The sequence below is a fragment of the Schistocerca americana genome, chromosome 1 (genome assembly GCF_021461395.2).
Source record: "Schistocerca americana isolate TAMUIC-IGC-003095 chromosome 1, iqSchAmer2.1, whole genome shotgun sequence".
NCBI classification, from domain to species: domain Eukaryota; kingdom Metazoa; phylum Arthropoda; class Insecta; order Orthoptera; family Acrididae; genus Schistocerca; species Schistocerca americana.
The window spans coordinates 781,716,674-781,860,852 of NC_060119.1; the positions used below are offsets into that span (position 1 = coordinate 781,716,674).

The following is a 144,179-nucleotide window of genomic DNA, read 5'->3' on the forward strand; positions in this document are numbered from 1 at the left end:
GGTTTTACAATGAGTTCACTGCACCTATTTATTGTTTCATCAGGTATACCATCTGCTCCTGAGAACTGTTAGGTTTTTAAGGTTTTTATGATAATCGGGATTTCTTCTTCATTCATTGCGTATAGGTAGAATGAGGTAGCAGAGCTGTTGATGTTACATGGTGATGCTGTTGTATTTTGGTTATTTGGAGTAATCTTACTGATTAGGTACCCACTTATGTTTGTAGAATAGTTGTTGAAGGTATTTGCTACTTTCCTTGGCACTTTTATTTTCTCTCCATCTTGACAATTTTCTCTCCATCTTGACATACGATGATATTGGAATTTCTGGTATTTCACAACTTTCCACATGGCTTTGGTCTTGTTTCCAGCAGACTGAATGTATAGATTATTTGCCTTCATTTTTGGTTCCTTGACAGTTTTTTTAAGTATTGTCTTGTATTTACTGTAATAAGCATGAAATTCATCACCTACCTGCCGTGTCCTTAATAACATCAATTATTTTTTTTTCCAAGATTTATTTCTATTATTAGACCTAAGTATATGTTTCTTTAGTGGGAATGTAGTTTCATAGTAGCTGCTAAATATTTCCATAAATCTCTTGAACTTTTCACATGTACTTCCATGCTCATATACAGCATTTCTTGTTTCCTTAGCTAACAGTTGTCTGAAGGTGTCTATATTCTGTTCACTTAGGATTTGTTGTTCTTTGCCTAATTCTGCTTGCATTGTGGGTTTTAGGTATCAATATTGTACAGAAAGCAATATACTGTCCCTTATGGTCATTAAATTCTGTTTTTATGGTTCCAGCCTGGAAGTCATTTCTTTCTGGATTTATGAATATTTGGTCAATAGTGATACATGAAGTTTTGGTAATACAGTACGAGAGTTTATAATGCCGTGTAAATTATACATTGAAAGAATGGTCCTGAGATTTTGTTTTTCGTTTGAGTTTTTCTGGAAATTTATCATGAAGTCACCACACACTATTAGTTTTTTTCTTGTTAGCTTTCAGACTGCTGAGTGCACTGTGTAGTTTGTGTAGGAATATATGTAAGTCCCCATTTGGGCTTCTCTACAGGCGAATTATTATTGTTTTTAGTGATGCTATTTCTGTAGCTGAAATTTCAAAGTCTTTCTCTTTTTCCCAGTATCTTTAAGGATTTTAAACAGGCATGTTTGGTGTTACTTCTAATAAAAATGCATGTCCCACCATGAGCAGAGGATATCCTACATAATAATGAGGATAATGTTGAGCCTGGTAATTTTGTGACTGCTATTACACCGGTATCACTACTCAACCAATGTTCGCCTAACAATATAACAGAAGCTTCCTTGAGACCATCTGATGAGAGTATTTCGAATTCATTGATTTTATTTGAAAAAGACTGGACTTTCTGATGAAAGACATGATTTTTGTACTTCTGTCAAGTTAAGGCATATGTAATTGATCACTTATCTTCCTTTTCACCAACTCATTTTCACCAATGGTGTCTGCTTGGTCTTCTTAATGATCTTGCAGAAAATATTAATACTAACCTGAGTCTTTTCGCAGATGATGCAGTTATCTAGAACAAAGTAGCCTACAGTCTGAACGATGCTGCACAAATATTCAGTCAGACCTTGATGACATTTCAAAGTGGTACAAAGATTGGCAACTTGCTTTAAATGTTGAGAAACGTAAAACTGTGCACTTCACAAAACGAAAAAAAAAACATAGTATTCTATGAATATGATATCAGTGAGCCACAGCTGAAATCTGTAAACTCATACAAATACCGTACAAAGGGATAACGTAGGGAAAGGATGTAACTTTGCGACAACGCACAATTTTCAGCATTTGAATTACGCGCCAACACTGTCTGGAATTTGATCGGAATCACAACTGCTGCTATAAAGCTAGCATATGGTGCCAACGCTTAGAAGTTATCGCGCCATTGTCGTCTGAACTGGTCGTATTTGTTTCTGACGCCTCGTTTTCTAGGTTGGTTGTTTTCCGAAATCTTTCATACACAACTAGGAAACTGTGAATATTATATTACTAACAAATATTTATTCTGATAATTACACGCTCTGACACCTCTATTCATTCATAATGTTTTTTTTTTTTTTTTTTAATTTGCAATTACTGCTATAATCCTCAAGATAGTAAATACTAAGCAATGGGTAGGGTAACTTTGGCACTCTGCCAAAGTGTACCCCATGTATTATTTCAAGTCTTTTTTCACCTTTTTGAGTGTCATAACTGAACAACGATGCCCAGAAATCCATAGCATATGCATGGAAAACGACCAAGCAAGAATTACGCAGAGGGAAGCTTGAATGAAGCATTGCAAATGGAACCCACCTAGCCACATTTGAAACTATGACGAAACGAATCTTAGTGATGACTCTGGTGCTGGCAAAATTATCGCAAAAAGGACCCTATCCACACTCAGCTAAGGCAAAATTCACCAAACTGTGAGGCAAGCACATCGGAAATGGTGTGTGGAAATGCAACATTGGATATGATGCCATTTCACGTAAACTACGAGGTGGACAAAAAGTTGGACAACTCTTACGGCCGGTATTAGAGTATCATATTTCTTTGACAAAGATTTGATCAAATATTCGTCAAATTTGTTTGACAAAGATATTTTACGTTGCGCTATAAAGGGGTAATGACGCACGTTGTCGCATGATTCATGCGGCATAGACAACACCGTGCGTCATGTCGCAAGCTGCCGCAATGTGCCGCAGCTAACTCCCGAGCTGAGTGGGTTCGTGTGCGACATTTTCTGTGCGCAGCGGTAAATTCGAAAATATGGAGTGGTCGAACGAAAAGTATTTGGCATTCATAGAGGACTACAGAAAAGCTGAGGTTCTGTGGAACGTACGAGACAGTAATTATAAAAGTAATGCAATGAAAAGAGACATACGAAATCTCGCTTCAAAATATGAAATCGATGAGGACGCTGTAAGCAAGAACTTAAAAATCTGAGATGTGCGTTTCATCGCGAGCGCAAGCGTCTGACGAATAAAAATAGCGGCTCTGCGGGTGATATGGAAAGAAAATGGTTCGCGTATGAATCATTAAAATTCATCTTAGAAGTGACGGAACCACGTGCAGGAATGGATAGCTCAATTGTAGGTATCTCGATTTCAATAACTACTCATATTTCTTAACTGTGAGTACTGTAGTATACCAACTCATGGCAACAAAATAATCAATAAGTATACTTGTAACATAGGAAATTTTATTCTGTTGTTGGAAAGTCCCATTTTTTGAAAGTTGTTGTAATGAATAGGCTACATATAGTACCTTCTACCAAACGCTTTAGAATAAGTATGTAATCGATAGACGTAAACAGTAGTTTAAAAAAACATTTTACTACAGTAGACCACACAAACAAGTTTGTAGAAACAAAGTAACTAAACAGTTTGAGTTCATCTAGATAATTCTACTTATTTACATAAATGAATACACATTGTAGTTCGAACATAATTAATATACATTGGCGCAGGATGACAACACAAATGATACCTATCTTGCCATTCAACCTTTGCATGTGGTGTCATAAAATATTCTTTGAATTCCTCTCGTACTGCCTGTGCATCACAGAAAGGTCTTCAAGGTTTTTTTAATTAATTCTTTAAGCCTGTATAGTTGCGAGTAGCTTGTCTCCACTCTCCAAGAATAATTACACCATTTTTTACGTCTTCTGTACCCAAACTATTTGGAGGTGAATAATAGTTCTGAACGTTCCACTTTGCTTAAAAAATTATGGAGATGCGTGCAAGTTTTGTAACTATTTCAGCGTTCTCAACTTTAACAATGGCTTCCTAAACACTCGAAAAACAGAGGACATTATTCCGAAAGCGTTTTCGACAATTCGTCGTGCGCGAGACAGTCGGTAATTAAATATTCTAGCTCTCCTCTGACTTCGGCAAGTGACCAGCATACGATTTCATTATATTTGTGGTCAATGGGAATGGCTCGTCCGCTACTAAAACATATGGTGCCAAATTTTCTTTCCCTGGAAGAGTTTCTGGGGTAGGAATGTTTAATTTATTTTTCATTAATGCTTTATGAAACGAAGTGTTCTTAAAAACTCCTCCATCTGATATGCGTCCCTGACAACCAACATGTACATACTGAAAGCAGTAATTTGCGTCTGTAGTGACCATAAGGACGATGCTAAATGTTTTTTGTAGTATATATATTAACTCCTAGTATTGGCAGGACATATAATTTGCACATGTTTGCCATCTATGGCTCCTACACAGTGAGGGAAGTTCCACTTAACTTCGTAATTTCTGGCAACATTATTCCATTCTTCTGTGTCCTTTGGAATCTGAAAAGTAAAATATTATCAGTAATTACCCTATTTTTTCATGACGACGACACAGGGGACACAGGAACAAAAGAGGAAGATGCAAGTCAGCCTTTTGAAGACAGTGTGCCTCAAACACCAACTACGTCTCATGGGGAAACACACAAAAAGAGAAGCACTAAACCCAAAAAAGAGCAGCTCAGGAAATGGACAGAGATGCTCGAGTTGAGGTAGTTTACCAGGCGGCCGCTGTGGCCCAGTGGTTCTAGGCGCCTTAGTCGGGAACCGCGCTGGTGCTACGATCGCAGGTTCTAATGGATGTGTGTGATGTCCTTAGGTTAGTTGGGCTTAAGTAGTTATAATTCTAGGGGATTAATAACCTCAGATGTTAGGTCCCATAGTGCTTAGAGCCATTTGAACCATTTGAAGTTTACCAGATTTTAAAAACTGTTAACAACAGAGGTATATGGAGTGTGCATGGAGAGTTCATCGCCAATGAGATGAGAAAATTTCATTTCCCCCGACTACACAAACGTATGTGAAGCACATTATTGTAAATGTGGTATTCAAAGCAGTGTGTGTGTGGGGGGGGGGGGGGGGACTATGGGAAGCGAACTCCCAGCAAGACATGATTTATTAACGGTTGTCGTATCGGAAAACAGTGCAGAAATAAGCTGTCCAGAAGCTAACTGCGAAATTTTATACGTTGATAATGATACTTATGAGAGTGAAGAATTCATTGAAGTACTATGTACATCAGAAGAGCTCCATCATTTTTTGTAATTTAAAAAAAGAAGTGAAATAATACGAATTATTTAATTTTGATTATAACTTACCTAAAATGAAAATAAAAAGTTATTTAAATAAAGTGAGTATTGAACTTTGCGTCCTTACCTTTACGTAATTCTTCAACACTGATGAAATAGCTTCACAAACTTCTGGCACTGTGAGGGAAATAGCAGAATATGATACTTTGAATAAATGTATTAGTGACTTGTACGAATCCCCAGTGGATAAGAAACGCAGTGCGATGGCCAGTCGAATTCTAGGTGAAATACTGTCTTGGCAATTGGTATTTTTTTTTTTTTTTTTTTTTTTTTTTTAGAATAAGAGGTGTAGTCAATTGAAGTAAATAATTGAAGTCTTCACTGGACATTCTTGCAAAATTACTAAATAATTTACCATCATCTGCTGCTATATCTCCTAGTATACTCGTTCGTGGATCTTCTTCGAACATTCTTCTCTTCCACTATCGTTTCCTTTTCCGTTGATTTTGATTTCTGTTGTTAGCAGCATGTGCAATGACCAAGTAAGGAGCCGCCGCAATCACTTTATCACCCACTCTCCTGCAAGACCGACACAGTGTGGTACAAATTCTGTTACTTTGATATAAATTAACTTGCCGCATGGAACATAGGCCGCAAGATATTGCCTTTTGTAGCATACTACAAGACGACGCACGCTACATTTCTGTAGTATGCCACAATGTTGCAAGATGTTGCCCCAGTGTAAACGATCCTTCATGTAGCATGTGGTACTGTTGCATGCTACAATGTTGCAAGGTGTTGCCCCAGTGTAAACGAGGCTTTACACTGCCATCATATTTTTTGTCAAAGTTCAAGATGGCTGACAAGAACTTGTTATTATGCGCAGCAGTTGCATGTGCCACATGAAATGGAGCGATCACATTGGCTCAGTCATGGGTAATGTGGGTGGTGAACTTCGCTTTATTAGAATACTATGGAAATGAAGTCAGTCTACAGAGAAGATTGCTTACAGATCACTCATGCAAACCATCCTAGAAGTGTGTGCGTCGCTTACCAAATAGGACTAATAGGAGATATTGAATGCATACAGAGAAGGACAATGTGATTGATCGAAGGTTTGTTTGACCTGCAGGAGAGTCACAGAGATGATTAAAGAACTGACCTGGCAGACTCTTGACGTCAGATTGAAACTATCCCAAGAAAGTCTGCTACAAAAAATTTCAAGAACAGGCTTTAAATGATGACTCTAGAAACATACTGCAACCCCTACATACGTTTCCCATAGCGACTGTGAGGACAAGATATATTTACTACAGCGTGCACAGAGGCATTTAAACAATCATTCCCTCCACGCGTGAACGGAACAGGAAAAAGTCCAATTAACTGGTACAGTGGGATGTACTGACTGCTATGCGCTTCCAAGTGATTCGCGGAGGTATAGCTGTCGATAGATGTAAGCGCATTTACAGGACGTGACGTGACGGACAGTGTGAATACATCCTGGCATGATCGTACCACAGTCTAGCATATACAGTCGCGACGCTCACTGCTGTGAAAATTGTTACCATTGGACAGTTGGTGCGACGCTAGCGTCCCAAGCGATGAGAAAGCATGCGTAAAAGTAAAAGTGGATATTAATCATTTTTCTAGTTAGTTAGCGAAGTAGTTATTAAATTTTAGCGTTTCGAGCGTTATTAAATTCTCAAGAGACACAAATGATAATGAAATACATGTGAAACAGCCGAATCTCCTTGATTCAGTAACGTAAGCTACAACTTAATGAGGGAGAAATACTTTCGAATATGTGCATGATTGCATCTTACTCCACTGAAATCACGAAAATCTAAACACTTATTTCATGCATTAGGAAAATATATTTCTTTTGTTGTCCATATTATTACAGGCACTTTCCTTGACATGTAAGAACTTTTTAGGGAGCGTAATGTTTCGCGCAATGTTAAATCTTACTCGAGTTTTTAATACATACATTTTGTGTAAATGTAATTACTTTTGTTTCTAAAGTGAATGTGTTGAACATTCTTGCCATTTGTGTCTTCGATGCAATGACAATTATAAAATTGGTTTCTTCGGTGTTGGAAACAGTTTTATGGCTTTTGTTCTTTTATTATCACGTCTGTGTCTTTTTTTCCTTCATCTACAGTTGTGGTAGCTTTACTGGTACGTTAAAAACAATGTAGTTCTTTCATTCCATCTATGTTCCAAATTCACTGATTTGACTGGAATTGTTGCGAAGAAAACTTAACGTTTCTGAGTAGATGTATGACGCCTTTCAGAAAAACATCGTGTCTTCTGCTGTTTACCAGCAAATTTTGTTCTTATAGAACACGACCTTCCCCAGTAAATATCTGTAAGTTACAAGAATTTTTGCAAATTATTGCGCTGCAATGGTTTGTAAAAACCATTGTACACACCAAAATAAACATTTACATTTAAGTTGCGCTTTCACAAGATCACGCCGAACTTAATGATTTAATTTCCTGGACGCTTGGCGCGTTCCAATCGCAGCGCGTAGCAAAAACGAGACGGAGTGTCGCGACTGTTATGTTAGATTGAGACAGCACTGTGACGTGATGTTACGGAATGTATGAATTAGCGCCTGTCATTTCTTGTTTGTACTAGACTTCCGACTCACTGTAAACTTATTACTAATGTAAAATTCATACCAGAAAGAAATATTAAAAATATAACGTTCTCTGGTTGAAAATCAGTCAATTTGACACAACCGAAGTTTTCGTCTGCTACCTTGTGCCCACGTATACAAACACGGATTTCTTTCGATACGGAGCACTTTGGCAACTCTGCTGAAGACGCATCTTTGAATGATTCAATACTGTGACGTGCAGCTGAGCCATGTGGTTGGTGTAAATATAAACATTAACAGTAGTGGAAGAAAACTGTTTTCGAAGAAGGACGAAAATGCCAACAATCGGTATCAAACGCGACTGGCTCTTCGAAGCTCTTGGAGAGAAATACAGTAAGTAACAGCGGACGATAAAAATTTTCTGCTTGGAAATGTCAGTACCTTGGTCAATATTTTGCTAGCCACCGGTATGTCATTGACATGAAATCGGACGATTTGCGCCGCTCAGTATAACAGAACGGCTGTTTTTCGAAGACATTATATCTTGCTACTGCGACATCGAAGTAAGTGTGGGATTTTCAAGATGCATGAGTACTTCATACACAGAATCAGTTATTTATTATTGTTCAACATAATGATTCACTCGTACCCCACAGATTACGTGTCGCTGGTTCATATCACAAATTATTTCTGTGCAAAAATGGTTTGTGTATTCTATCGGTATTCGCCCACTAAAACCACATAAATTATAAATTGTCATAAGTCATTTGACTACCAGTGCTGAATGAAATCATACCTATCCATGCATTACGATCTACGGCCGTATGCATCTTTGTTGTTCTTTCAAATCAACAACCCTCCAGTTTATTTACTTTCCTAGTCAGGCACTCATTGTTTTGATCTGTGTTATATACAAAACCTCATTAACTTGTTTACTTATTTCGTTGTGTATTTGTTTAATTTTCCTTTCAGTGTGTTAACTGTTCATTATTTTAATCATTCTGTCGATGATTTTCAAGTCTACTTTCAAAGTTTCCATGTTATGTTGTTCCATTAGTTGTTGAAGTTTATTAATTTGTTTGTAGTAGTAAACTGTCATAATGATTATTGTTCAGGTACATATGTTCTATTAACACTAAGTCCTTACCCTTTGCACCAGTTTCACTTGATAAGCTACATGTGCCTTCTGGGATATGCCAAGTTGCAGAAATATAAATTTTCCTTTGGTCAGTTCCTCCTCTTTCAAGACTTCTTTGTTTTCTGCAGTGGTGTCTCTTCCCCGCATTCAGCAGTTATGTCATTTAATGAAGTGATGTTTGCGATTTCATCCATTCTACTATGTTGCACCAAAGTTGGCGTCCTTGTGTTTGTGTCTGCATTTGTATGTCACTATGATGTCATACTCCTGAAGCCTCAGTGCCCATCTCACCAGTCAACCCAACATATACTTCGAGACAGTCAGCCAGCATAGGGATGATGGCCTGTCAAAAAGCTAAATGGTTTGCCAAATAAATTTTAGACTCGTAGAGGATGTTTAGAGTTATGAAGGCAATTTTTTCGTAGTCTGCATTGACAACCTTGATCTGCCAATAGCCCGTGTGGGTGTCCATAGTTAAGAAACTTCGCTCCTTTCAATTAGTTCAGGCTATCGTCATTGCGCAGCAATGGATAATCTTTCTTCATGGTTTTGTTGATTTGTTGGTAGTTGATATAGAAATGCTATGTGCCATCCTGCTTCTTCATCAGGGCACAGGAGAGGACCACATACTCCCTCAAGATTCATTGATGTTATCTTCCATCATCTTCTCCTCTTCCTTCCAGATTATTCATCGTTCAGTGGGTGACACATATGAGCGGTGACTAGTTGATGGATGATCCCCAGTATAGGTAGGATGTTTTACTGTGGGTTACTTGGTCTGTCTTTTTTTCCATACTGGATCTGAAAGCATCCAAAAATTGACACAGAGTGGCTGTCTCTCACTGATGGTGTTCTTCGGCCAGGCCAGATCTTACTGACAATTTGACAGTAGCTTCCTCCCCTATGTTGTCTGTAGTGGTAGTAGAGCATGATTCTTCATAGATGATACTAAGCTGCCAGTCCTGGACTGATTTGGCGATCCCTATGCACATACCCTTAGGAATGAATTGTTGATGCTCATGACAATTAGTGATTCAAAGTTATTCTTGACCATCCACAGTAATTATGATAATCACTGGTTTGTAGTTTACCTTTGTGAGCATCAGTAGTTTATTTGCAGTTGACAAAAGCATCACAGTTCAGCTGAGCACTTCAATTGGTGACTGGAATTCCTCCTGTTGATGATTCGGGAGGACGAATGTTCAATCCCGCGTCCGGCCATGCTGATTTAGGTTTTCCGTGATTTCCCTAAATCGTTCCAGGCAAATGCCAGGATGGTTCCTTTCAAAGGGCACGGCCGACTTCCTTCCCTGTCCTTCCCTAATCTGATGAGACCGATGACCCTGCTGTCTGGTCTCCTTCCCCAAACAACCCAACCCAACCCCTCCTGCTGATGGTGGGATAACAATGTCTTCAGTGGTAAAACCTAATGCAGAACAATCTTCATTATGAGTCCTTGTTGGAATAGTTTTGTCAATCTGGAGCTTAGACCTTCCTGTCTATGGCTGCTTGTGAAGCTTGCAAGAAGCGTCCCATCTAAGATAACATTATATCTACTTTCTGTTAAAATGAGAGATTCGAAGGGCTGTGTTCCGTCATCGATAGTTATTCATGCAGTACGGTTCCTGTCAGCTGGACATATTTCTCATTTGTGGCTTTCAGTACAGTCACTTTCACATCATGTAATACAGTCTTGTTTAGCTGATGACGATAAGCATCTGACATTACAGAAAAGGAAGCTCCTGAGTTGAGTAGCACTCATACAGGTTGGCTATTGGTGACATTTCCTGACATCTTGGTGTCTGCCATCATGAAGGGTTTGCATCTGTGCTGCCACACCGCCGTAGATGGTTGCCTTGTTCAGTTTCCTGAAGTCAGTGGCTAGGTGAGCGGCTGGTACCTCTGCACGGCAACCTGTTGAAGAGCGATCTTATCCAGGGTACAGTAATAGGCTTTGTCACAGGTCGACTGTAATTGTCTGTAGATATCTGGCATTAATAAGACTGATCTCTGGTGGTATAATAGTTGTGGAAAATTCGTTTTCTTTATATGCGGTAGCATGCAGTGTTTCCTGGGGTCTATAGTGGAAACGTACCTGCTTGTTGTCCTCTGGCATCTAAATGTCTGTTCTTCTGTGGGCCATAGTACTTGGCAGAGGAGTTGGTTACAGTTGCATTGGTTGGATGTTTGTTTGTTGTTTGATAGTTGCAGCATAAACTCAAGTAGGCAGAATCCATTCTTCATGGAACATTCGACTAATTATGAAAATTGGTGTTAACGATCAATAAGCCTATTCTTTGATGCGTCGAGTTGACATTCATGGCTGTTGGCTCGTATGTACTCAATCTGACACTTCTGGTTGCCATACAGTGCTGTATGTCTTCTCTCACTATCTGGTGTATGGGAGAGGTGAGCTCATGGACCACCAACTGCCATAGTGACCACATTCAGCAGATGGTCATACCTCTTCCATCCAGCTCTTTTCTGGTGTCTTTCTTCTGTTTAGTGGCACCACTTGATGAATTCCTCTGTTATTGACGTCCTTTGCCAAAGAGCTTAAGTACATATCTTCTGTGCCCCCTTTTAATCGGCTGTGAGATTTTGTCAGTGTCTGTCATATTCGTATTCGTGATGTGGTATAGGACCAAAACATTCTGTGTGTACAACTGTTTCATTTTCCAAAGATGAGACCTGTTCTTTAATTTCTTGTTAACTAAGGAAACTTGCTGTTGATTGTCACGAAACATTTTCTTCAGTTCAGCCCAGAATTTGTCCCAGTTGTTGAGCTTCCCTTCATTGTTTGTGAACCACTGATGGTGTGAGCCATTAAAATTAAAGGACACGTTTTCTGAACACACTGTGTTGTCTCACCAGTTGTATTTGGCAATTCAGTCGAATCCTTTCAACCATCTTGTTGGTTCCTGACCAGCCTTTCCGGAGAACACTAATGGATGCCTGATGTGCAGCTGACTTACTGCTGGTTTGGAATTCACCTGTCTCCTGAATATATAGATCTGAGGACCATGTTCTGCTTGCATTCTGTTTCTTGTCCATGTAGGTGATGGTTTTTCCATTGCCTAGTTGGAGTCACGGTGATGTAGGTGTTCTGAAGTACCCGGTATCTACACCAAACTACATCATGTCAAAACTGCAATCAAGTCTAAATCTGAAGGCAAAGTCATCATTGAAGTAGAACACTTGAGAGCTCAAAGCATGTTGATTACCGACGCCATTGTACAGCCAGAACAGAACTGACCTCCTGGATGGAGAATGCTGCTGTTTATAAAAACATCGTCCAATATTCCAGAATATGTAAACAATACAACATAAGATATTTCAAGAACCTTCCAGAAGTGATAAATACTAAATAACAAATAATTGCAGTTGGTCTGGTATCAACTGGCAACCTGCAGGTGCCAGCCAGCAGTGCTAACTAATACGCCATGCTGCATGTGTCACATCTTGCAACAATATTTTCAGTGTAATATAAGTGCTACAGAGCTTCCAGTGGCAGCAGATATTCTTCCATAATCATGAAGCCAAGTCAGGAGACAGCTCTTATGAGAGAAATGCCATACTATCAGTAGGAGGAAGGAGATAATCAGTGAGAATACCTGTATTGCAGTCGAAAGTCATCAACAACAAGACAAAGGAAGAAGGGGAAGGGGAGAGATTTCTGAAACCGATGTCAACACTTCAGCAGTATTTGAATGGTTACAGCAGTGACATAGAAGAGTGTAAGATACTAGCACAGTTGAAGTCTGTCTTCATATATTTACAGCACACACTTCGAGCCTTCAGATTCCTCGTTTGTTAGCGTGTATGAGGTTTATAGGAATGACGACCTCAATAGTGAAAAGACAAATCATAGAGTATTGTTATCTTCATGTGAATCTCACCACACTTAGCACTTGACTACAAGCTATGGCTGTATCACTACATATTTTACATCTAATAACAGTATGCTGTGTTTACTTGCCCCATCATATTGATAGTGAAGTGCACACAGACTTCATTCAAGAACTTCTCCAACAATTTCTCATATTTGGATATGTTAGAACTCAATGTACTTTGAGGCTCTTCCACCACCTACAGCCGGAGTCAAGTTTTAGAAAACCTGCTTCTGTTGGAAGACTTGTCTTCTAACTGCTGGTAAAATGAGACATTTCAGCACTGCGTGGGGATCATTCTCCAACATAGGGACTTCACAACCTACCTTTGCAGATGCTGCTTATGAGAAGTGATACTGACTTAAAGTGTAGTGACCAGTTCCTTATTCTTATTCACCCAAAACAAGGGGCAGTATCTAACTCGGAGAGCAGTGACAGCAGCAAAAATAGGTATTCGGGGAAACTAACTGGATGCTGTACAGCCAGCTGCCTGTGATGAACATCATGGCAGTATTTAGAGTGGGTCTACTGTGTGACATAGATCTTCCACAAAGCTACTGATGCAACCATCCTGAAATCAGGATCTTATTTTAGGAGACAGCCAGGTCTGTGGTGAAACAGCAATTGCCAGTGAACACTGAGTAGCAGGAGAGTGTTGCTGTGAAGACTCAGAAACAGTACATCTGCAATATTTTGAGTAAAGAGAAAGGCTAAAGCTGCCATCATGATTGGCCTTTAGTAGACATGGTTCTGTTGGAGGTGGTATGCCTTAACTTTCCTCTCATCTGTGGACTGACTTACCTAACCAGTTATAGGGGGACCTACCGCTTGACATGGATTCCGAACTACAGAGCCGGTCAGCATTTTTCACTTGAACAGACATCGATAAAGGTAAAAGAAATGATAAGTGACAAAGTAAATATCTTGGGCGTGACTGACGATTGAACACAAGACCTTTGGTTGATTAGTTAGTTCATAACTTTGTTAGTTATTTAGTTAGTGAATTACATGTTCCATAGATCGTTTGAATGTTTCTTTTATTTAAATGATGTGGAATGAGTCGGTTTACAGGTATACTTGATGCATGATTATCGTTAAGATTAAGGAACATATTAATCTGCATTAATAACTGGATCCACAGCTACCAGTTTTACTATTGAGTCAGTTTTTAGTAGCTGAGGCTAAATCCAGTAAGACTGAAGAGGCCAAAACCATATTAATTACTGGAGCCATAGTCTGCCACTATTACTACTGAGTCAGTTTTTAGTAAATCAAAGAAGATTAAAGCGACCAAAACATCGATGTATGTGGTGTATGAACCGTCCCACTTCCTCAACAAAAGCATACTAACCATTAAGGAGGATTTCTGGGAGAGTATGATTGTCTACTCACTGCTGTACAACTTTCTATTTTGCACTACAGGAGTTATTGCCCAGACGGTGATAGAACCATCAGATCAGCTATATCAGCTGAAGTCCCAATGATACCTTATCTGGGACAGATATGCATTTCTGCACTCAACATTACTGGTGTAGGCCTGTTCAATAGCCCTTGATGAGTAGTAATCGGCTGAAATCCAGGTGGTGGCAGGAAGTTTCACCTTGTATTTGGCCACCAAAGTGAGGAGAGGTAGTGATGTAAGATTCTTGATCAGCAGGCTTTGTTCCGGTATCTTGCATTGAAGTCCATACATCTCTGCAGTGTACAATAAAGTGCTTGACACTCTTGATGGTGGTCCATCTTTGGGATGGATATGTTAATCTTGGAGGCCCACTTTTTTCCGGCCTAGAGGAGTAGACTGTGTGTTGGCACTGGGTTTCACCCTACCCCTTCTCTTATCAATAACAACACAAACTTGACTCTACACTATATACATACACCCATTACTGTCATGTACACTCATCTGATACACATTCATTACTGTCATTTGCATTCATCTGATACTTCTAAACACAACTTTCATACTTTCATGTATGGGGAAGAAAACACTTTCCAATTAGGTGACTGAACAACTTATCATCTCTGAGCCAACAATGTTGTGTGACTCTAACTTCTTTGTGACAAATAAGATTCAATACAGCATAAAATGATTAAGAAAGAGGGGGGAAAGGCATTTACACATATAATGAAAATATAATATTTTTTATTTATTTATTCGGGTGAACTTATGCATTGCAATAAATAAATTAAAAATTACAATAAACTTTTAAAAACCTAAAAAAAGGAACAGAATGTCTATTTTGTTCATTGCACTTTTTTTTTTATTGCAGATGTAGGTCACCATTGGCCAGTCATGCCATGTCCATTAAGCAAAAAGAATGTGATTCATAATTAATTCTAGTTTAATGAGACTGCTACTGAGAATTGCTTCATGTGGGCAATTTTACAGTAGGCACAGTTCAGATGGAGTTTTGTACCATGCCACATGGACTGCAAGTTTGATGACATCTCACCACTTTCCTGGTGTACATGTCACCATCTGTGCTTTTCTGTGTGACAGGTATGTGCTCTGTAAGATACTTCTACTACTGAACAGATTGAATCTTATTCAAATAATATAGTGGAATGCAGATGGGTGACGTCTTCAGCAATTGCTGATATTTTGACGTGTGCACATCCAGTCATTTTAAAGGCACAAATGCAGTCTCCTAAGTTATTTGAAAATTTTATACATCGGGAGATTCTCAAGTTTTTCACTGAGTGGTTCTTATCTGCAAGTCATGTGTCTTCAATGTTTTCGGGTCACATCAGTTGGCATCGGCAGAGTTTCAGACAGAATGTTCCAGTGGGTCTCAAAAGGAATCACAGTGTTGTCCAAGAAGATCTCAAAATGTCTCCTTGCTCTCTGCCCATGAGCTTATAAAAGCACGGTGCGTACCACTTTCTCCTCTCTCGGAGTGTCAAATCAGGATTGTTCATGCATTTGGGCAGAATTGTTTCGTTATTACTGTTGTTCTTTCTTCTCCAGTCTTTTTCCTCTCACTATCAACATATGCAGAAAGTATTCCCAACTTCACTAAACTGCTTCCACATTCTTTATGTTTTTTTTTTTTTTCTCCTGGTGAAGACTGGAAGTCAGATTCCTGTGGTAATTACTTGCTTGAAGCTAGTGATCCATCCCTTTGAAGTTTGAAAATCCTGCTGCCCAGCTTATTGCAAACGTCTGCCACCAACTGTTACACCTTGCGTCTATTTCTGAAGACTGTATTGAATTAACATGAAAATCAGCTTATAGAATTTTAAGTTGTTATATGACATTGTGGGATATGGCTAATCATGGCCAGAGTGTGGCAGACTGTTCCATTGCTTGAATCTCCTTGTTAATTGTTGGAGCATTGTACTTGTGATTGACAGTCATTGGTTGTGAGGAGAGGAATTTTAATTATGTACTGTGGCATTCACTGCACAGACCCATTCATTACAAGTACGATGCACCTCCACAGCCTGTGATCAAAAGAGCTCACCTTGCTGCTTTTAACAGAAATTAGACTGATGCTACCCATTATTTTGACTCAAGGAAAGGAAGCCATTTTAAGAATGTGCCCTGAAATAGAGTATTTGTACTTGAAACACATTCTTCTCTACAGTCTACCACCACCCTTATAAGGAATGTTCTATGGGAATATACAGTTGTTGTAGAAATTTACAGTATTCTAAATTTCAGCAGAGGTATTGCAGCGTGCAAAGAATTTACGCACACCCCAGTGGCAGAGGAGGAGGAGGACTGGGTAGGAAGAGTGGGTAGGTAGTAGTAGTACCATATGCACACATGCATTTAATGGCTCAAGTAAAGAAATAGTAGGAAAGACAGCAGCTTTTACTCTTAACTTTGACTGTTCAACATTGGCAGAATACCATAAAGGAGGGTTTACCTATCAAAGTTATAACCCTCTGTCTCAGATCCCACACTTTGTTGCAATTATCAGAAGTCCAGACCCACAGCAATTGAATATGGAGACAAAGGAATATGTGGACAATGTGAATCAATTGCACATTAGCCGGGAACACCCCGTGTGTTTTGTGTTAATTTCTCTGATAGTTGCTCAGTGTGGAGCAAGGACTGTCTTGCATTTGCTTGGAAGCAAAAAAATTAAGGATTGAAAATCATTGAACAAATACATCATGTTAAAGCATGGAAGGCATTTAAAGCAGTTCAGTCTGTAGTGTAACCTACGTCATTTACCTTGACACTCAAGTAAATCTTCACAAAGGCATATAGTGCCACATAGACAGAAATTGATATTGCTGTAAATACTACCTGTATGACCTACAACAGAAATTCCACACTTCCCAGCAAGGAATTTAGAAACCACCATAATTAAAACAAAAGTTAACATTAAGTATAAAAAGCGTCTGGTGTGGAATCACCACCTTATGCTAGCTCAACTATTGCTATGTTAACTTGTACCTCCTCTCTCTAATAAAAGAAAGTGTTGGCCAGGAAACGTAAACATAAAAAGGGTGAGAACAAGCTAGCAGGAATCTACAGTAGACAGATGCAACTACAAAATGGAACTTGATGTACATAACATGGAATCATAAAGTGTTGAAAGCACTTTCTTCCAACACTGTAGACTCACCATCTAGACAGCTTTCATTATGCAGTAAAATGTAAATGGATTCAGAATGTGGGTGGGAGCATTGAAACTCTTTGCTTGTGGAAGACCATTATACATGTGTCTCTGGGAGGCACAATTTAAAGATACTAATCTACCAATTATATGTGGAAAAAATCTTCACAAAATGAATGAGCTGGGTGGTGATAGTGCCAAAGATGGAATTGTTGTGTTTGCTGATGACACCTACCACATCTCACCAATCTTTCTCTCTTGCTTGCACAAACACATGTCCCTCCCGTGACACCCCTCCCCCCCCCCCCCCCCTCCCACAAACCTGTGTTAATACACTAACAACTACCCTCTTATATTATTTAGTTCCTACTTGCACTAGAGAACCAACTAGTCACTCACTACTGGAATGTGTACCGAAATAAAGAGATATTTTAGTGTGTCCCAAATTGGCTGGTCAATCCAGTATTTGTCTGTGACTAATAGACCTTTGTTATCATTTTGTTTTTATTTGAAATATTTATTTATTTGAATCAAAAGCAAATTCAGTATATCATAATTATGATTAAAAACAAAAGAGAGAAATAATTACTAAGCTACACTATTGTTACCCAAAATCTCGCAACATCAGTTTTACAGAACCACACAATCACTTGAGAATGGTGTAGAAGACTGAAACTAGTTGTGACCAAATAAAATTAATACAGCAAAAGTGCAAAATGTCGCAGTCTTTTAATAAATTCATTGCCTTGGTACCCACTATGAAAAAAAAGAAATGGAAAACAAAGAACCACACATCAGTTATACTTGGAGTCACAAGCAGGTCATCATCTTCTGTGCAAGACACAGGGAATAGCTGACAGACCAGTATGTTTTTCATGGTGTGTTCGTCTCCATAGTCACTTTTGGTGGTATCCACAGAGAAGTACCATTTCTGGAGGCTAGTCCTGGATCTTACAATTCCAGACTGAAGCCAGTTGAGTGGCCTCCACATGATCCAGCTCTGTTCATATCCAGGTGGGATGGTCTCTTAAGGAGGTGGTCAGGTTCACTTATTCTGGAATCAAGAAATGCACATTTTTTCCCCCTTGTTGTAGCTGCAATACTGAATTAGTCTTGATGTAACTTTTTATGGGTCTCAGATTTCAGGCTACTGGAATGTGTCTGTATAATGGATGGTTTTGTTGATAAACCTGGTTGTTCTTTCCACATTAGCAGCTACTTCATTACAAATATCTGGTGGCGCTATGCCTGCGAACTTGTAAAGTTTTACAAATGGCATAGGTTCCAAACATCCAATAGTAAGTGTACATATTTTGTTTATTGCCCTGCTGATTTGGTCAAAAGACTTTTTTTTTTCTTTACTTTCCAAGCACCAATATTATCAGTGTGCTCAAATACTTGCTGATGTATGAACATTGTTTTATCTGAATTGTCCTTAATCACCTGTGTCATTCACCCCTTGCTGTGGGCTCCACATTGTGGAATGGAAAATACTGAAATTACATCCAGACATTCCTTTGGAAAAAAGTGCAGCTGGTTAATGTTCATGGATTGCAGGAATGCAGTCACATTAATGTCATCAGAAATGAAAGTGGTTGACTGAAGAAACGTTGTACCACAAAAGGCTCAGCTACAAACAACAAACCCAAAATGTAGTTGTTTTATAATGTACCTGCTAATTTCCTTTTTTAATATTGTTCTATTGTAATAGCACCTTTTGAAACAGAAGTAAATTAAATTTTCTTCTTTCAGTTGTGAAGTGGCACATTTTTATTTTTTTTCTATCTACGGTGGTGGTGAAAATCCTTGGTGGAACTGCAGAGTCAGAAAAGTGAAACTGGCCTGAACCATATAGCAATGCACATAAATGTATGTGTATTCTGTAACAAAACAATGGAAATTCCAAGATAGAATAACAAAAATATTATGAAAAGGGCAGATTGCTTCTCAGAACATAAATGAGGTGTTGGTCACAGGCAGGCACTATGAAAAGATTGCTAAACATTTAAGCTTTTGGACAAAATGTCCTTCTTCAGAAATAGAACACACAAGCACAATTAATACATATGGCTGTTGTCTGTGGCCGCTGTGGCCCAACTTCGACTGCATTTGACCATCTGACAAGAGCAGCAGTCAGGGGTATGTGGGAGGTGGGATATCAGGGGAGGGGTGGAGAAGATGTGCTGCCTGTGACGGTGTGCAGGGACATGGTGGGGACAGGACAGGACTGGGAAGTGCAGCCAGGTGGCTGTGCTGGGGAGGGGAGTGGAAAAGGAAGAGGAGAGAAGTAAAGAATTGCAAAGAATGTAGGTGCATTGGCAGAATAGAAGGCATATAATAATTGAGCAGGAACAAAGAAGGGGGTAGATAATTGGAGGACGGGGGCTAATGAATGCTGAATCCAGGGATTATGGGAACGACGGGTAACATGTACGGAGGGTTCCCATCTGCACCATTCAGAAATGGTGGCATTGGTAAGGAGGATCCAGATGGCACAGGCTATGAAGCAGTCATGGAAAGAAGTGCATCTGTTGGGCAGCATGTTCAGCAACTGGGTGGTCCAGCTGTCTCCTGGTCAATGTTTGGCAGTGGTCTTAAAATGCAGACAGACCGCTAGTTGATAGACATGACTACACAGAATACAGTACAGTGGTTGCAGCTTAGTGTGTTGATCACATGGCAGCTTTCACAGGAAGCCCTGCCTTGAATGGGATAGGAGATACCTGTGACTGAACTGGAGTAGATAATAGTGGGAGTGCGTTTGGAACAGGTCTTGCTTCTAGGTATATTGCAAGGATATGAGTCATGACTCAAGGGGTTGGGAACAGGCATGGTGTAGGAGTGGATAAGTATATTGCCTAGGTTTGGTGGGTGGTGGAATACTGTTGTGGGAGGGATTGTGACAATAGTGGATAGGATATTCCTCATTTCAAGGAAAGACAAGATATAGTTGAAATCATGGCAGAGACTGTAATTCAGGCTCTAGTTGTATATGGTACTGAGATATGAAATAAATGCTCCTCTGTGGCCAGGCAGTGGGTATTTGGAAAGTGTTAAGGTTACTGGAGAGACAAGGCATGGGAGATGTGTTTCTAAACGAGGTTGGGAGGGTAATTTTGGTCTGTAGAGGCCTCAGTGAGACTATTTGCATATTTTGAGACAAACTGTTGGTCACTACAGATGCGATGATTACAAATGGCTAGGCTGTATTGAAGGCACTTGTTGGTATGGAATGGGTTCTAGTTGTCAAAGTGGAGGTATAGGTGGTGGTTCATATGTTTGATGTGGATGGAAGCACTGATGTAGCCATCCTTGAGGTTTGGGTCAACATTGAGGAAGGTAGGATGTTTGATTGAAGAGCATCAGGTTAAGTGAACTGGGGAGAAGGTTTTCAGGTTCTGCAGGAAGTGGATAGGGTGTTCTCACTGTCAGTCCAGATCACAAAAATGTCAATTGTGGATCTGAACCATGTGAGGCATTTGGGATTTTGGGCGATTAGGGAGCATTTCTGTGATAGCCCATGAATAGGTTGGTATAGGATGTTGCCATACAGGTGCTCATTGCTGTATCATGGATTTGTTTGTAGGTCACCAAAAAGGAGGTTCTATGTTTTTAGTTAGTTGGTCTTTAGGAAAGGTTGTGTAAAATAGCAGCAATGCCACTGCCGTTGGGGATGCTAGTGTAGAGGAAGGTAGCATTGACAGTGACGGGCAGAGTGGCATGTGGTAAAGGAACAGGAGCTGTAGAGAGTCAGTGAATGAAATGATTGGTATCTTGTATAAAGGAGAGTAGGTTACGATTCATAGGTTGAGGATGTTGGTCCACAAGAGCAGAGATTCTCTTTGTGGGGACACAGCAACTGGCCACAATGGGGTCTCTTGGGTTGTTGGCTGTATGGACATTGCGAAGCACGCAGGAGGTAGGAGTATGGAGGGGGGGGGGGGCGGGGAGAGAAAGGGGGGAGGGGGTTCTGGGATGACCTAAGCATTTCAAGAGGGTCTGGAGAGTCGACTGGATTTCTGGAATGGGGTAGTGTGGTAGGGTTTGTAGGTGGACATATCTCTGCCAGGTAATCCATGCAGTTCATAACCACAGTTGCACAATCTTTGTTGGGAGGTAGGATTATAATGTCGGTATCAGTTTTTAGGTCGTGAATTGTGTTTTTTTTTCTGCAGGTGTAAAGTTTGTTTCCACATTGAAGGATTTGGGGAATGATTATGAGGCAAGCTTTGAGGTTAGGAAATTCTGGAATGTTGAAAGGGGTAATTTGGGGGCAGTGTGAATGGATCATGGTTGGTTGGAGGAATGAACTATCAGTCAGGGTTCAGTATTGGTTTTATTATGCTGCTTGGTCAGGTCTGTGGTGAAAAAGTGTTTTCACTATAGAGACCTGGAGAAGGAGGGAAGGTCTTTAATAAGTCCAGCATGATTGGATTTGGGAGTGGGGTGAAAGATAAGTCCTGTGATACTTCTGTGGGACTGGGGCTTTTTGAGGACAGGTTTATGACTGTATTTTGGGTCTATTTAGGTTCTGGGTTTTGTATAGCGGTGGGAGTGAGTTTTGATGGTAAATTTAGTTGGTCTGTGTAGCAGGACTTGTTGGCTATGAGCGTGTGTGGGAGAGGTTTGGTGGAGGAACCCGTAATACAGCAATGGGCACCCACATGGCGCCATCCTATGCCAACCCTTTCATGGGCCATGTATTGCACGCAGAGTCCCAAACCCCTCACCTGGTTTGATTTATTGATGGCATCTTTGTGATTTGGACTGAGGGTGATGACGCCATATTCATTTTCCTCCAGAACTTCAACACCTGCCGAGTTCGCTTAACCTGGTTCTCATCAAACCAGCTAGACATCTTCCTTGATGTTGACCTAAACCTCAAGGGTGGCAGCATCAGTTCCTCTGTCGAAATCAAAACCATCCAACAACCAGTAGTATTCCCATTTTGGTAGCTGCCACCCATTCCATACCAAGAAGTCTCTTCCACACAGCCTAGCCACCTCTGGTTGTCACGTCTGTACTGATAAGTATTTTGTCTCCAAATAAGCCAAGGGTCGCGCTGAGGTCTTCGCAGACCAAAATTACCCTCCCAACATTGTTCAGAAATAGATCTGTTGTGCCTTGTCTCACCAATCACCTGCCACCTCCCACATATCAACTTTCCAGCCACAAAGGAGCACTCCTCTCGTGACTCAGTATGACCCAGGACTGGAGCAATTGAGTCGTATATTCTGTCTGGGTTTCAACTATCTCTTATTGTATACTGAAATGAAGAACATCCTACTCACTATTATACCTGCCCCTCCTGCAGTGTTATTCCACTGCTCACTAAACCTATGCAGTATCTTTGTTCATACATACTGTAGCCCTGCTCCTAACCCCCTTGCCTCATGGCTTACATATCCACAACAGATGTAGATGCAAGACCTGTTCCTTACATCCTCACCCTATCACTTACACCAACACAGTCACAGGCACACCTATCCCATCAAAGGCAGGGCTACCTGTGCAAGCAACCATGTGATCTACGGGCTAAGCTGCAACCACTGTCCTGCTTTCTAAGTGGGCTTGACAACTGACAAGTTTTCTGTCCACATGAATGACCACTATGGTAACCAAGAGCCACCTGAACCATCCAGTTACTGAATGTACTGCCCAACTCTGCTCCTTACAGCCTCCTGACTGCATCTTGCAGCCCTATCCTTTCCCTGTGTCCCTGCATACCCTTACAGGTAGCACAGCTACTTCTCTCACTCCTATCCTGCTACCCCTCCCCCTCACTGTCCCCTTACTCATCCCTTGGCATTTCCTTACCCGTACCACCCTCTCCTGATTGGTGCTCATGTCAGCTGCAGTCACAGTCAGCAGTCAGACCATGGTGGCTGGAGACAGTGGCCATGTATGGGTGAGTTGTACTTTAGTGTTGTATTTTTGAAGAAGGACATTCTGTCTGAAAGCTTAAATGTTCAGCAGTCTTTAGAGTGTGCCTGTCTGCAACTCAATGCCTCGTCTGTGGTGAGTAGCGATTGATCTTTTTCATTATATTCTTGTATTCTGTAACTTGTTAGTTCTAAGGAGGGCATCATCCAAACTCTTCAGCAAATTTTCAGTTTTGTTTATGTGCCCATTGGCCACCCAATGCCTCAACTACACAATGAGTTGTGACCTTTACCTTTCTTTATTTTCTTGTGATATCCTAAACATAAATTAATCTAACAAGCAACCAAACAATATGGAAACAAAAGTCAATTGTCTTCATATTTTCATTTGTACATGGGTATCTACATGTACACCACATTAAATGATAAACCTGTTTTCAATAAACCACATCTGAACAGTCTTGGAAGGCCCACCTACTGACCGACTACTGTGAAGAATGTTTGTTTGAATGCCTCTGTGCATGCAGTAATTATGCTAATCTTATCTTCACGGTTCCTAGGTAAGCGATATGTAGGGGTTATAGTATATTCCGTAGAGTAGTCATTTAAAGCCAGTTCTTGAAACTTTGTTGATAGACTTTCTTGGGACAGTTTACATCTGTCTTCAAGAGTCGTTCAGTGCAGTTCCTTCAGTATTTCTGTGACACTCTCCCACAGATTAAACAAACCTGTGACCATTCTTGCTGCCCTTCTCTGTGTATATTCAATATTCCCTGCTAGTCCTGTTAGGTATGGGTCCCACACACTTGAACAGCATTCCAAAACCAGTTGCGTGAGTGATTTGTAAGCAATTTCCCTGAGAATAATGTAACCACCCAGCACAAGCACATTTATTTCTAATGAAATTGTATTTGAATTATAACACAAAATCATATAAATTATATTCAAATTTTAGCATAAAATGGCATAACATAGAGTAGGCCATATTCTGTTGACAGTAAACATTGTCTAATATTAAATAATACTTGTGATACATAGTGATTAAGAGTTACATTTTATTTGAACAAATTAACAGATATTGCAGTTAAGTGATTTTTGAGTTCTTATTTTAAGCAGAAATAATTAAGTTTTACATTATGTCATACACACGTCAAAAGAAGTTTTGCATCACCCTGGTTCCCAGAACTCCTGAAGATAAGCGTTGACTGTGAATATTGTATCACAGACACAGTCCCTTTGACTGTTCAGAGATGTCACTAAACCCACCCAAAGATTTAAACAACCATGCATGAGCAGCACCTTATTAGATGGAGGTGGTCCGACAGCTGATCAGTTCCAGTCATTCCACCAGGAAGGAGGTACACAGCTTCAACCATGTCTAGATTGTCAATATCTGGGTATGATTGTGTCTGCACTGTTACTTTGTGACAGGAAGGGCTCTCAACAAGGGAACTGTCCAGGTGTCTCGGAGTGAACCAAAGCGATGTTGTTCGGACGTGGGAGGTACGGAGAGACAGGAGCTGTCTGACATGCCTTGCTCAGGCTGTCCAAGGGCTACTACTCCTGAAACAGCTGAGCAGGCTCTTGCGATGTATGCAATCATAGGCCTTCTTAAAATCAACGAATAAAATATGCAAATCTTTACCATATTCACCCAGTTTCTCAGTGAGCTGCTGGAGACTGAAGATGTGATCTACTGTTGACCGTCGTGGCCAGATACCTCCCTGGTACTCCCCAATCACCGATTCTGCCATTGGCTGAATTCTGTGTGTGGGGCAATTAGACAGGATCTTATAGCAGACGTTAATCAGGGCGATTCCTTGACAGTTATCACATTTCAGTTTATCGCCCTTCTTATGTATTGAACAAATCAGAGCTGTTTTCCATTCTCCTGGTAGTTCTTCTTTGGTCCACATTGCCTGTATCAGTTGGTGTAGTTTTTCTGCAAGCTTCTCTCCTCCTGCCAGGATCATTGAAGCCTGTATTCCATTTTCACCTGGACTCTTTTTCTGCTTAAGGTGTTTGATTCTGGTTTTTATCTCATCCAGGGTAGGTGGGGGATAGTCTGCATCAGCTGTAATTGGGTACTGGAAATAAAACTGCAGTTTGGGTTCATCACAATTTAGGCACTGTCAAAAGTACTCTTTCCATCTCTCAGCTATGTCCCTATCGTTCGTCAGGATCTTATCATGGGAATCTTTGACAAATTTCTGCTTGGCCTGGTGACCTTTGCAGAGGTACTGCACCTTCAGAAACATTTCCCTAGTCTTTTGTCCTCTGAAGTCTGTTTATGCTTCAATTTTGATAACCTTTATGTATTTCCTCTTTGCTCTTCTCAGAGTTGCTTGTGTAGTCTTTCGGACCTCCTCAAATTGTGCGTTGCCCTGTGCCAGATTTGTCTCCTTCACCCACTTGCTCCTGGCTTCCGTTCTTCTTTCCAGGGCATCTGCACATTCCTTTCCAAACCTGATCTTCTTGCCCACTGTGTTTCCCATGAGTGTTTCCTTTACTGTATCCCTAACAGAGCTCTGGATGTTTCCCCACATTAGTTCAAGGTCCTGATTCGCGTCCATATCACAGTGCTTCAAAGCGGTTACTAAGTTGCGACTGGTATCCAGTCTTTGTTGCTTCATCTTTAAGTTTCTCTACATGGTACCTATCCACTCTTTTTAACTTAGGTCCCGTTCTTCCTTTACACTGTATGTTTAACAGGCCTCTGACCAGGAATGATCACTCCCACCTTTGGCACCCCGTGCTGTCTTAACATCTAACACCTATCTCTTGGCTCTGAGATCAGTGGCAACATGGTCTGTTTGATTTATAGTTCTCCATCTGGTGACACCCAGGTTCCTTTATGTATGTTTTTCCGCTGGAAGTTTGTGCTGGAGATGAACAACCCTAATGATGTAGTGAAGCTGATAAACCTAACCCCATTGTCATTGCTTAGGTTGTGTAGACTGTGCCTTCCTGTTGTGTCTTGGAATATTTGTTCTTACCCAACCTTGGCATTCGTATCACCATGGAGGATCCTCAGGTGTCCATTTGGTATAGCGTCCATCAGTGCCTCTAGCTGTGCATAGAACTTGTTTTTCACTTCACTTTCGCTCTCCTCCGCGGGAGCATGACTGTTCACAAAAGTCGCCTTAATATACTTTACATCCAGTGTTAGAACAGATATTCTTGGGTTGACTGAAATGAACTCTGAAGCATTCTACATCTACATCTACATTGATACTCCGCAAGCCACCCAACGGTGTGTGGCGGAGGGCACTTTACGTGCCACTGTCATTACCTCCCTTTCCTGTTCCAGTCGCGTATGGTTCGCGGGAAGAACGACTGTCTGAAAGCCTCCGTGCGCGCTCTAATCTCTCTAATTTTACATTCGTGATCTCCTCGGGAAGTATAAGTAGGGGGAAGCAATATATTCGATACCTCATCCAGAAACGCACCCTCTCGAAACCTGGCGAGCAAGCTACACCGCGATGCAGAGCGCCTCTCTTGCAGAGTCTGCCACTTGAGTTTATTAAACATCTCCGTAACGCTATCACGGTTACCAAATAACCCAGTGACGAAACGCGCCGCTCTTCTTTGGATCTTCTCTATCTCCTCCGTCAACCCGACCTGGTACGGATCCCACACTGATGAGCAATACTCAAGTATAGGTCGAACGAGTGTTTTGTAAGCCACCTCCTTTGTTGATGGACTACATTTTCTAAGCACTCTCCCAATGAATCTCAACCTGGTACCCGCCTTACCAACAATTAGTTTTATATGATCATTCCACTTCAAATCGTTCCGTACGCATACTCCCAGATATTTTACAGAAGTAACTGCTACCAGTGTTTGTTCCGCTATCATATAATCATACAATAAAGGATCCTTCTTTCTATGTATTCGCAACACATTACATTTGTCTATGTTAAGGGTCAGTTGCCACTCCCTGCACCAAGTGCCTATCCGCTGCAGATCTTCCTGTATTTCGCTACAATTTTCTAATGCAGCAACTTCTCTGTATACTACAGCATCATCCGCGAAAAGCCGCATGGAACTTCCGACACTATCTACTAAGTCATTTATATATATTGTGAAAAGCAATGGTCCCATAACACTCCCCTGTGGGACGCCAGAGGTTACTTTAACGTCTGTAGACGTCTCTCCATTGATAACAACATGCTGTGTTCTGTTTGCTAAAAACTCTTCAATCCAGCCACACAGCTGGTCTGATATTCCGTAGGCTCTTACTTTGTTTATCAGGCGACAGTGCGGAACTGTATCGAACGCCTTCCGGAAGTCAAGAAAAATAGCATCTACCTGGGAGCCTGTATCTAATATTTTCTGGGTCTCATGAACAAATAAGGCGAGTTGGGTCTCACACGATCGCTGTTTCCGGAATCCATGTTGATTCCTACATAGTAGATTCTGGGTTTCCAGAAATGACATGATACGCGAGCAAAAAACATGTTCTAAAATTCTACAAGAGATCGACGTAAGAGATATAGGTCTATAGTTTTGCGCATCTGCTCGACGACCCTTCTTGAAGACTGGGACTATCTGTGCTCTTTTCCAATCATTTGGAACCCTCCGTTCCTCTAGAGACTTGCGGTACACGGCTGTTAGAAGGGGGGCAAGTTCTTTCGCGTACTCTGTGTAGAATCGAATTGGTATCCCGTCAGGTCCAGTGGACTTTCCTCTATTGAGTGATTCCAGTTGCTTTTCTATTCCTTGGACACTTATTTCGATGTCAGCCATTTTTTCGTTTGTGCGAGGATTTAGAGAAGGAACTGCAGTGCGGTCTTCCTCTGTGAAACAGCTTTGGAAAAAGGTGTTTAGTATTTCAGCTTTACGTGTGTCATCCTCTGTTTCAATGCCATCATCATCCCGTAGTGTCTGGATATGCTGTTTCGAGCCACTTACTGATTTAACGTAAGACCAGAACTTCCTAGGATTTTCTGTCAAGTCGGTACATAGAATTTTACTTTCGAATTAGTGGCCAAAGTCTTACTGATGCAGAAACCAGTGCCTAACAGATGACCTCGTTCACAGGCTCCTTACAGAATAGTACAGTTTTCAACATCAGTGCTGCCAGCATCCTCCCACCGGATTTCTTACAGTGCAACTAGGTCTAGTTCATACCTCTGAATTTCTTTGACAACACTGATTGCAGCTCCTGTCTTGTACAGACTCCTTACATTCCACATTCCAAATCGTATACCGTTTCTTTGCCAATGACGACGTCTATTTTTGTCAGTAATGTTCCGAGGCTTAATTGTAGTCTTGAAAGCATGTTTAATTTTATACAAAGAGAGGGCGCTGGCCTCCCGTCCAACCTGTGGTGTTACCCTCACAGCTTACAGGATTGCTGGCTTTTCTTAAGGGGTGGGCTCCCCTCAGGAGTTGGGTTAGAAGTAGGAATAAGAAAATTGCAAAGACACCCTCGGGCCTCAAAACCTAATACCGTTGGGGTCGAAAAAGCAAGAGTTGGCCAAGGGGGGACGACAGGGAAGGAGAAAGAAGGAGCCTGACACAAGTAAGTGGAAGCAATGTCAGACTCAGCTCGGGTCTCCGCGGACGCCACCCGCGTACTGCTAGCTGAAGTCCCCTGGGGGATGAGCAACAATAGTATCATCAGTAAATCACAGTTTGAATTTCAGAAGAGTTGCTCAACTGAGAATGTGATTTACACATTCACTCAACAAATTTTACTAACATTGAATAACAAAATAACATCAGTTGGTATCTAATGCAACCTATCTAAGGCATATGACTATGTGAATCACAATATTCCCTGTGATAAATTGAGGTTTTATGCAAATGATGCTTTCGTCAATCAGTGGACTGTGTAGTACCTAACATAAAGAATGCAGAATGTTGTACTTAATAATCCACCCAGTGCAGTCTTTTGTATAGGAGGAAATCATGTAAAGATTTCCCCAACATTCAATCTTAGGCCCCATGTTGTTCCTCATGTACAGAAATGATGTTTCATATAATGTACAACAAACAGAATTATTTCTTTTTGCTGGTGACAGTAGTATTGTAATCAGGCCCAGCATACATACAGCACCAGAAGAAATGATAAACAGTCATTGACTCTCTTTCTGCAAATCGTCATACTCTAAATTATAAAAAAAAACACACCATATATTCAGTTCTGTACATCTAGAGATTCTACACCAGTGATACGTGCAACACATAATGAGGAAATAATAAATAGTTTGGAAACGTCTTAGTTTTTAGGTGTGCATATTGATGAGAATTTAAACGGGAAAAAGTACATTTTAGAACTCCTTAAAGAACTTAGCTCAGCCACATTTGCACATAAAATCAATACCAGAAGAAAAAATGACATTCATTACTCCATATGAAGATTGTTATTAGCACGGGAAGGGGTGTACAGTGTTGCATCCAAAGCTTTTGATCACTTATCCAGTGATATAAAATGTCTGACAGACAGCAGAGTAAAATTTGAAAACAAACTGAAGAAGTTCCTCCCTTATAACTCCTCCTGTTCTGCAGAAGTAATTCTGTTATTGTATATAGTAAAAAATTATCACGCAAATGATCCATAGAACATGAAATTAACTATCTAACCAATTTTGGCCAACATCGGCCTTCCTCAGTTAATAAAATACAGGTCGTGTGCTTCATTCCCAACTCGGCAGAAATTGAGAGGCAGTCTGATTATTTCCAAAACACTTACCTCTGTTTCATCAACCTGATTCTGAAATCCTGGGTAATATTAGTTCTCCAGCATAAATTTTTATTCTGCGGTATGGTGCACATGGTTTTGAAACTTCCTGGCAGCTTAAAGCTGTGTGCCAGACTGAGACTCAAATATAGGATCTTCATCTTTTGCGGGCAAGTGCCCTACTGACTGAGCTATCCAAGAAAGACTTACGGTCTGTCCTAACAACTTTACTTCTGCCAGTACCTCATTCCTACCTTCCAAACTCCACAGAAGTTCTCTTTCATAACTTGTGGGACTAGCACATCTAGAAGAAAGAATATTGTGATGACATGGCTTAGCCACAGCCTGGGGGATTGTTTCCAGAATGAATTTTCACTGTGCAGAGGGGTGTGCACTGATTTTTGCAGAATTGCTATGCAGGAGAATTCTCTGAATTTTGGAAGGTAGGAGATGAGGAGTGAGGGCAGTTTGAGTTGTGTTTGGATACCTCAGTCACTAGAGCAGTTTTCTGTGAGAGGCAAACGTCTCACATCCGAGTCCTGGTCTAGCACACAGTTTTAATCTGTCAGGAAGTTTCAGTATTAGTTCGGATTGATATGTACTTGTGTAAATGTGCAATTGTGTCCTGTTCATTCCTCCCTTCTTGACCTTGGAACTGAGAGATAACCGATTACGTAATTTTTTCTGTTGTGTTTCAAAGTCATTGTCGATTAACAATTAACCAAGAGCACACAAATATTCATTGTTTAATAGCAATTAATTACTAAAAATAATATCTTATTTTTCTCAGAAACCTTAATATCTGCAAGATAAGTTTGTGAAAAGTTCTTTCATTAAGGTAGTACAAAAGTCCAGTTTTAAAGACATTTGTTGAGTTTATTTTTCTGCTAAAGTGATGGCTCTCCCAGCTTCCTATTATTGCAGTTCAACTTCATTATGCTGTTAGTGAAGCTAGGATTCCATCGTGCTATCCACAAAGATTCTGTATGTTTTCTTTTGGCTCATGTTGAAGCCTTGGTGTTGTGCCAACAAGAATCCTATCACCTTCTGAGATTGATTTGATTCTTTTCTCATAATTTTTTGGTACATCTAAATCTCTGTTCATTTCCCTGTTCTGGCACATTACATCACTTATTTCACAACCCTTGGCAGCCGTATCTGAAAACGAAAACATTGGCTGGGAGAATAGCTTAAAAAAAAAGTGGTTAACCTTTGACATGTAATTTCTTATGTACAAAACAGCAATTTTCACTCTAGAATCTACCATTGTGCAGCATTTGCAGAATAGCAATGCTAGAGTAACAATCCTGACTCCACAGAAGTGGTGAAGCTGCACTTACACACTAAGAATCAAAACTACTCAGGAATGTACTGGTTTTACAATACTAAGAATCAAAAGTACTTATAGCATTTACAGGATTTTACATACTTCTAAGCCAAGAAAAAGACGCAGCATAAAGATGGCTCCAGGAACAAGCTGCAACAGAAAGGGATCACTAAAGTGATGGAACAATATTGCAGTTATAGGTAAAGTTAATGTCCCCTCACTTTTCATCGACTTGAGGATTTAGCTTTTTTTTTATGTAGTGATGTCAGGTTGTGTTTTGCCTGCGTGTATCTTGTGCCCCAAGCAATGTATTCAAATTCAGATCAGCAACATTGAAGGGTTCAATGGAATAAAAGTCAGCAGTTTAAGAAACTAATTCTGAAGTCTATATCCCCCTAAATTGACAAAGCAGTTCTGAACCAATGTGTTACTAGCTGCTATTAAATCTTGTCCCAGTAATTCTGTGAAATTGCTGTCCTATCCCCCATGACAAGAAGTTATGTTTCAATAAATTGCTAACAGCTTTATGGATGGGACTCTTCCCTGTACTTCCTATATGCCATGGGCTGGTGTGTCTTATGTTTTGATAGGCTCTCCCAACCTAACAGCTGCCACTCTGCTAATGGCGTTGTCAGATGGTGGCACGCTGGAGCTCATTGCCGGATGCTGAGAGGAAGGGTGGCATCCCTCTGAAGTCTCTGCTGCTGTCAGGCCACTCACCTTTTAACAAGCAGTTATCACTGTCAGCAGTATACCAGCGCCTCCACAGCAGTTCTGTTGTCATTAGTAGTGGTTGATATGTTGTACCCTCCAATTCTTCCCCCTCCTAGGGATATGCTCACTTTGATTAGTTTTATGGCGTATTATTTCTGTAGTATGCTTAACTGTTGCTAGGTTGAGAAAATCATTTACATTTTGTATGTGCAATTTTAGATTAGTATCTACCTTTCTCCTCTTTGTCAGCATCAAATATGACATGTGAAGCAACTCAAATCTCTTGATACGGGCAAGTCTTCAGGGCCAGATTGTATACCGATTAGGTTCCTTTCAGATTACGCTGATACAATAGCTCCCTACTTAGCAAATCATATACAACCACTCGCTCACCGATAGATCTGTTCCTACAGATTGGAAAATTGCGCAGGTCCCACCAGTGTTTAAGAAGGGTAGTAGGAGTAATCCTTCGAACTACAGACCTATATCATTGACGTCGGTTTGCAGTAGGGTTTTGGAGCATATACTGTATTTAAACATTATGAATCACCTCGAAGGGAACGATCTATTGATACGTAATCAGCATGGCTTCAGAAAATATCGTTCTTGTGCAACGCAGCTAGCTCTTTATTCGCACGAAGTAATGGCCGCTATCAACAGGGGATCTGAAGTTGATTCCGTATTTCTAGATTTCTGGAAAGCTTTTGACACGGTTCCTCACAAGCGACTTCTAATCAAGCTGCGGGCCTATGGGGTATCGTCTCAGTTTGCGACTGGATTCGTGATTTCCTGTCAGTAAGGTCGCAGTTCGTAGTAATAGACAGCAAATCATCGAGTAAAACTGAAGTGATATCAGGTGTTCCCCAGGGAAGTGTCCTGGGACCTCTGCTGGTCCTGACCTATATAAATGACCTGGGTGACAATCTGAGCAGTTCTCTTAGGTTGTTCGCAGATGATGCTGTAATTTACCGTCTAGTAAGGTCATCTGAAGACCAGTATCAGTTGCAAAGCGATTTAGAAAAGATTGCTGTATGGTGTGGCAGGTGGCAGTTGACACTAAATAACGAAAAGTGTGAGGTGATCCATATGAGTTCCAAAAGAAATCCGTTGCAATTCGATTACTCGATAAATAGTACAATTCTCAAGGCTGTCAATTCAACTAAGTACCTGGGCGTTAAAATTACGAACAACTTCAGTTGGAAAGACCACATAGATAATATTGTGGGGAAGGCAAGCCAAAGGTTGCGTTTCATTCGTAGGACACTTAGAAGATGCAACAAGTCCACTAAAGAGGCAGCTTACACTACACTCGTTCGTCCTCTGTTAGAATATTGCTGCGTGGTGTGGGATCCTTACCAGGTGGGATTGACGGAGGACATTGAAAGGGTGCAAAAAAGGGCAGCTCGTTTTGTATTATCACGTAATAGGGGAGAGAGTGTGGCAGATATGATACGCGAGTTGGGATGGAAGTCATTAAAGCAAAGACGTTTTTTGTTGCGGCGAGATCTATTTACGAAATTTCAGTCACCAACTTTCTCTTCCGAATGCAAAAATATTTTGTTGAGCCCAACCTACATAGTTAGGAATGATCATCAAAATAAATCAGAGCTCGAGCAGAAAGGTTTAGGTGTTCGTTTTTCCCGCGTGCTGTTGGGGAGTGGAATGGTAGAGAGATAGTATGATTATGGTTCGATGAACCCTCTGCCAAGCACTTAAATGTGAATTGCAGAGTAATCATGTAGATGTAGATGCAGATGTATGAGCATTTCTTAGTTTCTTTCTGCAGTGACAGGCTTTCTGCTCATTGCTGGGGCTGCGTGCCCCTTTTGTGCCTTTGTTCATGATGCCACAGCAACTAAGGCAACCACATTTGGCCCGTTAATGCATTATTGTACATACTTTAAAAAAAAACTCCGCACATTTGATCACAAAACATAACTGTAACACTGTTACAATGTCATTGCTGAAGGGATATATGTTCTAAAACTTGTGTAATATGTTGCGTGGCAGAGACAGCCTATTGGTGTATTATTTATTTATTTTCTTTTTTTTTCAGCTGATGAACAGTTTAGTGATTTGTGTTTTAAATTTGGCTTGGAACTTGATGAAGTGGTGAGTGTTATAAACTACTTATTACTTCTAAAGTAGTTTTTATTGGAAGTCTTTTTTTTGTGATTTTAGACCAGTTGTTCTATTTAAGTTGTGTGTTGAAAAGCTTATCTCACTTCTCTTTATTTACTAGTTTGATATAATTCAAAATATTGTATGAAGTTGGTGTGGTGATACAACATGCGGAACATGCTATAAAGAGGCAGAATAAACTGGAAGACTTTTTTGTAGTACAATAATTTAGACATACAAATCATGTCAAACAGTAATGTATAAAGAAAATCTGTGTGAAAAATTGAAAAATATGAGAACCGATAGCACTTATGTCAAAGCAACATTAAAAATCTGTCAGATGCACATACACTCTTTACTTTGAGCAAGCATCCTCGTAATGTTACTTTCAAACTTTACTGCAACTTAATATAAATATTAGAACATGCATATAATTTTTAGAGGTACGTCATAAGGAGGCAAAATAAAAATTAACAGTTGCTGCATATTTTCCTATGGAGTCTTTAATGGAACAGATTGGTAGAGCAGTTAAACACTAGAACTCAAAACCAACGTTAGTTGTTCACAAATTTCACTTACTTTTGTATCGGGGAAAAGTGTTAATCAAATGACACATTCCTCACCCCTTGCATGTAATCACTCGTAGGAAATTTCAGTTTTGTATCAACAGCCATTTGTGGAGCATCAAGAGTCCAACTCAGCTGGCCACCCTGTACAGTGTCCCACTCCTACCCCAGCTAACATAATGACCAAACATCAAACATGATGCTATGTAGCAATGGTGTGGGATAGAATTTTACTGTGCCCGTAGAGGCATTATATTGTAACGACGAAAGTAGAAAACATTACAGTACGAACACATTGTCAAAACTAATGTTCCAATATTTCCAAGCCTTTTGAATAAGTTGATTAAAATTCTGTCTTTACGCCAGCTTATTTTCTGTACAGATAAAAGCCATTCCTACAGGTTAAGAATGTTATGATGATGTGATGGCTATTGGATGTGTCTAATGTTAATGAATGTTACAGCCAGCCAGCTGGGCACTACTTGTCACTTCACTGGCCCTGCAGTACTTGCCACATACTGAGGTCTTGGCTGCTACACCACGTCGGCAGAGTGGAAATGTCAGACTGATATGTGCTGCTGATATGTGCTGTGAGTTGTTTACAATGCAAGCACAGTGTGATATGCACAACAACTGCAAAGTAGGAAAAGTGTATGATGCGTAAATAGTAGTAGAAGGATAAGAACAAATCTGAGAGTAAACTTTCTGACTGAACATTATACCAAAATTGACCTTTGGCAGTGGGAAATTATTGCCAGTGTAGAGCCATCACAAGATGCTTCTGCCATTATGGAACAAATTGGTTAAAACCATGTACAAGTATGTAAAAGGCTTAATTTGTATGATATCGTGTCACTAGGCTCCAGGGAGTTTCTTTGAGGGAGCAGGAGTACCAGGAACCAAGCATTTTGTGAAGGTTTCAGTCTTGATGAGCACTACATTGAGGCGGATTGATGGGACAACCTGTTGAAGTATGGTGAGTGGTTGGTTGGTGGGTAGGTTTAGGGAAAAGGACCAAACAGCGAGATCATTGGTCCCATCAGATGAGGGGAGAATTGGGAAGGAAATCTTCCGTGCCCTTTCAAAGGAACCATCCCAGCATTTGCGTGAAGCGATTTAGGGAAATCATGGAAAACTTAAATCAGGATGGCCGGACGCGGGTTTGAACTGTCATCCTCCCAAATGCAAATCCAGTATGCTAACCGGTGTGCCACCTTACTCGGTGGTACATGTGTGAGGATAGATTTGGAAATACATTTTGTAAGAAAGCATAAGGAGAACTGTTTTTGCAAGAACAAATCTCTGAATGATGTTCCAAAACAATGGGTACCAGATAGAAAAATGAGGTGCCAAGCATAAGAGTGTAATGGAGCCAGACAAAGTATTGTTAAAGTAGATATGTTAAGGATAACTTATTAGGAGATAAGAGTTGTCCAGTGTCATTTTAGTGTGGAATGAGAATTAGAAGTTGTGTGTGCATAAGCATGCCAAGTAGTGAAATATGTTTAAAATAATGAGGAGAGCATGAGGCCCATGAGAGATGATGTGACATTAAGCAATGTGAGGAGAGATTCCAAGGTGACGAAAGCCATAGTGAATGCATATGTGACATTGTAGAGTGTATGCTGAAGAGGAATGTAATCCATACACTTTGAGGATAAAAGGCCAAGGGCACAGGACTTGCAGGACAAAAAATAAAGGCAGGATGTTATGTGTGTCCCAAGAGAACTAATGAACTATTAAGTAAAATAGTAAATAAGTAGCTTAGCAGCATAAGAGGAAGTCTAGTGATGAGTAAGCATTGTAGGTTAAATTCAGTCTCTTAACCATGTGGTTTAAGCCACCGGACACTCCTTTAGTGAAAACTGGTTCCATAAATGTGATACAACATCCAATGGACTTGGGAATCTCAGGTGTAGACTGGTTCTAGGTGGGGACCTGGAGAGGGGGGCGGCAGATCTTCCCATAGAAGGTGGTAATGGTGCCACTTCTATTTTGTGGGTAAATCTGGGGGAAGATAGTGGTAAAGCATTGCAGCTGACACTGGCAGCTGGCAAGCGTGACATGTAGGAATTGTGGTTATGGTAACAGGGCTGTTTATTCATTGTGAAACAGGCCAAGCATGGCTCTGCAAAACCTGCCAGCACAGTGGTAACATACGGTTCTTGCATGGGTTTCTCCACTGACAGACTTCAGTGGTGGTGTCGAGAACATGACTAGATGTGGCGCAGTAGCATAGCAGATGCTCTGCTAGTCAGTATTAATAGCTATCATTTTGGAGCAGATTCATTTACAGCCCACCATTGCTACTAGGATGTGGAGGCTAAGCCTGTCAGGGGGTGAAGCCATGGGGAGAGTTTAGGTCTCCGTTGTTGTTATAGCTTCCTGCACTAAATCTCCTTTTCGGAGCTGTGGCACTGCATGGCAGGGCTATCCCAGGCCCTCTGCTCATGGGTGCAGTGGGTCGAGTCTCAGGCACAGTGGCCATCTTCTTCTGCTTCTGGTGCAGGTGCTGTTACGCGTCATGGCATCACCTGCCAGGATGCATGTGTCAACTGTGAGCTGGCTACCTCTGCAAGAATTCTGGCCACCTCTTGAGTGCCGATAATGCCGTGTGCTTGTGGCGCAACTCACACAACTGGGTCATGTGCCAGTACTGGGCCAGTACCCATGCTGGGGACACATTTCGTAGTCAGCTGTCTGACCACTAGCTGTCATGTTGCTGGACCCAAGGTCCTTGCCATGTGCTGAGAGGGGTGTGGTTGTTGCTCTGTGTCATCAGAGTGCAAGTGTCTTAGTGAAACAAAGTGTTTATTTTGATAGCTGTGTTTCTGTGGGCCACTCCCAGCCAGCAACCCTGCCACAACCCCTCACCATCAGCCATCCAGCACCCCGTGGGTTGGCTTTAACATGACTGTATGAACAGTCTATGCATTATACTCAAGTGTGTCAAGTAAGGGGAGACTATCTGGAATAACTCGGGCATTAAAACCACTCTGAACTTTCTTTGTTTTTTTACTAACCCAGTCTCGAAACTTTTTGGCTGACGAGGTTTACCATCAAGGTCTTTGGTTCGGAAATCACTTCTGCAGGACAATGAACCAGCGGTACACAAATATCAGCTTTATTATGAGCAGCTTGCAGATATCCAGGCTAAAGAAAACGGTTGAAATTATGAAGCACATGAATAATCTCCCAGCATCATTATCATCAATGACTGCAATCCAATGGGACGTGTAGGTTTCCTGGCCATACAAATCACTAGCCCACAATAGAACTACCATCCTTTGTTCTTAATCACCAACAGCTAAAGACTGGCCCGCAGTAATAGGCTGTCAGTTCACTGTTGGTTAAGAGATATCAGCGTGTGCAGAAAAGACTCTCTAAACCAACTCCCTCATCTCTTCTGTTCATGCCCATGTCCATTCCTCCTATTAAGGCTGTTGGTGCTTAAAACAGTGGCATCCCTCACTGCGTGACCATCAAAATGAGAAATTCTCATTCCAGAATGGAATAGTTTGAACAGCTTAAAATAAAACCTTTGAAAATGCAATGAAACATGATCTCTCATATTCTATTTTATTTTACAGTATATTACAATATGACACAGCATTACACCCACAAGGATGTAATAAACATGCATAAGAATTAAAATATTATGTGATATTTTCTTATTATATTATTTAAAGAGCATTATGTCTGTTTAGAGCTGAGTATGGTATGTATGAGAATATAAAACTTAATGTTACAATTTTGTCTGAAATGATAATGTTGGTAAGACATTTTAAACCTAATTTCACTATTTATCAATAACATACATAGCATTAATTTCTGGTTGGTACTAGGATATGTAAAAATAATGAGCTCTATATTGGTAGAAGCTTGAAAATTTGCTTTTTAAATGTTTTTGTCAGTGGTTGAACTACTGTAAAGCAGAAATAATATTACTTGATGCATTTGATTACAGTTAATATATTCTTCTTTCAATACAGACCACAGAGAAGCAGATGCAGGCAAAGGAACAAGGATTGGAGCATATTGAAACAGCAGCATCAGAAGATGTAATTTATAGGATTGACATACCAGCCAATCGGTATGATCTCCTTTGTTTAGAGGGCCTTGTCACAGGACTTCTTGTTTTTCTAGGAAGGTAGGTTTTTGAGTAAGCTTACATAGTCATCTTATAAATGTGAAGAAAACATTATTAGTATGCGTGACATACATTTTATGATCACTAAACTGTACACTTATGTAATAAAGGTGCTCGTAATTTCCTGTTCATACAACATATCATTTTGAAGGATTGCTAATGATGCACACAGATGAAACTACTGTTACTGAATGTATCACTGCAGTGCAGAAGCTGCAAGTGCTGAAAGGAGATGCTAAATTAGTCTTCCATAATAGATTAGAAGACATTATTACTATGCATTACACAAATTTCCCATGTTTACTAAACCGTACATTTATGTAATAAAGAAACTAGTAAGTTCCTGTTCATACAGCACATGAATTTTCAGAATTGCTAGTGATGCACACAGATGAAACTATTATTATTGAATATACCACTACAGTATGAGGTCACAATGGTTAAACCCTTAGCTTACAATGTCATGTGAGAGACGTAGCATGCCAACCTGGCCAAACATCACGTAGACGTATCAGAGACGTGGTACGTTTACCGCACCGAACAAGCGGATGTCATGTGAGAGATGTCATCAGTCAGCCCCACCAAATGTAAACAGAATGTCTCTGACACGTTGCGGAGCTGATTGAGTACACGTGGCATACACAAAGTGTTCTTCGCCGCATTCGGACCTGCCGGCATTACAGAAATACTTTCACAATGTTCCCAATGTGTAGCAAACGTGTTCACAAGGAAAGGGAGACATACGGTGGCATAGCCAACACTGATTTTGCAGGATATTTTGACAGCGGCAGTGACAGTGGTAGTGACATTTTACCTCCTATACGAAAACGGTGTAAGCGGTTGGTGATTGAAGATGATACTGATGAAGAAGAGCAAACCTACCAGCAACAATGAGAGTCGTGGATGTGGCAAAAGGAAGACAATGAACTAACAATCTGGACATATACGGAAATTCCCGGAATAAAGGAAGCAGCTTTACAGCACGTGAGTACAGGCATAAGAGAATTAGACGTTTTCTATGTAATATTTAATAGCACAGTTTGGAAAAACATCGTAACTGAGATGAATAGATATGCACAAGACGTACTCAACAATAAACAGAATAGACAAAAAATGGACCAAAAGTGGTCTCCTATTGGCTGTAATGAAATAAAAATATACATTGCACTATGTAGAATCATGGCTGAAGTAAGGAAACCGTCGATTCAGATGTATTGGTCTAGGAGGGCCGTTATAGAAATGCCAATATTTAGGAAAATTATGCCATTCAGGAGATTTCTGCACATAAATAGATTTCTGCATCTAGAGAATAACAGTTTAGCCAACAACACAGATAAGCTGTACAAACTAAGGCCAGTCATAGATAAGTTCAATCAAAAATTTAAGGAAGTGTACACAATGCAAAAGAATACTGCCATTGATGAATCATTAATGAAATTTAAGGGGTGCTTATCCTACAAACAATTTAACCTATCAAAAAGAGCGAGGTTTGGTATTTAAATTTATAAATTGTGTGAGTCAAGTTCAGGATACTGCTATGATTTTAAGATATACAAACGTGATGCTAGTGGTAGTGCCTCTGAAAGTGTAGTTCTAGAACTATCACAGTCAGTATTACACAGAGGGCATACTCTATATTTAGATAACTGGTTTTCTTCACCAAAATTTTTCATAACTCTCCTCACCAATAAAACTAATGTGATTGGAACAGTGTGCTCAGACAGAAAAAATATGCCCAGAGACTTCCTGAAGGCAAACTTAAAGAAGGGAGAATATACAGTGAGGAGTTGTAATGAAATATTGGCACTAAAATGGAAAGATAAACGAGACGTTTACATGCTTTCCACAAAACATTCAACAGCAGAAATGATTGCCACAGACACACCTCTCCGCAATGCGTCGTGGAAACTAAAAGGTGTCATCCAATACAATAGAGGCATGATTGGAATTGATCGCCAAGATCAGATGCTCGCATGCTTCACTGTGATTAGTAAATGTATGAAAGGATACCGCAAGACATTATTGTACCTATTTGATGCTACTTTATTTAACACGTACATTTTGTATTACAAAATACATTGCGGCAAACGACAGAGCTACGCAGAATATAGGATTCACATTGCAGAATCATTGTTGAAAACTACACCTTTACCGGAATATAATCGGAAGGGACGATTAGCATCCGGCGATATACCACAAAGACTGCACGTGCAACATTGGGTACATTTTCCCAAACATATATTCCAACACCATCAAAAGTAAATCCTGCGAGAGCTTGTGTAGTGTGCAGAAAGCATAAACGATGCAGCGAAACAATGTGGGAATGCAATAAGTGCAGGGTTGCATTACATGTGCCAGATTGATTTGAACGATATCATGTAATCAAAGACTATTAAATTAGTGTACATATCATTGTGATGATGTTGCGTTTGAAAATATGTTTGCCAATGTACTAATGTAACAGGTCCCAGAATGTTTTGAACAAAATATTATACAGTCTTAGAGCATTGCATTGTTGTGAATATTATTATTAAGATGTATTTCATCAATGTACGTTTACTTATAAAGGGAAATAAAACGTTTGTGAATATATCGTTGCATTCGAGACAATGAGTGTCTCATTTCCAATGGGCAACTAATTGTCATTATTTATGATACCTGTAGAAATGTCACGTTACTGGTATTTCACACATGTACTTACAAGTCCCAAGGGCGTCTGCATGACTTCGGATGACACCAGGCATAGTGCACTGCAGCCTTAGCATCGCCGGGAATCATAAGGCACATCTGTACCTTGCAGCCACTTACGGCTCACGCTAACAGAACTTAAATCGTAAGGCATAGGGTTAAAAGAGACGCTAAATTTGTCTTCAATAATAGATATGTTTTGTGTCCAATCTCAACATTCCTGCTTCCAAATTTGCAAGTAGATACTTAATTAGCAATCTACAAAGAATATTCGAAAAATAAGGACTGTTGATGATGATTAAATGTTGGAAGTTCAGAATAAAGTTGTTCGAATGCAGTGTCATCAATTAATTGTTTGGTAGGTGACAGAAATCATTGTTTTGATTCATTAGTCATTTGTTTGTGAATGAAAGCAAACAACAGTGGCTTCAAACTCATTGTTCACATGTCGCAAAGTGCATACTGTAATTGAGTTTTATGTGTGCAGGAGGATATGCAATTCCTCCTGTTCATCAGGGACAGTACCTAGTTTATTTGGCCTACAGCATTGGGTGAAGGAAAGGTTAGACAGTGTTCAGACTGATTAAATTGTGCACAAACTGGGCAGATAACTGCAGTTTGAACTGGTTTATGAATTTCATGATGAATGCATCACTATTTATGAAGATGTACAAATCTTGAAATTATGTGAAAAGTGGGAGCTGAAGATAGCTATCAGCCAACCAAAGTGCAAGGAATGTCAGGTGTTTAAGCATTTTTGAACTGCTGTCAGCAAGATGGAGATGATCTGTTTTCCCGTAGTTCCATGGTTGATGAGACATGGATATTCACTGCAACACTGAATGAAAACAGCAATCAGTGAAGTGCCACCATTCAACATCACCAAAACAACATAAATTTGAGCAATTTTCTTACTTAAGTTGAGAAATTATGGATGCCATTTCTTGGGACAAAACTGGTGTATGTTTTAGTTGATTCTTATGAAAAGTGTGTCAACAGTTACATCTGATACGTGCAGCAGAATGCTCACAAGAATTAGACGTGCCATCCAAAATTCCAAGCTAACTTACATGCCTGAAGATTAAAGAAGCTAGAAGCTACTGTAAAGTTGTGAAAGAAGTGTCCGTGTAATGTTTCAGTCAAATCAGATATAAACGGCACTTCAGCTGAAATAACTTCAACTTGTTTCAAAATAAGTTTTATTTCTTTTTTATTTGAATCTAGTCTGGTAGGTTGTTGTACAGCGATTTACCACTATGTACAGCAGTTTTTGAAACGGAGAGCTGTTCTTGTTGGGGTGACATGAACTTAGTGGCAGGTTCTGGTCCCATGATAGTGCATAATCTGGTACCACGTGCCACAGAATTAGATTCCCCGCCAGACGTCACGGACGTCGAAGACCCTTAGAGGTCTCTGCATCATCACGCCATAAACAGTGGCGGTGTGCACGTACTGGCCTGCATATAGTGTGAGGGTGCCGCAGTGGAACACATGGTTCCAGCAGCCAATAGCGGCGCCCCCGATGAGAGTATTTAAGAGCCGGCCTCTCACTCTGCCAGAGAGTCTAATTGTTGCGTGAGTCTTGACAAGACAGCGTGTTTATTGTACTTTGATCTCGTTAATTGTAGACGTCTTGGAATCGTTTGGTTGTCTCTGTCACTCCGTTGCGTCTTGCGTGTTGTCGTTGTAAGGTCTTTCTCCATCGACGTCATTGGTTCGTGTCCGTCCTTTCCATTCGTTTGTTTGTGCACTCCCACCGCGCTTTCTCGGCCACCCCGCGACTGTTCTGGTTGCGGTCGCAACTGGTTCCAACACACAGAGATGTTTTGTCAATAAACATTAGAGGTTCTTAGACATGCTCATTGTGAAAACCATATAAAAATGGCAGATTAGGCTTTTTATGCAGAAAATAAAACCCAATATAATGCTTACTTCTTTAGTTGAAAATAATTCTGACTGATTTTTTAAAGTTTTATTTATTTATTTATTTATTTTTTAAATTTGACAGCAGCTCGATTTTGGGAACTGTACACCAAAAGTTCATTCTGTACCTGTAAACTGAAAGTATGCTTGATATAATTATGAAAATCCGCCTCAATTGCACAAACTATCTGGTGTTTACCTAGGTTTCAGCGTGGGTAACCACGCCTTCTTCAGAACAAATATAAAACAGCTTGCCTAAATAGGCATAGTCAAAGGCTAAAATCAACACCTACAGCGGCAAGACCCCATGCCTATTTAGGCAAGCTGTTTTATATTTGTTCTGAAGAAGGCGTGGTTACCCACACTGAAACCTAGGTAAACACCAGGTAGTTTGTGCAATCAAGGGAGATTTTTCATAATTATTTTGATATTTATGATTGCTGACGCGCTGCAATGCTGAAAGTTCTATGCTTGATATGTCTGTAATATCATGTCCATATTACAGCTTATGTTCAGCACCCATCTTATGTAGCAAATAATTGACATTTCATCTTTGAGAATTTAGCATAGTAATGCTGTGCTGCAGTCAGTGAGCAAGGCAAAGATCAGAAAAATAAAGGTGCAAGTGGGACTACAAATAAATACTGTAATCCTTGTGTTTCACCACTGTGTTCGTATGGGAACTTGCTCTCCACCATATGCTTCTCTTTCATGAATCATTTGAACTTAACAGGGGAAAAAACATACACAAAAATACACATTATTTCTGTCATACAGTTGCTCTTAGCTCTGTTTCATACCTGTCCTTTCTCCTCCTTTTTTGACCACTATTCTCTCTCTATTCACCTCACTTTTTATTTAGTCATATCTGTAATTTACAATCAGTAAACAAGATTATTCCAAAGAACTGGGTAGTATGGTACAAGTTGTGCAAGAACTAAATCAGTTTCTCAAACAACTTGTTTCTGTTATCAAAGTTGAACACTGTTACTGTATGTGTTATGGACCATCTATTGTTGGAAGAGAGTACTATGATCTCTTGAGTAAAAGTTTATATTGTGTCTAATAATAGATCAGGTTTACAGATAATGTTATCCTGTTCTTCTTTTGTTGCTCTCTTAGAATTAATTTTTGCAAAGTACAAGGTGCACAATGTTATTCCCAAACAAAGACACTGCCTGCAGAATAACTGTGAACCAAAGTCTCTGATATATCCACTTTTTATGAGATGCTATTCCCATAGCACAATATTGTTGGAATTTGAAGGAATGGGAGCAGTCTGTGAGAAATTGAAGCTTTTAGTTGGTTTTTGTGGTGAGCTGAAGTTGCATTGTTGTGGAATGGTTTGTTTCATCCAGGTTTATGTTTGTCTTACCATGGGCACCTATTTCATGAAGTGATCTGCCTCTCTGATGCTGTTTGTAACATTGTTTACCTCAAATACCTTCTTACGGTCGTCGTTTCTCGGATTCTTGATGCAATGGTCCAGCGATGCAGTGCCACTACTTGTACCATGGGACTTCATTTCTGTTAGCAGAGTAATTTACTGGCAGCATCTGATTAGAACTATAAGATTTATTGCACACATTAACATATTAAACACAGTTACATGAACTGTCATATTATACAGTTTACAGAATACCAGCAATGTAAAAGATATATGCACAATCAAGGCATATGTTCTGAATTCTCGCCCCCCCCCCCACCCCCCTTCTCAACTAGAATCATGCCTACAAAAAAACTAGCAAAAGAGAAACACACACCATTCATACACACAAGCAAGCACAACTCACCAGCATCTCAGTCTGAAATGCTGGAGTTGGTGGTCATGTGTGCATGAGGTGTGCTTGCTAGTGTGTATGAATGATGTGTTTGTCTTTTGCTGACGAAGGCTGTGACCGATAGCTTAATGTAAGTGTTTTTTAATTGTGCCTGTTTGCAACGTAACGTGTCTTCTTTATGCTAAGTAGCAGTCTATCTTTCCTACATTGTTGATATTCCTATCTGGAGTTTCCTTTGTGTGAAACACAAAAAGTACATTTTCAGTCCAAACTCTTGTAGCAGCAGATGGTGGCAAGGCTTTGCCACAGGTTTTATCATAATGTCTGCCAGCATTTGATGTGAAGAAATGTGCTCTACTGTGACTTGGGCTGACTTTTTTTCTTCTCTTATAAAGTTTGTTTTGTATCTATGTGTTTGGTTCAACTCTTGTAGCAAGTCAATTGTTGCTTTGTTGTCTCATAATAGTTTGATAGTATCCTTCTAGTAGTTTGGAGATATTTCGTTGTCTAACCTTTGAGTCCATAAAGCCTCCTGATATTGCAACGTCAGGGTCATATATTCTGTCCCAGTTGTGGATGAAGCTGTGGTTGGCTGTTTCTTACTCTACCAGGATATTATTGCACCTTATGATTTAAACAGATATCCAGTTGTTGACTTCCTGTCTTTGGAACCTCTGGCCCAGTCTGCATCACAGGAGTCCTGTGCTTTAAAAAAGAATAGCTTTGCCATTCATTCCTTTTAGATATCTAAAGATTCTTTTGACTGCTTGCCAGTGTGGCATGCCGGGATTGTTACAAAAAGATTGATAATTCCTGTAGAATAAGCTAGGTCTGGCCTTGTTCCTAACTGAGCATACATTAAACTTCCTATTGCTTCATAAAAGGGTATGTTCTTCATAGCTTCTTACTCCTGTTCTAGTTTTGGACTTATCATGAGTGAGCATTTGGTTACTGTCCATAGATGTACATATTGTTAAAATGTCTGAACCTTGATTTTTGTAATAGACACAAGGATCAGCTGTTGATGTCTTGAAGTTTAGATTCAGCAGTGTATTGTCTAATTTCAAGTTCTGGCAGCAACCACCTTGCTTTAATCTATACACTGTCTTTTTTAGTCTTTTATTACTAGTATCCTTCGCTGTCTTTGTAACAGTCTACTTCTGGAACTTCCACATAAATCTCTTCATGTAAGTCACAGCCGTGACAACATATAGGTGATAAATGTCAAAATCATGTTTAGCAGCCTTAATTATAAATATCTTAATGAGTTATATTTTATAACTGGTGCATATGTTTCATCATAATCCAGGCTTGCCTTCTGAGCACAAGCTGTGTACTAGCTGTACTCTATAGAGTGTGGCCTTTCAAATCTTTTTTTGTTTTAAATACCTATTTCACATTTGTTTGTTTCTTATCCAAAGATGAAACAGCAGACTTCCATGTGTGGTTCTCTTTGTGCGATTGTAACTCTTCTTGTATTGCTTTCAGCCAGTTTTCAGCATTGTCTGACATCATTGCTTCTTGCACTGAGAAAGGGTTGGTGTCGGATGTCTGTTTAGCTGATAAGCTACAAAGTCACATGGCTTCTTTGGCTTTGGTATTCTGAATGACTTCCCTTTTGGCTAACGTTCTGTGGTTGCTCATAGCATCATTTTCATTATCTGGGCGTGGTTCCTCATTGCAGCTAGTATTCCTCAAAGTACTGCTTGATGTGATAGTGTCAGTTTGGGCTCAGAATCTTCAGCTTTGGTCATTATTTCATTTTGCTTCTTTTCTGTCAGTGGGAGAAACAATTGAGTTGGTTCCTGTGACTTGGTTTCTTCTTTATACTGTTTAGAAGTACCTTTGTGCAAGAAAACATCCCTTGTTTTTATTTTCTATGGGTATTAGGTTCAAAAAGCCTGCATGCTTTTGATTCATTGCAGTATCCTATCAATAGTTGTTTTTGTCCCATTTTTATCGGTTGACTTTCAGAATGTGAACATAGGCCTTGCTTCCAAATATTTTGAGGTGTTGGCGATCTGGTGTTGTGTTTGTCCAAGCTTCTTCTGGCTTCTTGCTTTTTAATGCCTTAGTCAGAGAACTGTTAATTAAATAGACTGCACCAGTGACTGATTCTGCCCAGAATTTATTTGCCAAATTTGCTTTGAAGAGTAAGCACCTCGCTTTTTCTTCTACGGTTATAACACTCAATACTCTATTTTGTCCTGGTGTATATGGCACTGTAGTCTGATGTCAGATCCGTACTTGTCTAAAAAAATTTATCAGTTCATCATACACACATTCTGTTTCATTACCTGTGTGTAGAATGCCAATCCTTTATCCATTTTGCCTTTCAGCTAGAGTTTTAAAGCATTGGATCAGCTGTGGTACTTTATTTTTATTTCTGAGAGTATATACAAATATTTTCCTGGAATAATCAGCAATTAAAGTAACAAAGTATCTGGTTCCTTCTATTGACATACCATATTTACCCGAATGTAAGCCACACTCGAATCTAAGCCGCACCTGAAAAATGAGACTCGCAATCAAGGAAAACAAATTTATCCGAATCTAAGCTGCTCCTGAAATTTGAGACTCGAAATTCAAGGTGAGAGAAAAGTTTTAGACCGCCCCTCCAAATGGAAACAAAGTTGGTCCATTGTAACGTGAAACACAATTGAGGTTGAATGGATGAAGATACAGCTACAGTAGTTTGGTTGAGTCGTAAGCTCAACAGTTAAGCTTTACGAAATAGCCATTGCTATGTGTCAGGCGCTCCGTCGGTATTTATACGGGTACCCTTCCTTTTTCACATGCTTCGTCTGGTTTGAATCGATTGCTTATTTTGCTTTGATCTGATAAGTGTCGTTCTCTTTGTTATAGGTGTTTACGTCACTCTAAGCTGAAAATGCATTATTGTACTGTGTCATGCATTGTTTATCACATTCTGATAACGAGTGTTTACGGCCTGTCGCCACTCGCAGCGTGGCTTGCTTAGCGCGCGCTACCGCTGCTTAGAATAAAAAAAAAGAGAGAAATTATCTCATTAGCGAAACAATGGCAAGAGACTGCTATTTGTTGTTACTTACACTGCCACTTTCTTTGATAATGATCAACAAGAACCAAATAATAGCTGCGTATAATAGAAGATGTTCTGAACGAGAGTTTAGCAAACATTTTTCTCTGTTTGAAAATCTTTGCAGACGCCTCTTTAGTACATTACATTCTGCACAGAAATTAGAGTCATCTTAGATTTAAAAATTTAGTCAGTTGCCGTGCTTATGACTGTAGCACTATACAGCATAAGAATAATACGAATATAAACATAACATGATATATATATATTCTTCCGCATTTGCTTTTGTCTCGGTCTAGTTTTGTAGTTTATTAGGCAAACAGGATTTAAATGAGATAGCAGCAAACACGAAAGAATACATGGCATAATGTTTACATTCTTCTACCTGTTCTTTTAATTTATTTACTGACGCAGAGGTTTTGGCACCAGTATTTAGATTTGTGCCTGCAAAGCATACCTGTGTTGCGCTACGTATATTTGACGGCAGAAGTTAGTTGTGGCGACACCTACCAACATTTATCAGAACTTCCGCTTACTTTGCACTCGATTCTAAGCCGCAGGCGGTTTTTTGGATTACAAAAACCGGAAAAAAAGTGCGACTTAGATTCGAGTAAATATGTAGTTTGCATCGGCCCACACAAATCTGAAGAAAGGAAGGAAGATTGGTTTTAACGTGCCGTTGACATCGAGCTCATTAGAAACGGAGCACAAACTCATTGTGTCAGGGATAAGGAAGGAAATCAGCCATTGCTCTTTCAAAGGAACCATCCTGGCATTTGCCTGGTGCGATTTAGGGAAATCACAGAAAACTTAATCTGGATGGCCGAAGGCAGCTTTGAACGGTTGTGCGCCTGACTGTGAGTCCTGGTGCTAACCACTGCACCACCTTGCTTGGTACACATGTTTAGTGAACTAGCTTGAGAATTTCTGTATCTTTTGAGTCAGATCATGAAAAAGGAAATCTTGTTTGTTTGCCCTCTAAGCAAATAGCACAAGGAATATTAACTGTTCCCTCAAATGAAATTCCCCTAGCCAGGTGTTTGTGAAGTGCATGCATAGCTTCAGAATGCAGATGACCTAGTCCTTTATGCCATAAGTCTGCACTGTTTGAGAGTATTGCTGATTTTCCTTCAAACATTAGACCAGTTGCTTGGTGTAGTCAGTACATACCATTTGCTAAAGACGGACTGGCAACCACATTTTTGGATGTGTCATAAATATGACAGCCTTGTTTATTAGATAAAATTGAATGACCTTTTTCTACTATTTTACTAACAGGTAGTAGATATGTGCTTAGCTGAGGCACACACAGGATATCGTGTATTTTAATTTTACCTTTCTTGTTGCCTTTGTGAACATCTACAATTGAAAATCCTAAGCCTTTTACAGGAAAGTTATCATTATTTGCTATTACAATTTGCGAGCCTATCACTGTTTCACAAGTATTTTTGTCGTATGGATATTTAGACATGTGTGCTGATGTGCCTGAGTCTATATACCATTCTGCTGTGCATCTTTATGTGCAGCTGTGTTTGAAAAGAACGTCTGGTAGCTAGCTGTCTTGGCTGAAGTTTTTGCTTTGTTTTTGCTGTTGCTGTTTTTGTCGGATGTCCATACTTCTTGCAGTTATAGCATCCTGGACAAGTTTTGAATGAAACATCACTCTTTTTCTTGGTGACTTGAGCAGCACTGCATGTCAATGCTTAAGTGGCATTATCATTTATTTCTTGCAGTAATTTATTTCTTGTGGAATCTTCTGTGATTGGAAAGTTTGAATTTCCTAAACTCACAATCATAGATTTACATTCGTCTGTTAGTCCTGCAAGAACACCACACCCAATCCGGTTTTCTTTAACTTCAAAGCACAAGCCATTTAATTTTTTTGAAATGGAAATTATCTTTGACACATAGGAAGAGGCCATAATCTTTGTAGACTTGCTTTAGCTTGTCCCACACGTCTTTAGCTGCAGATGTATCTTGCAAATGAACATATACTGATGGATGGACAGAGAGTATAATTTTGGCTCTTGCTACACAAAATTTGATTATGTCTGATATTTTTCCACTGACTCAATTGCACAATTGTTCGTGTTCTACACATGATCACATAGCGAACTCCCACATACTATAGTTTTCACTTCCCGTCAGTTTCTCAATAAGAGGCAGTGAATTTGTATTTACAGAACTCATTGCATTAGAAGTTATGTGGTTTCATATTCCTGCTCGCTGCTGCTAATTTCTGCTATCCAATGTTCTGGTATTTATTTTTTAATATTACGATGAATTATATAGTCTGTGCCCATAACATGTTAACAGAGTAATTGCTGATGGTATCTGATTGGAATTATAAGATTTGTTGTACACATTAACATGTTAAACACAGTTACATGAACTATTGTATTATACAGTACACAGAATAAAGAATAACAATGTTCCTAGTAACGCAAAAGATATATATGCAAACAAGGCAATAGATTCTAAATTCTCACAATTTCCAACTGGAGTGGGTGAAGGGCTGAGAGAGCAAGCTTGCATTCTATAGCAACTAGCTACAACATTATGTAACCATTTTTTAAAGAACTCTTTTGTATTTAACATTTCTCATATGCCATAATAATATCGAGTGAACAGATATCTCATTTACTGTATGTTCCTAGCCAGTCTAGACATAAGTCACTGAATGACAGATATTTAGTTAGTTAATTAGTAAGTGATTGCATAAAATAGCTTTATTTGTTCTGAGTTTAGGACTTTATCATCAAGCGTCTTCTTCTCTGGAGCCCACAGCATCCTCAAAGTGCAACTGGAATAGTAAAGTGTAAATGACTTAACCATCCCAAGGAAAGACACTTGCTAATCGTCACATCCTGTGGATGCATTATACTTACATTTCATCCTTCTCATGTGGACATGAATCCAAAAATGCGCAGACAGTGGGTCATTCTTCCCATACTGCTACTTCAAATCATGTTTTTCCATTAACATCCTTCATTGGTATAGCTGAAAGAAGTGAGACATATTGCTATATTAAATAACAATATATACCACTACAATTAGTAATGCACTCCCATTGAGGATTCCCTTCTGGCATACAGTCGACCATTGAAGTTGATCATATTCTGCTTAGCAATGTGTTTTAAAGTGAAACTTCCTGGCAGATTAAAACTGTGTGCTGGACCAAGACTCGAACTCGGGACCTTTGCCTTTCACGGGCAAGTGCTCTACCAGCTGAGCTACCCAAGCCCGACTCACGCCCCGTCCTCACAGCTTTACTTCTGCCAATACCTCGTCTCCTACCTTCCAAACTTTACAGAAGCTCTCGTGCAATGGTAGAGCACTTGCCCACGAAAGGCAATGGTTCCAAGTTAGAGTCTCGGTCCGGCACATAGTTTTAATCTGCCAGGAAGTTTCATATCAGCGCACACTCTGCTGCAGAGTGAAAAATCTCATTCTGTTTTAAAGTTGATAGTCAAGCTTTCTTCCAAGCACAGTTTGACAAGACCATTCATGTTGTGCACAGACAACTGGTTGGTTGTAATGCTCACTTGCAATAATGTCATGTGGTTATTGATATAAATTTGGTATATTGGTCTGACAGATGACATTGCTGTTGATTTTACCAGTGAAAACTTTTATGAGCCACTTACTCAAACTGGAAAGGGTGCAACTGTGGTTAGCTCATGAACATGGGGTTTAAACTTAACAGAAATTGTGAAGGAACTGTAACATGGGAGGATGAATTAATGCGATGATGCCACAGAGGAGAAGGAACGAAAGAAAATCTATAATGAGTTCAATGTTGTTCATATTATCTCCTCATGTCCTCACAGCCTTAGTACTAGATGTTGTGGCCAATTAACTCTGTGATGTAGCCAATAAATAAATTTAAATTTAATAATATGTTTATTTTGTTGTCTTGTTAGGGACTGTCAGTTCTGGGTGTCTGAAGTATTCCGTTATAATGGAAGGACCTTGGAAAGTCTCCTACATTTGCAACTGTAGCATTCTTAATGTCAGTGTACCTTTACACAAAGGCCACCTTTCACATAATCAAATGATAGGGTTAAAAGAATTACCCAACTGTTGTTGAGAGGGTCCTGTGGACTCATGCCAAAAATTTTTACTATCATACTATTAGTTTATATCGTGGCTGTCTACAAATGAGTGCTCATCTTGTGTGTTGTACATCTCTTTTTATTGTACTTGTACTTGTTGTTGATAACACAGCACTTTTCATACAAACGTGTTGTTTTAGAAAGCCATTGCCGAGGTATAGAGCAGTGAAACCAGAAGGATCCAGTGTTCAGAAGATTATCATAAAACCTGATGTGAGTACATTAATTTACTTGTATATTTCTAGTTTACATTATGAATATTTTAATTTTTGTTAGGTTTTTGTTTGTTGCAGACAGGACTGATACGGCCTTACGTAGTTGCTGCTGTACTAAGAAATATAACTTTCAATAAAAACAGATATGAAAGCTTTATTGACCTACAAGACAAACTTCATCAAAACATATGTAGGAAACGTTCCTTGGTGGCAATTGGTACTCATGATCTAGATTCTGTTGAAGGTCCATTCATTTATGATGCTAGGCCACCAGCAGACATCAAATTCAAGCCTCTTAATCAGACCAAAGAATATACTGGTCTTGAAATAATGGAACTTTATTCAGTAAGTAAATGTTTATTCTTATCTTTGAATAGTTGTTCACATCTCACCGACATCATTTGCTGAATAATTCTGAATCAGCAAAGTTAAATATATATTGATAAACATTTTCTCATATATAGGTTAAAGTTACAGAAAATGAATCTTGATAATCCTCATCTTTCACACATAAAAACAGTAAATTTTGAAAGGTCATTCATTTGTTTGTGTCATTAAGCATTATGTCTACATCCTTTGTTGGGTGCTTGTATTTTTAACTGCAAATTGTTACCACTTCATACAAATAACAGGATTCAGTTTATATAACACTTAGCTTTTGTGACAGATCTCTTCTTCAGAAGAAACCTATGTCCATATCACTCTTACCAGTCCCAGCAATACCTCCATGTTGAGAGCTGTTATCCATCCCATGCCATAAAGTCACTCCAATACAGCCTAGCCATCCACGGACACAGCATTTGCAGGGGAAGTCAGCCTCATTCCCAGTACACCAAAGATCATATTGATAAAAACAAAGATGAGGTGACTTACCGAACGAAAGCGCTGGCAGGTTGATAGACACACAAACAAACACAAACATACACACAAAATTCAAGCTTTCGCAACAAACTGTTGCCTCATCAGGAAAGAGGGAAGGAGAGGGGAAGACGAAAGGAAGTGGGTTTTAAGGGAGAGGGTGAGGAGTCATTCCAATCCCGGGAGCGGAAAGACTTACCTTAGGGGGAAAAAAGGACAGGTATACACTCGCACACACGCACATATCCATCCACACATACAGACACAAGCAGACATATTTAAAGACAAAGAGTTTGGGCAGAGTTGTCAGTTGAGGCAGAAGTGTAGGCAAAGAAGTTGTTGAAAGACAGGTGAGGTATGAGTGGCGGCAACTTGAAGTTAGCGGAGATTGAGGCCTGGCGGATGACGAGAAGAGAGGATATACTGAAGGGCAAGTTCCCATCTCCAGAGTTCGGATAGGTTGGTGTTGGTGGGAAGTATCCAGATAACCCGGACGGTGTAACACTGTGCCAAGATGTGCTGGCTGTGCAGCAAGGCATGTTTAGCCACAGGGTGATCCTCATTACCAACAAACACTGTCTGCCTGTGTCCATTCATGCGAATGGACAGTTTGTTGCTGGTCATTCCCACATAGAATGCATCACAGTGTAGGCAGGTCAGTTGATAAATCACATGGGTGCTTTCACACGTGGCTCTGCCTTTGATCGTGTACACCTCCCGGGTTACAGGACTGGAGTAGGTGGTGGTGGGAGATTGCATGGGACAGGTTTTGCATCGGGGGCGGTTACAAGGATAGGAGCCAGAGGGTAGGGAAGGTGGTTTGGGGATTTCATAGGGATGAACTAACAGGTTACGAAGGTTAGGTGGACGGCGGAAAGACACTCTTGGCGGAGTGGGGAGGATTTCATGAAGGATGGATCTCATTTCAGGGCAGGATTTGAGGAAGTCATATCCCTGCTGGAGAGCCACATTCAGAGTCTGGTCCAGTCCCGGAAAGTATCCTGTCACAAGTGGGGCACTTTTGTGGTTCTTCTGTGGGGGATTCTGGGTTTGAGGGGATGAGGAGGTGGCTCTGGTTATTTGCTTCTGTACCAGGTCGGGAGGGTAGTTGCGGGATGCGAAAGCTGTTGTCAGGTTCTTGGTGTAATGATTCAGGGATTCCGGACTGGAGCAGATTCGTTTGCCACGAAGACCTAGGCTGTAGGGAAGGGACCGTTTGATGTGGAATGGGTGGCAGCTGTCATAATGGAGGTACTGTTTCTTGTTGGTGGGTTTGATGTGGACGGACGTGTGAAGTTGGCCATTCTCTTTGTCTTTAAATATGTCTGCTTGTGTCTGTATGTGTGGATGGATATGTGCGTGTGTGCGAGTGTATACCTGTCCTTTTTTCCCCCTAAGGTAAGTCTTTCCGCTCCCGGGATTGGAATGACTCCTTACCCTCTCCCTTAAAACCCACTTCCTTTCGTCTTCCCCTCTCCTTCCCTCTTTCCTGATGAGGCAACAGTTTGTTGCGAAAGCTTGAATTTTGTGTGTATGTTTGTGTTTGTTTGTGTGTCTATCGACCTGCCAGCGCTTTCGTTCGTTAAGTCACCTCATCTTTGTTTTTATATATAATTTTTCCCACGTGGAAGATCATATTGAGGTCTTTAAAAACTGAAACTAGTTTCCCAATCTTGTTCCAAAACAATCTCTTACACTCTATCTCCAAACATACTTACCATTACTCACACAGAGTCTGACCATCTATAGGAGAGCATCTCCTCCATCACTGAGTATGACCAAGGAGTGGAACAACTAAATTACATTATGCCCTGAAATGAAGAATATTCTAAAGAAATTGTGTCAAGTGAGAGGGAATAATAAAATGTCCACTTCATTTGTGTCCTAGGATGAACTGTCCCCCAGGTGGAAGAGACCTTTCAGGAGGGGTTAAGAGCAGAGGTTGCAGTCAGCTGTAGATGGTTGCTCATGTCAGCAACAGTGATGTCTGTCACCTGGGCCCAATGAATGGATCCAAAGCGTTCATTCAGACTATTATGGATCAGTCTGATGTTGAAAGAAGGAATAAGACAGAAAGCAGAAATATTAAATTTTGCATTTAAACATGTATTGAAACACAAGGATTCTGCCATTCCAATATTTGAGTGCTGCGCAGACTCAGAAACTAGAGTTAGTGTCATAAACACCCTCAGTATTGAAACACAATCAGGGCTCCTCAGCATGAACAAAGCACAATATCTGACAGGATGCCATTTAGATTTTGTGCTGGATATGTTGTGAATTAGCCTGTTTTCTAGCCTATGTTTATTGAGAGTTTCCTGTATAGGGAATAGTTCTTTGTGACAGGAAAACACTACAAGCTGCTCTTGCTTACAAAAAGGGTAAAAGAATGAATGCACAAAATAATACAGACCAGTGCCACTTACATCCTTCTGCGGCAGGATCTTAGAGCATATTCTAAGCTCAAACATTATGACATTCCTTTAGGAAAACAATCTTCTCTCAAAGAATTGCTATGGATTCAGGAAGAACCATTCATGTGGAATACATCTTGCATTATGCGTACACAGTCTTTTGCAAACAGTGAGACAGGTGAACAGATAGATTTTATCTTCCTGCATTTTCGAAAGGCATTGAACACTGTTGCAAATTGTCAACTAGTAATCAGCATACAATTGTACATACTTACTTTGTAGATATCTGATTGCCTTGATTAGTTTTTGATTAATAGAACCCAATATGTCGTACTCCACAGAGAAGATTCAGCAGAACTGAAATTAACATTTAGTGTGCTCCAAGGAAGAATAATAGGACCTCTAATGATCGCAGTATACATACATGATTAATCAGGTAGGATCAACAGTACTAGCAGATTGTTCACTGATGATGCTGTTGTCTGCAGGAAAGTACTGCAGTTGGACATCCAGAAACAAATGCAGTAAGATTTGAACAAAATTTTCCTGGTAGCTCTCGTTAAGTGTGGATGAATGCAATAATACCTATGACGGAGAGAGAGAATCTGATAGTGTATGATAACAAATTTAGAGCTTGTGACATCATGCAATCCAATAAATGCTATGAATTTGGATGAATATTTAAAATCACTATTGGGGGAGACCTGGAAAACATAGATTTATTGGAAGAGTTTAGGGACCATCAGGGTATGTAGGCTGATAACCCACACCACCAAAAAAATCAAATCACATAAACTAAAAGTAGAAATAACCATATGACTCTTAAGCTTATAACCTTTGGCCTGAAAAGGAATGTAAGAATAGTGAGAGAGATGGAAAGTTTAAGACAAGTCAAAAAACGGGGTCAAGAACTAATGATTGGATATATTGAAATTAAGTGAAATAAGGTATGTAGAATGTGGGGAGATTCAAACACAAAATGATGAAGTGCTTCAGTATGTAGGACAGTCAGTGAAGATACAGTGCACAAAAATGATAAAAACTGCAAAAGTAGTTTACTGGAGTGGAAACAAAATATCCCTGCAATTCAATGTTATGCACCTACTAAAGTGGCTGAAGGGGCATTAAAAGATGCATTTTAAATAAGGCTAAAGGGAATCCTCTTACAAACTAATTGCAAAGGCATAACATTTTTAATGAGAGACTTGAGTGTAAAAGTAGGTTCAGAACATGAAGGACTTGAACACAATCAAGGGTGTCCACAGCTTTGGAAACAAATGTAAATTGTGAACTGTTGGTAGATATATATACTGAACATGACCTAGTCATTAAAGACACATTGTTTCCACATTGTAACTGTTGTAAGAGAACCTGGAGGTCACCATGTCGTATTACTGTAAATCAAATAGATCACATGGCCATAAACCAACACTCTCTGTTAAATGTGAGAACTAAGAGAGAAGTGCACGTTGGCACTAGTGTTTGTGGAGTTCAGATTGAAGATAGTGGCAAGTAGAATCAAGCTCAATTACAGGAGCAATAAAAGTGTATGTGGGAAGGTTAGAAGACCAACACATCAAAATTAAGATTTGCCTTTGAACTATAAAACAGATTTCAGGTCCTCTCTGAAGAAAACTTTATGCAGAAAGGAAATGAAACAAGTTGGCAAAGACTTGCAGAGAGTTACCTCAATGTTGGAAAGAACATCCTAGGATTTAAGACACATGAAAGGAAAGAATGGATTTGTGATGACACGTGGACCAGAATTAATGGCAGGAAAGAACTAAAACAAAAGTTAAATCTTTGTAAGACAAGAGCGCAGAAGATCTAAATGCATAAAGAACACATAGAGGCAAACAAAAGAACGAAAATAGGGATACCGAGAGATAAAAGAAAATGGATAGATGAGCAGACACATTTAGCAGAAGAGGCAGCAAGACTGTGGAATATAAAAGAGCTAACAGTTATTGTTAAACACCTTTGCAATGAAGAGCTTCAGTCGTGAAGCACCAGTAAAGATTAAGGATGGGGGTGATGATTATGACTTAACAGGCACAGCTGCAAATGTGGAGGAGTGTTTCAGGAAGCTGTTAAATCTTGATGACAATCAAGAGGAACAGTTGGGAGATGTTTCAAAGGAAGCCTAAGCTGATCAAGATGTGAATCTGCAGTGTCCTATAGTGATGGAATTATAATTGCTTTGAGAAGCTCAAAAAATGCAAATGCTCCATGTCTAGATGACACAGCACTGGAACTCTTAAAAGTCAATATAAAAATTAGTGTTAAAATGCTCCACTACTTGTTGAAGCATATCTGCCTCGAAGATAAATCCCCACAGGAATGGAAAAATGGATTGGTGGTAAAGCCTCCAAAAAGGGAAATTTGTCAGTTCGTAATAATTGGCATGGTATCATGTTGCTGTCAGTATCCAGTAAGGCCTTCATCAGAATTATTTTAAATAGAATTAAAGCTTCACATTGAAACAGACTGCATGAAGAACAGGTCAGTTTTCAGATACAGTCCAGTTATATTGATCTTGCTAATACTCTTAGGGTTGTTTCAGAACAAAGTAAAGAATTTTAAGCACAATCGCAGAGTGTCAAATAGGTGCCTCTGGCACACAGTGAATATCTGGAGACGAGAAAAAGTAAGTAATGAGGAGCTTTGGAAGGGAACAAGACAGATATGCATAGAAAACCATATTGTGAGAGAAAGTGGAGATGGCTGGGGCACCCATTGAGGAAGCCAGACAGAACAATTGAGAAAAAGGTACTGGAATTGAATCCTCAGGAAATGAGGAAGAGGCAGATTCAGATGTACATGAAGAGAATAATGGAAGGAGAAACAAGGAGAGTTGGCAATACGTGCGGCAGAATTGAAGGAAATTACAAAGATGGATGGTGAGTTCTCCGGACACACTGTGCCCCTATAGGAGCTGAAGGAATAAGTAAGTCTTTAATGAGGGAGTCTTATTATGTTGAGATGACCAAAGTGATATTGCATTTTGTGTGTTGTAACTAGACAGTCGTCAGCAGTAGCAGGTTTTTCTGATCCTCTTAGTTTTATGTTACATTATTGTTTGTTGCATCTTTCTTTAACAGTGTGAAATGGGTGTATGGCCTATGATTTCCCAGCACTGACATGGAATTTTGCAAACTTGTGTCCACTTTGGCATAAGATCTCTTGTATCGAACTCAGAATAAGTCAACATCATTTTTATCCAACAAACTATGTTTTGTCGGCTAATAGTGTTGCTATGGATTGTCCTTTCCTCCCATAGTTGCAAACCTTTTATGAAAAATTCCAGCTATAAACATGCCAATCGGCATTCTTGAAACTAGTTTATTTTTGGAGAAATGTAGACAGTATTGGTATGTTATGGCTGTAACACTTATTTCATTATAGAAGTGGAGGGTGTCATAATTTGTAGTAAAGAAAATGTATCCTTAGAGAGCTGTACTGCCTATCATCACTTATCTCAGTATGTACACACACACACACACACACACACACACACACACACACACACACACAGAGCATGAACATTGTTGGATACTGAAAGCTTGTCAGTAGAGTTATTCACTTTTACTCTGTGTTTGTTAAAAGTGAGTATTCTAAGAAGCAAATCATCTGGTAAGGATGATTTCCTTGTCTTATACCATTATCGAGGTATGACTCTCTCTTTGGAAGTCTTCTTGAATAGTTCAAGTATATTATGCAGTTAATTTTTGTTGTCTGTTTTCACTTTTGTGAGCAGATTGTTGTTCATCACCATGAAGGTGTCTGCCTCGATGTTGATCTGAAGTTTCATTCATGTTAGCATTAACAGGAGCAGCAACATCAGCAGGAGAGCAGGTTACAATTCCTGAATCTTCCATTCCTGCATCTTTTTGCTGGCTTTCATATTCAACATCAGTTTCCTTCTCAGATGCCATGTTTCTTGAAGTCCTGGAAAAATAATTCCTGCCAATAACACAGTGGAATTTGTACAGGCTAATCTCTGAGTCCTAAATACAGTGAGAGTTATAAAGAATAATGTACGGTGATATATTTATTAGTTATGTGAATTATGAAGACTAAAAACCTCTCAAATCACTTCAGAGTTTTAAGCCACAACTATAAAAATGCCAGGGAATAAGGTTAACTGCAGTCACAATGCTTCCAATCAAGCAGGCTGTTACAATGGGGATACAGGATATTGCTGGTAGTGAAATCATAAGAAATTATTTAAGTAGGTTTGAGGCTAAGCCAATAATGTCAAGATGACAACTAAATGAATGAAAGGATGAGTGTGTCGCTATTAGTTGTAGCTTTGACATTGACAGGGCAAAGAGGGGAGGTTCTTCAGTGTCGGATCGACTTTTTGAAACCATCTATACTGTAGTGTATGTTACGATGCCAGGTATCACACCCTAGGGCCATCCATCAGATTGTGCCCTTGTTTATGAATCTTAAAAATAACTACAATATGTGGAGTAGTGACGTAGCATAGTGGTTCAGATACATTCCTGACCTGCTGAAGCTTAAGGAATCTTGACAGTTACCTTGTTGTTTTTTATTTTAAAATATTTATCAAAGTGATTTTGATTTTTTTATTCAGTTAATTGGTTTAAATGTTTTTATCTATTTATTTCTAATTCTTTCCTGCATCATTTTGTCATCATACTGACTTTTTTTTTATTTGCTCGTAATTTTTCTGCCTGTCAACCTTTTTTCATTTGGAATCCTTATACATGTGATTCTAATTATTTTTTAGTGTCTATCATAACATTTAAATGTTTGAAAAACATGAATATGAGTTAGAAAAGGAAAAGATGAAATTATGTATCTTGGCTATGCAGTGGTATCAAAACTGTATTTTTCATTAAAAGATGTACATTTTTTTTTTTGACGGTAATTGTGACGCAAATACTTAAAACATAAATTCATGTTGGACTATGGACCAGAAAAGGGCAGATGAAAATTTAAAAGAAAGAATAAATTATAAATAAAACAAAATTTAAGCAAAATGAGTATTAGTAATATTAAATGCAATAAAATGGAGGAAAATATAAAATGATAAAAAAGTATAAATTAAATTGAAGTTAATAAATAAATACATAAAAATAATTGAAATTGCATGACGATGGTCCCATGTAAAAAAAGGATGATAAAGAAAGAAATGAGAGGAAATGAAACAGGGTAACATGATGATTAAAATGATGTGACAAAGTATTAGAAATAAGAAAATTGTGTAAACCAATTAATTAAATAAAAATAATAATTAGTCATTCTGATAAAAATTTAAAAATTAACAAATGTCACAAGTGCTTAATGGTATTTGACTCCCACAATCTTCTGCATGTCACAAATGTAGCTTAATCACCACGCTACACTGCTGCTCTGCATAATGCTTTTGTTTTTTTAGGATCTAGAGCATCATCCGAAATTCTTTTCCATCAGTTACTCAGAAATGAGGTACCAGTTTGATCAAGAGTTCCAGGCTGTGATATCTGGGACTCTGACTTACACCACCATACACAAGGCTTCAAAAAGTTGATCCCACTCCGGAAGACTCCTTAGGGAATATATGAGGGTTGTTTGAAAAGTTCTCAGAATAGAAAAGAAAGAAATGACTTACTGCAGTGAAACTTTTTTGTTTTTCAATGTAGTCTCTCTTTACACCAATAGACTTTTTCCACTGATGCTCCAGGGCCATGGCCCCATCTAAAAAATTAGATTCTTCTAGAACTGCAAAATACCTGTTAACTTAGGCTGTAATTTCTTCATTTGAAGAGAAGCTCCATCCACCAAGGAAAATTTTGAGCTTGGGTTAGAGAGAGGAAGCGGATGGAGCCAAATCAGATGAATAAGCCAGGTATGGTAACAATTTGTATCTTAGTTTATGTTTTTGTGTGTGGGAATACGTTGTCTTGATAAAAAATGACTTTCTCCACTACCAAACCTGGCCTTTTTTCATGTATCTTCTTCTGTAGTTTGTCCAGAAAGTTAGTACTGTCCTATGATTGTTTGACCAGTGACAAGATGATTTGTCAGCAGAATCCCTTTTGCACCTCAGAAAACGGATGCCATGACCTTTCTGGCCAACCATATTGCTCTTGCTTTTTTTTGTGGTGGTGAATCAACATGATTCCATTGACGGTTGCTTTGTCCATGGGGTGGAGTAGTGGACTCAAGTTTCATCTGTGGTCACAAGCTGGTGCAAAACATGTTGGTTGCTCTGAAAACAGGTCAAACATTATTTGGAAATCTCCATTCCGATGTGTTTCTGATCCTGCATTAAGATTCATGACACTAATCTAGCAGGTAAATTTCTCATATCCAATTCTGCTGTTAACATGTGATATCCCCATTCAGATGACATCCCAACAGCTTTTTTTCTTACACTTTGTTGACAATCCTCCATGATATTTTTATGCTTTTTTGCAGTAATTTCTTGAGGTAGCTGCACATATTGGATGACTACTATGTGGATCGCCATTTAAGCTGTCCTGACCAAATTTAAAGTTGTTAGTCCATTTGCCAACTGTTGAATATGAAGAAGTAGAGTCCCCAGTGTGTTCTGAAAATTGGCATGAATTTCCTTTGCTTTGATTTTCATACCTTTCTTTGTGAAGCACTTAATTGCTGCTTGAATCTCGATGTTTTATTCCCCCCCCCCCCCCATGAACTTTTCAAACTACCCTAGTAAAACAGCAAATGAGTTCGTACCTCCATCCTTTACATATCAGATAAGGACTGTCAGGTAACTTCACTGCAGGAACCATTGACAGCTCCAGTATAAGGTAATTTTTTGGAGTCTTGTCATTTGTATTTGCTGGCAAAAAAAAAAACATTTCAGCACTGAAAAGGATGCTTTCTACAATCTTCAAGCATTTGTTCTCAATGCCAACGCTAATGCTATCAAGTTTTTCAGATGAAACTTTGTATCAAGCAAGTAAAAAGTTTGTTTGAGAAAACAGTGCAACATAACACCCCACTGCCAGTAGAATGTATTTTTGTTGACCTTGAATGAGATGCATGATTGTAGTTGTAATGGAAAAATATTTTCCTTGGAAAAAAATATCAGTTAAAGTTCATTTATTATACTGACTCCTGTGCTGCATTAATCTAAGTTCCTTCCAAAGTGCTACACTGTAGGACAGCAGAGGTCATCATGGGGTATCCTACAAATAGAGTTCTGGCCATCAAAATTTCAACACGAAGAAGGATAGCAAATAATGATGTTTTAAATAAACATGATTAAATTTGTAGATGATTTGGCATTATATAGGATGTGGAATTAAGTTTGCAGAGCTGCTACCCCTGCCAGTAACAGTGGCCATAATCCATTAGGGCGTCTAGATTAACTGATCTTGGGTGACAGATGTGATTATGACATTTCATGCTGCTTTACCTCTATGCTAAAGTTCATCATTTTTAGTGACTTGAAAATGCTGGAATGCCAGTCTGTCAGTAACCTGTGACTGGATGTTTTCACTGGGTGAGAGATGTGGAGGAAGTGTTGGCCAGGGCAACAGTCTAAGACCCTCTGTTTAGGGGTATGTCAGGACAGCATGGGCAGCATGTGGAATCACATTATTTTGTTGAAAGGTAACGACTTGGAAACCCAAAGACAGGGCACAGCCACTGGCCTCAACATGTCAGAAATGTAATGGCTGCTGTTCAAAACTTATCAGCTGTACAAACTTTAGGTGATTTTGTTGAGTATCCAGTGGCACCTCTTACCATCAGGCCAGGTGTCATGTCCGTATGACAATGGTGAGTGCAACCTGGCAATGTCCATTATCCTCAGAGCTTACATGTATGGATATTTCTATCATGATGCTGTACTGTACTTGGAAATGGCTCTCATCTGGAAAGATTATGTGGTGCTACTCCTGTGTCCTGTGTTAGTGTTGGGTGCACACTGCTGTTGTACCTGTCTCTTGTACTGCCATGTCAAGGGAAGCCACAATACTGATTGCTGTGCTAACAGCTTGTGGTGCTCCACACATTGTAACACTGTCTGTGTGGTTATTTGTCTTGCTGTGTACAAGCCTGTTTCATAACTCAAGGTATGTATCATGGCTGTACCATCCTGCACAGCCAACTGAAAATTTAGACCTATTCTCTCAGGCACTAGTCGAATGGGTCCATTGAGACCCTGCATGACATTGAGTCTGGTACTTCTGAATCCAACAACTCCATACTTGCTTGACAGCATGGGATCCTGACCAATGTAAAGTAAGTATTAGTATCAGTAGTGTTGAGAAACAGGTGAAATCATTAAAGCTGGACAAAGGTCCGGGGCCCAACGGAGTCCGCATCAGGTTCTGTATTGAATTTGTAGCTGAGTTGGTCCCTCTTCTAACTGTAATCTATCGTAAAGCCCTTGAACAAGAAACTGTGCCCAGTTCTTGGGAAAGAGCACAGATCACATCCTTCTACAAGAAGGGTAGTAGATGTGAAGCACAAACTGCTGCCCAGTATAATTGCCATTGATTTGTTGTATGATCTTAGAACATATTCTGAGCTCAAACATAATGAGGTATCTTGAACAGAATGCCAACCAGCATGGATTCTGGAAACATCAATCATGCGAAACCGAACTCACCCTTTTCCTACATGACATAGTGAAAGCTTTGGATCAAGGCAGTCAGGTAGATGAGTATTTATTGATTTCTGAGAAGCATTTGACTCAGTACCACACCTACATTTATTGTTAGAAGCATGGTTATATGGGGTATTAATTGAAATTTTTGATTGGATTGAGGAGTTTTTGATAGGGAGGACACAGCATGTTATTTTGGATGGAGAGTCATTTTCAGATGCAGAAGTAACTTTGGGTGTGCCCGAGGGAAGTGTGTTGGGATCCTTTCTGATCATGTTGTAAATTAATGACCTTGCAGGCAATATTAATAGTAAAATCTGTAATGAAGTACTGTCTGAAAGAAGCTACGTAAATATTCAGTCAGATCTTGGTAACATTTCAAAGTGGTGCAGAGACTGTCAACTTGCTTTAAATGTTCAGATATGTAAAATTTTGCACTTCACAAAATGTAAAAAACGTAGTCCGCTATGACTATAATATCAGTGAGTCACTGTTGGAATTGGTCTACTTTATACAAATACATGGGTGTAACACTTTACAGGAATATGAAATGGAATGATCACAAAGGTTCAGTTACGGGTAAAGCAGGTGGTGGACTTCGATTTATTGGTTTAATAAATGCAGTTGGTGTACAAATGAGATTGCTTAAAAATCACTCATACAACTGGTTTCAGGATATTGCTCAAGTATGTGGGACTAACAGGGGATATTAAATGTATACAGAGAATGACAGCATGAATGGTCACAGGTTTGTTCATTCCGTGGGATAGTGTCAATAGGTACAGAAGAAACTGAACTGGAAGACTCTTGGAGATTCATGTGAACCATTTCGAGAAACACTATCACTTACATAGGGATCGTGAGGATAAGATCAGAATAATTACTGCAGTCACAGAGGCATTTGAACAATCATTCTTCCTGCACCCAATACATGAATGGAATGGGAAGAAACTCTAATAACTTGTACAATGGGATATACACTCTGCCATGTACTTTGCAATGGTTTACAGAGTATAGATATATTATATGTAGATGTAGGTGTAGCAGCAACATTGTGGAATGACAAACTGCAGTCTCTCTAGGCCACGATCCTGTCACTTTTGAATCCTATCACATGCTGGTAGGTATTTGTCCTTTTACATGACGCATAACACAATCTTCTCACCGACAACCAACATTCAGATGTGATTTCTGAGTTAGATACTTTCTGCATAAGCTTTGCTTATGTACAGAATATAGATCGTATTACTCCTACCTGTTTTATATGGTTGCACTGAAATGCTAAGCAGTCACTTTTCCAAGCGCGTAGTATACTTCATGCCAGTTTGACCTGTATTGCGTGCCGTCTTCGGTCACTGTCCAAACCAATACACAAGTTGAAAGAGTGATGTGTAACACCACAGTGAGCACAATTGTTCAGTTCAAGGCTTCCATTTACAGAGTTTTCATTAATGAGCACATTAGACATTGGTGCAATGTAACCATATTGTCTCTTGTAATGAAACCAAGTGCCTGTTTCAGCAAATTTTACCTTCATGTACTGTCAGCTGAGCCGAACACATCGGCAGTGAGGGTGTTGTAGTACACCACAGTAAACATAGGAAGTGTTGTCAGGTGACACAGTGTTCAGGTCAGTTTATACCTTGCAAAGTTATCCTATATGTGACTTCTTCTTTGATGAGTTGATTGTTGCCAATGATTTGGTGGAAACAGATGACAGTAGAAGGGAAAAGTTTTTTATGTGAGTATTCTCAAGGCAGAGAGTCAAATGATAGTGAAAAGTGTCTGAAGAAGTCATGGAGTTTTACGTTAATATTGGTTTGTTGGATAACAAAAAACTGTTGTGAGCAAGATAAAAATAATCTTAAAAAGTTTTCATCATACCTGTAGACAGTTCTTTTAGTAAACTGATTGCTGTAGGAAAAGTAGCAGCAGTCAAAATGCTGATATTCCTTTTGATTGAGCAATATTTTTGACCATAATAAACTACAGATCAATACAAAGAAACATGGCAGTCAACTCAAATTAATACCAAATAAATGGAATTGGTGGAAAGACAGCGAGAAACTAGAATTTATGTTTATAATCTATTCAAATAACAAAGCTGTTGTTTCGGAAGCTGAACCAAACAAGCAGTCAACATTGCTACAACGCTATGTAATTTGGTTCTCTGTTTCCTAGGAGGAGATAATGCTGAGTTCAAGAAGGAAATCTGTTAGAGATGGAATGAGTGTTCAGTTGAAGGACCGGAGAAAGGCTTAGCTACTGTTAAGATGAAGCAACCACCCCTCTATGTTCCATCTACGTTTTGAGGAATTTATGGAAAATTTCAATCAGGATATCATGATTGTTTGAACTGCACTCCCCCCAGTATTCTAACAGTGTTACTGTCTTCTTTGGTTTAGTCTGAGTATGATCCATCTTGATTTCTGTGGGTGGATCCTTGATCTGTTGCTATATGTGGGCTTCAGTAGTTTGGTGATTGTTATTACAGTTGAAATTTATGAATATGATGAGAAATTAAGACACCCAGACAACCATCAACCTATGGATCAGTGACTGTTATGAAAACTCAGCTACAATTAGAACAATAATTTTATCATTTTTAATTCTTTTGAGTAAATAAGAATCATAGATACCTAATTCTTCACAAAATGTTGTTTGAATATATGCACTTAGTTCAGAATGGGGAATACCCTCAATGTTTTCCACTGCAGAATGGCGTTATTGAAGTTTTATATAGGAATTAGGACACAATGACATCACTGTTGTGTTAGAACTGGAGGCATGTGCAACTGTTTTGGCACAGTCTCTCAATTGTATTACTTGAGGAATTCAAATAACCACTTGTTCTTCAGCAAATTTCTCATTCTTTTCCATTCCAATTTTTCTCACAATTTACTCTAACTTCTCTTTCATTATGTATCATTACTTATCTCCCACTTTCTGTCTCATGCTTTCACTACCTTCTTTCTATTCTTTGTCATTTTACTCAGTTTCATTTTTAACTAATTTAAATTGCTATTTATGTACGCTAGTTGCTTCTTACTTAACATTCATCTTGAACTTATTGATTGCTATTCTTTTTATTTATTTATTCATTAATTTGACATGTCTATGTGTCATTCAAATGTGCCTTTACCATCACATTGCAATCTTGTCCACTTCTGTTTATCTTGTCCTATACTTCTCTCCAGTGGTTGCCAAAGAATGATATTCTGATTCTGAAACAGGAAATTCCCAAAAGTTGTTTGTATCTGCTGGATAAACAAAGAACTTCTATTAATGTAATTTTTATGTTAAAATAATTTTCATTTCTTCTACAGAATCATGCACAGCTGAAACAATATTTGCCCATAATCAGAGATAGTCCAGTATATCCAGTTATTTATGACAGCAAAGGCATCGTTTTATCTTTGCCTCCTATAATTAATGGAGATCACTCAAAAATAACACTTAATACAAAGAATGTGTTTATAGAGTGCACTGCTACAGATTTGACAAAGGTAAGTAACTAAATTTATTTTATTTATTATTACTTTACTCTGCATATGCTTTATATTTGTTTTGCCCATTTTGTAATCCTAATGAATTTCATTAAGCAGAACTGCTTTATGGATTGCCTCCTCACTGTAATTTCAAATAACATTTTTCTCACTGTCATTCTTCTTCCATTTTGGCATGAAAAATTACTTTGGGGGGGGGGGGGGGGTGACCAAATAACTATATTTGTTCATGTACTTCACTTATAAATTTTAGTAAAGATATACTCCTTCAGATTCACATCTGTTAATATTGATCATAATGGATTCAGTTGACATTAATGGCCTAGTAATATCTTTCCTAGCTACAAATTAGGAAAAACTGTGAAAGAAATTAGTGGTTTACTGTGAGTGTTTAAATTCTTCTTTTTAAGCATTCAAGTTGATGAGTGCTAAACAAGATGTTATATGTGTATCAGCACTTCAAGGAGCATTTCTGTAATCATTTAAAATTTCCAACCACATTGAAAATCAGGAAATGACATGTGCATTCTATTTACAGTCATCAGTAGATAAGCTGCAGCTACACAATAAAACGTATAATTGTAGCAGTGACCAGCAAAAGAAAAATCTGTAAATTATGTAACTGATCACAAGGGTGTTGGAGTGTGAGGTTACCTAGTTACAAGTGGTTTCAGTTCCTGTAACTAACTGTTTGCATTGAAAGTGTTGTGTACATCAGATAGACATTGCGTTTCTTAACCAATCTTTATGATATGTTCAACAAAAATAATAAATTATTGACATTATAATACAAATGGATAGATAAAAAATCTACTCACCAAGTGTTGGCAGGGGAACACACACACAAAAGGATTTAACTGTTACAAGCTTTTGGAGCCAGTGACTCCTTCTTCTGGCAGAAGAGTTGAAGGGGAAGGAAGAGGGGTGAAGGAAAATGACTGGAGAGGTTTAGGCAAAGGGGTCTGGTTTAGAAAAGTCACCCAGAACTCCGGGTTAGGGGAGACTTACTGAACGGGATGAGAAGGAAAGACTGTTGGGAACTGCACTGGATGAGATTTGAATACCTGAGAGCTTAAAGGTGGAAGATAGGATAATATGCAATACAGAGATTACTACTAAAACATTGTGCATGACTTAACAAAAGTGAAAAGCTAAGTGCATTGTATGTAACAAAGGTGAGAGGGGAGATAGTGAAAAATATACAAGTCAAAAAATGAAAGATGCAGGAAACTAAAATGAACTGAAGAAAGGAATAGTTACTGTGAATAAATGCTGAGACGGAAGGAATTAATGTAAATTAAGGCCAGGTGGATGGCGAGAACCAAGGACATCTTATAGTGCTTCTTGTCATCTGCGGAGTTCTGAGAAACTGGTGTCTCGGGGAAGAACCCAGGTGGCGCGTCTGGTGAAACATGCACTGGGGTCATGACTGTTATGTTGTACAGCATGCTCTGCAACAGGATATTGTGTGTTGCATGTGTACACTCTCTGCCTATGCCCATTCATCCATTTCTCAGAACCCCTGACCAGGGGTTCTGCGTTACTTTTTTGAACTGTACCCCTTTCCCTAAATCTCTCCAGTCCTTTTCATCCACCCCTCTTCCTTCCCCTTCACCTCTGCCGCCAGAAGAAGGAGCCACTGGCTCCAAGAGCTTGTAATAGTAATATCCTTTTGTGTGTGCATGTTCCCCAGCCGCCACTTGGTGAGTGGATTTTTTTATCTATCCATTTATATTATGATATGTTCAATATTTCTTTACAATAGAACTGTTTTGTTGGGTATCACATCCAAAGTTGTGTAATTATTCTTCTCATTCCTTTCATAATTTTTATTCTGCATTGATTTTTAATTCAAATTACAACTGTTCCATTATGGTCATGTGGAGCAATACAGTTTTGATTGTTTAAGTTGAAAGCTTAGTTATTTGCCTTCAGGATTATGCATTTGCATTTGCATTTCAAAGCTGAATTGTCCCAGATACTGCCTGACAAAAAACTTGAAGTGCACAGAAGAGGAGGAGAAATTAAATGAAACTTCACAAATTGAGAAGCTGTGTGATGTTATTTCGGTGACTACAAAATCAAATCAAATTTATGAAGAGCTTGGTATTATGAGTCCACTTCTCTGTATGATGTTCCACATCCTACTGGCCTGGATGCATGAAGTGAATCGGTTGGGAAGGATGTCATAAAGCCATTGTATCCTCCATGAGGCAAGCTGGCCCATAACTTTAATAACTGGTCCTTGACATATCTTGGATACTGACACTGGGACAGAGTTGACATCAATTGTGGTCTTACATGTTCGATCAAGTATAGATCTGGGGCTCTTGCTGCCTATGGAAGTACCTTAACAACACACAGATAGTTGATAGATTAGATTTACTTTCATTCCAATTGATCCGTAGTGAGGAGGTCCTCCAGGATGTGGAACATGTCAGAAAAACAACAATACATGACAAATATTTACAACTCAAACAAATAAGCTAATGTACCATTCCACAGGTCCCAAGTGACATGCTCGTAATTTGTTAATGAACGCTGTATGAAAGAATCATTTTACAAATACTAATGCACTGAATTTAAAATAAAAAAGTTTTTTATTTATTTATAAGGTAATAAACGTGTAATACAACTACTAAATACTTATTTACAATGAACACATTATTGCACTGAACTGGTGCAGAAGTTTGATTGTACTTACACACACACACACACACACACACACACACACACACACACACACACACTTATTTACAATGAATACATTACTGCATTGAAATTGTACAGAAGTTATATTGTACTTACATACATATATACACACAAATCAGTTGGTTCTACTGAGAAATTCATCAATGGAGTAGGAGGAGTTGGCCACCAATAAATCCTTTAGGCTTCTCTTAAATTGAATTTCATTGGTTGTTAAGCTTTTTATGGCTGCTGGCAAGTTATTGAAAATGTGTGTTCCTGAATAATGCACACCTTTTTGTACAAGACTAAGTGACTTTAAATCCTTGTGAAGATTATTCTTATTTCTAGTATTGATTCCATGAATTGAGCTGTTGGTTTGAAAAAGTGATATATTTTTAATGACAAATTTTGTTAAGGAATAAATATATTGGGAAGCAGTAGTTAGTATCCCTAGTTCCCTAAACAGGCTTCTGCAGGATGTTCTTGAGTTCACACCACATATAACTCTTACTGCACGTTTTTGTGCCCGAAATACTTTAGCTTGGCTTGATGAATTGCCCCAAAAAATAATCCCATATGACATTATGGCATGAAAGTAAGCATAGTATGCCAGCTTTTTCATTTTTATATCCCCTATGTCTGACACAATTCACATTGCAAATAAAGATTTGTTAAGATGCTTCAGCAGTTCTGTGGTGTGCTCCTCCCAGTTGAATTTATTATCAAGCTGTAATCCCAAGAATTTAACACTGTACACTTCTTCTATCTGCTTGTGTTAGACACATACTCGTGGGACACCCCTTAAGTGGGACACCCCTTACACGCTCTGAACTGCGTGTAGTGTGTTTTTTCAAAGTTTAGTGACAAAGAATTGGCTAGGAACCATTGGTTAATGTCCACAAATATTTTATTAGCTGACCTTTCTTAGACTACATTGATTTGCTATTTATTGCGATGTTTATATCATCGGCAAACAAAACGAAATTAGCTTCTGGTAATGTTACTGATGAAAGGTCATTGATATACACAAGAAAAAGTAAGGGCCCTAAAATGGAACTTTGTGGGACCCCACATGTAATTAGTTCCCAGTTGGATGATGCCTGATAGCTTGATACATGTCTCTTTCCTAATAACACCCTTTGTTTCCTGCCAGAGATATAAGATTTGAACCATTTTTCAGCACTATAATATTCTAATTTACTTAAAGGGATATTGTGATTTACACAGTCAAATGCCTTTGACAGATCACAAAATATACCAGTTGCCTGCAATTTTTTGTCTAATGAATTAAGCACATTTTCGCTGTAAGTGTAGATAGCCTTCTCAATATCAGAACCCTTTAGAAATCCGAACTGTGACTTTGACAGTATGTTATTTGAGATAACATGGTTATAAAGCCGATTGTACATTACTTTTTCTAAAATTTTTGAGAATGCTGGCAAAAGTGAAATTGGACGGCAATTTGATGCTATTTCTTTATCTCCCTTCTTAAACAGTGGCTTAACTTCAGCATATTTCAACTATTCTGGAAATATTCCACTGATAAATGACTGGTTACACAGATAGCTTAATATGTTATTTAACTCAGAATCACATTCTTTAATTAACTTTGTTGATATTTCATCATACCCACTAGATGTTTTTGATTTTAAAGATTTTATGATGGATATTATTTCTGCTGGGGTAGTGAGCATCTACAGAACCTGACAACCCCATCTTGTCAGTAACAGTTATAAAATGTTTGTTAAAAAGTTGTGCAACACTATACATGTCTGTCACCAACGTATCATTTACTCTTAATGCTATTTGTCCCTCTTCATGTATGGTTCTACCAGTCTCCTCCTTCACTATATCCCATATAGTCTTTATTTTGTTACCTGATATGACTATATTTTCCTTGTAATATATTTGCTTTGATGTCCATATTACAGTCTTTAATATTTTGCAGTATTTCTTGTAAAGTGCTGTAGCATCAACATCGGAACTGTTTCGGGTTGACAGATACAGTTTTCTTTTTGTTTTACAAGATACCCCTATTCCTTGTGTACTCCATGGCTTCTTTGTAGAATTTGCTCTAACCTTGGTAAGTTTTGGGGGAAAACAGTGTTTGAGTAAGGTAAGCACTTTATTAGCAAAAGTGTTATATTTTTCATTCATGCCATGAGCACTGTGAACCTGTCCAGTGAATGTCTCTGAGGAGTGTCATAAAATAATCAATTTTTGGCTTATTGATTACCCTCTTGAGCTCAGATTTAACAGATTTTATATCCTGTTCAGTATTAACATTTAACAGAAGGAACTGCATGTCATGGTCTGAGAGGCCATTGACTATTGGTTTTGTAATATAATTTTGTTCGTTGGACTTTTCTATAAAGATATTATCAATGGCTGTTTGTGAGCAATTGGATACCCTAGTGGGGAATTTTACAGTGGGAATTAAGTAACTCAAATAAGTTCTTATTGGGAGAGTCTTTAAGGAAATCTACATTGAAATCACCAGCAACCACTATTTCTTTGTTTTTGGTTGTTAAATGGGCCAGTACAGCTTCAAGGTGGTTTATGAACAGATTAAAGTTACCCGCAGGTGCTCGATATACACTTAATATTATGAAGGATTTTTTGTGGAATTCTACTTCTGTTGCACATGCTTCCATATGCTGTTCTAGGCAAAATTTATGAATGTCTATGTTCTTAAATTTATGACAGTTCCTGATGAGAGACAATTGCTTTGTGGGAACAAGTGTTGTCCTGGCACCACAGTACATCATGTACTATTATACTGTCAGAGTTTCCTTGATCATTTCCACCTGTGACCTTAAGTCATACCTAATGGCTCCTCACCTCACTGGTGCCCCTCCAAAGCGTTGGAAGAATGCTACCTCTCCTCCTGCCACTGCTGTATTTCCCAGTGATAATCTCCCAGGATAGTGCAAAATGGCCATTCATCACTGAATGTAGTGCAGTGTCATCTTCCCGGTCACAGCATCACTGCAGGTGCAGACGCTTGTGTTGTGGTATTAATGGCAGCCGACACATGTAATAGTAATTTTTTACTGTGGCCACTGCTAATTCCAACCAATGATGTGGGATTACACAGAATGTTGCGAAGAGTCCATTATTTGTTGTCGGATTGCAGGCAAAGATGTGAACGGGTTATGATGCCCTTCATGCGCAATACAGCAATCTTCCATTACAGTTGTCAGACAGGGTTGACTGGAACCTTGATGACAAGAATGCATGCCCTCATGTTCTCTTGCCACCCAACATTGGGCCAGTGTCACATCTGAAAGCCTCACAAATCTGGATATTCTGTTATTCAACCAGCCAGTCAAATGGAGACCCAAAATGAGGTCCTTTTCAAACTCTGTCAGACCCTGATAACACTATCTCACATGAGTTTGCATCAGCTCTGTCTCATTCACAGTGATCACTCAACATCTGATGCTGTTCATGTCTCTTACATACCCTACTAGACCAATTATCAACATTAAACATAAACAGAACTAATGCACTCTGGTTACCATTCTATCTGCCAAAGAGATTGCAATTCTAATAATTTATGTACCCGCGGAGGGTGTGTATATGTATGGAGATATGTTGACTTGTGGCCATGTCTTCTGGGAACTTAATTTTGTTTGTTGGGCAATGTATTTATTTATTATACCCTGATGAAGATTGCTTTCAATGCTAGTCAAAACATCAGTAGTTTTAACACAAATGATGCAGTTACACAACCAGAAGAACTTTATTGAAATTAACTGTAAGCTCAAAAACTTATAATCCTACATTTTAACAAAATTTAGACTGGTCTTCAGTGGCCACACGGATGGTAGCTGATGTGCCAAACATATAGACAGAGGGGCTTCAATGTCTTTTAGTGAATGCGATACTCAGACACCTTCAGTGGTCACATGTAATGTATACTGATTTTGTTTTGAGAAGAGGGAGGATTATTTCAAGAGGGGGAAAGTGATACAGCATTGAAATGAGAGGGAAAACATGAGCTTCAGAAAGAATAGGTGAGGAGCATGATTTAAGTGAAATAAATAGACAGAGAAAGTGAAAACACTTACATGCTCATGTGATTACACATACTTATTAAGCCCAAATAAAGAATGATTACAGAATATGTAAGTTTTTTGTGTGATATAGTTCTTCTTTGTGTAAGAAACAACATAGATTTTGTATCCATATCACCCTGCACATGCAAAATAACAGAATAGAAGAGAAAGTTACCTCAGGCAATCACATAATATCAGTAATAAAAATAGTGATGGAGAAATGCAATAAGGCATAGAAAAATCCTTGAAAGCAAATATTTGTGAACAAATCAGATAAACTAAACATTACCAATCCTCATTATTTAACTACCATATACATATGGTCAATGTTTGTCTTTTCTTATAATTTTATGTAGCATACACTTTAATTTAGCTCAAAGAAAACAAAAATTGTACAACAAAAAAGACACATTTGTTTAGAGATTTTTTTTATATATTGAAAAACTGTTAGTGATGTTTGGAATATCCATACGGTATCAATGTATTATGCCATTGTAAGTTGTAATGAGACTGTGTTGTGTGGAAGACAGCTAGATTGCACACCAAAGAAAATTGTCCCTTATTCTGCACAAGAAGACCACACATGGAGATGATTTTCGCTGTTGTGGATAGTAAGGTCTGATTCCAGTGTGTATTTTGAAACAATAGATACCTCATTTACATTAATTATCTTAGAAAGGGCAGCACAAAATTTAAAGACCTCTGCACCTTGGATGATTTACCAAGTTCCCTTCAATTAGCTCTCTTCTTTAGCATAAATAGACATTTTTGCTTGAGCACTATTTTAAGAGTGAATGACTCAAATGTTTTCTTTGTTTTTCAGTCTGCCCTAATATTGCTCATAGACAACTGATCTTGAGAAAGTGACAAGTATAATGTTCCTGTATGTGACACTGTTATAAAACAAAGCATCTTAACGTAAGCTGAATTATTGATTTCTTGGGTGTGTGAAATGAATTCCTATCTATGTTTCAAATTACTGTAAGGTGCTATCTTTGTGTTTTCTCTTTGTGGACATGGGATAGGGAGCAGAGAGGCTGAAGAGGGAAAAATGGGGGGGGGGGGGGGATCACTATATTGCAGTAGTAAGTGTCATGGTCAACACTGTAGAAGAGAGAGATATTGTGAGTTTCAGTGACTCATGTGGTGTTGCCAGTTGCCAACAAGATAAAATGTTTTCTGCACAACACACAGCTCCAGCAATGAATAAGACCGCCATACAGAGATAGGAATTCCTTACACTGATGCTATGAAAATAAATACTGGATATCTGGCTCAATTTTTGTAAGGAGCAAATGAAGAATTCGTATATCAGAAATATTCAGGCATTTCTTTCTTTCTTCCTAATATGATTAACAGTACTGAATCCTGATTCCATGAGGTATGAGGTAGGGAAAGGAATCAATAAACTGAATGTCATTTTCCACATAGTTGGATGTAAGACATATATTTTTTTAGTTTGCTATAGGTTTTCATGACCAGCACTATCAAATTTGTTTACTTTCTTCACCATATCTAATTTCTAACATTTCTTATTAGCAAGCTATATTGGTCTCTTCCGCATTTGGGGTAAAAGGAGTTTTATCCACGCGTACATCTTCAGTTTCAAGATATCTTCAAATCATTTTTCCATGTTCAATTTAGTTGAAGTGGCTACTGAATCTGTGAATATCATATGGAATGACACGTTAATGTAGGAAAGTGATAAACTTCTCGCATCACTAGTTTAAGTAGTTCAAGATTGACATATTTTCTGTTGGTTTCTATCTTGGGTTCTTCAGTCAATGTTTGTTTGACAATTTTTGTAAAGTTTTGCCAACGTAATGGGCTGGCATTGTCAAAGCCTCATCCTCCATTGCTGGTCATGGGTTGTAGTTGAGTTTTTGGCTGTAGATTTTATGTGCCTGTTGTGCCAACATCTGAGAGATTTTCCCTTGTCATTACCACTGTGGTTCTCCACTTGTTATCTGCAACAGTTATTCTCTGCAGCATGGGAATCCAAGATCGGTTCACCTTGAGGCTTTCCTCTTTCTAGTTGAAGCTATTGTCATGTTAGTGGATTTCTATGGCTTCTCTGCACAAGTGGGAGTGGTAGGTCTTCACCACAGCTAGTACTTCCATGTCGGTGAATTTTATTACGTGATTGGTCTCTCACAGTGCATGTCCTTCCATGGCTGATTTATCATCCTGTACAAACCTGCAGTATCATTTGTGTTTGGTGATCCTGTTGTTGATTGATCATCCAGTCTCTCCAATGTAGACTTTTTCACATTTACACAGTATGCCGTATATTCCTGATATTGTGAGTAGGTCCCTTTTACCCTTTGTCAATCAGAGACACTTTTTGATCATCTGAGACAGTTTGTAAATAGTCTTTATGGCATGTTTGCACAAAATATGGCCAATTCTGCCCTTCACTTCATGGATGTTTGATGGAGTGACTACCTAACATCCCTTCTTCTGATGTAACTTTGCTAAGTGTTAGAGTTCATAGCATTTATTATGCAACTGGTAGAGTAATTATTGCTCCTCAGAATGGTTCTTAGGTGTTGAATCTCACATCTGAGGTGCTACAGCTCACATATTCATTTAGGGTCTGTTATGAGATTATTAATTACCCTCTTTTTTATTTGTATGATAGTCTGTGCAAGTATCAGTCTGTGTGTGTCAGTTTTTGATACATTCTGCGTCCGAGGTTCTCACCATCCCTCATAACCAGCACATATAGAAAGGGTGCTGTTGATCATTTTTCTACCTCTATAGTAAATTTCATTTTTGCATGGAGACTGTTAAGACATCTTAGAGAGTCACCAAGCTGTTCCTCACCATGGCTCCAAACAATGTAGGTGTCATGGATGTACCTACACTACACCTTAGTTTTGCAAGATGTGGAGTCCAGCCCCTGCGTTTTGAAATGGATCTGGAAGAAATTGGCCACCATTGGACACCATGGCAAAGGTTTACAGCTGTTCATAGAAATCTCCATCCCACATGAAATAACTTGGGGTAGGACATGCATGAAATAGCTTGGTCATGTCATGTGGGAAAATGGAACTGATGTGCTCCAGAGAATCACTGAGTGGCATTTAGATAAACAAAGCAACAAGATCAAAGTTGACTAGGATGATGTTTGGTCAAAGTTTTAGTTTCTTAAGCTTCTCAGTGAAAAGTCTTGAGTGCTTTATGTGTGTGTTGGTCTCTTCCATATGCAGCTGAAGCAGAGAGACCAAGTGCTTGACAAATTTATATGTCAGTGAGTCACGAGCACAAATGATTGGTCGTAATAGTACATCATTTTTATGGGTCTGTGGTAATCTATACAGCCGTGGTAGTAGGGCCCATGTGTTGCTTATGTTCTTCTGTACATCTGCCAAGAGAGAAGATACCTTTGTTTAACTGATTCATATTCCTTGTGATCTGCTGCATCAGACCTGTGTTTAGCTTTCAGTACCTTGGTGGATCTAATAGGTCCCAAATCTTTTGCTCTGATCCTTTGGTCTTCAATGTAATGATCACATTTTCCTTGTTGGCAGGCAGTACCGATATACTCTTGTTGGTGTTAAGCCTCTTGATAACTTGTAACTCTTCTCTTTTCTCGTTGCAAGCTGGCGATTTTGCTCGGTGCAATATCCTGGCAGTCTCAGTGCATATTTTTGCAACTTTTTCTAAAGGAATGGTCCAGGTGTTCACTTCATTGTTAAGCACTGATATTCTTCATAGGTAGGGATGATAGCGAAATTTCCTCCTTTTTGAAGGACAGACCATTCTTCCGAGGTCAGCAGTTGTTCACTAAGGTTAACTACTGTGTGTGGCATGTTGACAATTGACTTGTTGATCTGCTTTCCGCATCTTGCAAACTTTTTTCTTCTGTCCCTGCAGCAGTTGAGTTTGTTCTGGAAGCTCCGGTGAGTAATGCTGTCAGTCTTATCCAGTGTCTCAGTGCATGCTGCCACTTAGTTAATTAAAAAAAGTCCAAAAGCTGCTCATCAGTTCTTGCCAAGTCTCCCCATGTTACATGAATTTGCTCACAAAAATAAGCTCTTTCCATTCTGTCGTAGGTATCCTGTGAATGGGTGGCAGTTGACTAGGTGCTTACATTTCAGGAACTCTTGAGTGTATCCTTCATCCTGATACTATGACAAAAAGGTGAGAGAGCGTAGCAAACAGGCTTTCGTCTTCAGTTGCTAGTCAAGGTGTCAGCACAGTCTTGAAATCTCATCCCCACAGAGGCATAGTACAAAATTTTTTGGGTTTCTGAGACCTTTATTGACATATTGCCTGTTGTTTTCTGTCTTGTGTTCTTTGGCTGTCTGTTGTTTCATGAATTTTCTTATCTTTTGTGATTCTTTTCTTGCTACCTGCAATGGTCATTCTCTGCAGTTCAGGCATCCAGGATCCATTTACCCTGAAACTTTCCTCTTTGTTGTTGAAGCTATTGTTATATTTGTGAATTTCTATATCTTCCCTGAACAAGCAGTTGTAACTCCACAGCAAGAACCACCATGTCAGTGAATCTTACTGTGTGATCAGTCTCTCTGAGTGCATGCTGCACCATTACCAATTTCTCCGCCTGTTCCAAACCGCATTACTGTTTGTGTTCAGTGAACCTGGTGTTGATAGAGCATCCAGTCATTTCAACGTAGACTTTTACACTCGCACATGGTATATGATGTATTCTCAACATTGAGAGTGGGTCACTTTTGTAATTTGTCAGTCTGAGACACTTATTGATCTCGATTGGTTTGTAATTAGTCTTTACATTGTGTTGTTTGTTACCCTGGGGATGTTAGCAGAAAGGCTGCATCCAACATTTAATCTTTTGACATGTAAGATTGACCACATAATAAAAATTTTCTGTCATGGAAGTTCTTGCTCCGGGGAAGAGCTAACACCCCTGCTGGTTGAAGGAACCCATAGAAATCCACTAACATGACAATAGCTTCAACAAGAAAGATGAAAGCCTCAAGGTGAATGGATTTTGGATTCATGTGCTGCAGAGAATGACCATTTTTGGTAGCAAGAGGAGAAGCACTATGATAATGACAGGGAAAAGCCCTCAGATGTTGGCACAATGTATGTATATAATCTACAGTCACGAGTTTGACCCCATACTGCCAGCAGCAGTGGCAGGTGAAGTTTCTGCAATGCCAAGCACTCATGCTTGTGGTATGTAAGAATGAAGAAACCAAGACAGAAATAAGTGCAGTTTGCCACAAAAGCTTTAACAATTTTGTTGTTCAGGTGTGTCAATAAATAATGACACATTACTTTGGCAAACAGTATGAGTTTGCTCTTCAAAGCTGCAGATTGAAATAATGAAATCTCTTGAAAATATCTACCAGATAAAAGACACCATTCCTCACTGTTTGCAACTGTTGTCACGGATTAGTCTCATTACCATTTTAATAAATTGTGCGACACTCTCAGGTAATGCTACAAAATGAACAAAGATTTACACTACTTCTGTATGCAAAAGTAAACTACTAAAGTCTTTATAACTGTCCTGGCCAAGCTGTAAAAACATTCTATTATTTTTTGGATTGGATTTGATTTTGTCATGGTTTGAATTATTATAGCTAATAAGGAATGGAGACTTGTACTTAGATGTTCTCATGCAAGATATTGTCTGTACACCACACAAGAAAACTTAAAGTGTGTGGCACTTCTTTCTACAAATAATCAACAAATCTATGATAATGACCCACCATTTAAGGTGCTCCATCATTAATGCATGCAACAATATTATTCAAAGGAATATTATTTTTTGTAAAGTGCAATGTCACAGTATTAAATATAGATAATCCTGTTGGGTATGTAATGAGATTTATTGTAAATAGCATTCCTTCACATAATGCATGTTTTTTCATCAGAATAATGTACATAAACCATCAATGAAGCATTATTATCTACAATGGTAGACTCATCCAGTTGCATGGAAAATGAAGAGTTTTGAAGAATACTTAAAAGCTCTCTCTCTCTCTCTCTCTCTCTCTCTCTCTCTCTCTCTCTCTCTCCATCTCTCTCTCTCCACCATTAAGTGCCATTTCTACAATCCCTCATTTTAATGTGCCATTGCTTTCATTACAGGTTCTCCATTATTATAGCTTTTACCATTTTTTTGACCCCCATTGTGAAGTGTGTCGAGTGAGGTAGTGCCGCTCTTAACACTTTTATTGGGAGATGTTGGTGAAATCCCTGTTCAGCCATCCCAATTTAAGTTTTCCATGATTTCCCTAAATCACTTTAGACAAATGCCAGGATGGTTCCTTTGAAAGGACACGCCTGATTTCCTTCCCCAGCCTTCCTTAATCCGAGATAGTGCTCCACTAGTGACCTCATTGTCAACAGGACATTAAACACTGATCTTGTTTCTTAAATGATGCAGTGATTGTTCAACGATTTTGAAATTTTTTATTGTTTTATTTCTTGAAAATATTCAATGGCCTTGTCCTTATTATTTGAATTGTTTTATTTCTTGAAAATATTCAATGCGCATGTCCATATCATTTGAATGCTTTGTAAAAAGATGTTCTTGCAGTCATCTTAGCTTCATTGCCTCATTGGATGATGATGTATTACACAATAAACACATTGAATGTTTTTGTTGACAAAATATTCTATGAAACCCATCTTGAGATACTCTGGCAAATAGTCACAAACGTGTAATTTTTTTTTTAAGCCACAGGTGCACACTATTTCACAATATTTTGTTTGAAGCTGTAGGCTTGTGCTCACTCTCACAAATACTACTGTATACTGACTAGCGTCACTGCAAATAAAAGAGCCTGTGCCATGTATTATCATCAGCACATGCACATTGTGCACTGTGGATTGGGTTTGGGGTGGAGGCGGCACCAGCTACAAACTCTGCTGGGTGGTGTGGGGAGAGATGCACGAGCTAGTCTGGAGCGAGGCTCTTTTTTGTTCGTGGTCTCACAGTAGCACCATTTAGTTTCACTTACATAATATGAACTAAACTTATGCATGGGTGATACAGATAGTATATTTTCTGAAGTTTAAACTGTCACAGGTGATTTTATGAAAACCTAATGAAAATGTTTTTAAAATCCATACTGTTTATTTCGTATCATGAAAGCTTGAATGGCCACAAGTGGATGATAGGTCTCTGCCACTGGTTAGAGCCATAAATGAACTGCAGGTCTCTCACACCCTTCCCCCCTATAACTGTTTGGGTACGTCAGTTGAAGCACTTTGCACATTATTTCATCGCCATACAGCAGTTTTTATATTTTTTCTGTTTGTTGATAACCATATTCATGTTTTTGTTTTGTTTCTCTTTCTTCCTGCCCTTTCAAATGTATCTTTATTTTTGTTTTTACATATAGCTCATGATATCTGGAACTTTAAAGGGCTCTCTGATGGCATACATTGTGAAGACAGTTTGTAGGTGAGAGCTACATTCTTGTTTCGAGAGAATGCTAATATTTCAGCAAGTGTAACTCATCTCCCCCCATGCCCCCTTCTCTACCAACTTAATACATTTCTTACATTGTGTGGATTCTTAATGCTGTAAAGTTATGAAATGTAAGGCTTTGGCACAGATCTAGAATTCAGATTTACTATTTATGCAGGTAAAAAATTAAAAAATCCTTGTGCTGTACTTACATAATTGTAGATTCACTGAGCAAACATTGGCCGTAAGACCTTGTAATAGGGCATATGTTGCCAGAGGCTATGATACTTGGTCTGTTATTATTAATGAAGAAAGGAAATTAGTCAGTAGGAAGTGATACTTGTCAGTTGTCTAATCAGCAGTGCCCAATACAAATCCTGTCATAAGATATGTCAGTGGTATATTTAACTGAAACCAATCATTTCTTTAATCACCTCATATCTTAATGTTGCTACTTTGTTGTAGAAAATGTTAATGTATCTGTTTTGTTTAGGCAAAAGTTGTTTTGGACACCCTTGTCAGTATGTTCAGTGCATATTGTGATGACCAATATGCAGTAGAATCGTGTGAAGTAGAACAACCAGATGGTGTTACCAATGTGTACCCTGCTCTGGTCTACCGTGAAGAAGTTATTGAAGTTACAAAAGCCAATGACTATATCGGTGTGTGGTACGTACTGCTTTTATTCTGACTTTTTATATATTGTGTTGTGATTTGAAGTTGGCATAATTCCACCATTTTATATTATTATAGCACAGACACTCTGTGTAAGTATTTTTGTTGTTTTTGTTGCTCCATTGTCCAGTTAGCTGACAAATAGTGTATTCTGTGAATACCAAACAAAAGCTTGTTTCCATGAGGCAAATCCAACAAAGGAAACTCCAGGTAGGAATATCAACAATATAAAGAAAAGGATAGGTTGCGACTCACCATAATGATGGCATGTTGACGTGTAGACATGCACAACAAAAGGAATGTTACACAGTTCACTTTCTGCCAAAGCCTTCTTCAGAAAATATGTGGCCCCTTCGCCATCCGATACCACCTTGGACTGGAACAACTGAAGCACATCCATTCTCATTACCTACCAAAGATCTTTCACATGTGTCCTGATGTGGATCATATCCCTGCAGAAGATCCAGGTGCAAGATGTGTCCAATCCACCCACCCAGCACTTCATACTCCACTTCCGTCACAGGGTTAACCTACTGCCCCATCAGAGGCTGGGCTACTGTGAAAGCAGCCATGCCATGTACCGGCTCTGCTGCAATCATTGCACAGCTTGTTATATTGGTGTGACTACCAACCAGCTGTCCACCAGAATGATTGGCCGCAGCTGTTGCGACAGCAAAGTAGACCATCCTGTGGCACAACATGCAGCTGAACTTAACATGTTTGCTTTCAATGGCTGCTTCACAGCCAATACTGTCGGGTCCTTCACTCCATCGCCAGCTTTTGTGTACTGTCGAGATGGACGTTATCCTTGCAACACATTCTCTGCTCGTAAAATTATCCTGGCCTCAACTTATAGTGACGTATTGTCCCCGCACCCTCCACCCAAGAGTTTCTTCCCCCTCTGTCCTATTACCTCCTCCCTATTCACGCCCCTGATGCTCATTGTGTGCCACCCTCTGCCAACGCACCTGCCTGCCTTTCCTCTTCCATGTCCCTCTCCTTTTCCACTCCCTTCCTCCTCCCCCTCCTCCCCCTCCTCCCCCCCCCCCCTTTTCCCAACACCATGTCCCATAGCCTCCTGACATACGCCTGGTGGCTCACCATCTGCAGCATCGTCGATAGAACCGACTATGGTCCTTTGGTGCAGAGCCGAGTGGAGGGTCTGAATCAGAGGCTCAGGCAGTTCTGTGACCGTGTAGGCTGCAAATTCCTCGACTTGCGCCATTGGGTGGTGGGTTTTGAAATATGCTCACTATTTTTATATACTGTATTTAGCATATTTCATGACAGTATCTTTTCCGTGAAATGTTTACAAGACGATATTTGTCTTGGCTTCAGTCGTCTAGTGGCAGTATGATTCCACAATGCAGTTTCGTCGGCTGCAGAAATGACCTGGTTCAATGTGTTTGCCTCATTTTTGGTGCTTCAAATACAATTTCTTCGAATATGGTTTCTTCTTAAAGTTTATATAAAAAAAGTAGTAGTGTAGTTCATTTTTCCTGTTCACTAACAAATTATTATGACGGTGACCTGCACATTGTTCCAACGTCAACACACACCAAGAGTTCACTGCCGACTGACTATGGTCAAAGACGACTCCAGTGTCAAAGACATTTTACACAACACACAAGCTTCCACTTGTAACCAGTCTCTTTGATATTCTTCGTCACATTTACTAATATTAATCGATATGCTGTCACTCTCAAAAATATAAGTAAACTAGCATAAAATAAGGCAAATTACAATTCACAAAAAATATTCTGACAAAAATATAGGAAAACATTTACAACTTCCCTCATTAGATTTGGTATCGACAAATCCAGTAGAAAATAACACATCTCCCAGATCCATTACAGTTTCCTCTTAATAGCTCAGGAGTCCACTACACAGGAGGTGGCTATACGGGTAGCAGAGGCTGTGTGGAAGGGTCTGGGTGGTTTTTTTTTTTTAGGTTAGAGGGACTCAGGGAACCACAGGAGTAGTGACCGTCTAAAAGTGGGGAGGTAAAACACAGTAAGGTAGTTGTAGAAATGATTGGTATTGTAGTTGTAAATTGTCGTAGCTGTGTTGGGAAAGAACCAGAGCTCCAAGCCCTAATAGAAAGCACTGAAGCTCAAATAGTTGTAGGTACATAGAGCTGGCTAAAGCCAGAAATAAGTTCAGCTGAAATTTTTTCAAACAATCTAACAGTGTTCGGAAAGGATAGATTAAATACAGTTGGTGATGGAGTATTTATTGCTGTCAGAGGCAGTTTGCCTTGTAGCGAAATTGAAGTAGATAGTTCATGTGAAATAGTATGGGTAGAGGTTATAGCTGATAATCGGACTAAACTATTAATTGGATCATTTTACAGACACTCCTCCCCCCCTCCCCCCCCCCCCCCCCCCAACTCAGAAGATATAGTTGCTGACCAGTTCAAAGAAAACTTGAGTCTCATTTCAAATAAGCACCCTGCTCATACAATTATAGTTGGTGGTGACTTCAGTCTACCCTCGATATGCTGGAAAAATTATATGTTTAAAGCTGGCGGCAGGCATAAAACGTCATCCGTAATTGTACTGAATGCTTTCTCAGAAAAGTATTTTGAACAATTAGTTCATGAGCCCACTCGAAGCGTAAATGGTTTGCGAAAGCATACTTGACCTTTTAGCAACAAATAATCCTGGACAAATAGTGAGTATGTGACAAATACAGGGATTAGCGACAGCAAGGAAGTTGCTGCTAGGCTGAATATCGTAATACCTACAACCATCAAAAAGAAATGCAAAGTATATCTATTTAAAAAAGCTGATAAAAATGCTATTAACGTTTTTTTTAAGAGACAGTCTTCACTCCTTCTGATCTGTTCATGTAAGTGTAGAAAAGTTGAGGAATGTTTCCAAAGAGATAGTATGGACAGCAATTGAGAGATATATACCACATAAATTAATAAGTGATGGTACTGATCCCACATGGTACACAAAACGGGTCAGATCGTTGTTGCAGAAGAATGAAAACAGCATGCCAAATTTAAAAGAATGCAAAATCCCCAAGATTGGCAAAGTTGTACAGAAGTTTGAAATATAGCGCGTACTTCAGTGCGAGATACTTTTAATAATTTCCACAGTGAAACTCTGTCTTGAAATCTGGCAGAAAACCCAAAAAGATTCTTGTTATACATAAAGCACACCAAATACCTTCACTGCGCGATAACAACGGTGAAGTCACTTATGACAGTGCCACTAAATCAGGGTTATTATATGCGGTTTTCCAAAACTCCTTCACCTAAGAAGACGAAATAAATATTCCTGAATTCCAATCAAGAACAACTGCCAAGATGAGAAACATAGAAGTAGATAAACTTGGTGTAACAAAACAGCTTAAATCACTTAATAAAGGCAAGGCCTCTGGTCCAGATTGTATACCAGTCAGATACCTCTCAGAGTACGCTTATAAAATAGCTCCATATTTAGCAATTATATACAACCACTCGCTCACAGAAAGATCTGTACCTAAAGACTGTAAAATTGCTCAAGTCACACCAATACCCAAAAAGGGAAGTAGGAGTAATCTGCTGAATTACAGGCCTATATCACTAGCATCGATTTGCAGTAGGGTTTTAGAACATATACTGTATTCGAACATTATGAAGTACCTCGAAGAAAACGATTTAGTGACACGTAGTCAGCACGGATTCAGAAAATATTGTTCTTGTGAAACACAACTAGCTCTTTATACTCATGAAGTAATAAGTAGTATCGACAGGGGATGTCAAATTGATTCCATATGTTTAGATTTCCAGAAGGCTTTCGACACTGTTCCTCATCCGCGTCTTCTAACCAAACTGCGTGCCTATGGAGTATCGCCTCAGTTGTACGACTGGATTCATGATTTCCTGTCAGAAAGGTCACAGTTCATAGTAATAGATGGAAAGTCATCGAGTAAAACAGAAGTAATATCCGGCGTCCCCCAAGGAAGAATTATAGGCCCTCTATTGTTCCAGGTCTATATTAACGACATAGGAGACAATCTGAGTAGCTGTGTTAGATTGTTTGCGGATGATACTGTCATTTACCGTCTTGTAAAGTCATCAGATGATCAAAACGACTTGCAAAATGATTTAGATAAGATATCTGTATGGTGAGAAAAGTGGCAATTGACCCTGACTAAAGAAATGTGTGAAGTTATTCACATGAGTACTAAAAGAAATCAGCTAAATTTCGAATTCGTGATAAGTCACACAAATCTGAAGGCTGTAAATTCAGGTAAATACTTAGGGATTAGAATTACAAATAACCTAAATTGGAATGATCACATAGATAATATTGTGGGTAGAGCAAACCAAAGACTGCGGTTCATTGGCAGAAGACTTAGAAGGTGCAACAGGTCTACTAAAGAGACTGCTTACATCACGCTTGTCCGCCCTATTCTGGAGTGTTGCTGTGCGGTGTGGGATCCACATCAGGTGGGACTGACGAGTGACATTGAAAAAGTACAAAAAAGGGCAGCTCATTTTGTATTGTCACAAAATAGGAGAGATAGTGTCGCAGACATGATATGTGAATTGGAGTGGCAATCATTAAAACAAAGGTGTTTTTCGTTGTGGCGAGATCTTGTCATGAAATTTCAATCACCAGTTTTATCCTGTGATTGCGAAAACATTCTGTTGCCACCCACCTACATAGGGAGAAATGATCATCACGATATAATAAGAGAAATCAGGGCTCACATAGAAAAATTTAAGTGCTCATTTTTCCTGCATGCCGTTCGGGAGTGGAACGGTAGAGAGACAGCTTGAAGGTGGTTCATTGAACCCTCTGCCAGACACTTTATTGTGAATAGCAGAGTAATCACATAGATGTAGATGTTGTCTTCTCATGCCTCCATCTAATCCCAGCATTCTCCACCAACAAACAGTGCTCTTCTCCCTTCCCCAACCCTCAATCCTCAAGGCAGGTTGCTGCTTTTGTTCCATGTGACAGCTAAATTCTTGCCCAAGTTGCCATAGATGGCAATCATTTGTGCATGTGATATGCTTGCTTGTGTGAATGGATGTGTGTGCATGTTTCCTTTTATGAAGGACGCCCGTGGCCGAAAGCTAAATATGCAACACACTTTTCACTGTACCTGTCTGCAACTCATTGTGTCATCTTTGCGATGAGCAGCACTCTATCCTTCTCATTACTTGTTGTCATGAGTTTTTAACTATTGAGATGAATATTGTGTTTGTATTGCCTGTTAACTTCTGTCATTGATCTTCAGCTGATGTGTGTTTGATGATTTTTCCTGATGTTTCGCCAGCATGAGTGCCTGGCATTGTTAAAGGCCCTGCATTGCTGAAGGTGGACTATGTGGCAGATGAACCCTTGACAGTGTCAACCGCCCTTGCTGCAAAAGTCAGAAAAATTCTTAAACAGACATCAGCTGAAGATCCCAAGTTGGAAGCCAACAGGCAATACATCAACAAATGATCATGAAAGCCTAAATTATTATGATTTTGTCTTAATTGCATCATTTTCTAAAATGGAACTAACTGCTTTGATTGTTCCCTGCTACAATATTGGAACTTATGTACCTGCCTTTACCGAATGCGCCTTTGCACTGGAGATGCTCTCTCACTTTTTTTTATGTATATTTCTCATAACATGCTCCCATCAATAAAATTTGCAAATACACAAATACTTTTTGTTTTTTGTGAGAAGATTGATGGTTTATGCTTTTGAAAGGAAGTGGGTACCGATATATTAGGATAAAATCTTCGGACGTATTTTGTATTTCACTGTGCATGAGACAAGTATATTAACAATAAAAGGAAAAGGATAGAATGCTACAAAAGGATAGAATGCTATTCAACATAATGATGACACACTGAGTTGCAGTAGGCATGACAAAAAGGCTGTTACATTTTTAGCTTTCAGCCAAAGCCTTTTTCAGAAAAGGAAGCACACACGTATGCATTCACACACACTTGACCACCATCTTTGGCAGCTTGGAGCTGTTTTATTGTTGATATTCCAACCTGATGTTTCCATTGTTAGTCAAGTATATTATGTGATTAAAAAGAGAGATATTTCAAAAGGAGAAAGCTTTAAAATTGCAAGGAGACACATGGCTGGCCCAGTAGGTAAAAGTTCTAGTACTCAGCCATTTACTCTATTTCTCCTTTCTCAAATTTCTCTTGTCCCTCACTTCCTTTCTTCTTTTCTGTATCATCTTATTTATCTTCACCTCCCCCCATCTCTCTCTTTAGTTATTTCTCACCTCCTTTTCTGTTTGCTTCTTAGTTGTGCTAATCTTCCTACCTCTGATTTATCTTCCTATCTTCTTTACTTGTTGCTATGTCCTACCGTCACTGGACTGCAGGTGGCTTGCTTCTGCCCCTTCATCTTTTCTCCCCTTGTCCTCAAATCAGATGGGGTCCTCTCATTCTGGGATCTGAGTGACCTGCCCCTTCTTCCCAACCTACCAAACTGTATCCCTCTTTCCTCCCTGGTAAAAGAACTGATAGTTCCAGAAGTGTGGAATTGATCTTTCCGACTGTTATTGTGTCTGTGAGCAATACTGGAATTTTGTCTCTGGATCTAAGTACAAGCCACCTACACTGTCTTCTTTAAATTCTACACAGAAAATATTTAAACTTTGTGTTTTTGTACTTCTTGTCTAACTGTTTAGGGCTCTTAGTACACACATCATGTGAGGTGTGATCAAAAAGTAATGGAAATTTTTGTTTTTCTTAAAGAATCTTTATTTAATCACGATCATCATCATCATCATCATCATCAGCTTAGTCCACTTAAAGTAAACCTGTCTGATATAATACACTTGTATCAGCACCTTTTCCAATCTTGGAAGCCCTTCTGAATCTCACTTTTCTTTATGGTGGTCAGCTCCTTCAGCAATTCTGTTTTTATCACATCAGAGGTGGTGAAACGACACCCTTTCAAGATTATCTTCAGCCTGGGGAATAGAAAGAAGTCACAGGTGCCATGTCCAGCAAATATGGTGGCTATGAGGCAACGTAATGGTTTTATTTTCTGTCAAGAAATCCTGTATGAGTATTGAGGAGTGAACAGGAGCATTATCATGATGGAATTTCCATGAGTGGCTTTGCCACAGCTCAGGCGATTTTCTTCAGACTGCTTCATTCAGACTGTACATAACTTCCAAGTATTATTCCTTATTGACCGTACGACCATAAGGCATGAACTCATGATGCACTATCTCAATGTAATCAAAGAAAACAGTGACCACAACTTTCACATGTGATCAAACTTGAATTTTTTTCAGTCTTATCTTTTCAGGCAGTTTCCATTGGGACAGTTGGGCCTCAGTTTCAACATCACAGCTGTATACCCATGTTTCGTCACCCATCGTAACCTTCTTTAGAAGTTCTGATTCGTTGGCAGCTTTATTCAGCAGTTCCTGAGTGATGTCTACACAATGTCATTTTTTGTCAAAATTCAACAATTTTGTACAAACTTTCCTGCTACACATTTTGTGCCCAAAACATCTGAAAAAGTTGCTTGGCATGAGCCAAAGAATATTCTGATATTTTCAGTAACCTCTCTGATAATAATTCAGAGATTTTCCAGAACCATTTTCTTTACTTCTTCCACAGTGTCATCAGTAATTGATGTGCTAGTATGGCCATGGAAGTTGTTGTCTTCAAAGTCATCTTACCCTCTTTGAAATGTTTCAATACTACTCATCTTACTTATAGTATATTCGCCAAAAGCCACAGTCGGCATTTTGAATGTAGTGGTGCACCATATTCCATTTTTGAAGCAAAATTAAATGCAAATTGTTTGATCCATCTTTTTCAAAAGTAAAAATTCACCAAGCAATCGAAAACACTTACAACCTTTTCAACTGTCAGTAATACACTAAATATTCAAAACAGCTGAAAATGCAAATGTAGATCAGGATCATGTGTACCAACAAGATAAAAAATAATAATAATAAAACAAATTTTTAAAATCAGATGTATAAAGCCTGCAAATTAAAAAAAAAAAAATCCTGTTACTTTTTGTTCACACCTCATGTAGTGATCACATATCTTTCAGTTATTGTTACCATTACATCCAAGGTGAATTTTGGGAGGAGGGAGTGAAAATTTTGAGTATGTAATTAACATAGTATTTTACAATATTATGTACTTGTCAGTGGTGATGTATTTAATATCCAAAGATATGGATTGTGTTCTTTATTTCATAGATTATATATTGTCATTTCTTAGTTTTATTGTCTGTGTAAATGAAATTTTTAAATAGAGGAATGTGTTTCAGCACTTAAGATTTATGATAATATTGCTGTAATTTTAAATAGTTAATTTTTGATTTTAGGTCAGTCTGTTTATTCAAAATGTCAGGATATTTCATCATATACGTGAAAAATTTATATTTCTATTTAGCCTGCTACCTTTTCCAGTGGTGTGTAAGATTGATAAGCATTGTGTTATGTTACTAGTTGTGGGGTTTCGTTCTTTCAGATGTGAACTAAGTGAAAATAGGTTTATGCCTGTGAAATTAAGATGGTCTCTAAAGTTTGCTTTGAAATTTCTTCCTGTCTGTTGTATGTGCATTTTCTCATAGTTATCGTATTTTAACTTACAAACACTCAAATGAATGAATTTGCAGGACTGTTCTAGGGAATGACAAATTTGTAATCAGACTGTATTGTGTTTTCTGAAGTTTCATCCTCAGATTGATTTTTTGGAAAGCAAATTTGATTTTATCTGAAATTTTTCCCCGGTGTGATATGACAGTGAATGGAGCTTTTTTATTGTTATGCAGTTTTGTTAGGGTAATGCTGTCTTTCATTTTCATTGCTTATAACTTACTACTATACATCTTAAATGTATATGCACATATTGGGTGTCACAGGAGGAATGGTCAGTGTTCAGGTATGTGAGAAGAAAGATCATTTGATACAAAAAAAAGTCTAGTAAATTCACAGTAGTGAAGATGAAGTAAGAAGTAAGATATGCAGTTGGAACTCATGTTAACAGGACTTTTTTTACCAAATTATTCAATAAATTGCAGAGAACCACATCTTGTAAGTTAGGGGTGCAGGCCTGAACTTCATTCATGAGTTACGTGACACTAAGACATTAAACCTAAAAAAATCACTGCAATTGTTTGTCTTTATACTGCTTAGATAATAGTATTTTTGCTTTAAGACATCTTTGAAATCCATGCTGTTTACTGTAGAGAAATGCAGCAATTCGAAATAGCCTATTTTTGTCGTCATTCATTTCTTAATCCTGTGGAAGATATTGGTTAAAGATAAGCCATTAAATTTTTGTGGACAAGCTTGGTTGTCTCCTAAATAAATTGATGTAATTTATGGTAAAAAATTGTGAATTCATTTGCAGCTATAAGAAAATGTGTATTCTTGACTTCTCTCTCTCTCTCTCTCTCTCTCTCTCTCTCTCTCTCTCTCTCTCTTTCAGTTCAATTCACAAATTTTAGTTCCTATTTGACAATACTGGTAATTAATTAATTAATGTCTAACAATATATTTGGTTTTCATTGTACAACTTTTCAATCTTGGTAACTGGTCAGCATATAATCACAGCCAATTCAATAACAGTAATGAGGAGTAAGTGGAAAGTGAATTAAACATAAGTACTTGCAATGTCAAGCTAATAGTTTTTATCATAGGTACTGAATGAGTGTTACATATACTACTATTATTTATAGCCACTTGTGTTCTTTAATCAACTATCACTGATTTCTGTGTCAGCCTCCATTTTCCTTTCATGTAACATTTTGTCTTGTAATTAATTGTGTCATGATTTCTCTGCTGTTCTTAATTTTCAGTCTCATGTATAGCATATTGTATTTGTCTACTTTTCCTCATAATATATGTAAACTGGAACATTCGTTTTGGTTTGTTACTGTCCTATATTGACCAGCAGTATGTTTGAACTCAACTTATGATTGTTTATACTGTTTTTGGGGATTTGAGCAACTTCACATTTATGTTAGACTACAGCTGACAAAATGTATTGATGAGAACGCTTTCTGTCTGTTGAACATGGAAGTCATCCTTATTGCATAGCATTGTGACAGAAAGTATGGTTTTTAACATGACAGCATAATGGACTTGAATGTGTCGTTTACTACCAAATGTTCCATCTTTCCATCACTTGTAAGCATTCAGGCCATCCGTTGCAGATTAGTTTCTGTTGCTATCATAGTAATCTGTATTCACTATATGACAGGCTTCTCCAACACTGCCCCACTGTGCGCAGGCACTACCTGGTGCTCCTCAGCTTGCCCACAAGCATGTGCAATTAGTGTAAGCCACCCGGAAGGTGGTCCATGCGCATTCTGCACATCTGAAGGGCAAGTGGCCACCCCTGTTGGCACACATTCTGTTAGTGTTGTAGCATTATGCAGGCTGCTTGCATGGCTGGTTGCTTGATAGCAGGATTGTGTTTGATGCATCGCCGCACGAACTAAACTCTCCAACTTCGAATGACACCCTTTAAGCAGGAACACATTTACTGTCAGACATACTGGCAACCTTGTTACGATTCTGCAAACTTCTGATGCGGCTAGGCTGTGGACCAAGTCTTCCGAGCAGGACATAGCTCTCACTAGGTTCTTTTGGTATTGTGTTGAACAAACTAAGAATGGAATAGCAAATGTCAACCCTCATTGATGATTCTATAATCATGGACAATTTTGTGTTTAGTGTGAGAGACAGCGAGGAAGCTGCAATTGTTTGCTAGGAATGGGCAGAACTCTTCCTGCAAATAAGCCTTCCACTTTCCAAGTGAGCAACTAATTTGAAAGATGTGTCAATATAGGCAGGGAAAATCAGCTGCTAAATAATTGTTGAAATTCTTTTTGAAAACCTTCAGCTGTCTTTTATTATACACATTGCCACTAGTTTTGGTCATAGACCATTTTCAAGCTTAGTCTAAATGAGGAAATACAAAATGTTAGAGAATGTACAATTTGACAAGTTAGTGTAAGGTTATAAACATTGTGCATAAATGGCAGGAATATTGTACCATGATGTAAGCAATTACAAGTTGCTGATGCAGGCCAACCACAGTCAATAAAATTGTCAGCAATACTATAATTCTACAGAGCAGTTAATACCAAAAGGCTTATTCATACAAAAAATCAATAACAAACTAACATAAATTAGCTTCCCACCTTTTTACCATATATTCATTCTCTGCTTTGTCCCATAGATAAATAAACTTGGCCAATAATTTTGTTTGTGGGTTTTCACTCCCTTGTAACATTGACTCTGCGGATACTTTATTTATTTACTTAATGCATGTATAAGATAGTACTTGACTCTTTAATTTCCCTTGTCTCCCTTCATTGGTTCTCTTTTTCTCTCCCCCCACTCCTCAGTTCTACTCTCTTTCTCTATTACCTTTTCTTTTTTTCACATTGCCCTGTGCTTATAGCGGATTGTTAAAATTTCACTGTAAAGAAAAGCTTCCAACCCCCCCCCCCCCCAACCCCCCGCCCCCCCCCCTCCTACCCACCTTTCTTCTAGTTATGCTGTTTAAAATTAAAATATTTTTCTAGCACTCAGTTCAACTGAAGGCTCTTCACAGAAATTATAAATTTATTACTAAACATTTTGGTCAGTTTCACTTTCTCTGTTTCTATATGTGTGTTGTACACTTAATATTGCAATATATTTCACAGATGTAAGTTGTTGTTTACTTTCAACTAAAGACCACAATGTTCCATTACATCTGTTACATTAATGTTTCACTTTTTAGTACATACTGTACATATTTTATCTTTAACATGGCATTATCTTTGCTTGTTTTTTGCTTTCTGTTTGATGTATTTTCATCTGTTAATTCATTATTAATTTTCATTTGAATAAGCCTTTTGCTGACGATTACTCTGTACAATTATTATATTGCTGACAATTTTACTGACTATGGTTGGCAACATCAAGATATAACATTCCTGCCATTTATGCCGGAAAGTATGATATTTGTAACCTTACACTAACTAGTCAAATTATACACTCGCCAACATTTTGTATTTCCTCATTTGGTCTAAGCTTGAAATTGGTCTATGACCAAAACCAGTAGCACTGTGCAAAATAAAAAACAGCTAAAGGTTTTCACAATGGATTTCAATAATTTGAAAGAACTGACGGCAATAAGGTATGCCAAAAGGCTTTGGAACCAAGCCCACAACCCAAGTCTTGGGTAATCAATTGAGTACAGCAGATTACTTCATCTCCACTGACTACCAAAGGATAGCGGAAGAACCGAGTGACAAATTGGCAACGAAGAGAAAAGTTCTTCAAGCAACTGCCAAGTTTTACAACCCTCTTGGCCTGTTCACATCCATTGGGTGTGTTGTTCTGTATGTACGGACAACTGCTGAAGTTGGTTACACAGCACATTTTGTTGGCAGCAATATCAGATTGGCACCAATCAAGAAAGTAACTTTACCTAGGCTAGAATTGCTTGCTATATTGATAGGCTCATGACTCATTCGTTGCTTTTGCCAGAAAATGGGAGTCAGTGACAACAAGGCTACATTGTGGAGCGATTCAGCAGTCACTTTGGAATGGATATGAAATGATACAAACAAATTGAAAACTTTCATTTGAAATTGGCTGACAGAAATCCTGATGTACGCTACACCCAGTCAGTGGAGGCACTGTTCTGGAAGTCAAAGTCCCACAGATCATCTCATATGGAAACTCTAAGCAGACTTGCTAGTAGCACTTAACATCTGATGGTGTGGACCACCATGGTTTTCAGAAGACAGACAGTCATGGCTCTGGACATCCCATCTCTACTTAAATTAATGCCAGAAGCCAAAATCCGTACAAATGTCATTCTGATCATCATCGCCAAACCCCTGTCAGCATTGCAAAATTTAGATCCTGCTGGTGAGTACTTCATGTAACTGCCCTTGTATTTTGACTTGTTGAGAGTACAAAGAAAAATATTAGAAATACTAGTAGTCTGAGTACTCTGGAGTTACACAATGCCCATATAAACTTGATCAAAAGAGTTCAAGAGGAGCTATTAACTACCAAACTCGCTGTATTGCTTTAGGGAGAATAGTTGCTTAAAGCATCAAAGATAGCTTGGCACAATCCTTTCCTGTTGGTTGGTGCGATTTTGTTAGTTTGTAGGGTGCAATGCACTGCAGTCACCATAAAAATTGACCACCACATCAAAAAGTAAAAAGTTAAACTGTTCCTATTCACATGTGCCACGACACGGGCATTTCACATTGAACTTGTCAGTGATATGTCCACTGATACATTTATAATGGCCAGGTAACACTTTGTAGGACATGGAAGCCTACAACTTACTGTTTACCCTGACAATGTTACAACATTCCACGCAGCCAACACAGAACTCTCTGAACTCTTCAAAAATGTCCAGCATACTGACATACAGTATTGCTGTGTCCACAATGAAATTATTTGGATGTACATTCCACCATGGGCAGCTTGTTGGGGAGGCTGGTGGGAATTAATTATAGGCTTCATCAGGCAGTGTTTGAGGAAGTAACTTGGTCACTCTCAGGTGACTGAAAAGAACTTAAACACCATGTTGATAAGAATACAAGCCACAATAAATTCAAGACCCATCACTCAAGGAGAGAATGACTGTAAACTATAATGGAGACTGTGAATAAAAGTGTGAGCTGTAGTTATTGTGTTGAATTCCTTTAATTACTAGTGAGTTGCAACACTGTATTTTAGATATTAATTATTTAGTAATGGCAATCTCTTTAAAGTTCATGGGCTCGGTTCAAAGGAGTTTTTAACATACAGTTTTTCATTGGTCTGAATAATGCCATTTTGTAGTAATGGGGATAATAAAGAGTGTTGTCTTATGTAACATTGGTCATAGTAGATGGTCAGCAAATATGGAAATTATGGTTGTTTCTCTCCGTAGATAAGCAGTTGAAAGAAATATATGCCTTCATTTACCTTGTGCTCTACTGTGAACATTTTGTGTTTTATTTGTTGCTGGAGTCTATTAGCTAATTCAAATTTCATCAGTTGTTCGGTTGAGAAGGATAAAACTACTGTCATCAGCAACATTATTTTAGTACATAAAGTAACTTTCTGGTGTACAAGGGTTCTGGAATGTTTGCTTTCAAGGTAATTTATATTTACAGCAGTTGTTAAACAATCTCTACAGCCAACCATGTGTAGATAATCTTTTTGCATTTTCAATTTATTGTGATATTAGAAGTAATTAAGTGACAGTATTAGTCCTGCCAATTCAGTAAGTTCTTATTACTACTTGGTTCTAATTTATTTTGTCAGTAGGTTGCTATTAATGATTTTGAGAGCACTTTCAACAGGTACATTTATGTAAATGTTGGTGACATTGATTCAAATGAATCTCATTATGACGGGTGTACGAAAGTCTTGGACTTGATTAATAAAGTAGGGCATGTTCTTAACATAAAATGTGTGTATTTGGCTTCTAGTATGTTACTGAGCATCTTGGTAATCTGTAGCATCTTGGTAATGTGGGCTGGCTGGTCATAGAGTTGACAGTAGTTGCGTGGGTGGCTACATTTGTGGGTACTTAATTGTGACTTCAGCTTTTGGGACAGATTGGCTTATAACAACACAGTATTGGGCTTCAGAAACTGTTGATGAGAAGGAGATGTCCTACATCGTAAGATAAAACTTGTCATGAGCTGTATGTTCAACAAGCATCATTCTCTCCTCCTCCTTCTCTTCCTCTTCCTCTTCCTCCTACTCAAGTCCCTTACAAAAGTCTGCTTCGTGTAATTATGTTTATATAAGTCTGGCCAAGGGCTGATATGTCCAATGAATTTTGGATCTAAATTTGTAAAAATCAAGTCTTAAATTATTATGTTAACATTCTTTGCTTTTTTTTCTTGTTCAATAAATGAGTCTTTTGCCAAACTTTTCCTGAATCACAGCACCAGTATTTTTTCTTCTGTTAATTAATCCGGGCTAAAACAAATCCCATTTCATTGTCATTATCTGAGGATTCTTGAAAGAGATACAGTCCACAAAATTATTACCAACATTCTTAGTTCTATGCAGCTGTGATTAAATCAGGTTTTTATTAAAGAACAGTACTTCTCAGTCCGTTACTACATTCCTCAGTAAAGGCTGTTGTAACACATCAAACAAAGTATTGCATCATCTCAGTTCCGAAAGTTACGGAACCTGTACAGAAAACTGGAATAGAGATCAACATAAACATCATTTCTGCTCTTTTTGTTGCTCATGAAAATCGCACTTTGCATGTTGTACCACCATACAGCAAGACCTTCTGAGGTGGTGGTCCAGATTGCTGTACACCAGCACGTCCTCTTGCATTGATGCATGCCTGTATTCGTCATGGCATACTGTCCAATAGTTCATCAAGGCACTGTCGGTCCAGATTGTCCCACTCCTTAATGGCGATTCGGCATAGATCCCTCACAGTGGTTGGTGGGTCACATTATCCATAAACAGCCATTTTCAATCCATCCCAGGCATGTTCAATAGGGTTCATGTCTGGAGAACATGCTGGCCACTCTAGTCAAGCAATGTCATTATCCTGAAGGAAGTCATTCACAAGATGTGCATGATGGGGCCATGAATTGTCATCCATAAAGATGAATGCCTCGCCAATATGCTGCCGATATGGTTGCACTGTCAGTTGTAGGATGGCATTCACATATCGTACAGTCATAAAGGTGCTTCCATGACCACCAGCAGTGTACGCCGACCCCACATAATGCACCTCAAAACAACAGGGAACCTCCACCTTGCTGCTCTCGCTGGACAGTGTGTCTAAGGCTTTCAGCCTGACCAGATTGCCTCCAAACACGTCTGACGATTGCCTGGCGGAAGGCATATGTGACACTCATCAGTGAAGAGAACGTGATGCCAATCCTGAGTGGCCCATTCGACATGTTGGGCCCATGTGTATTGCGCCACACGGTGTCGTGGTTGCAAAGGTGGACCTCGTCGTGGACGTTGGGAGTGAAGTTGTGCATCATGCAGCCTATTGCACACAGTTTGAGTTGTAACATGACGTCCTGTGGCTGCATGAAAAGCATTATTCAACATGGTGGCATTGCTGTCAGGGTTCCTCCGGGCCATCATGCATAGGTAGTGGTCATCCACTGCAGTAGTAGCCCTTGGGTGGCCTGAACGGGGCATGTCATTGACAGTTCCTGTCTCTCTGTATCTTCTCCATGTCCAAACAACATCGCTTTGGTTCACTCTGAGATGCTTGGACACTTCCTTTGTTTGAGAGCCCTTCCTGGAACAAAGTAACAATGCGGATGTGATCGAACCGCGGTATTGACTGTCTAGGCATAGTTGAACTACAGACAACATGAACCGTGCACCTCCTTCCTGGTGGAATGACTGGAACTGATCGGTTGTCAGACCCCTCTGTCTAATAGGCACTGCTCATGCATGGTTGTTTACATCGTTGGGCAGGTTTAGTGACATCTCTGAACAGTCAAAGGGACTGTGTCTGTGATACAATAGCCACAGTCAATGTCTATCTTCAGGAGTTCTGGGAACCAGGGTGATGCAAAACTCTTTTTGATGTGCAAATTTCCCCAGATGCATTCAGGTAAATGCCATTACTGTGCCTTCAACAAGCCATTGCATTCCTTCTTTCAGACATTTTAATAGAAATGTGACTTGTTGTGTGGGTAGTAAAGTATAATTTCTTTTTTAAAGTAAGATAAAAAGAAAATAAACCGTACCATCAATAAGGGAAAAGGTAGAGTTCATTAATGGTATGCTATATAAAACTGTGATGTTAATGAAATTACAGTTCATAAAACCATGTCAATAACAGGAAACCCTTCACATTGAATTCCGAAATCAATAAAATATTATTATGTTTGTTAGACTTCATTGTTATGTAAATGTGGTATCAAGTCAGGGTGATTACTACCATTACATTCTTTGCCATCGCCAATGCAGAGATTTTTATATATATAAAAGTGCACTTGGACTGGCATTCTAAGACATTGGATGGATAGTTCGTCTGTATCATTCTGTGATGGGTTAAAACAGTTTCAGTACAAAAGGCGTGCTGGTGCAGTTGTGTACAACTCCAACACTATTTGAGTTATACATGTGTACATGGGTGGAGTTACAGTTTCCTTTTTGTGAAGATTTTGCATGTTACTGCAGTATTTGAAGCATATTTAAATAATTTATTTTTGTATCCAATTGTTTATTTTCTATTTATGTCAATATTATGTTTTATAATGTAAATGGATAGGAAGTATCATAAATGCAATCTATCCATTTACATAATATTATCAACAATTGATTATTTTTGTTGTAATATTGTGTTTGTATTTCAGTCAGTCACCTAAAGACATGGCCAAACTTCTGTCAAAGATGTGCCTTGAAACAGATGTAATTTCTGATGGCAAACAGCTGAAAGTCCGAGTTCCTCCGACAAGACATGATGTCATTCATGCTTGTGATGTGTATGAAGATGTAGCAATTGCACATGGATATAACAATATTGAAAGAACTCTACCAAAAACATCCACTATTGCACAGGAGGTGAAACATTAATAAGGATCTGTGTGTGTGTGTGTGTGTGTGTGTGTGTGTGTGTGTGTGTGTGTGTGTGTGTGTGTTGGATAGCTGAGCATAATTTGATGCTTTCTGTCTGTTAAACAGTTTCCACTGAATAAACTCTCGGACCAGTTAAGGGAAAACGTTGCACAGGCTGGATTCACAGAAGCTCTCACATTTTCTCTGGTTAGTAACAATTAGTATTTACTAGATTGATTTGTGCTGTTTTGTTTAATTCACTTTGTTTGAACTACAGAAACATTACTAGCTGATACAGTTTGCTTAGCTTCATTCTCCAATATACTTCTGTATTTTAATTTGTTTGTTGTGATACACATTTTGTTGCACAGTGTATTCGGAGTAAAATGTTGATGTGTCCATTTTCCATGTAAATTAGAAGTATTGTGTAGTATTTTTGTGGTATCTTAAAGATAATAGTGCATTATGAAGTTATCAAATGTTGTAACTGTCAGTTTTCTAGTTATTGTTGTTTTACCTAAAAATGTAAGAAAATGACTACAGTTTCAGTAAATACAAATAAGAGAAGTAAATTCTAATTCTAGAATGAAATACACATCTATATGGGTGTACGTTGAAGGAAGAGTGGTTCTTCCATTTATGATACTTACTTTGAAACAATATTCTCCACTATTTGTCTGAAGATTACTGTTTGTGATAGGCTAAATAGTTACCTCTTTAACTTGTGCTTTGTCATCTGCAGAATTTATTGCTTCCCATGAAATTGCAGTTGATGTGTGGTTTGTCCATTTCTATTGTTCAAATTCCTTTGTTAGCCAGAGGATGTCAATGAAGAGCTGAGAAGTTACCCCAAAGCAGATGGGTTCATCAAACTCTTTAGTTGTTTTTCTGGTGTAGTTGTACCTGCTATATGTGGTCTCTTACCTGTTTTAAGAGGCAAGTAAACAGTACAGCATCAATGTTGGCCAGCAGATATCACAGCTTGAGTTAGTCTTGTACAACTCTGAAGGAAATGAAGTGCAGTCTGTATTGAGGTATGCGATGAAGTGAAAATATCTTGAAATATGTGAAAGTGGCCCTATAAATATTCTACATCTATACGAAGAAGACACAGAAACTTCCTTTCAAATGAAATATGGGACCATATTGAAAGGTACATTACATGGTAATTGAAAAGGAAAACACTCACTGGTGGTTTGTATACCTGAATGTATATCATCAAAACTTTCATGTGAAGTTGGTTGTAAGTTGGCCTTTAGGTTTGGTTCCTTTTTTTCCCTCTAAAGACATTCTTTTGAGTGTCTGTTATGCTCTTCATTATAATAAATTACATTCATTCATCATACAGAATAATGTACTGTTTTGGTCTTGTCATTGGTCTGAAGATTGATTTGATGACCTCTGTCCTCAGCAAGCCTCTTCATCTCTACTTGACTAATACACCCTAGGTTTACTTAAACTAGCTTACTTCATTTGATCTTAATAAGTATTTCTGTACAAATTTATGCTCACCTCTCCTACTTGCATCTCTTGCTTCTCTGATGAGTCTTATATACCTGAGGATATGTTCTACCAAGTGATCCCTTCTGTTTGTCAACTTGCACCATAAATTTATTTTTCTATTGGTCTATGTTTACAATCCTCAGCATTCTTCTATAGCACCACATTTCAGAAGTGTCAGTTTTTTTCATATCTGTACTGTTTATCCTTCACACTTCACTTCCATAAAGGGTACACTACAGACAAGTATTTTCAGAAACGACTTCCTAATACTTAAATTCCTATTTGGTCTTAACACATTTTTCTTTTTCAGAAAATCTTTTCATGCTGTTGCAGCTCTAAATTTTGTATTGGGTTTTTCTTCTGTCATCTTTAGTTATTTTGATTCCCCAAATAGGGAAAGTCATCTGTAATATGCAAAGCCAAAAGAAGAACGCATCATGAAGGAGCTAAACAAATTGGTGACAGACTTATATTCATACGGGTATCAATGGGAAATACAAGACTGTAAATGTTGGTGGCTGATGGGTGAATGTGTGATGCTGCAACAAAATTTTACCACACAACTGGCTAGGATAGTAAACGGGGCATGTTGATACCAGGGAATAACATCTTTGCGAATTTCATGCTGTATACTCAGTTGGGCAGTAAGTGTGCCTCGTAGATAGCCGCTTGAACGATATATGCAGATGTCAGCATTTGTGAGAGGATGTATAGTTAGGCTTAAAGGAGCCAATTGGAGTAGTCGGTGAACCACTCTATATTTGAATAGGAGTGATGCCACTAATCAGCAGTGTTGGCAGGAGTGGATGAACCTCAGAAGGAAGCAGTCAACCTAGACACAACAGAACATGAGAACTGAGCAATTGTCAGACAGGCACTCAGAGTCCTGGATTCATCTTTATCATCAATGCAACATGCAAATGGTGCTTCAGTGACTACAAGGACCATTAATAGGCAGCTCACAGAAAGGGGACTAATGTCATGGTGCCCCTTGCCCAGACTACCATTGACCTCTGTACACCAGCAAGCCCATTTGCAGTGCTGTCTGGCACATTTGGCCGGAAATTTCATTGACAAGGGTAGAATTGTCTTCAGTGATGAGTCCCAATTTGAACTGAGCCCTGATGACCAGCAAAGATGTGTTTGGAGATGCCCTGGACAGCGGTGGGATACCAACCTGACTGCCACCTGTCGTATGCCGTGACAGCCAGGAATGATGATCTGAGGTCCCATTTCATGTAGCAAGATCACTTTGGCCATCATTTGCAGCAGCCTTAAGTATAGTGGTATGTTGTGGATATTGCCCGTCATGGAAAGCCATCCTGAGCTTACATTTCAGCAAGATAATGCCTGCCTGCATACAGCAAAAGTTTCTACTGCTTGTCTTCATGCTTGCCAAACCCTATCTTGGTCATCAGGGTTGCTGGATTTTGCCCCAATTGAGAATGTTTGGAGCGTTATGGGCAGATGCCTCCGACCAGCTCATGATTTTGATAATATAATGCATGGTTCTCCTCAGAAGGACATCCAACCACTCTGTCAGTCAGTGCCAAGCCAAATAGCTACTTGCATAGGGGTGAGAGGTGCACTAATATGTTTATGACTTGCTCAATTTGCGAAGCACTTTCTCTTGAATAAATTATCCAATTTATCTGAATTTATAATCATTTGTTTTCCTGTGCATGTACATCACTTCTGTTGATTCCATTTGGATAATTCCTTTGTGGTGCATACCCCCCACCCCCACCATAGAGTGTTTTTTAGTATCTCATTTCCTAATTAAATTCCCTTAACATCACCTGATTTAATTTGACTATACTCCATTACCTAGTTTGTTGATTTTCATCTGTAACATCTTCTAAAGGCATTATCCATTCCATTCGACTGAGTTCCAATTCTCATGCTGTCTATGGCAGAATTATGACGCCATTGGCAAATGTCAGAGTTTTCATTTTTTTCTGCCTGAAATTCAATTCCCTTTTGAGAATTCTTTTCTTTAGTGCTTGTTCAAAGCACAGATTACATAATTTAGGGAAGAAGATACAACACTGTTTTACTGCCTTCTCAACTGCTGCTTTCTTTTCATATTCTTCAACTCCCATTAATTCAATCTGCTCGCGCACACACACACACATATCCATCCGCACATACACAGACACAAGTAGACATGTGTCTGTGTATGTGCGGATGGATATGTGTGTGTGTGCGAGTGTGTACCTGTTCTTTTTTCCCCCTAAGGTAAGTCTTTCTGCTCCCGGGATTGGAATGACTCCTTACCCTCTCCCTTAAAACCCACATCCTTTTCGTCTTTCCCTCTCCATCCCTCTTTCCTGACGAAGCAACCGTTGGTTGCAAAAGCTTGAATTTTGTGTGTATGTTTGTGATTGTTTGTCTATCGACCTGCCAGCACTTTCGTTTGGTAAGTCACATCATCTTTGTTATATCTGTGTGTGTGTGAAGTTTCTTGTTCCTTAACATCAATGTTTCTTACTGCCATTCATCTTAATTTTGTGTTATTATGTTGCATAAGAGGTAATTATAGATCAGTTCTACATTTTACTTAACCTGAAAGCAATATTACCTGTGGATGTTGTTCACAGGATTTTGCACTAAATCCCTACAGATGTGGTCTCTACCTGTTAGCAATTTTTTGCTCACCTAGTAAACAGCATGTGTTCCATTATAAACTAAGAATTCTTGTATTGTCTTTTAAGCATTCTTGTATTATCTTCCAAACCTGTTATGACCTGCTCTCCCACCTCATCAGCTGAACATGACGACTTATTTCCCACTCATCAACTGAACATGGTCATGGTATGTCTCTTTTAGAAACTCATTAAACTGTGATATATATTTCAGAGGTGATGTTGTAAATGATAAAATATAATGGTATATCAACAGTGCAAGAAAAGATAGATTGCCTACTTACCGTAAAGAAGACACGTCAACTTGCTGACCCGCACAATTAAAAGACACTCACATGTAGCGTTTGGCCACAGCCTATGGCAGTAAAAACAAACACACACACACACACACACACACACACACACACACAAGCAAGCATGCCTCATTTTCAGCATCTCGGGCCAGAATGCAACATCGTGTGGTATGCAAGCAGCAGCCTTGAGGGGGGTGGGGAAGTGGAAGGGATAGTAGTGTGCAGGTGGGAAGAAAGACAAATGCTGTCTGGTGGAGTGTACAGAGACTAGACGCCAACAGGCGCCGTGTCAGGAGGTTGTGGGCAGGGATGTGGGGAAAACAGGAACAAAAAATGAAGAGCGGGGAATGATGGGCGGAGACAAGAATGGGGAGTAGATGATAGGACATAATGGGTGGAAACTGTTGGGTGGTGGGTGCAGGGACTGTATTGTACCGTAGATGGAGGCTAGGATAATTACGGGAGTGGAGAATGTGTTGTAAGGATAACTCCCATCTGTGCAGTTCAGAAAAGCTGATCGATGAGGGTAAGATCCAGATGGTCTGGATAGTGAAGCAGCCATTAAAATCAAGTGTGTTATGTTCAGCTGCATGTTGTGCCATAGAGTAGTCTACTTCACTCTTGACCACAGTTTGATGCTGGCGGTTCATGCTAGTGGACAGCTGGTTGGTAATCATACCAATATAAAAATGTGTACAAGGACTTCAGCAGAGCTGGTAAATGACATGGCTGCTTTCACAGGTGGCCCGGCCCCTGATACGGTACGATAAACCTGTGACAGGACTGGAATGGGAAGTGCTGGGTGTGTCACTTGGGCAGGATTTGCACCTGGGTCTCCCACAGGGATACGACATTTTTGGCAGTGTGTTGGGAATGGGAGTAACATAGGGATGGACTAGGATGTTGTGGAGGTTGGGTGGGTGAAGGAACATCACTTTAGGAGGTGTGGGAAGTATCTTGGGTAATACGCCCCTCATTCAAGGCATGATGATAGGTAATCAAAGCCCTGGCAAAGGATGTGGTTCAGTTGTTCCAGTCCCGGTGACACTCGCTTGTGGCTGGTTTTTGGGGGTGGTGGGAGGTTTGCGTTTTGTGAGGGGAAATGGCACGGGATAGCTGTTTGCAGGCTAGGTCTGGGGGATAATGCCTGTCTGTGAAGGCATCGGTGATACTGAGCAAGGGAGTTTTTGTCACTGCAGATATGCCATCCATGGGTAGCCAGGTTAAATGGGAGGGATATTTTGGTGTGAAAGGAATGACAGCTGTCAAAATGCAGATGCTGTTGGTGGGTTTAATGTGGACAGAGATGGAGATGGAGCCATCAGAGAGGAGGAGGTCAACATTTAGGAAGGTGGCACACTGGGTTGAGGAGGACCATCTGAAGCAGATGGAAGAGATGGTGTTAAGGTTGTGAAGGAACAAAGATAGGGTGTTTGGGTCCTGGGTCCAAATCATGAAGAGATCATCAATGAACTTGAACCAGACTAGGGGTTTGGTGTTTTGGGGGGCTAAGAAGGTCTTCCTCTAGGTGGCCCATAAAAAGTTGGCTTAGGAGGGTGCCGTGTGTGTGCCCATGGCTGTGCCACAGATTTATTTACATATCTTCCCTTCAAGTAGAAGTAGTTGTGGGTTAGGAAGAAGTTAGTAACTAACAACTTAACCAGATCCTACGCCAGGGCTTAGATTACCTATCATCGTGCTCTGAAATGAGGGACATCCTATCTGTGGTACTTCCCACCCCTCCTAAAGTGATGTTCCTTCGCCACCCAACATCCACAACTTCCTAGTCCATCTCTATGCTACTCCCAATCCCAACCCACTGCCACAAAGGTCGTATCCCTGTAGAAGACCCAGGTGCAAAACCTGCCCAATCCAGCCACCCAACACTTACTATTCCAGTTCTTTCACAGTTTTATCTTACGCCATCAGGGGCTGAGGCACCTGTGAAAGCAGCCATGTCATTTACCAGCTCTGCTGTAATCGTTGCAAAGCATTTTATATTGGTATGATTACCAACCAGCTGTCCACCAGCATGAATGGCCACTGCCAAATTGTGGCCAACAGCAAAGTAGACCACCTTGTGGCCCAACATGCAGCTCAGCATAGCACTCTTGATTTCAATGGCTGCTTCACAACCTGAGCCATCGGGATCCTACCCTCCACGAGCAGCTTTTCTGAACTGCACAGATAGGAGTTATCCTTACAACACATTCTCCATTCCTGTAATTATCGTGGTCTCTACCTACAATAGCGTACTGTCCCCACACCCTCCACCCAACAGTTTCCACCCCCTATGTCCTATCATCTCCTTCCCATTCTTGTCTCCCACCCTGTTTACTTGCAGCCTTCTGCCAGTGAATCCGCCCATCTTTCCCCACTCCTCTCACTTTTTGTTCTCTTCTTCACCCCACCTCCCTGCCACACTACATCCTGACGCTGCACGTTTTGGAGTCTAGTCCCTGCACACTCCACCAAATGATGCTCATCTTTCTCCCCAACTGTACACTACTATCCCTTCCCTACCCTCTCCAGATTGCTGCTTCCATCCCACATGATGTTGCATTCTGGCCCGGGATACTGGAAAGGTGAGGCATTCTTGCTTTTTTGTGTGTGTGTGTGTGTGTGTGTGTGTGTTTTTTTGACGAAAGCTACATGTGAGTGCCTTTCAATTGTGCCTGTTTGCAACTTGATGTGTCTTCTTTACAGTAAGTAGCATTTCCAACCTGGAGTTTTCATTATTTGGAAATATATTGGCAGTGGTGTTAATATACAAGTGGGCAGATAGTGTAGCAGTACTGTTCACACTGGAATGTGGCCGACCCATGATATGAACTTCCACAGATTAATATTCTTCCTTTAGATGTGTATTTGCAGAAGAAATTGTCAATTTTCAGTTTCTGTGTTTTACCGTTATTTTTGCTGGGTGTCAGTTACTTTTATCAGAACAAATTACTATAATACAAAACATTCTCTGGTGGTTTATTGTTTGAGTTGCATTGTAAATGTAGCTGAGAAACTGGATTTGATATTACCTGTTGTTTTAATATGGAGAAATATTTCTGAGAATAAAGTTCCCTCCTCGTGGGACATTACAATTTAAATATGGAAGTCGCTCATTAATTTATGTAATTTACATCACTAAATCTCACCATTCACAAGTTTTCAGAAATATATACTTTTTTTCCAATTCAGTTTCAGGCAATGTTTGAAACTAAAGTACATAACCATCATGTCAACCAATGACTACATGATCTGCCTACATCCTCAAACCAAATTTCCAAATGTTACTATTTAGGAGAAAAAATGTTCAAACCTGCATAAGGCCATCCTGATTTAGGTTTTCTGTGATTTCCCTAAGTCGCTTCAAGCAGATGTTGAGATGGTTCCTTCGAAAGGACACGGCTGACGTCCTTCCATAATTCACTGACCTCGCTGTTTGGTAGCCACTCTCAAATCGATCAGCCAACCAATCCAAATGTTGCTGTACCTGTATGGTTTTGTAGGAATCAGTTGTACTGTATAATACACAATTTTCTGTAAACTTAACCTACAGTTTACCAGTTCAGTTAATATGCAACAAAAATCTCTTCTTACAGTTTAATTGTAACTATCATTAATTATTTTCTTCTAGTGTGCTCGAGATGATGTATCATCAAAACTTGGACTAGATTTGAAGAATGTTCGAGCAGTACACATTTCAAATCCGAAGACCTTGGAGTTCCAAGTGGCCAGAACCACCCTCATTTCTGGATTGCTGAAGACACTTGCTGCAAATAAAAAAATGCCTCTCCCTATGAAGCTGTTTGAGGTGTCTGACGTAGTGCTGAAAGATGAAACCTCCGGTACACTTTTGAATTCTAGTATAATTTTCTAATGTGCATGAGGCTGAATAATATCTCTGACATAGTAGTTATGTTTCTAATATATGTTTTATAATTTATCTAAGTGTTGTATAAGAGGCATTCAAATGAAACCCGGTCACTAGCGTAAAGTAATGGTAACAATTTTATTAACTCAAAAATGTAGTTATACACAGTACATATACTCAAAAATAATTGCCAAAACTGTTGGCACATTTATCCCATTGCGACACTAGCTGGTCGATTCCATTCTTGAAGAAGCTAGTAGACTGCATTCAGATCCAACCTGGACCCAGTCACACACTTCATCGTCCGTTCTGAATTGATGTCCTCGAATAGCTTGTGTTAGAGGTCCAAACACATGAAAGTCACACGGTGAAAGGTTGGGACTGTACGATGGATATTCCAGCATTTCCCAACGAAACTGCTGCAATGTCATCTTCACCGCATTGGCCGTATGTGGGCGGGCATTATCATGCAGGAGGATAATGCCATTGGACAACATGCCTCGGTTTTTCGACTTGATGTCTTGTCTAAGGCTCTGTAAAGTGGCTTGATAATGCTGGGCATTGATGGTGTTTCCCCGTTCCAGGAAGTCGACAAGCAGTGGGCCCTTATGGTCAGAAAGGGAGGACATCATGACCTTATCAGAACTGGTGTGCATGGCCTTTGATTTCTTTGGAGGTGGTGAAGTTGCATGTTTCCACTGCTTGCTGTGACGCTTGATTTCCTGTTCAAAATGGTAACACCATCTTTCGTCACCTGTGACAATGTGCGACAGAACGCCGCATTCCTTCTCATGAGAACTTTGCAGATGAGTCAAAGACAACACCATTCAAGTATTGCGCTGTTTGGCGGTCAGTTGGTGGGGAACCCACTGCTCACAGATTTTTTGAAAGTTCAAGTGTTGATGCATTATGGTGTGGCTGGTGCCTGTGCTAGTACCCAGTAACCAATGGACCCCATCCACAGTGATGCTGTGGTTGTCCAATACTAAAGCATTCACTTCCACGACCATTTACACTGTGATGATACAACGAGCTTGTCCACGACGAGCTTCATCTTCCAGTGACTCGCACCCCTCATGGAATCATTTGTGCCATTCCACAACACTTGAATGACTCAGACTGTATTCACGGTACACAGCCTTCATCTGTCGATACATTTCACAGCCTCCAACTCCCTCCACTGCCAAAAATCGAATCACACCTCATTGTTCCTGCTTACACACCTGCATGTTCAGTAGTGGACGATAACTTGTGTGACCACCTTCTCTTCGGCGTGAAACCACACTGGTACTATGCAACATCAAACAGTGCGCACATGTCAGTCTCTCTGCCAATAGATGGCGCCACCATACCCACAGTTACGTGGTGCTATCTTTCGTGTAAGGCAAAGGTAGATGCACTGACCAGGTTTCATTTGAGTGAATCGCATTTACTATTGTAATGATTTCACTGAATCCTTATGAGCATTGAGGAAACACTTCACACAAGTAAAGAACTGGGCATTCTCTACCTGTATGCATGTGAAGCTTACTACATCGAGATAAGGAAAACATACTCCATAGTTTTTTGTTAATCTGTTTCTAAATGAAACTGTGGTGTATTTTCTGTTGTTGTGAGATATACACTTCTGGCCATTAAAATTGCTGCACGACGAAGACGACGTGCTACAGACGTGAAATTAAACCGACAGGAAGAAGATTTTGTGATATGCAAATGATTAGCTTCTCAGAGCATTCACATAAGGTTGGCGCTGGTGGCGACACCTACGACATGAGGAAAGTTTCCAACCAATTTTTCATACACAAACAGCAGTTGACCGGCGTTGCCTGGTGAAACGTTGTTGTGATGCCTCGTGTAAGGAGGAGAAATGCATACCATCACGTTTCCAACTTTGATAAAGGTCGGATTGTAGCCTATCGCGTTTGCGGTTTACTGTATCGCGACATTACTGCTCGCGTTGGTCGAGATCCAATGACTGTTAACAGAATATGGAATTGGTAGGTTCAGGAGGGCAATACGGAACGCCATGCTGGATCCCAATGGCCTCGTATCACTAGCAGTCGAGATGACAGGCATCTTATCCGCATGGCTGTAACAGATCGTGCAGCCATGTCTCGATCCCTGAGTCAACAGATGGGGACATTTGCAAGACGACAACCATCTGCACGAACAGTTCGATGGCGTTTGCAGCAGCATGGACTATCAGCTCGGAGACCATGGAGACCAAGGCTGCGGTTACCCTCGACACTGCATCACAGACAGGAGTGCGTGCGATGTTGTACTCAACGACAAACCTGGATGCGTGAATATCAAAACGTCATTTTTTCGGATGAATCCATGTTCTGTTTACAGCATCATGATGGTCACATCCGTGTTTGGCGACATTGCGGTGAACGCACATTGGAAGCGTGTATTCGTCATCGCCATACTGGCGTATCATCTGGCGTGATGGTATGGGGTGCCATTGGTTACACATCTCCGTCACCTCTTGTTCGCACTGATGGCACTTTGAACAGTGGACGTTACATTTCAGATGTGTTACGACCCTTGGCACTGCCCTTCAGTCGATCCCTGCGAAACCCTACATTTTAGCAGGATAATGCATGACCGCATGTTGCAGGTCCTGTACAGGCCTTTCTGGATACAGAAAATGTTCGACTGCTGCCATGGCCAGCACATTCTCCAGATGTCTCACCATTTGAAAACGTCTGGTCAATGGTGGCCGAGCAACTGGCTCGTCACAATATGCCAGTCACTACTCTTGATGAACTGTAGTATCATGTTGAAGCTGCATGGGCAGCTGTACCTATACATGCCATCCAAGCTCTGTTTGACTCAATGCCCAGTCGTATCAAGGCCATTATTACAGCCAGAGGTGGTTGTTCTGGGTACTGATTTCTCAAGATCTATGCACCCAAATTGCGTGAAAATGTAATCACATGTCAGTTCTAGTATAATATATTTGCCCAATGAATACCCGTTTATCATCTGCATTTCTTCTTGGTGTAGCAGTTTTAATGGCCAGTAGTGTAACTCCCTACTAAGATGACTTGGTGGATAATGAAAACGAAATTAGATGATGTGCCAATTCACAAAGAAAGTGCCTGCAAACACATGGCATGAAACAGTTTCATAGCATTACTTTCACACAGTTACAGTCTCTTCTTGCTAAAGTAATGATAAATAAAGTGTATGCTAAAGATTGATGTGGCACTGTGAACTACCATTTGAAAGAAAGGCATCTAAAGTCAGTCTCTGCTATTATTAAGATAAATTTTTAATGCTGCCAGAAGATAAAAATGTCACTGCCATTAAAAAGACAGAAAAGTTATCAGTCCAGCAAATCTCCAATATAGAATGATATTGTGAAACATATTGAGAATAAACATGAAGTTTCATTGTCTCTTGTAATTACACTGCCTCACAAAATTGTGAAGCACCCTGAATAGGAGGAAGAAATGCAATGAAACCTCACAGATTGAGAGAGTATCAGTTTTATTTCAGTGATTACAATAACAAGTCAAATTTACAAAGAACTTGGCAGTCTGAGCAGTCCACTTATCAGTATGACATTGTATCCCCTCTGGTCTGGATGCATACAATAATTCGCTTGAAAGGATGTCATAGAGTCATTGTATTCTCTCCTGTGGCAGTCTGGTCCACAGCTGTTGTAACTGGTTCTTGATATCCTGGATATTGGCACTGGGATGGTGTTAACATCTGAGCAGGTCCCACACATATTCTAGTGTGGACAGATTTGGGAATCTTCCTGGCCACAGATTACCTCTACATCATGCAGACAACAGCCTGGAACTGAAGTCATACCTGATGGCTCACCACATCATGATGCAAGGAGTAACACCGCAGTGTCCCTCCAAAACATTGGACGAATGGGGCCTCTCCTTATGCTGCTGCTGTACTCACAAACGATGGTCATCTGGGGTATTGCAGATCTGCAGTTCATCCCCGAACACAGTGTGATGCCGTTCACCAGCAGTTCATGCTTCATGGCCACAGCACCATTCCAAATGCAGCTATTTATGTTACAGTGTAAGCAGCAGCCTATGCCTGGGATGGTAATTCCATAGCCCAGCTGCTGCTAGTCTCTGACCAATATTGCAAAGCATCCATTATTTCTGTGGGATATCGTATGCAGATGTGAAGGGGTTATTGATGTGCTTGGTGCACAATACAGTGATCCTCCCTTTTTGGGTCAGATGTGATTGACTGGAAGCATAAGTACGTCGTGCAATCTAACACTGGGCCATCGAGCAGGCGGTCAAAAGGAGACCCATTTCATACTCTTGTCAGGTGGTAATAACGCAGTGTCACACAAGTATGCGACATCTCCATGTTCTTCACAGTGATCACTCAACATCTGATGTTCGTGGCTCTTATTTACCCTGACAGGCCTGGTAACAACACTGAGCATGAGCAACACCAATGTACTCTTGAGATAAATAGAATGATTTTCATTTATACAGGCACTGTGATGAAGGCGAAAAGTAGGAGACGAGAGAAGCACAGGTGAAGTCTTCCTACAGTACTGATAATTTATGAAGCTGGATGGAGGGAAGAAGTTGTGTTGATTATGATATAAAGGGAAATAATAGTAGAAGTATGAAAGATTGGCTGGAAGATAAATCGGAATTGAGTTGCTGGTCATACAAAAATAGAATTAACTTTGGAGTAGACCCGCAGTGTTCAATGTGAAACTTTTCTGTGGTGCCTTTTATTGAAATGTCATCACACTGAATCCAAGATGAAATTCACTTAGCATAAAATATACATCTCAGCCTGCTAAGTAATTGCATCAGGAACATTTAAAAAGGACAGGAAATGGGATTTAAAACTATCAGTATTCCATGTTGTCAGTTTTCATATGTCTTGGCCTCGCAACAGTATTTGAAGTTATGACTAAAAAAAGAGATACAAATTTATGCTTTAGCCTGCTCTTCAGCCCATTTCTGTCTTTTTGTGTATATCAACAAATAATAACTACAAATGGTGTGCATTTATTTCTTGACATACATAAATTTATTTGAACTACTAGTCCTGTGTTCGCATAAATTTTGCCATGTAGAAAAGAATCTTGTCATAAATTACATATTGATTTGCTACATTGTCACTCCCTCTGTTTTGTCACCTGTGTGTCTTGATTCTGTATTTTAAAACACACACACACACACACACACACACACACACACACACACACACCATACCATAAACCATTGTTGTGAGACACAGGCACTGAAAGGAGCATCTTGTTTGTGTATGCTATGGAATGAAATTCATCTACTGTGAACACCACTAGCACTACAAAGTTGGTTTCCACTTCATGATGTATTTGTATTGAAAACTTTGGATAGTCTTTTTAAAGTCTGCAGTTTACGGATTTGTGTTACTATAAAGGAAACTGCAAAGTAAACAGGCATTTTGTGCTAAGCTGAAATGTCTCTCTGGTGCAAGTGACTTAATTGAGTGTTTCTCCAGCATGTTCAAAATACATGATATAACTTTTTTCAGAGTTGTTAAATAATGTTATTTTGCTAAAATCTGACATGTAAGACCAAGTAAGAATGTAGGTGACTTCTTTCTGATATTGATAGTGCTATTAGATGCAGTTGTACAGTTTAGAGACAAAGGAAGTAACAGTTTCAAATTTTACAAGATCATTTGGACTGTAATACATATTTTCTGTATTATCTTTTACATTTTGATGTTTAATGTGTTGCAGTAGCATTAGTTTAAAATTTACGTGTCTTATTCTCAGAGGTAGGTGCTAGAAATGAAAGGCGGCTTTGTGCTGTATACTCCAATAAAAATTCAGGATTCGAAATAATTCATGGTCTTTTGGACCGGGTAATGCAGTTATTAGAAGTACCATGGGATTTGCATAAATCTGGAGTGGGATATCATCTGAAAGCAGCTGATGGTGAGTTTGCTTTATGTTTTGTCAATTAAATTTGTCCAGCTTGTCCCTTTTAAAATTATTTTTTACTTCGTTGTTGTTCTTTTCATCGTTTCAAATACATCATAAAAGATAAAACTAGTTTTGCATTGCTTTATTACAAAATAGTCTTGTGATTTCCAGTGTGTGTGTGTGTTTCAGATCCCTCATTTTTCCCAAAGAGATGTGCTCAGGTAATTGTCAATGGAAACATCATTGGAAAACTGGGCATCTTACATCCTGATGTAACAACGAAATTTGAATTGACACTACCTGTATCATGTCTAGAGATGAATGTAGAACCATTTTTATGACATCAAAGATGGTCCAGTAAGATCACTGCAATTTTACAGTGATTCCTTACTGCATATTATCTGATAAGTGATATACATTATTCTGTTATTTATATTTGGTAAATAAAAGAGTCCAGATACTTTTAACTTATGTTTCTTTATGTCCTCTGTACTGATGTGCCCTGAAACTTTACACATAAATCTGTACTTTAAGATTTTTATCTCGGATCTCTCTCAAAATAGGTTGTTGAGAGATTCATCATTCTCTTTATACACTATATCATTGTCACACTTTTCTCCATTTGTAAAGCACATTGGTATTAAAGCCTAAATTTTTGTATTACCCTTTTTACATCAGTGTAGTGGAAATAAGTCCCTCTCAGAATAAGTTGGTTCTTTGTCTTTTAGGTGTACTAAGTAACTAAGAAATGTCTCAAAACTTATCAACAATATTACAAAACAACGTATCTCATTTCAATTAGATTTCTTATAGGCCCCACCAATTATTCATTTAATATACAGGGCTACTATAAAAGATTCATGTTTTCAAAGTTCTCTGTTTTCCAAATATTAGATGTACGAGTATGATGCACGAACTGAACTGTAAGTTCATCGAGTTTAATTTGTTCCCAGCAGTTCGTGTTAAAAAAGTGCAATGCCTTGACAAAATGGTGACACAGTAAGAAAAGGTTTTTTGTGTGTTATGATGTATGAGATGTTCGTTCATCTGTTACAATAGTGCTGTGTGTGTGTGTTCAGAAATAATTATGGAAAGAACAGTCATGTAAACAGAGCATTGACACTTTAGGGATACTGGTTGTCTCTGATAACAGAAAAGTGCTGGTTGACCATGTGTGCCAGATGCAACCATGGAGAGGGCGAGGGAAAGTTTTGTGCACAGTCCAATCAAATCAGTGGTCCACAAGCCATGAACTTGAGATACAGCAGCAAATTGTGTGGATGATTGAAGTGTCCTACTGAGATGTTTACTTAGGTAGCGATTGATTAGAACACTTCAAGTAACACTGTTTATTGAACATGAACTGAATTTAGTTCAGTTTGATGCAAAGTCCACACATGAAATAAAACTGAAATGTCCTTCTGTGATGATGCAAGCATAAAAGGGAAATGGCCTTCTGTGCCAGACATAAAGGCGGTGTCACTGGGACGAGGTCCCGTGGGAGCATTGTCTTCTGCAGTGGTTGTTGCACGACTGCGATTGGGAAACTGGTGAAGGCTCTAAGTGGAAATGTTGGTTATGTCGCAGCAGTGGCAGGCATAGCATATTCTTGCAATGTGGCTGGTAATCTGGAGGCTGAAGGTGAGCTGGCCTTCAAGGAGCTCAGTGGCAACCTAAGTACTCACAGGGAGGAACATAGGCACGGTGTCACGTGAATAGGTGACTATGAGTAGCTCCCCCATGACTGCATGTCATGTAGAGGTGCAGCCTGCATTCCCCTGGACACTGTGATGGCTACAGAAGGCTTGGCAGTAAACAATGCAGCAAATCTTTTGGAAAACAGCTGCCTGAGGTAATGCAGGGGCCATGCGTGGGTTACAAAGCATATGCACGAATGTGGTGGGCAAATATGCTGGGCCCAGCCCTGTATATACAGTGGTTATATTTCACACCGTACTGCCTGCGGCTTGTGCAACAATTAAAACTGGGAGGATTATGGCTGGCGCCTTGAGTGTCGCAACACAATGCAGCAAGCACTTGAAGATGAATATTTTGCCTCCAAACTGATATTCAGTAGCCAAAATTGTGGTACATGAATGAGATTTGCTAGGGGTTCATGTTTCCTGATAAGATGAAGCTGTATGGGCCGTTTTTCTTCTGTGAGAAGACTGTGATGGATACTTCTTACCTTGACATTTTACAGTCGTGGCTGTTTGCACAACTGATTGATAATTTCATCTTCCGAGATAGGACTCCCTCCATTGCAGCATCAGTGTTTATTTCTACCTACACAATGAACTTCTGCCTTGCTGGATTGAGTGTAGTAGCGAAGGTGATGTGGCTCTGTTCCCCTAGCCCCCAGGTCATCTGGTTTAACACCTTGTGACTTGTTCCTGTGGGAGTATATTAAGGACTGTGTGTATGTACCATCATTGCTAAGAACACTGGAAGGGCTCAGAGGACACATCAGTCCTGCTGTGATGACCATTGACAGGATGTTGCTGTGTGAGGTATGGAACAAACTTGACTATTGCTTGGATGAGTGTCACATGACCGGGGAGTGCAAAATGCAAACTTGGTGGGTTTACAGTTCTATTCAGGTCAATCATATTTGTACATGTAATAACTTGTAAAATAAAGAGCTTTGAAAATGAACGAATCGTTTACATTAGCCCTGTACTATAGCGACTGTATGTTGTCATTAAACCATTACCATAAAACAAAAAGACTGACAGGCTGGCCAGTTTTTATCTCTGTAAAGTGCAGCTCTCAGTTCTGGTAACAGAAACACTTAAAATATAACAAGCACACCCAATTATCAGAACATTAGGTTCATTTTTCAGGAATCAGCATTGGAAATGGAGGCAAGTAACAAACAACCCCATAACACGTAGATCCCTTTTAGCCCGACCTACGAGTGATACGCCTTCCTTTCAAACTTATGAACTCCTCTTTTATTCCCAAAGAAGGAATGTATCATTGTGAAATTAGGAGTGCTGTCTTTTATTTTTATTGGTAGTTGTGCATCCTGAGGCATTGCATTTTCCATTTTATATAATTATGGTAGCATATCAGTTATATTCTATTTGAAAATGAATTTGTATAATAAACTTTCACATCACCAAAAAATGAGTTGAATAACATGAACTATTGGAGACATCGGTAAATATATTTCTTTGCTCCCAGGCAACTCCATTAAGTCCAGTTCCCACAGGCACAAAACTTGCTCATGCTTGCCTTCACTGTTGCACCAGCCAGTAAACTGGCCTGTGGAAGCATCCTGCTAGTTCACTGTCATGCCAGCTGGTCTCACAGTAAGAAACACTAAAAGCTCTTTAACTGGCTGTCCAAGAGCTTCAGCAACTGCCACAAGGTGAATCTGCTCTCACTCCGTTTTAGTTTGTCTGACAGCATGGAAGCCACAGATATTGAATAGTTTGTTTGTGTATGTGATACATAGTGGGCTTTGTCCTCAACAAACTAAATAAATACTTTGTAAACCTTGCAGTAGGAGTTTCATTCAGCAGTTCTTTACAATAATATTGTTTGAAATAACATAGCACTATCATATAAAATGCCACAATGTCTTCTGAAAGTGTTGTAACTGAAAGAATGAACTTGCTGAGGGTCATACTACTGCAGAACAGTTATTTTAATTCCAGTACAAATGACAACATGTTGCTTTAGCCGTCAAGTGAAAATATTACAGTAAAATAGAATTTAAAAACATTATGTGTACCTTTGTACCTTCAGAGATTTAAAGCTACTTTTGACATGCATGAAATGCTATGCATGTAAATATGATAGTTTTCTTATTGAAATAATCACTGAATGGTAACTTGCAAAATAAAGTAAAGAAAACATTGACACTCTAAAACCAAAAACGAAAGAGAACTGTTAAGATAAACGACTTGTTTTCCGATCAGTCTTGAGAGCCTTGTAGATAGTAGCCAGCTGACATTGTGCTTGTGGGACTGCAGTAAGCATATTACATTGACAATAAAGAGATCTCCCAGTTGCCAGGTATCAGTGTTGAAACTTGAAGTAAGATGCCATCCCAGCATGCATATGTGACTTATGTATAGAACAAGCAATATATGTTAGAAGAGATTCAAAATTGGTTTTAGTCAGTCATTTACTTTTCAAATGACGCTTTGTCATCTTTCAACAACACATTTACTAGTGTATGATTTCTACAAGAAATCTACTTTTGTTCACGTTTGTGGGACTGTGTTCTTTCTGTCAATGTTTCTTTGTGCTCTTAGGCTACAATCTGCACAGTTACATTTAATGTGCAGCCAATGTAAAATAAACTGCATGTGTCGAAACACTCACTGGCCTCCAAGGGCGATATTGAGGGAGGGGGAGGTATGCACAACCTTTAACTGTCTGTGTGGAAACATTGCTTCACATAGTGATAGACTGCACAGGGTACAGTTACTTTTTATCAAAACATGCATCATACATGAAGTGTAGAAGAAAAATGGGTGCTTCTTATGGGGACATAAGGTTGTCTGATAACAGTAAACATCTGAAATTTAGTATGTTACAAGAGCCATATCTCTCATGCAATTATAACCTTGTCTACTGTCACAATGAGAAATACATGTCGCTAAGATGGTTATCATTTATGGTGGGCAACTTGAAGTTACTCCATAACAATGAATAGCAGTTGGCAGCATTATTCATGTATTTAACAGAATGTTTGATACTGCCCATCATGTTCCGAGTAAACTTACATACAAAATGTTTTGTTTGAAGTATTGGCAAAAAACAGCAGCTGAATTAGTTTAAGAGATGGGGTGAACATACTTATCTGAAATAATCCCTGTGATCAACTTCAGTAGATTTGCAGTAATCATAATTTTTTGTTAATATACTTTGTATAAGTAACCTACAGTTACTACTTCTACCTGTTAATGTGTGATTTGACTTGGTCTGCATCCCCAAAGGCTCTGTTTTGTGATGGGATTTATGAAACATCAAGTATGAGTAAATGAATGTTTGTCTTTACAATTATTAAAATTAGGGAGTTACTACTTTATATTTAAAATTATGAGGACGTGAAAAAAAGGCAATGTTTAATTAGCAGCATACTGTGAAGTATGTTAGAAATGAATCGACAATTCCTAAGAAGAAATTAATGTACACCATCATTTCATTAAGTGGTGGGTGTTCTTTTTTCCCTAATTACCACTTTTGGTTTTGGCAGATGTTATGCACATTACACTGGTGTTTTGATTATGTATTGTGAGAGGCTCTTTGACAGTTGTATTTCTGCATTTTTATATACTATGTAACTGTAAGCAAAAACTTGACAAATATTTAACTTTCTTATATTGCCAGACTAAAGTATGAAAATAAATTTTTCTTTTACCAGAGGACATTCGTTCTGAACATTCGGGGAATTGTGAAGGGAAACAGTGTGCAAAAGATCCCATTTACTGTTATCTCAACTATTGCAGGTGCACTGTCTGGTTTAGATCAAAAGGTAATAAAATAAAATGCAAACCATTCTCTATGGTGGCAGTAACCCCTACAACCATAGTATTTTCAGTGTTACAACTGTTGTCAAAGTATGGTAAGGAAATATTGTCACAAGATGAAAACACTTAGAAATCAAGAAGCTGGCTAGTCTCCTTGTTTAAAAATATCTGTGAAAACTAAATTAAGGGAGTATTTAAAAGAGTTGTGATGTTTTGTGAGACCATAAAGTGTTCTTGCAAAATGTAGTATGTGTTGTATCCTTGTTACATCAGATATCTACCTCATTACTTACAGAATGAGGTCATTAAGAACCTTCATTACTAGAACCATCAAAGCACTTGTTTAACAGATAGCAGCAGTGAAGTAATGAACAGTTTTCCTCTCTGGAATTGTCCAAGATCAAGAAAAATGCACTCACTTTACATAAAAACAGTATCGATGGGTTTTTTCTGAAGTGTATTTTACCACCATGTGGGTTTTGTACTTAGATTTCAAGTAATAAATTCAAAAGAACAGTGGTCTATAATTCACAAAAACAACAGGACGCACTGTCTGCTCTTATTTTCTTGGATTAAAATACTGCACTTTAGAGTTTAATCTTATACAGAACACTTTTTCAGTTTACACGAAAGAATATAGACTTCGGCACTGATGGATCCTGCACCTATAAAAAGTGCAAAGGTACAACGTGGCATTATAAGATTGGCCAGGGAAGTTTGTGTTACAGTACGTACGTTTTTATTGCAGTGGAATTATTTCATACAGTTCCATGTGTGTCATTTTATTTTCTTGATAATATCTGGCAATGATTACAGTTTAATACAGGTTATCACTTTTAATGAGCAAATGGTATATACCGGTATGTTAAGTTACTCAATACCTGGTGAAAAAATTAAATTGAAATGGTTTTTTAATTACAGAAAGGCCCTAAATATTGAAAAAAAATATTTTGTGATGCTAAAAACTGTTGAATTTGCTTGCTTTCTTATAAAGAATTGTAATTAGACGTTTCAGCTTATCAAAAACATGACTTTTTGCTATTTCAGCTCATTGGTTTGCAACTGTGTAGCCATGTTATTCATTTATTGCTGACGCTTAAGATCGTACGTGGTATATCTTTTACATTACAAGCTCCAATTTGAAAGTTTATATTTCCGCCATAACCACCAGAAAAACACACACACTCACTACTACAACATTTCAATGCATGAAGAACACCAAAGAACCTAACCGATGGTAACTTTGCTGTTTGAAGGTATATACTGTCGAATATACCTACATCATTTGTAAATAATAACTGAGAAATTCCTACGCATATAGCACAGAATGAAACAAATATTAAACAACTTATTTTATAGGTAATGTACACACGCTTCGAACAGAAAAAATATATCAGCGGCACACGCTTGAATGCGATTCACGGAAGGTAAAAAGCTTCGTGGCGTCTGTGTTCGACGTTAAAACAGGCGCGGTGGGAGAGAAACTGTCCACTCGAGCACACGGCGCCCCGCGCGTGCGGCGAGCTGGCCAGCGCCGGGAGGAGAGGACGGCAGCCGGCTGGGCAGGCCTCAGCTCCCTCCCCTCCCCCTTCCTTTCCATGTCCCCTCCCACCAGCAGTCAGCCTGCTGTACACACCCGGGCCACTGCGTTCCCACGAGGCCGCAACAACTGCGCCAGGCGCGGCGCGTGCGCCTTGGACGTGGCGCGGCATGGCCGTGCACTCACTCGGGTACCGGCCAGCACGCCAGTACTAATAATAATCGACTTAGAAAAGGGCATTAATATCGCGCGCGGGCAGCGCCAGCGCCCCTTGTACGCAGTCAGTGGGCACGGCCAACTCCGCTCTGCTGCGCAGTGCACAACCTTTGAACACCGCGTTGTCGCATTCCAGAACTTTCCTCGCGCTCGATAACCATTGATGAAACCGGTTTCACCCGAGTCGCCGTTGAGTAAGAAGCTCTACTGTCTTCAGTAGATGCGACCTGCTAATAGGATACTTGGCGGAGAGCATTTCCGCTTGCACAGTTAATAGTGAACTGAGCAGCAATCCCTTTTAGTTAGCAGTTTCACGATATACTGGTGCATAATTTCTGTGTCATGACTTGTCTGATGTAATTAAACTAACATCCCTCCTCCTGCTAGCATTAACTTACAATAATAAAATCTGAATGCGATGTAGTGTGTACAGTTCACAGTAGCTGAGTTATGCTATCGTCCGAAATACTTTCAATGTGAGAAATGTATTGTGACCTGATGTGTTAAGTCAAAAAGGAACTGATCATGAGTACCTATATCGGCGTGCTTGCCAAGTACTTTCTGATACGTCACGCCGACTCTAATTAGTTCCGCGAATTTCATTGCGGATTTCAAACTTATTTTAATATAGTAAAAATTACGCATCATTTTAATATTCTTGGACAACAGCTGCTCATTATTTGTATAAAAGACTTTTGGCTTTGCCTTTGCTTCTACGTCTTGCATTTGTACCCATCAAGTTTCTCTTTCCCGGCTGCAACATTTACTGCTTTAGCGGTGTCCACCTGTGACGCATTCTTCCTTATACACATATCTTAACCTACATCTGACACACATTTTCCGTTACATTTAGCGCAAAACTCAATTCCTGTGCACTTTCAGCTACCACTGCTGCAGCAACAGTGAACCGGATTGTGCTAATTTACTGTCCATGACGTACAACTGCAGTTCTTTAGTTCCCATTTCAGTGAAAAATAAACACCAGTAGTGACAATGAATCTGCTTTACATCATTTCTGGTTTTTACTTCTTACACAGATCTATAAGTGCAGAGTATTCCAATACGCTTTGAAGAAAGACAGTGGGATTCCATTTTCCCTAGATTTGATCCAATAAATATTGACGAAATGCAACCTTTGTTGCATGTTTCCTATTACACTACGTCAAATATATTTGACAAACTAACTTTGTCAAACAAATTTCATAGTGCAATGCCGGCATCTCTCTCTCTCTCTCTCTCTCTCTCTCTCTCTCTCTCTCTCTCTCTCTCTCCTCCCTCCCTCCCTCCCTCCCTCCCCTTCTGCCCCCCCCCCCCCCCCCACACCGTCTGTACGTTCCTTTGTGTGGTACCCATGTTTCCTCATTAGGCTAGGCTTTAATATCCAACGCCATTGTACTAGTGACCAATACTACTGCAGAATTGTACATGGCTGTAAGTATTGTCGAATAATTCGAACTGACGAAACGGCACATGTAATTTTCATGTCACATCGGAAGTAACTTTCTATGCAGTAGGGATATTACACAAGTTAGCATTCTCACAGTATCTAATTAACAAACATGCGAACGCAATAAATCTTACGGCAAATACGCCAAGCGCTCTGTACAAAACTTAGCTACACTCAAATTTCATATTTTATTTTACATTCGTACTTCGTTTCTATGTTTTATTAACACCTTATTCAGTCAACGAAAACTTGAAACCTGTTTACAGTTACTCAGTGTTGCACTGGGTGATTTGGAGTTATTGTATTGACGTGTCGTCGAATGTGGATTGAAGATTTTCCTTGATGCAACCATAACAATAACGGAAAACGTCAAAACAAAACACTTTTGAAGTGTAGGTGAATAATATGTGATGTAAGTCAGAACATGTCACAAATTGTGTTGCAGCTGAAATGAAATTCCTAGGGAATTACCTTCTATTAAGACTGGTTCAGAAATACTAACATAGAACGACGAAATAACTGTACACACACGTCTTGAAACAGAGGTTCAGTGTGAATGTACGCTGAATTACAGAACAAAATGAATAAACTGAATGTGCTCAGACAACGTTGAAAAATGTGGAAAAGTATTGGGGGAGATGTGCCGAATTATATGTGAATCTAACATCGTCGACGATAGTCAGTGCTGTCTGATGATGGCCTTTTAAGTCGAAAACCGTTTTTCAGGCCCAGTAAATACGGCCGGACATTCTTTTTCGTATTTAAATATTATTTAATATCAATCCAGGAAAGGTCAGAATTGTGCAAGTGGAAGCACTTTCTCAGATGTATCGTGTGTCCTATTCGAACACACTGCCGACAATGCGTGTTAGCAAGGGCCTTAACATTTTTATTGTCAGGACGGTATTCACAAGCATGGCCATGTTCAGCAGTGTGAGTCAGTTTCATAACAGTTCCTTACTTGTTAACAGGAGTATCAAGTTTTGCGAAGTTGTGTGAAAGAAATAAAAATGTAATCAGGAGGAGTTGTAACAGTATCGGTTTTTGTTTGTCAGTCATCGACTCTTGCATAACAAATGTACAGTGATGATAAAGAAATTCGCATTCAGCGTGCTTGCCCTGGCCCGTTACTCAATAAGTGCTACGCTAGTATCTCAGTATAATTACTCTAGGGCGTGTGGTATTGCGTCAGTTATACTACTCCGCGGCATTGAAATGGCACCGAAATTCCGAGACGAATGAAATTCTCGGCGCAGGCTTATTGTTCATTCAGTTCATTCCAAGGACCTAAAAAATAGCACTACCAGATGGCTGGCTACAATAGCAGTTCACAAATATGACTAGAGTGGCACCCGACTAATCGGTTGTTTTCCATCCGCACGTTCAATGGCCTCGGGTAGAATTGGCTCAGTGTGTATCTGGAAGGGAATTGACAGCATCTGCGCAGGCACAACAGTTCTGCGTTTTTGCTTTTATTAGACCTTCCTGTTCTCTCAAGTTAAATCCCATGGAGAACCTGCGGGATGCGTTGGAAAACTTACTGGAGCACCTCCACATGCACGAACGACCGTCCGGCAGTTGTCAACCAGATTTGTCGCCACGTGGGAGCACACTTCAGAGCATGCACTGCCGTCCATGGTGATCACACGCTCTGTTCACAACCATGTCCCACTTTTTGTAATGTCAAGCGGACCATCACCAATGACAGTGATTTTAATGTATTTATTGTATCCGAATAAAAGTGTCATTTTTGTTCGTCTCACTGCGTAGTTCTTTCAGTTACTTTCTTTAGTCTGCTGTAGCAGGTCTCCATGATGCGCGTATCATCGAGCTATGTTACTTGGCAGTGATATATCGCGCGAAAGTTACTTTCATCCTTAACTTTTGCACACCAGCGTGTATGGGGCGTTTTGGGAGGTATAGTACATTTTTTATGAGATGGTAATACAGACGGAATTGAATGAAACATTACATACGAGGGTGAGTCAAATGAAAACCTTAAATATTATTTATTGTGTAGAAGTGGTACAAAGCTGTATCAATTTTCAACATGATCTCCCCCACGCTCAATGCAAGTCCTCCAGCGCTTACAAAGTGCATAAATTCCTTTGGAAAAAATTTCTTTTGGTAGTCCGCTGCGTGGCATACCTTTTCATCAGAACGGAACTTCTTTCCTCCCATTGCGTCTTTCAGTGGTCCAAACATATGGAAATCACTTGGGTCAAGGTCTGGTGAGTATGGTGGATGAGGTAGACACTCAAAATGCAGGTCTGTGATTGTTGCAACTGTTGTACGGGCAGTGTGGGGCCTTGCATTGTCATGTTGCAAAAAGACACCTGCTGACAACAATCCACAACGCTTTGATGTGATTTGACTGCAGGCCACAGATGATTTTTTAGATCTGTGTATGATGCATTGGTGACAGTGGTCTCTCTAGGCATGTAATCCTCCGAAATGACGCCTTTTTCGTCCCAAAAGAGAGTCAGCATAGCCTTCCCTGCTGATGGTTCTGTTCGAAACTTCTTTGGTTTTGGTGATGAGGAATGGAGCCATTCCTTGCTCACTCACTTGGTTCCCGGTTGGTGGAAGTGAACCCAGGTTTCGTCCCCAGTAACGATTCTTTCAAGGAAGCCATCACCTTCTCGTTCAAAGCGACGTCGTTCTCTCATTTCAGGAGTCAGCTGCCGTGGCACTCATCTTGCAGACACTTCGTGAAACTGGAGCACATCATGCACAATGTGGTGTGCTGATGACTAATCTGTAAACATGCTGTAATGTCATTCAGTGTCACTAGGCGGCTTTGCTTCACTATAGCTTCAACTGCTGCAATGTTCTGTCGAGTCACAACTCGTTGTGCCTTATCTGGATGAGGAGCATCTTTCATTGAAGTCACACCATTTGCGAACTTTATACTCCATTCGTAGACTTGCTGCTGTGACAAACATGCATCACCATATTGAACCTTCATTCGTCGATGAATTTCAATAAGTTTCACACCTTCACTACGCATAAACCGAATAACAGAACGCTGTTCTTCCCTAGTGCACGTCGCAAGTGGGGCGGCCATCTTTATACTGATACTGCGACGGTGTGTGTGCATCTGCACTATGCTCCCACCTACGGGCCATTCTGCACGCTGTTTGTAACACGCTTACCAACTTACAGGATAACGGCGCGAAATTTCAATTTGTTATTACAAATTTAAGATTTTCATTTGACTCATCCCCGTATAACAAGTACCCAGTTTTTCAAAGGTACTGCTTGTTACGGACATCGTTTTTCACTTTGTAGTTAGGTACTTCAGTTGCTATGGGTTTATTTATCAATTGTCAGTTTTGTCGTGAAGTTTAAGCTGGATGAAATTCAAAAAGCATTGTACGTAATTGAATTTTTTGATAGACAATTGAGTTTACGATAGATAATCAATTGATCTGACCGCAACGTATTACAGGGCTCCGTTATCTAGGATTTCTAGAAAACGAGTTTCCAACTTTATTGGAAGAGTTTCTCTTGGCTACAAGGATGAGTGTGTTTTTGCAGCACGGTGTGACCCTGCACGCTCTAGTCGTTAAGTAACACGTAATCTAAGCCTAAATTCCTTAGTAATTTGTTGGGAAAATGATCACATTCCTTGACCACCAATGTCCCCAGAATTAAATTGTACAATCACATTAATGTGAACCTTTGGCAGCGCAGACGGCGGCGAGACGTGCAGGAACAGAGTCAATGAGAAGGTTCTTTTGGAAAGTACCGACATGGATATGGATCCGTGCGACTCTAGAGCCGAGACCAACTGCGCTACGTTTCTCGGCTGAGGATCCTTGGCTCGAATAGCTCGATAGAGGTGGTTCCACAGATTCTCGATTGGGGTTAAATCTGGGGGTTCGGCGGCCAGGGAGTACAAAAACTCATCCTGATGCTGTTAGAAGCACACACGTATACTACGGGCTGTGTGACACGTTGCAATGTCCTTCTGGTAGATGCCATCGTGCCGAGGAAGAACAAACTGTGTGTAGAGGTGGACGAAAAGTAAACGCAATTTTTTTTAAAAAAGAATTTTTTTTGAGTGGCAAATGTAATCGTTGCCTTAAATAATCTCCTCCAATCTTTAAACACTTGGTCCATCTCCTGACGAGCTTCCCACTTCCCTGCTCTATGGCATCGTGCCCACCCACTACTGGCCCGCCTCCACAGTATCATCGTACGACGAAAACTTTGATCAACACAGGTGCGCTTTCATCGGATCACAAAGGCGAAAATCACTTACAGCTAGACAAGACTGTACGCTGGTTCTCCAGCAGCCCAAAGCCAGGACTTTGATTGCACTGGATTGTTTTCCCAGCTGTGTGGGAACAGGTGTTTAGATTTTGGCCTTTAGATCTCGCAGTAGTTCACAGTAGCTGCCACTGTTCATTGTTTGACCTTTAGCAATGTAATGAATCAACAGTTTCCCAAAACACTGTCTTCATTACCTTTCCTGCCGAGGCTAGGTGTCTGAAACTTTTTTGGTGTTTACGGAGATGGATGTTTCCACACCATACTAAGCCGCTTACACTGTGGTTCATAGTGGTGAACCTAGTTCTTATCAACGATTAGTATGCTACTGAAGAATTATTCTCCTCCCTCTACAAAATGCCGTACTTGTGATTTCGACATTTCTCTTTGTGTTTGTACGTTGACGAGGTATCCAACGGGCACAAACTTCTCGATTAATTTTCAGCTCATTCGTTGTGTTACTGATGTTGGCATGATGGCGAACGAGAATCATTTACCCAGTTGTCTCGATGTTCTTGTACATTTCCCAAGTGCGTGACTCACCTAAACGCTTTTCATCATAAATACACTGCGCAACAGAATTAAAGGAGCACTTTTTCGAACCCCCATAGTTGTCTCTCGTTGCGACACACAAGTTTTAAATTCGACTCAAAGATGCGTACATCCTTCCTATCTAACGGTGCGAAAGCGCGGCGCCCTGAGACGTCACTCTCGGGGTGTACGACGCTTCAAAGAGCAATGTGTCGACACATGTGAAGAAAAGGCCACAGTTCAGAAGTTCTTGGCACGAAACTGCACCACAATTCTGCCCAGCGCCACAGTGGGCGTATCACACGAAGGCAAAGTCGTTACAGCCTGTCTTACCCAAATTTCACCCCTTATTTTGGCGCCTCTGCGATGGATGTTAGAATTGCGACGCCTAGCATTGAAATCACGCGTTTTTCTTAAGAGTGGCCGAGGAAAACATTCCAGGTACACTGCTGCTACGAATCGACAGGAAAAGGCCTCCGGGGGTGGCACAATGCGCGTTGATGAAACCACTACTTTCCCTGGGGGCGTTCATTCCCACACATTTCGCGATCGAAAACGACAGTTCGCAGTACGATTAGCAACAGGAAGATATTCTTGACAACCTTTGACGCTGCTAATACCCCCGGACGTTTCAAACCTTTTCTAAGGACAAGGTGGGACTGAATCTCCATTAAACGTGATCTAACCCCTTTGGAGGGCAGTGCGACTGCCGTGTTTGGTCTTGTGTACAGTTTGGCAACAATAGGGACCATTCAAAACCATTCGACGAAGTTTGTATGTGAAAGGGTACTTAAGCATTCTCATTAAAACACTTCACCCACCTACCTTAGTTGAGCGCGTTACAAATATACCTGTCTGAAAGTTCGACACATTCTGCCTTGAGACTGCTGTAGCGCCCGAGGTATGTCGAAGGGGTTGCCTAACACTCAGACGCCAGAGCAGCCACGAGGCTTGATGTGTGTTGAAGTTTCACGCAGGTACATTTGCAATGTGGTCAACTAAGTTGCGTGCGTGGTACCCAGGGTGTTGCCGAACTTCGGGGAGTTAGAGGGACACTTTGCTGTTTTATTCGCGCACTCCCCGTGATCACGCCATAGGAGGGGCGACAAAGGAGGGATGAAAATGCATAAGTAACCTTTCCTGCCATGGGTCACGTTCAAATTTCATCGAATGGCTTTGATTGGCTCCCAGTGGTTCTAACTGTACACGAGAGCAAATATTGCGGTCACACTGCCCTCCAGAGGGGTCATATCACGTTTGATGGGGATACAGCACCCACCCCCACCTCCACCCCTACTGCGCTTAGAGTAGGGTTGAAACGTCCGACGCTGTCAGCAGCGTCAAAGGTTGTTAGGAAAGTCTTCATGTCGCTCATCGCGCTGCGAACTGTCGTTTTCAACCGCGAAATGTGTGGAAATCATTGCCCCAGGGAAAGCGTTGGTTTTATTGACGCCCTTTACGTCACCCCATAAGGCCTTTTCGTGCCGAATCTGGGCGGCAGATTGTGTGGAATACAGGCATTATGCTTACTACTTGAGCCTCATATTATTCTATTACTCGCTCCTGTGAACAGGAACGCGATATGCAGGTCTTGGAGTCACTCACGTCCATCTAGAAAGTTTTTACTGAGTTTAAGGAAGGCGATGTTGGCCTGATGTATTCGACGATGCCCTTTGGCTACACTGTCTAAATGATCGTTCTAAGAAATACCAAATTAAGATCAACCTGAAGATGCCTAAATAAGGTGAAACGCGTAGTTGAAAAATAAAAAACTAAAAATTGCAACCAAGACTGTTTTCAACCTATACTGTTAAGCATTGGTTTGCTGTATGCTACAGATGGATTGGAAGGAGAGTCTGGAATGTTTTCCTCGGTCACTCATAAGAAAATCGCTGGATTACAATGCTGGGCGTCGCAGTTCTAACCTCCATCATAATGTTGAAATGTGTGAGTATTCCTAAAGGACCAAACTGCTGAGGTCATCGATCCCTAGACTTACACACTACTTAAACTAACTTATGCTAAAAGCAACACACACACCCATGCCCGAGGGAGGACTCGAACCTCCGGCGGGAGGGGCGCGCAATCCGTGACCTGGCGCCTCAAACCACAGGGCCACGCCGCGCGGCTAATCTCCAATGCAGCGACGTCAAAAGAAGGGGTGAAATGTGAGTAATAGGGGCTGTGACGACTTTCCCAACGAGTGGGACATCCACGGCAGCATTGGACAGAATTGTGGAGAAGTTTGGTGCCAATGTGGCACCATTAACTCACCTTACACTTCACATGAACCTCTGAGCAGTGTTTTGTTTCCGCATATGTCGACACGTTGCTTTTCGAAGCATCGCGAGCCCGAGGGTGACGCCGCAGGCCGCCACGTTTTTGCACCATTAGTGATGAAGGTTGTACTCAACTTTGAGCCAAATTTCAAACTTGTGTGTTGCGATCTCTGGGAATTACGGGGTTTCGAAGAAGTGACACGTTAATTCTGCTGTGCATTGTACACACCCATTTTTAAAGCGATTTATCGACTGGTAAATTTTTCGTTTCTGTCTATCTCCATTCTGCAGCAGCATTCTGCGCATAATTTCCGCTGCTTTAGTCCCTTCAGTGTACAGAAAACAAATCACTCCCCTCATTTCTTCTTTGGTGCGTCCGGACTACGAGGCGCTTATAATAAAATTCTGAGAAATCACTACAAGTAAAGCTATTTACTAAACCAACAAAGCTGACGAGTGAGGTTAAGGCACGTTAATGTTGGGACAGTGTGGAGCAGAAAGAAATGCCTTCACTTACTGACTTGCCTCATAGACGACTTCTGTCAGAAAACCGATGCTCGTAGACAAGATGAGCGTTTCTGTCACTGTCCGTCACCTGACCATATCACATAATCATGTGCGTGAGTCAAACAGTTCGTAGTCTATGCTGGACCCACAACATTACATAACCCGATTGGACAAACTGAAGGCTTCGAAGGACAGTAACAAACAATGGCGAGGTAGCTATACCTTGTTACATACGAACGCGTCTCACTAATTGCATAATTCACTAAAGGCGCTTTAAAAAGTTTATAATCTTTATTAAAAAGGCGTGTGAACTATCGTCCGTCAAGGATGTTTGGTGAGCCTGTGAAACATCTAGTTTATATTGCACATGCTGGCTATGACACTCACGTGGTGCACTGTGGGGTACAAACTCACATATAATTCAAACAACTGCAGCTCGAACCAAGTCCTTGTATCACGATTATGGTGAGGGCTAATGGAAATCCGTGTATCTTTGTGCCTTATTTCACTTCTTTTTGAGTTTTAATGCCACAAATCGCTTAGTGAGGGCTCCACGACCTCCTACTCGGGAAAGGAGTTTCTGAAGAATAAAAAGATACTTATGGTTTCCTTATGCCGTTGGAATGCAAATGTCATTTCTGACCTGTAAAGCGATGCGGAAGTGTTTGGGAACAGGGGCACAGTGACGAAGCAAGTTCTCAAACAGACCCGCTTTTGACAAATTCTGCTATTTTGTACTAAGGGGCTTAATGAGACGTACTGTCCTAACTTCAAATCTAATTGTGTTGATGAGTCCATCTGTGGTGAAAAGTGTGAGAGCTGTTCTTTCACCTGCACTCTTTGTTCTCTTCAGTTTCGGTGGGTACCATCATCTCTGGATTGGATTGCTACAGAATGTGTCGTTATGTAGTGCTACAACGATGAAAATTAATATTACGACGATGTCAAACCTTATTTTCATGATTTAAAGAAGTATTCATGATATTAAAAATGTAATTATAATTTTATTATTTTCATTTTTGTGCTCAGTGTATCAAAGACTTTCTAGTGCACGGAATAAATTTGCATTGTTTGTACTACGAAACTATATATGATTGTTTAAGCATGTAATACTTCGATGTAAGACATTTTTGTTGAGTCTGAATTTTGTTCTCGTACTGGTCGGTAGAGAAAAAAAGTTCTTTAATCGATGTGAAGGTATAAAGGCTGTAAAAAGGAGAGAGAGAGAAGGTAAATACTAGTTATTCAAAACAAATATCTCTAAAGTGTAACGTCTTGTGATTTCCTATAACTAAAAATTGCAAGGTCTAATCTGAGCCTGTCCTGAATAACAGCGAAGAACGTTTATGTTATCATATATTTTCTTCGTTTGATCACGGTTGTGATTCACATGTTTCTTTTTGTTACGCGACGAGTTATGAATATTTTCATTATACGCGCAAAAGTGCACACAGCTTTAATCGAACCTGCGTCTTTCGGAAACGATAACTTTTAATCAGTACAATAACGCGAATACCGTCTAAATCGCAACCGCGATCGCAAAAGTGTTTCCTGGACCAAATAATTCTTATAAAATGTGTATTCTCCAAAGAGAGCAGCATTGCACTATCTCTGACTCGCAACAATCGAAAGAGTAAAAACAGTGCTTAAATAAAATTTCCACCTTTTAATAATTATTATTATCCCATTAAATAAATAAATAGCAATTCAGTGGCTATCCAATCAATAAACAGAGAGGGCAATTCAGTTATCAGCTAAAATGATCAATACTGAATTTGATCTGACAAAATTAGACCTATCCAAGATCTGATGACCGATTTTGAAACGCTGTCTTCCATTTAAAATCTTGGAACTGGTAGGTGCAGCAGGTGCACTTTTAGATCTACTTCAAACCGTGAACAGGTTTCTCTTTGGAAGCGACTATTATTAGACGCTATGACCTTCTTCTTGAAGGGCACACATTTTATGTCTGAATTCGTCAAACCAACGATAGATTATGATGGTGGAAGGAGATAAAAAAGACTGTTACTAACGGGCCAATTGGACAGAATTTGGCACAGCATCCCCCAGGAGGACATCTAACAACTCCGTCAATCGAAACCGAATAACTGCTTGCGTAACGACCAGAGATGGACCAACGCGTTATTGACTTGTTCAATTTGTGAAGCTCTTTCTCTTGAATAATCATCCAATTTTTCTGAAAATGTAATCATTTTGGAAACTTCCTGGCAGATTAAAACTGTGTGCCCGACCGAGACTCGAACTCGGGACCTTTGCCTTTCGCGGGCAAGTGCTCTACCATCTGTGGTACCGAAGCACGACTCACGCCCGCTCTCACAGCTACTTTCTTTCAGGAGTGCTAGTTCTGCAAGGTTCGCAGGAGAGCTTCTGTAGGAAAGTAGGAGACGAGATACTGGCAGAAGTAAAGCTGTGAGACCGGGCGTGAGTCGCGCTTCGGTAGCTCAGATGGTAGAGCACTTGCCCGCGAAAGGCAAAGGTCCCGAGTTCGAGTCTCGGTCGGGCACGCAGTTTTAATCTGCCAGGAAGCTTCATATCAGCGCACACTCCGCTGCAGAGTGAAAAATCTCATTCTGTAATCATTTTTGTCTGTACATGTAATCACATCTACCGATTTCCGCCCCATCCGAATAATTCCTTCGTGGTGCGTCATTTTTTTCTTAGTGTGTATTTGTCCAGTACATCTCCACCGAAGAGCTCTACTTCTGTACTATTTGGGAAGACTTTTAGGCTGTACCATTAAATCGGCTGAAGTCAATAAGACCAGCCTATGAAGAGGTAACACGATTATGTTAAGATGGCTTTGGGCTGCAGAAAGACTGGGAAGCAGAACTGCAAATTCCTTTAACCATCAACGTGTCCATAGTTCGACAGTTTGTAGCTGTTTTGAACAACTAGCGATGAAATTGTTGATTTAGATGAGCCACAGGCACACTGAACAGGGACGGGTAGCTGCATAAAGCACTCTACAACCTCGAAGAGAAAGATCTGAGTGCAAATCACCAAACACATTGAGGAGGATTGCCTACTAAGGAAAATTTCGGGCGACATACAGGCATTTCATGCCGCTGATGACCAAGCGCTTTACTGAATCAAGTTCACTATCTTCCTCTAACAACAAAGGGCGCCTATTGTACCGTACGTAATTCTTTTTTACATAATTTTGTACCATTATTAATTGAGAACTGAACTCATAGTGTGTGTGATGATAATAATAATAATAAATAACTGCTCTTGCGAATGCGAGCAAGAATCGTGCGCTGCTCTTCGAACGTTCCTGACTGCAGGCCTGCTGCTCTCTGCGGATTTTATAAAGACCTTTGGCGAGTCGCCAGTGGTGCAGCGAATATCTCAACTGGTCGCAGAGTGCTCCTCTTCCTTAGTGCCGACTAAGACCCTATGACCTTCTTCTTGAAGGGCGCATATTTTATGTCTGAATTCGTCAAACCAACGATAGATTATGATGGTGCAAGAAGAAAAACCGAAAATGTCAAAAGCAATTAAGCACTTGTGGGTTTCAGCTTAGTGGCTGGCAACTACTGTGTGTTAACTTTAAGTTGGCCGATTGTCACAGGGAACTGCGCGGAGTGTAGCCCAAACATAGGTAAGGGGGGGGGGGGGGGGGGGGAGTCCTCCCTGATTCATAGTGCAGACACTTTAAACCTGTGCTTCATACTTCCTCGGAAGGAGAAGTCACGCAAGGAAGTACAAATCCCCTTGAATGTTGTCAGCTAGTACGTATTATTATCACAAAGAAAGGAAGCAGTACGAAATACGGCCGTGCGGTTATAGGTGCTTCAGTCTGGAACCGCGTGACCGCTACGGTCGCAGGTTCGAATCCTGCCTCGGGCATGGATGTGTGTGATGTCCTTCGGTTAGTTAAGTTTAAGTAGTTCTAAGTTCTAGGGGACTGATGACCTCAGATGTTGAGTCCCGTAGTGCTCAGAGCCATTTGAACCATTTGAACGAAATACAGTCAATTACAAGACAGTATCACAGCAGACAACAACGGCTATCCCACAAACGCCGGCTATACTTGGATCAGAATCACAAAGCGATTGGAAGTTCAGTTGACAGGAGAAAACGTCAGTTCACCGTATTGCACAAGAGCAATAGGGCTCCAGTAACATCAACTGTGAGGTTCTGTACTGAGTACGTACTTTCTGCGTTATAATGCAGTATTGAATTCGCTTTGCAGGGTAATAATAGTCTTATCTCTTTTGTATGAAATTTCAGAGCTATCTTGAAACATTCCGAAGAGAAACACGGCATAGCCAAACGCAACACATAAGAAGAAGTCACAACAATATTCTTGAAGACGGCAACTATTGTCGTCCACAGCTGACTGGCAATCACAGCTGAGGTAGTAGAGCGAGCGATGGTAACTGTCCTGCAGACAACTAGCTCTCAGCTACTTTGTTGTTGTGATACAAGTTTAGGTAACGTTGGCTGCAAACAAAATCAAATTACTAGCGGCCAAAGCCTTCCGACTTCTAACGGTTCAGGTCCAGGGAGTCGATGAGCCAGCTTACAGTCATAGTGCACCACCACGTGGAGGATGGCAGTGGAGGCACTTCCGCCACATCTATTAGACACTCCTCGTGATGGCTGGGTGTTGTGTGCTGTCCTTAGGTTAGTTAGGTTTAAGTAGTTCTAAGTTCTAGGGGACTGATGACCATAGATGTTAAGTCCCATAGTGCTCAGAGCCATTTGAACCATTTTTTTTTATTAGACACTGCTACATAGAATCCTTTTGTAAATGTGCCGTTGGACACGAATCCACCAATTTTAAAAACTTTCACATTGACCATCGAATGTTATTCATGAGTTTCCCACACTATACTCCACAAAGGTCACACCAGCTACTTGTCTAAACATCTGATTCCTCCTTCGTTCTTTCGAGTATTTGCAATTTGTTGTCACTTGTCACTGATATCCAAGAAAATCTTTACCTTTAAAAAACGAAGGTGAAAACACAGTACTGTACTTGTCAATCGGCAAGAGTGCAGGAATTTCGTTTCAGGTGAGAGCCTAAAGTAATTTGGGGCTAGACATTTTTCTTATTAGAGCATCTATCGCCGGTGAAGTATGATTATATTAAATGAATAATTTTTCTCCGACCAGAAATAAGAATGTTGAGGTTCCTAAGACGAAACTCCTGAACAGTTTACTTTGTTACCACTTCCACAGTAATTTATATTATGATCTTTATACTGCAACGTGTTGTTTATGTAAGTGATTTGTATGTACAAGGGCGTACTCAGAAAGGAGCAGGATAAGTAACTGTCCCCCATCCCCAGAGAAAAAGAAGTTCTGTGCAGACCGCACTCATATCATGCCCCGCCAAACAGGCAGACGTATCTATTCAGTATCAGTTTGAAGTAAGCCAGAACATGTAATGGGTGTTGACTGGTAACAAGTGTCGCCAGAGACATTTGCGATGAAATTTCAAAACTGTATCGTTAATCAAAGGCAACTAAGATTAGTTGCCTTTCCTACCTGTCTCCATTAGTTCAGACCCAGTACGATCGTGTGTATGTACAAGGTGTTTCAAAATTAATATACGGGTTTTAAGGTTTTGTAGCACTAATTACATGCGACTTACAAGTATAAATAATACATCAAATGGAAGAGCAAATCAAACAGCTGTGCACAAAGAGAAGGGTATGGAACGACCAAAAGTGACTAAAGAACAATAAGTGAAAATCTTTGCGCATAGCCCCAAAAAATCACTTCGGAAGGCATGTCGTGAATTAGCAGTTCCAGTACCGGCTGTGTAGAGACTGTGGTCTATGTGCCAACTTTGCAAACGAAATGTTGCTACATGGTGATGAAGATTTTCTGGATCGTTTTGTCCTCAGTGATGACTCGAAATTTCACCTAAGTGGAAATGTGAACACACATAATGCGTGCATCTGGCGCTCAGCAAATCCCCACGATATGGAACAGTTGCAACGAGACTCCCATAACTCGAGTGTTTTTATGCCACGTCCCTGTGGAATGTTTATTGGCCTTTCTTTTTCGGTAAAGCAACTGTAAATGGTGTTACTTATCTTGAACCAGAACCATGGCCCTTTCCTCAATTGGAAGAAGCTGAACAACAGAACTCTATTTTATAGCAAGATGGTGCTCCGCCTCATTGGTTAAATGATGTTGTACTTGACCGCTGGACTGACCGCAATGGTTTTGATGACAGAGCTTGTTTTGGATGATCTCCACGTTCACACACTATCTGACTCCATGTTTTATTTTTACCTTTGGGGGTTCATGAAGGATCATGTGTATGTGCCTACGCTACCAGCTGATCTACCAGACTTTAGAAACAGCGTTGTTGCAGCAGTCACTCCAGACACATTGATCAAGGTTTGGAAAGAACTTTAAATGCTAACGTTTTAGGTTCAGCTGTGGTTGTTGCTGATGTTGAATGTAACAACAAATTTACTGTCATCAGTCAGCGTTTATTTATATCCACAAAGCGTTTCGAATGTTTAAACCCCCATCATCAGGTGTCAGTATGACATATGCGTGTGTTGTGTTGCGATTTTCGGGTAACTTCAGCATTGTCCCGAAGAGAAACAAAACAATATCTCAGAACATGGTTTTTGGGGAGTTTTTGACGAAAAACTAAATGTACATCTAAAGGTGAAAGTAAACAAGTAAAATAGAAAACCTGCAGTGGCACAGGCGCCTTCCTCTGTCGTAACGCATCGCACGTAAACTGTCATATTTTGCAAGCACTACATGCAAAGATCATATAGCAAAAAACAAACATTATCTCAAAGTCCAAAGAATGTGTAGCACAACATTCTTATTTGGGAATAAGTTTTAAAAGATTGTGGAGATCTTGGTTTGAGTTGCTGGATACGTGTGTTGGAATAAATATTTCAAGGGGAATACAAATCCTTTTCTGTCAAGTTTATATTGCTTGTATTTCATACTCGTTTTATGCTCGTTTATATAATCATGTGACATGTTGTGAAGTTTAAGTACAATAATTATGTTGTTAGCAATGGCAAAATTATACATAAATAGCAATTTTGGCTGGGATTTAGAGATAGGGATGGCCGGCCGCGGTGGCCGTCCGGTTCTGGCGCTGCAGTCCGGAACCGCGGGACTGCTACGGTCGCAGGTTCGAATCCTGCCTCGGGAATGGGTGTGTGTGATGTCCTTAGGTTAGTTAGGTTTAAGTAGTTCTAAGTTCTAGGGGACTTATGACCTAAGATGTTGAGTCCCATAGTGCTCAGAGCAATTTGAACCATTTTGAAGAGATAGGGATGGAAGGATGGAGACAGAAAGAGAGAGAGAGAATTCACCTATCGACTCAATGTGTGACGAATGGTGCTCGCAATGAACGGTTGTGAGAAAAACCGTTTGAGTTGCTCTTTAATTTGGTGTGTTATTTATAATTGTAAGTTGAATGTAATAAATGCTACAAAGCCTTAAAACCCGTACATTCATTTTGCACAAACTGATTAATCCGTCAGAAGATTAACGGTCTTGGAGATGTCGCAAGTGTTTCAAGTTTCTCGTAGCGTTCGTTTTGAAGGTGTTTACCCTGGCCGCGGCTGTCAGACCGTGGCGCAGTCGCGGCGGAACGAGCGCTCAGGAATCCGTGTCTGGAGAGCGCCTCTAGGCCGCGCCGCGGCGCTGCACGCACCACAGGCCGAACACCTGCTGGGCTGGTTCGAGGTGGCTGCCGTGATTCACGACCGCCCGCTCCTTCGTCATTGGGGCTCCACGCTCTGCTCTACTGCTGCCGGAAGGGCCCCCGTCTTCTGGCTGCAGCGCCGCGTCCTTCAGCCGATTATCACTTTTTTGTTTTGTTTTTGTTTAAGACTGTTCAAGCTCGCTCGGTAGTCGTGACCTTGGCAGCTGCTCGGGAGTGGAGCGGCGAGGAACTAGAGGCTCGAGCACAAACTCTCACGAGCGAGCCGATTCGGTCATGCACGTTACGGAAGGGAAATCGGCAAAGTATGATGATGAAATGAGAACCCCACGCATGACAAGAACACATTTAATGAATGCATTACTGGTACTTCATCATCACAATATTTTGATATTTGCTTACAACATTTTGCTTACATATTTGCTTAGCCGTGCACAATTTATGAAGTTATTTCATGACTGTTCAACGGAAGAAATTATATTATTTAAGACGTGACGTCAGGTACGATTAACGCTTCACATCCCTCTCTTTGGCACTGAACATAATGCATTATTTCTTTGAGCCGCTATCTTAAATTGAAAATAGTATTATTAAATATTTGTCCTGTTCCATACTGTTCACTCTCTCATTCTCTTATTGCCTCAAAATAATGAAGCAAATTTTTCCAGCGATGTTCCTGAATTGAGCTTTTTACCTTTATATGGAACCGAGGCGATTTAAATAATGATGAGTGAAAGAAATGCCTCAATGACGATGAGCCAGTAGCTTCCTAAAAATGGACCAACAAAGTTGACGTGCAAACGTTACGCCAGAATTCCGATACGTGCAGCCACAGAAAACGTTATCGTCGAAGAGCTGAATGTTATTTTTTAGATAGTTGTAATTTAGCCACCATCACTTCTATCGAGCGTAGGTCATGGTAGCAACACTTCCAGTCACATGACCTTCTAAATATGTTTGCAACTTGGATACCCCAGACCCATAGAGTGGGAGAAGGGGGTGGAGGGGTCCAGCAACGACAAGCAATTTGCATAGAGCTACTCTGCACGCCTAAAACGCATACTTAGTGGTGTATATTTATTAAAATTTCAGCCACGATCTCTATATAAAAAAGTTTTGTTCGGCTGAAGCCGCACTTCGGGTTTCTGCCGCCAGAGCGCTCGAGAGCGCAGTGAGACAAAATGGCGACAGGAGCCGAGAAAGCGTATGTCGTGCTTGAAATGCACTCACATCAGTCAGTCATAACAGTGCAACGACACTTCAGGACGAAGTTCAACAAAGATCCACCAACTGCTAACTCCATTCGGCGATGGCATGCGCAGTTTAAAGCTTCTGGATGACTCTGTAAGGGGAAATCAACGGGTCGGCCTGCAGTGAGCGAAGAAACGGTTGAACGCGTGCGGGCAAGTTTCACGCGTAGCCCGTGGAAGTCGACGAATAAAGCAAGCAGGAAGCTAAACGTACCACAGCCGACGGTTTGGAAAATCTTACGGAAAAGGTTAAAGCAGAAGCCTTACCGTTTACAATTGCTACAAGCCCTGATACCCGGTGACAAAGTCAAACGCTTTGAATTTTCGGCGCGGTTGCAACAGCTCATGGAAGAGGATGCGTTCAGTGCGAAACTTGTTTTCAGCGATGAAGCAACATTTTTTCTTAATGGTGAAGTGAACAGACACAATGTGCGAATCTGGGCGGTAGAGAATCCTCACGCATTCGTGCAGCAAATTCGCAATTCGCTAAAAGTTAACGTGTTTTGTGCAATCTCACGGTTTAAAGTTTATGGCCCCTTTTTCTTCTGCGAAAAAAACGTTACAGGACACGTGTATCTGGACATGCTGGAAAATTAGCTCATGCCACAACTGGAGACCGACAGCGCCGACTTCATCTTTCAACAGGATGGTGCTCCACCGCACTTCCATCATGATGTTCGGCATTTCTTAAACAGGAGATTGGAAAACCGATGGATCGGTCGTGGTGGAGATCATGATCAGCAATTCATGTCATGGCCTCCACGCTCTCCCGACTTAACCCCATGCGATTTCTTTCTGTGGGGTTATGTGAAAGATTCAGTGTTTAAACCTCCTCTACCAAGAAACGTGCCAGAACTGCGAGCTCGCATCAACGATGCTTTCGAACTCATTGATGGGGCCATGCTGTGCCGAGTATGGGAGGAACTTGATTATCGGCTTGATGTCTGCCGAATCACTAAAGGGGCACATATCGAACATTTGTGAATGCCTAAAAAAACTTTTTGAGTTTTTGTATGTGTGTGCAAAGCATTGTGAAAATATCTCAAATAATAAAGTTATTGTAGAGCTGTGAAATCGCTTCAATCATTTGCAATAACCCTGTATATGAATGATTTGTGATATGAAATATCATTTTAAGTAGAACTAAGAGGCGTATGTTTGACAAAATAATCCACATAATCTAGACTTAGATCGTCATTCCATGGCTTATGTACCCTGTGTGGCTGTAGTAAACGCCTCAGAATACGAGCACACATCAACCGCACGAGTTTGCATAATTGATTTCCACGTTAGATAACTAAAATTACAGGCAGATAGATAATATTTTCTATTAGACTCCAGAGGTCAAACACAGTTTAGTCGATGATTCATACAAAACAGCCAGGTGAAGGCTCAAGACGGCGGCATTTTCGATTATAACCTCTAAGCACAGCTGTAATTACATTCGTTTTACGCGTGTGCTGGAACGTGAATATCCCCGAGGCCAAGGGATAGGGTGGATACGATTTTTTTCTGTATGCATGACGTTAGCGCAGACGCATACTAATCCAGAAAATTTGATTTAAAGACGCCCACACCACTTTATAGCAAGAGAGTAATTGTTTATTTAAGTAATAACGTATGACCGCAAAATGTTACACAGAGAAGGGCGACGAGAGGTTGCAGGATGACAGCACTGTCAGGCGACTCTGGCAGTTCAGCTCAGACTAACCCACTACAACGGACTTGGCGATGAGATATAAAGCAGTACCTGCGCTGACTGTAAATTCGACCATCCATCGCCAATGTGCGTTCAGCCTCCTCCAAAACAGTCAATATCATATGTGTTGAAAGCAGTAAATTTCCCACAACTGATGCCACTGGAGGCAACTATTGAAAATTAGAAAAACACTAAGCAATGGTATTAGGAGCTAATCTATGTCATGTAGATAAAAATTACGCTATCCATGTTGTTCACAGAGCCCCCATTTACCCTCTATCAGAAAATTTCTCGTGTTTCATATGTAGTAACGTCATTCTGCAATCAATATGTTTCGCTTCTAGAATCATACCACTTTACAATGCATCCAATCATTTTTACGATTCCAAATACATATGACTTGCAACTCATATGCATTAGGGACAGAGAATACCACAGCATTGAGAATAGAATAGCATTACCGATTCCTCACGCACGTACAGAAATAGTGTCTAAGAATGACAATGTCGTCTTGTCACCAAGTCTCACTAAAATGCAAAATTGTTGCACTATTAAAAGCATATGTGGCGCCACTTCCTCTCTTTACAGCTCCTCTCTACCAATTACCCTATCTGTGTAATGACTTTTGTTTTATTTCTAAGTATATATGTGACACCGTATCTATGCCTCGGTGTATAAATAACAAAATCCATATATTTCTTATTTTCCTAGGGTCTGCAAGCTCGCTCTGTCTCTCTCTCTCTCTCTCTCTCTCTCTCTCTCTCTCTCTCTCAACCTTTAGCACAAATTTCTGTCAATATGAAATCAGATTGTTCTAATAATTAGTTCGTCCTTGCATCCAAGACAGATCTCCAGGCACTTTGATCTAGTTTCGTCCTTCTAGCCAAGACAGATAGATCTCCAGGCAGTCTGATCTAGTCCCAAAATTTTTTGGCTATACCCTGAGTATTTATACTTAATCCAAGTATAAATACAGGTAAGCTGTAAGTATATACGCGGAAGCTCCAAAGAAACTGATATAGGCATGCATATTCAAATACAGAGATATGTAAACAGGCAGAATAGGGCGCTGAGGTCGGCAACGCCTATATAAGACAACAAGCGTCTGGCGGAGTTGTTAGATCGACTACTGCAGCTGCAATGGCAGGTTATCAAGATTTATGTGAGTTTGAACGTGGTGTAATAGTCGGCGCACGAGTGATGAGACACAGCATCTCCGAGGCACCGATAAATTAGGGACTTTCCCGTACGACCATTCCACGAGTGTACCGTGAATATCAGGAATGCGGTAAAACATCAAATCTCCGACATCGCTGCGGCCGGAAAGAAATTCTTCAAGAACGGGACCCACGATGACTGAAGAGAATCGTTCAACATGACAGAAGTGCAAACCTTCTGCAAATTGCCGCAGATTTCAATGCTGGGTCCTAAACAAATTATGGATGTCGCATTTACCACCTTAGAAGAGAATGATGAAAGGATTTAGTAATATCCTGTCTACAGGCTTCTCCTCTCGGCAGCATAATGGTATGAACTTGACTTCAGTATTAGCTGATTTATGCTCTACATCAATGACTATGTCGTGGACGGGGCGTTGTCAGAGCTCTAACGACATATGTGAATTTGTGGAATTGTGGTAAAATCTTAACACCCAAGACTTTACACCTGACGACACAAGGTGTCCCATATAAAACCGGTAGGCCTCACACCCAAGATTCAAGTAACAATGAACTAACTAAATAAGAATAAGTAATAGTAACCTTAAGAAACACGTAGTTACCTGTTTATAAGAGATGCTGGAAGTGATGGCCAGGGGCACCCCGGCATCAGTGACGCAGGCGTGGCGTTGTTAATTTCTGTAGTAATGTTCTGTTGAAGAGCGTCTGTTGTGCAAGGACTGTCGGCATATACTTTTCTTCTTAGTATGCTTAATAATTAAAAATCACACGATGTTAAGTTCGGGGACCTTTGGGGCCAGAGTCCTCTACTGACAAAATAATATTCAGGGAACACGTTGGTTATGCGGGCCATACATTGGTTGGATATGTCAGTGGTTGCTTCATCCTGCTGACATACTGCGTGCACTTCTCTACATTTATTAACTGCGAATAGATATGTGGCACTGTTTAAGGTATAATTCAAAAATATGGGGCCAACGACGCGCATGTCAGACAACACACACCAAACATCTATCTTCTCTGAGTGGAGCGGTTCTTCATGCAGAATATGTGGTTTGCCCTACTATCAGTATTTGCAGTACTGGGTTTTTACATAACCTGACTAATGAAAACAGGCCTCATCTGACACGAAGTAAAGTAAAGGGTCCAAGTAAACGTTAGCAACTGATGTTAACAGCCAGTTACAATAATGATCTTCTTTATCCTGATCCTCAAATTTCAACTCTTGCACGACACTCACACGATAGGCTTTTAACTTCATGTCTTTTAGTACAGGATGTGAGAGATACGCCAACGAGCTGCGATTATCACCTTACCGGCTTCCAGGGGCTTCTCCTGATGTACATGCGAATTATGTCTATAGTCGCCTATTCCTCTGCACATTCTGAACGGAACCTACAGCCCTCCGGTTTTTTGTACAGATCTTGAACAGTTCTGGTTGTGAGGAGCTCCCTGCCAGGATTCTTCGCTTGAAACATTTCTTTACATTCTTTGATGGAGCCTGTCTTTATGTAACACTTCACAGTGTCAATTCTCCGTTCTAATGCAAATTGCCCCATTTCTCTAACAATTCAACAATGCAGGCCTCTCACAACAACTGACATTTGAACACACA

General features: G+C 39.8%; 1 protein-coding gene across 2 annotated transcripts; it reads left to right on the forward strand.

Annotated features, from left to right (window-relative positions):
• The first annotated feature begins 7,910 nt into the window (after positions 1-7,910).
• LOC124612297 (phenylalanine--tRNA ligase beta subunit) lies at positions 7,911-114,939 on the forward strand. 2 transcript variants are annotated; one of them, XM_047140411.1, is made up of 12 exons: positions 7,911-8,074; positions 33,948-34,003; positions 38,571-38,728; positions 52,434-52,506; positions 52,587-52,853; positions 67,700-67,879; positions 82,539-82,714; positions 100,039-100,246; positions 100,367-100,447; positions 108,313-108,523; positions 114,323-114,484; positions 114,662-114,939. In XM_047140411.1, the coding sequence occupies exons 1-12, from the start codon at positions 8,017-8,019 to the stop codon at positions 114,811-114,813; spliced, it is 1,782 nt and encodes a 593-aa protein (XP_046996367.1). In that variant the 5' UTR covers positions 7,911-8,016; the 3' UTR covers positions 114,814-114,939. The 2 variants fall into 2 exon arrangements, with proteins under 2 accessions (XP_046996367.1, XP_046996375.1); XM_047140419.1 differs by lacking the exon at positions 33,948-34,003 and having other exon boundaries at positions 7,960-8,074.
• Positions 114,940-144,179: the final 29,240 nt, after the last annotated feature.

Bases quoted from the DNA above. Each gene is read 5' to 3' on its own strand.
- LOC124612297 (XM_047140411.1), top strand. From the start codon at position 8,017: ATGCCAACAATCGGTATCAAACGCGACTGGCTCTTCGAAGCTCTTGGA. The intron at 38,729-52,433 runs GTAGGTTTTTGA...GTGTTGTTTTAG, and splicing joins CTTCTTGTTTTTCTAGGAAG to AAAGCCATTGCCGAGGTATA. The intron at 52,507-52,586 runs GTGAGTACATTA...TGTTTGTTGCAG, and splicing joins AGATTATCATAAAACCTGAT to ACAGGACTGATACGGCCTTA.